Consider the following 144179-nt stretch of genomic DNA (forward strand, 5'->3'; position numbering starts at 1 on the left):
CTGAATGTGCTCTATGCCCTGAAGCTGGACATCTTTGCTCTCTGTTTGCTGGGGGCAAGTTAAAGAGCCAGGTTGTTTCTACTGCCTGAGCCAAGCTGAGGCAGCTCGTGCTGAGCCTGAGGCAAGCTGGGGCAGCAGAGGCTGGGGGTGGCCAAAAAGGCAGTGCCTGCTCAGGGCCTGAACATGCTTAAGGTCACATGAACTGCTGCAAAGAGGACTCCAGTTGTCCCATGTCTGGGGCCTGGTGAACACTTCTGTGTTTGCAGGAGCACGATGCTGAGGAGGTCAGCCCTCCTAAAATGGCCTGTGGGGACCTTGGAAGAGAAGTACCTGAGAGAGCCAAGAAAGGTGCTGACTGGAGGCCTCTAAGCTAGCACCACTGGCTTGCACACAGCTAGGGTATGGAGGCAGACACATTTGCACACAGGCAGCCAAGCAGCCTAGCGAGAAAGAAACAGCATTTCCTAGTGCAACAGGGTGCTTAGAGGGAACCATTTTCTCACTTTTGATTCAATGGGGCACACAAAGAAGCAGTTCCTCCTGTTGCCTGGAAGAAGCATATACACACATACACACATAACACTCATTGGAATGTGCATTTTCTGTTTCTCTTTCTTTTTCCCCTTCAGTTCCTCCCCTGTAGGCATCTTCTCTTCTCTTCTCTGCTTTGCTCTTCACATCTCCTCTGAACCACCTTCATCTTCCATCATTAATGTTTGGAAAAAGATGAGATGACTTATGGGCTTCCCATCTCTCTAATTCTTCAGCAGGTCCTCACCAGAGAGCACGCTGTTTCACAGTAGATGTTACTTCATGTCTGTCTTTGAACTCTATAACACACATAGACACAATATCCTTTAAAAAAGAAATAAAGAATGATTAATTGTAAGGAGATAACAGGAGTGAATGAACACTTCTCTGCTGTTGAAAAATGTATCGATTGAGTCTTCTGAATGGGATGGGTTAGCAATATAAGGACTTACCAAACCTGAAAGCCCAGCACGATGCACTTTTTGAAAAAAAAAAAAAAAAAAAAAGGAATTTGCCTTAAAAGTCAGGCCTTTTAAAATGCTTCACATTTTGACATGGAAAATTGAGTAATTCAGAAACCCTAGTTGCAACAGATTGTGTTGGTTAATGTGCCCCCACCCTGCAGTTCTGCAGCATTTCTGTTTTGGAAAATCATTTGATAGATATGTATTTATTGTTTCCTAATATTCAAGTAATTGTCACAGTTTTCTCCCCGCCAAGTTTATTGATACATTTTCTGGAGAGGAACTGACACTCTCTTATGTTGCTGGGTTAATTCCCAGTTCTATCTCCAGATCCCCTGTTAAGCCTTCATTGGTATAAATCAACAAAAGAACAAGATGGCAAAGGCAAGCGTCATGGATTTCCTCAAAGCTTCAGCGTAGTTATAGGTTTGACTCTTGCAGCCTCCTCTCTTAAATCGTTTCCTACATATTTATTTTTCCTTGTAGGACCAGCCAAAAAGCACCTGCAGAAATGAGTACATTGATACCATCACAGCAACCCGCTTTAAAAATTCTTCTTCATTATCCTTATTTCCAGCACATCTCATTCAACTCTCTCCTGCATGCTCTGAAAACGACACTGATCTCACTGGCCCTGCCTAGATGTTTATGTTATGCTACCATCTGTGCATCCCAACCCACTGGAGAGGCAGCAACAGTGGTCTCAGAGATGCACTGACACGTCTTCAATGAGGATTTCCCTGATCTAGCTTACCTACTGTGGAATATAAGCCTTCTCATTATCTCTTAACCGAATAGCCATTCTGCACTGACATCCTCTTGAATTCACTCCCTTCATGCTGAGAATCACATGATGCCTGAGATAAATGAACTCATTGTATCCTCTTTCTTTTCCTTGCTGTACGTTCTTTTTCTTTCTTTCTTTCTTTCTTTCTTTCTTTCTTTCTTTCTTTCTTTCTTTCTTTCTTTCTTTCTTTCTTTCTTTCTCTTTCTTTCTTTCTTTCTTTCTTTCTTTCTTTCTTTCTTTCTTTCTTTCTTTCTTTCTTTCTTTCTTTCTTTCTTTCTTTCTTCCTTTCTTCCTTTCTTCCTTTCTTCCTTTCTTCCTTTCTTCCTTTCTTCCTTTCTTCCTTTCTTCCTTTCTTCCTTTCTTCCTTTCTTCCTTTCTTCCTTCCTTCCTTCCTTCCTTCTTCCTTCCTTCCTTCCTTCCTTCCTTCCTTCCTTCCTTCCTTCCTTCCTTCCTTCCTTCCTTCCTTCCTTCCTTCCTTCCTTCCTTCCTTCCTTCCTTCCTTCCTTCCTTCCTTCCTTCCTTCCTTCCTTCCTTCCTTCCTTCCTTCCTTCCTTCCTTCCTTCCTTCCTTCCTTCCTTTCTTCCTTTCTTTCTCTCTCTCTCTCTCTCTTTCTCTCTCTCTCTTTCTCTCTCTCTTTCTCTCTCTCTTTCTTTCTGTGTGATTTGTCCAGCTTGTACCCAGTTGGTACCAACATTTGATGTCTTGTCAGTGGTGAATAAAGGCCCATGCCTGAATCAGCTGGAGCGCTCATTAGCAACCCTGAAAATGGCCATTAAGCCATTGTGAATGAATATTTGCGAAAACAGACTGATCTTCCATCTCCACAGACCAAAGGAGAATGGCAGACGCAGCAGTGCACCTAGTATCTTGCTTAATAAACAGGTGCACATCTAGTTTTTGGCTCTGCTTGTTCAGGTCATTTTTGTCCCAACTGAGAAGGCTAAAAAATGTACTGACTTACCATATTTGACCTGCAATATCTATACATTTGCAAAAGAGCTTATTTATATTTTTATTTATTTAACTTGAGAAATTCTAATTAATAAAGTTATTAATTAATTTTTTCAATCTCCTCTAAGAGCTCTTTTTTTTTTGGTTGGTTCATTAATTTGCTATACATTTGCTAAAAATTGTATGTCAACATTCTTCATGTACCTTAGTACTCTCCGCTATATATGAAGAACCCAGTTGCTTTGAAGTGGTTTGGTTTGAGAAGATTCTCTCTTTTATTGTGGTTTTCTTTAATGTAGTCCTATTGTGCATTACAATGATGTGGAACAATACGCACAACATTTCAAGCAGTCGCTACGGAATGGAAAGCGATGGAAAGATATTGTACCCAGAGGTCCACTCCGTAGAAAGCAATGAGTGGCTTGAATTTTGTAACCTAATGGACCTGTTGATTATATGGAAGCACAGAGTTAGAGAAACAAGAGATTAGATAAGAACCTTGTGTCTCTTTCTTTGAAGTAGTTTAATGTGTCCAGGAGCTGGGCTGGAAGCAGAGCTGAGTCAATTGGGTCGAGCCAGTGTGGGCAGGAGTGTCGACCCTGTGGGAGTGGAGGAGTTGCTATTTTTAGCATATGTGGAGGCCTGAGAGGTTTTTGTTGTTTTGACTCGTGGCCAGTGTTTTTGCATGTTCACCCCCCTCACCTCGGCAAGCATCGATGTCTCTGTCACAGTACAGCCTTAGTTCAGCGTCTTGCCCTTCTCTCCTCCTGTGCTTAGGTATTGTTGGAGTGAAAAAAGTTTTGGTGACAAACATGATCTAATGTGAGAGAAGATTTTTCTCCCAACACTTTAGTGTCACCAGGAGAAGAGCTCCTTGCTAATGAGCAACACAGGGCCTCCTGGGCCTCCTACTCTGAGTCTTGTGTGATGGTGCCTCGAAGTAAGCTATGATGGAAAATTGCTCCTTGAGGCTGGCATTGTTTTGTTTTGTTTTGTTTTGTTTTGTTTTTTCCTTATGGCTTGGTCAAATGTGGATCAAAACAGCCAGAACACAAGTCTTTGAACGGGAAAGGGGAAGGAAAGATGAGGACATGGATCCAACCCTCTCTGGAGACAAAAGTTTATGTGGCACATGGGGTCACCAGAAAATGAACTTGTCAAGCTTCTGAAACTTCTTACTGGATCTTTATTTATCAGAAAAAAAGCACCTAATAACTGTCAATAACTGTTGAGTAGAGGCCCAAGGGTGAAAAAACGAGGGTGTCACACATCAGGTTTGAGATGTGCTGGCAGAAGTGTAAAAGCTTGCAAAGTAATTACCTGTACTTGACTGTCTTTCTCCCATACTCGAAAGTCTCTAAGTTTCAGAAGTAGTAAAACTGATCAAATTTAAAAACAAAGCAAAAAAAAAAAAACATTAAAAGAGTTTTTAATGGAAAGACTGGCAAACCTAGGACTGAAATATTTTCACCAGGAGACTATTTGAGCTTTTCAATCTTCTCTGCCAAAGTTTGTTAAACCATTTTGCTTATTAACTCTTTTGTAATCTCTGTTTTAACTGTGCCTGAAATTTTAATGTTAAACCACTAAATCCATTTTACAACCAGAGATTATAATGTCAAAGAGGAAGGATTTGTGAGTTTAAGCACTGACCCTTGAAAGACCAGACATGAAACATATTTGCTTCCTTTGAGATTGTATCCTTGTCCTCTGAGAATCAAGGGGGGGCAGGACTGAACCTATATTTGAAAGTGCAAAGTCCATCAAAGCGTAAAGATACCATGAGTTATAGTGACTGTGTCTGATCTGAAAGTTTGAGCTCAGCTGGTTACTCTGTAGCCGTAAACATTACTCTATGATGTTCCTGAAATTCCTTTTTTAGTAGGGAGAAAGAGGCTCTTTAAAAGAGGTAACAGCAGGTAAAAAAATTAAGGCCCTAAATATGACTTCTGTGTATTTAAGGTGTTCTTGTAAGGATTTGCTTTAAGATTGAGACGACAATCCAAGAGAAAAACGTAACACCTTTGCAAACACAATTGAAAGCTGGAAGAGGAGATCCTATGTTGGATTGAGAATGGACAGTTTCTCAAGGAAAGTTATCAACATGGGGCTGGTGATGAAGAACAAACTAGTTAGAGCAAACATGGCTACACAGAAAATTAAAGGAATCGCCATTAGTCATTTAGGAGTACAAAAGAGAAGCAGAGGCATGTTGTGGGAAGCAACGCTAGAGCTGCTACATTGGCTAGGTGGTTTGATTCATTTATCATCTTTCGGTTTCTACTAAAAATGAGTAATTCCGGTAATTGACAAGCATTATGTCATATCATTAACATGACTTTTGAATAGCAATTGAGTTAATTTTAATCTTAACTGTTTGCTTTTACTTTGTGCTTTACTAAATGTAGAAGCTGCTGGCACTGCCTCTTCCTCGGTCCTTAGAACAGAGAAAGTGAGAAATGGAGGAAGATTTAAGTATTGCAAGCAGTGATTCATTCTCAAGCTGTGCAACCTGCCAAATGATCTCTAGAGTGGCACTGCTGTTTGCACTGGAAACAGCTTTTCTCCCTCCCTGCCCCCCAAGTTAGAAGGAGGGAAACTGATACTCATGGCAGGCAACCAGGATGGCTAGAACGAATATTAGAGAAGTTAAGGAAACTAAATATGGGACCCTGAGTCTGGAAAACACGCCAGGACAAAAAAGGATAAAAGTACAGTAATAACAAAGGGGAGGAAATAAAAAATAACCAAAAGAGATTCCATTACCAAAAATCAATCCCTGGGATGAAGAACTCGTTAAAGGCCTAATCTTACCCTCTCCATGCACAGACTGGTTTTACAGGGGATTGCTTGAGGCTGAATAGCCTTTCTTATGATAGAAATCAAAAGAAGAGTTTTGGATCTGAATAAAGATTTCCAACATTTGGCCTCAGATCTCAAGGAACTGTAGGAAAAGGATGAAGTCCCAGATTAGGTTGACCTGGCTGTGGAAGTTAATGGTTAAAACTCCCCCTTGTTTTCAGGAGGCAGGGAAGCGTGTCATCCTAACCCCACTTCAAACCCAGCAAAAATCCATTTCAAACTGTCCTCGGGATCATATTAGCAATTACACCCTGCTAATTTATGCGATACATTGAAGTCCTAGGGCCAAATTGTGCAGCTGATATTTCTCAGTGGGATGTCAAGTAGTTGCTGCTGCACTGAGGTGCTGAAGAGGAGCTACACCCCTTGGACGTTCTCCTAGAAGTGTGAGTAGATACCAGGGCTGTCATTTTGACAGCGTCTTCCTAAATACTAATGCCAGCTCTTACTTCAGCTCTAACACAGAAACTATGCCGGTTGCACTTGTGCTACAGTTTCCTTTTATTAATCATTTGACCCACTGGTAAAAAGTAAACATTGCATCTTCTTTCTTTTGTACTGTTTGCCCTGGTAGTGCTTCAGTGATGACAGGGCAATGCCACTTTGAGGAACACTGTCCACACAGACTTCTTATGGAGTTCCAGTCCTCACTGATGTGGGACTTTAAGAAGCTGCTCTTTGTGGGTGTCCAAAGTTGTGGCTTTCATATTTAATATTCTTCTCAAATCTGAGTTTTTATGTACGTCCTTCTGCTTCTAGTTACAGCAGAAAAGTTATGACATAGTTGCATGCCCAAGCAAATTAGACTTGCCCCAGCATTTAATCCACTGGTGGCTTTGTTGATTAAGATAAGGGTTTTGATTAGGCAAAGATACGAGAGCTGTGGAGGCACTGGAGCTTCAGTGCAAACCAAAGACTGAATCACTTGGGAACCTGACCACCTTTTTCCATGCTATTATGAACTATTGCAGCTGATAGACAACTGTTGCCATGCTGTTGATTAAATGTTGGTGCCTTATGAATAGTAGTCTCTCCTACACAAGAGCCTGGTACATGAATGCCCCTTCCCATAGCTAGCCAGTGATTTTCCCATGGCTGGGTAAATCAAGGGAAGAAAGGAGGCAAGGAAATAAAAGGACCTCAATTTCAATCTTTGGTAAGAGGATTTTCATTTTCACATAGCTGATATTTCGTACAAACACAAGGGTCACATAAGAGACTGGATTTCCTTACAGAACAGGGTTCAACTTCTACAGCTCACTGGAGAGACAGAAACACTCAGTCGATGGGCTCAAATACACAGAGTCCACAGTGTATTAGAAGCACATTAGAAGATCCTTACAGCTCTTGCAAAATCAGCTACTCCCATTAGGAAACGCTGGAGTTAAGGTCACTGCGTGTGCCGACCCTCCTCAGTTCAGATGAGGGGCTGTTCTGCTGCTGTCTTCCTTGAAGAACAGCAGCTATTGTGTCACTTGTTTCACCCACGCTGGCCAAGGTGTGACCCCGTGCCTTGGCTCTGTGCCAGACAGACTTCCTCCTGTGCTGTTCTGTGGGACCTGTGCCCCCTAAATATTAAAAAGTGCTAATTAATCTTCCCGAGGAGAAAAGTTGAAACCTTCCTGACATCTTCTATTTTACACACGGGGAACTGAAAAAGGAAAAAAATAAGATCAAGCCCTTCCACTAATTTATCATGTTGGTTTGAAACTCGTAGGGAAGGATTCAGCTTGCTTACCAGAAGTACATCTGCTGTGCCCCTGTCTCCACTAGAGCTACCAGTCCAGGACTTCTGGGGTGCTGTTCCTGCCTGCGACACTCTCATTTATGCCAAGGACTTTTGCCCTTAAATTCTCTTTCTTCCCTCACTTATAGTAAGTGAAACACAGACACAGGTCTTAGGTGAGGCAAATCTTTGCAGTGCTCAGCATTATGTCGTGCTTATATATTCAGGTGTGTTTCTACTGGTTTCGTTTGCACTTCATTTGCTTAACATTTCAGACCTCTGATTGTCGAGCTGAGCATTTAAAAAAAGCACAAGTGATCAGCAACCCCAAGTGACGAATTCGGCTTTGTTAATTTGACATCCCATGGAAACCTGGGGCAGCAGCAGAGGTGGATCCAGCTTGTTAGGGCAGTGTTCAACAACCTGAACTGTGAAACATTGCCTCTCTTCCTGCCACCAGAAGATGCACAAGGATTAACCTAAATTTAATGGAAAGATGGGGTCTAGTTCTTGAAGCTGTGCTCTAGCCTGTTTCTGATTTTGTTTCCCACATCATAAATGAAATATCTAAATAAATGGATGAATGCTAGGCTGCATCTTGAGGTGCGGAGGGGTGTCTCTATAGAGATGAGACATGCAGCTCTGTATGTGGGACATGCATGACTCACTGCATTAACTTTGACTTAGCGCAACCAGAATTTGCCTCTGCAAGAACTCAGTAAAGGCTAAGCCAAGACTTTGAAATCTGGCTAGCAAATCAGACAGCGTTTTGGAAAAAATTCAATGCCTTCAGCAGTCTGAGTATAAGAACGGCTTGTGTGATTCTTGTCTTGTCATTTGATCTTTGGAGGCATTCATATAGCCCAGAATGCAAAAGGATTGAGGGGACCTCCAGATGAACTACTCCCCATGCTGACCAGATTCACCCAGGCTAATTCCCCATCTTGAGAGGCCATTCTGGAGCTGATCAGTCAAGCTAAGCAAATTCCTTCTTACCATCAACACGATGAGTTCCCAACCAACAGTCCACTCACGTAATAATTATGAGGTTGAATATAGCAAACTGAATGCATATATATTCTCCACTACATATATATTTTATATATTATGAGAGATATATATTAAATACTCAGAAAACATAATGAAATCTTCATGTAATTTTTACCAATGGGAGACAAAATGTGTGTCAATGAACAGAGAGACAAAACAAGATAACTATGAGCAAAGACAGGATCCATTACAACATAAGTTCTCAGGGAATATATTTTATTGTACAAAGAGAAAGCAGAAATGAGAGGAACAGAGCCATTACCTATGTGATTTTAGGAGATAAATCATCAGTAAATATTATTTTAAGCAACACCACAGTTATTGCACAAAAAATTCACATTTGTAGATAATTTACAACTCAGCAACATTCTGTCAACATTTCCTCATATGCATGGTTTGATTCAGCTTAGTGAAAGGCACCTCCCATCAGAGCTGAAATGTCTCTGAAGTTTTAATGATTTTCCACATGGAAAGGGCACGCTTAGTAGCTAATGTGTTCTGTTTTTCCAGTATGCCCAAATTAAGTAACTCATGAATATGGTGTCAATGAATATAATTGCTTTAAGGCAAGAATACAGATCTGAAAGGAAAACAAAAATCCAGTGATGTCTCGCTTCTTCAACAGATGGATTTTTAGACACCCTTAGAGCAGACAGCATATACGAGAACAAAATGTTAGACTCTTGTTTTTCTTGGCTGTGAATAAATTCATCATGGGATACAGGGTTTAAATATGACCTGATGTAATTCCCATTCTCCTACTACTAGCTGCTATCTGCTGAGCCAATTTCAACTTCAGCTCAGTTTCTTCTGAACAAAGATTGCAGACAGACTCTTGTCTTCATTTGCTCTGCCCAATTCAGGATGCATAGCCCTCCTGGACACGAAATATAGGGTGTTTTTTGTTTTTGTAGTGTGTGACTCAGTTTCGATATATGAGACTATTCTCTGCTCATGTATTATATTAGGAATGACTCATCCATAACAGAGGTGCAAAGCCCTCGAGCACTTTATCAATTGCTTTAGACTAAAAAAAAATGCACATTATTCCCTATAGCCTTGCTTAAATTTGTAATAAAAAGGATGTTTTTTGCTCATTAATAAATCATACACATACAACTAGATATACATACATACAACTTGCAACTTAGACATAAATAAGCCATTGGAAAAAACTACAGCATCTTTCAAAGTTCAGCAGCAAATGAAACCCTTAGTCTTAGTGTCTGTGTTACCCACAATTTAAACCTGTTGGTAATTATAAAACATTCAACAATTACACAGCATTAAGGAATAGATTTTTCTAAAGGACTCAGAGCTCCCAATCATTTGCAGATTTTCCACAGTGCCCAGCTCCTGTTAAGGCCCCAGAATGAGTAGATGAATCTACATGGTGACTTCTGAGCTCCTCTTAATGCTTGGATGCCTCTTTTCTTTACCCCTACCTAGGCAGTGTGCCCTGAAAACTTGGACTGTGCTCTAGGGAGGAGAAGACAAAATTAAGACAGAATCTGGGATAAGCTTCATGTTCGTGACTTGTCTATGCATGGTCCTGAAAAGGAGGATTTATTTCCAAGTCTGAGAGATATCCAAGTGGAGATACAAATCCCTGGGATTTCCAATTGGTTTACTCCTTTTAACATGATAACCTGTTTGAAGTGATTCAAATAAAGCATATTTGTTTTGCCTCTGGGGGGATGTGAGGTGAAAGGCTGGTCACCTCACTAGCTATTTGGCATCCTTGAGACTATCCCACTCCCATTTTCCTTTCTGAAGGTCCCACGTCTTTCTAGGCAGCCCCTCCTTGCAAGACATCTGCTCCCAAACAGATTAAGCTTTAGGCTAAAACTGAGCAGAGCTCTCTTTCGGATTTATTGTGTATTTGTATCTCAGAAACAAGTTGATAGCCTTTGCACCGGACTGAAAGCCTGAACTTTTATTAGAGGATTGTTAAGATAAGGCAACTTTGAATACACACAGTGTTAGGAAAGAGATGCAAACAAAACTGCCTGTCTGCTTGGCTACCTGAATGTCAGTGGTGGCAAAGTGTAGGAAGTCTTGCATGGCCAGCTTGTTGCTTCCTGTGACTCCTGTTTTGAGGCTGTGGAAATGCACTCAGCTTTGCTGCAGCTTTATTATCTAAGGAATCTATACACTACTTAACCCTAATTAAAGAAAAACAGAAAAAAAGCAACTGTACTGTGTGAGCTCTGCAGGGAGCATCAGCATTCCAGGACTGGGGCCATCAGCCTTGTGAGGTACACAGAAAACTTTGTTTTTATAACAAGCTGTAGCATAAACAAAGGAAAAAGTTGTCTGAAACCATCCAAGCTTTTTCTTGGATGATTTGGAGTTGCTGGACTTAAGATATTAGGTGAGACACCCTTAACTGGTTTGATGACAACCTTGAAAGAAAAAATATTGGATGGGTCTTCTGCTTGTCTCATATGCCTAATAATTGCCCTTTTTTTTTGTCAATGTGAAGAAAGAGTAGCCTCTCAGGAAAAAAAAAACAAAAAACAAAACACTTCTTAAGGTAAAAGGCTGAACAGAAGGCAATGTATTTTGTGTGTAAGTCAGAAGTTGGATGCTGTAAACTCCCCCTGAAAAGGTTATAAAACACTCCCCTGAAATTGATATTCAAAAGCTTTTTTTTTTTTTTTTTTTCCTAAATAACTAGAACGGGAGAAAATAGGATAACAACACACACTGGAGTATTTATTGCAAAACACATCCCTGCTCTGGAAACCCTTGCCTGGTTCGGTATAGGTGCACATCCCCACGACTTACCCTGATGCCAGTGTGAGCCAGAGCAGGGTGAGGAATGTGTCTTGCCCTCTCACAGGTGAGCTCCGCTGAGGAAATGTGGAGTGCTCAGCTTGCTCAAACTCTTTTTTTTTTCCCCTCCTTAGACTTATTAATTATTTCAGGTTGATGCATGAGGTTAGGATTGGGCCAGATTCTTTCCTGCACATCTGTCTTAAATGAGTGCCATATATCTTGCAGTTCCCAACAGACCAGGTATCCCAGGATGTTCTTCCCATGTCCTTTAGACCTCAGATCATTTCTGATAACGGCTATTTCCATCCTATGGAAAACAGAGAAATTTGGAACTGCAGAGCTGAAAGCAAGACTAAAAAGGCAAAAGTTACAGTATATAAAGTGGGCTTTGCCATGCCTCTCTTACTTGGGTTTTAATCAGGCAAAACCCCTACTGAGTCAGCAAGATTTTCACTTCCAAAAAGACTGTAAAAACCGAGGGAGGACTTAGGGCAGATCCAGTACAATAGCTGAAAAACAACAAGACGAAGTAAAAAGAAGGAAGATAAGTAGAAAATACAGCTTAAGAAAAATGTTTTCCTTAGGCAGAGCGTCCAATATCAAGCTGCTCCTCTGAAGAGGGAGAGTAATGGGGAATACAGTTAGTGTGACGTGGCACAAGGCATCCAACAAAAATATCTGAGAGTTTTCTTTCTATTTTTTATGGAGCAGGGGGATAATTTGAATTATAGGTAAGGAACAGCAGGTGATGATGACAGCCTTCTATAGGCTTACTTCTGGATTTAAAGTCCAGGATGTTTTCTTCATCTGCCTGGGACAAAAATCACACCTTTCATGAAATACTTCTGTTAGTATCACAGGTTTTGTTTTTGCACAATACTGTCACTAATATCAAAATATGTCTAGATAAAAGCCCTATTAAACAGACTGGCTTGGGGGTTTTGGAAGTTTATCTCAGCAGATAATACTCCAATAGATTTTTTTTCTAGTGGCTCTCATTAGCTGGCTCTGCCTTATCTAATCAAAGTCAAAAGCCAATCAATACAGAAACTTGCCAATCAGTGCTGAAGTATTTCATGACATTATATTCCTGAAGCTCATAGGAAAAAAAAAAAAAACAGAAAACAAAAAAGAAAGGGAAAAGGAGAAAGGAACTAAAAAGTACTTTTTGTTTTGTTCTGATTAAATACCATTCTGAACAAATGGTTACTGGATCAGCTACCAGGAGCTGATCTCTGTTAGTTTTTCTGGCACCACTTGATGCATAAAACTGTAAGTGCCTTCATTTCTCCTAAAGTGGGACTCTTTTCTACATTTCAAATGTGCGCAGTACTTTGCAGCAATGTACTTAGCCTACCTGGCTGCACCCACAGTTCTTCTTGCTGAGAGTCCCTGAGTGGTGGTGAGTACCGGGAGAAAAATTACTTAACACCAAGTCCTGGCTTCAGCGCGTACTTTGCAAGCATTTGAAGGGAAATGGATATAAAACAGCAGGCTATGCACATATATCTGAGCAAAAGGACCTTCTCTCCTTGGTGCTGGGGAGGCAGGCACAACTCCTTAGGGTGCTCTTGTGGGTGCCCATCTCGGCCAGCTTTCCCTGCGCTCCCTCCCAGACCGGAGACTGCCTCTGGAGAAGCTTTCCCTTGGCTGCTTTCCATTTCTGGCCTCCAGCCCTGGTTTGCAGCGTTGGCTCTGGGAGCTGCCCAGAGATAAGATAAAGAGAGTTCAGAGTGAAGAATGTGACCGTTTTGCTTAACAAACCTAAAAAGAGTACTAGGAGATGGTGGTAGCTCGTCTTGGGCCATTCTTGCTTTTGCTCAAAGCCCCATCAAATGTCACAGAAGAGTTCGCACATCTCAGGCCATCATACAGCTATAAGATAGTACTAGAATGGCTGCATTTCTGTCACAGGTGCTTACTTGTCATTATTTTGTTTCCATAGGGATATTAGGCTTGGAGACTAACATTCGCCAAGAGTTGTGGCTTTAGGAGAGTTAGGCTGATACAGGCCCTGGCAGATCATCCCCGGGGTGTTTAATCATGGAAGAAGTTGTCCAGGATCTGATATTTTTGTTAAATTCTCTGAGTCTGTCATAAATGAGGTTGGCTCTTCCAAGGATGCTGACTCATGTCTGATCCTGCAAGGTGCTGAATGTCATCCAAGGAAACCACCCTTTACCCATACCATTCCTGGGACCCAGACTGTGAAGACGCTGGTGTAAAGCGTTGATAGGGGTCCTGGCACCCAGGCTTTTGATATAAAGCTAGCAAGGACCTGCTGTTTTCTCCTCTGCTTGTCTGGCATGCTTTTAGTTTTCAGAAATTCCAACATTGTGAAAAGAAAAAAAATACAATGAAATTCATCACTCTCACTTCCCAGAGCACACCTGTCTTTTCATAAATGCAGGGAAAGCCCATCTGCGTCTTCTGGAACCCCAGGTGCCCATAGGTGCCCACAGCAAAATTACAATTTTGATCTGATTTTCTTTCATTGTGTAAAACACTCCTGATTTAGTTTCTGTGATCAAACTCAGGTGTTATTTCAAGCATTTTCAAGCACAGTGAATAAGGAGAAAGCAGAACTCGTGGAGCGTGTGGGATTGTTCAACTCTTTCTGCCCCACTGTCAGCTGAGGTGGGACAGTGACAGCAGAGTCTGGAGCATTTTCAAGCACAGTGAATAAGGAGAAAGCAGAACTCGTGGAGCGTGTGGGATTGTTCAACTCTTTCTGCCCCACTGTCAGCTGAGGTGGGACAGTGACAGCAGAGTCTGGAGGAAGGTACAGATCAACACAGAAAAGTTATGGCTCTGCTGAGGGCCATGGCTGAGGTGTACAACAAAACCCACATTGCTCCAAGGGTCACACAAGTTGCTGTAGGCCTGACTCTGACTGTATCTGTTAACTGATTAATTTTTCTAAGGGGAAAGTGTAAAGAGAGAAGATTGCTCTAAGGTTAAGCTCGGGATACTGTTGGTAGGGGTGTCTGGATACACCCAGGAGTCCCTTTGGCGAGGGAACCATTTGATGCACAGCAGAGCACAGCCCAGACGTACATCAGCATTAGGTTGTGAGAACAACAGGGGGATTAGGGCACGAATCTGAGAGCTTGCCAAGATACAAATATTACCACTGAGCACTGCTTGGAAAAGAAGATCCTACAAGAGAGCACTTTGGTGGGAACAGTAACTGTAAAAAGCTCTACAAAAAGAAAATTCAGACACTAGTAGCAGCTAGAGGACTCTTAGATCTTTGAGGCTCACCCCAAAAGAGAGGAACAATAAACTGGAAAGCACAGAAGAGTCCTTGGCAAATACACAAGAGCAACAACACAGGTTTAAACATATTAGCTCTGGTTCTGTTTTTCCTTTCACTTACACAAATGACATATGAATGTCAGTGATCAATTCTGGAATAAAACTCATGCAGTTAAGAATCTGTCCTGTTTAATGGCTAAATGTTTGAGGCACAGACTTACTGGCTATGTGTAGGGACTGAAGTACTAAATAGAAATGGTTACTGTATTTGCTTTCCTGTTTTATTACAGCTGCAAGAGTGAGACACGCATGATTTTTATAGTACATGATAGTATTTGTCAGCTACAGGACAGAATGAACTCACACAATAAAAACTGGCTCAGTCTCAAAGTGATAAACATGTCAAGATAATGGCTATCATTTTTTTCCTCTCTAAATATGAGATGACAATACAATTTTAAACAGTATTTTTAATCTTCATTTTAATATTCCTATAATCAATCATTGACAATAATTGTTTTATTATGACAATAGACATAAAGGATCAATTTTTAAGGTCTGGTCTTAGTTTTTCCATTTGTAATTTATCAGTGCAAATAATTGCACAGTTTAGGTCATTTGAGTTCCTGATTACCCCCACAAATCGTGTAATTAGACATCTACAAGATCTACGCTGCATGCTGACATAAGTGAGAGGATAAACTAATTCGTACAACTTGGCACACTAGCGAATGAAAGCCATGTTTCAGTCTAGAGTGGAAATGTCACTTTGTTTGTTTATTGTTATGATATTCCCCAGGAACTACATGAAGAGAAAAAAAGTTGAAAACATTTGTTTTAAATGCACTGCATGTACCCACAGTTTCCTTCATGACTCTCTCTAGAGAGGCTAAGGCAAAAGTTAAGACTTGTCTACAAGTAGTGGATCAAGGTTATCTGGGTGATCCAGTGAACTGGATTTTCCAAAAACTTTCACTGTGGTTCCACCTCAAGTTTTTCAAAGAAAACTAGAAAACAGAACGGCAGATCCAATTTAAAGCCTGATTAAAAGATGTGAAAAAGACCAGGAACATGTTACTAATTTATACAAGGGGGAAAGGTTACCTGGATAGTTGTGCATATTCATATCAACCTAGTAAAGGGGATAGCAGTAAGGCGGCAACACTGATGGGTGACTAAAAATGATTTAGGATAGTAAAACTAAAGGGAGCTGACAGGAGTTACATGAAGACCTTATAATACAGTGTGCAGGGGCCATAAGAACAAAGCAGCTTTTCAGGAGAACAGACACAGAGTGACACCAGCACTCGCTGTCAGTATGTGCCAGGTGTGACACAAGACAAAAAAGCTACATCAAAATGAGCTCTAACCTCTCAGGTTGGCTGCTACCTCTCAGGAAAGAGTTAACATTTACTCACTGCTTATCAGCGGTCAAAAAGACAGACTGAGTGTTAGGTATGATTAAGAGAGGAGTGCAGAATGAAAAATGTCACTGTCTCGCTGTATAAATCCCAGATGCTCCCTTGTCTTGGATCATGAAAGTGGACCTGGTTGCTCCAACACAAAAGAGGGGGCACTAAGAAAGCTGGGGGCAGCCCGCGCCGGGGGCAGCCCCTGCACTTACCAGGGCAGAGCTCTAGGGTCCATGAGGGCAGGAGCGGGGTCCTGTGGTGAGGCGCAGTGCCGATCTCTTCCCTGTTTCCCATGCACCACCTTATTTTCTTATTTATTTTCTTATTTATTTTCTTATTTTCTGCTTCATACTTTATTTTAAAGGCTTTCTGCAAAACTATGAGGAAATCTGCTGGCCAGGGTACAGCACTAACTGCCTGTCCTTTCCTATGACAATGAAAACACTAATGATATTTTCAATTAAAAAAAAACAGTACCCTTGGGAGGTTAAGATTTTGCCAGGCTGTTTTAAAACTTTCCTTCATGCCCAGCAATATGTACGTGACTCAGCTACTAAAGAGGCATCTAAATAAAGAGGCTTCTCTTGTGCTTTATATTCACCAAACTCTCATTGCAGTGAGCAAAGAAACACTCCACAGCTTTTCTACATGTTCTTTCTTTGATCTGCAGAGTGCTAACAATAAAACATGTTTGTGTGAATCATAAATGGGCAATGATTTTAGAGTCTGATTTATTTCAGGAAACCTGGTCATACTTTAATATGACATGAGCCTATCATGGAATTATAATGGTATGTGTTTCACTACATTATTTTCTGTCATTTATTCCTTTAAAAATGCTTGGCAGAAATGCAACAGTCTTGAGGCGTTCTCATTTTAACAGAACTCAAAAGACCTAGTACTATTGTGTAATATGGGAAAGAGTTTTAAATTTGCTATGTCTAATACGAATGCATGCTGCCATGCAGAGTCTTCCCAAAGGTACTTCAGTACATTTTTTGAGCAGTAGATGCTTTGAAAAACTGCTTGCAAGTTATTCCTAAAGTACAGTGTATCCTGACACAGTGGGACTTGCAGATTATTTGGAACATTTTTATACATGCTCTCTTTTTGTATCCGCACAGTGCTGGCACCACAGAGTCCTCATACATTGCGGAGGCTCTTAAAAGTCACCAAAATACAAATAATTAATAGAGACAATGTGGAACAGAAATCATACTAAGAGATGTATGCATATTATATAAAAAATTTGCATCAGACAAGGCCAACTCTGAGTACTGTCAAAATTAATATGAAAGTTATTTTTTTCTTTTTCCAGAATTCATAAGATTATTGCAATATACACTACAATGACTTTTTTAGTAGAGAGTTGGCTGAATGGTTTGTAGTGAGTAAATTATGTTAACATAGGCCTTTTGTCTGTTTGGAAATATCTTGCAAGTTCCCTCTAATTTTCAGTGGAACAAATGTTTGCCCGATGTTTTGGATACAGTTTTTGGTGCCTGCAGTGTTCATTTTATTCTATGTGGCATTTTAATGATCTTTATTTATATGGTGCAGATGACCACTCAGTTTACATGACATTACTTCTGTCCTTTGATTTGGTAAATCAAGATTTTAAACAAACAAAAAAGCAGTCTGAAAACAGTGAGTTATGAATATTGAACACTACTGGCTCGGGTAGGTATGATCATGAGTATAAGTAACGCCACTTCTATTCATCCCAGGTATACGAAGACATCTGCATGAATTATGCTGAGGAGCAAATAGGTAAGGCAATGCATGCAATGAGAATGCTCTATTAGCAACGAATATATTTGGGAACCCTTCATGCCATGTCCCAGCAGCTCCAGGGCTCAGTTTAGGGAAGCATTTAAGCACATAATCAGCTTTGGAGCTTACATCTTCCAAAGGAATTCTTTCTTCAATCAGAGCCCCAGTGCCTTGGAAGAGCAGGCGTGCTGGAACAATATAGGGAATGATTTTCAAATGATATTAGATCTACAGATTTGAACTGAGGAAGTTGCCAGCTCCCAATGGTGTCACATCCTGTAAACTATCTTCCAATAAGTGTGGATTGGATTGCTTCTTCTATTTTCTTTGAATTTTTTCTTTTATAACAGAAATGGGATATGCCACACTGCATTTCAAAGAGATCAGTATTATTCTTGAGTAACTCCATTTATCCTTTGGCCTCATGCCTTTTGAAATATCCATACACCCAAATAGCCAGATCCTTTAACACTTGCAGTACTGTAAATCCGGAGTAACTATATTGTAGCAAGCCAACTTAGAATCAGCATAAAACCAATGGTAAGATATCCAGGTCCAACCCTGCACATCATAACACATCTGTTTTATCTGAAAGGTGAACCCTTCTTCAGGCAGTATTTCCGTAGAAGTTTTGGTCTTATAGAAAAGGAGAAAAGTAAGTCACAAATATCAGAAGAGAACATCCTAGAGTACCGCACCTGCTTATTGGTTTCTCCAAAGATTATGGCATGCTAATTTTTCCACCAGGTGTTAGGAGAGCAACATTTGTCTTTTTCTCTTCAGCATACAGAATTACCTGTTCCCTAATCACCATAACTTGAGAGATTCTTGGGAGAACTCTTGGGAGTGGTGAACATCTCTCTGAAGTTCTGCCCAGCCTTGATCTTGGGTTTAATGGGAAAATAACCTTCCTCAGGCTCCAGGAGATCAGTTTTGCAGTGCTCTCATGAAAGTGGTGTGGATCAAGGTCTGATTCTCATTCACTCCATGAAGTAGTTTTCAGTTAAATGTTTACCATGAGAACTATCTCAGCTGTGATCTGACCTGTTTTAATAGAATATTTCTGCTGGTAAAATACCAGATGTAAACGCAAGTTACATGAAAATTAAGTAACACTTCTGTAAATGTTAGTAATGCAGGGTAACTTTGTTCACCCAAAGATACGGTTTATACAGTAATCGCTGATCATCTTTTCCATTGCTTTAGTTATACATTTAAAGATTTTAGCCAGTTGACCCCAGCATTCATTGACTGTAAGGAAAGATTTAATCTCAGTTTACATAATTGGTGTCTTCACTAATTTTGGAAAATGTCAGCCAGATTAAATTGGTGCTTATGGAGCCATATACAGCTCCTTGGGCCACCTGCTAGTTCTTAATTTCCTCTTTGACTCATTTAACACTTACATAGATGATTCTCTTTAATGGTTCAGTGGTGATTTTTGGATTTCAAACCCATTCATTCTCAAACTCTGAAACAGCTGAAGCAGACAGAGTGCTTCTTTAATTTTGCTGGCCAGAATTGTCTGTGAAGTGAGACAGAGAACTGAAAATCCACAGAATTCCTCCAAATTATAAGAGAAAATGTAGGGATGGGAGAAAGAATAAGAAAGAACAGAAAACATGTGCTAGCTGTCACACTTCAGAAGACCACGGTTCCTTCCTTAGCTAAAATATTCTTCTTGGATAAGTAGTGATAATAATAGTTGTATGAAAAGAACAGTTGTATGAAAAGAATTTTACTATTACCAGGCCCTGTAGACTACGCAATGAGGACAGCATCCTGCATGGATAATGTAGCCATTGCCTACAACAGAAGCATCTAGAAGCTGGCAGATTTTCCTTCAAGGTGTCAGACTATATATTCTACCATAAAAAATTCTTTAGTTTATTCCTCTCAAGACATATACCGTTTCTTTATTCTTGTGGTCACTTAGGAAGAAGCAGATAGAGGCAGTCACATTGCCTGCAACTCTCCAACAAATACGGTAGCTCCAGAAAACGACATTTTGGTGCTAATGTTCATTTTGTCATCGTGATGAGCTCATTGAGAAAAAGTGAATATAAAAATCAGAAATGGGACAGATTCAAGCATGGCTATGGTCACTGCAGTTGGTAAATGCGATAGTTTGAAGAGTGGATCTGGATCTGGATCAGAGGAATAGGTGGTATAATAAAGACACAGCCAAATTGTCAAGCTACTGAGTTGAATCACAGAAAGAGCCTTGGTGCTAGGAAACCTAGCACTCCTTTGCTCTCACTTCTGGTTTCTGTCCTGCTATTTCTCCTGCTGCCAATCTGCCTCTTCTCATGTGCTTCATTACCCCAGCTGTTTAGCAGTAAACCTACCTCAGCTGCAAGTTGTTGGCTAGCAGCCACATGAGAGTTTATGATGGTCCTAGTGCCTCTGTGCCTCTGGAAGAAGTCCAGGTGGCATCATCTTCATGGCCATGGATTCATTTAATGCACCTCCAGGTTGAGGATTTTCTCAGGCCTTAAAAGCCCTTCCCTGAATGGCTGCTAGGGACACTGAAAACAGGCTTGAAAATGCAACTATTACACATTTTTTTTCCACTTTAAATTTAAAAGAAAATATTTTCAAGGATCCTTTTTGCAGTGAAGAGTCATAGAAATGCACTAAAAAAAAGGAATAGAATACACTAATGTTGATGTTAAAGCTTATTGCATCTACATGTAGACATCTAACCTAAGCTAATTTGTGGGGCCCTTCCAGAGTCTGTGGAGAAAGAGGCACATGAGGGTGGATACACTTCGACCTAAGCGAGGAGCCTAAGATGGGGTAGATGAGTCACTCTCTAGAGGTGGCCTACGGCTTTGGCACACAGAGAGGAATTTCTACCTCATGATGCGACTGTGTAATGAGCTTGGGCATCCACAAGCCATCTCTACGCAAGCCACATTGCCTGTATAATACTGGCTGGAAAGGGGGAGTTAGTTTTTATTCTTGCCTCCTCCTGAAGCGGAAGCAGTTTAAGGAATCGGATTTAGAGAGCAGGAACTCAGCTCTCAGTGTAATGGACTGTCTGAAAGAAAGCAGATGTCTTTCCATCCGTTCTCAGGTGGTAGGACGTCTGGCACAATTACTGGTGCAAAGTATGGGACTGACAGGAACATTTCAGTTCTGGTCTTGAGTGTTTGGACTACCTCTCATCTGGGAGATGCCTTTTGCAAAGTATCTTTTCTGACTTTCTTTAACAGAACCTGGAAAGTGAGCATTTCATTCCAATATAAATATATAAATCAGAGTCAAATTACTCCTCTGTATCTTTATAGAAGATGTAAAAGGTCTGTAACGTTAACTTCTGCTGGTGTGATTTCTGTAAAATAGCAAGGTGACACCCTCACTGAGCCTATTTAGAATCAACTCATTGCCATGGAGTACTCCATTTTTTTTTAGAGAGAAGCATGGCAGATTTTATTGTTTAAATAAATCTTCTTTCAAGGATGGTGGTGGTAGGAAACAACAAATTTCATTTTGCTCAACCACTAGTGTCAAAACATCTGCATCAAACATTCGGTGCATAGTGACATAGCAAAAACAAATGTACAGCAGACATTACAGATGGATGGCTTGTTGACAGATTAGCAGATGAGTTTCCCTTATGTTTTTGAAAAACATAGCTCCCTAGACATCATGTATAAAGGGGAAAGCTCGGATTAAAGATCAGATAACAGAAAGCAAGGTTCTCTTTTCTCACTTTACTATTCAAATTCCCTAGTATCACAAAAGATTTTAAAAGCAAATAAAGCAAAATACATTGCAACCAACATAAAGAAATGAAACACGGACATCTCTTAGGATTAAGGTTGCAACTAGAGCTGGGTGAAATGTTTTGGTCTTTCAATTTATGTGCAGAAAAAAATGCAGATTTGGGTTTACTGAAGCTGCTGGCAAAATTTGTGTTGAGCTCATCAAATTACTTTGGCTTAAAAAGAGCTGATTCCTTTAAAAAAATATTAAAGGTTGTTTTCTAAACAAAATGCATTTTTTATTTCCAAAATGAAATTTTGGTTTTAATTGTACGTAACTTTAAATACAGAAACCAAAGGCCACTCTAAAATTAATCATGTATGACCCACAATAAAACAATTCTGTTCTTTTGTTAAGGAACTGAAGAATCCTTATTTACACAGGTCTAGAACAGTATGAATTGTGCTTCATTTTTAGGTAGCTCTGCTAATCCTGGCATGTCTTAATAAAACAATTAGAATTTTTCATCCTGAGTCAGAGAGTAGATATGAAGCCTGGCTAAGTGTTCAATCCTTTGCAGTGCTCAAAATTCTTACCAGCAAACAAAGTAGCTCTGCTGAGATCTTTACTTAACTATTTCAGTGCCGCCTCCTCTAGCAGATGTGCCACCAAATTTACTTGTGTGAAAGGTGGATCCTGCATGATGCTGAGGCCTCAAGTGAGGCAATAGCAACAGCAAGTGCAGGATGTGCATCGCACTTCATGGTGTGTGCTACTGTTCATCCCTTCCCCTTTACTAGAGACCAACACCGATGAATGTGAGTTTAGGTCACACTGTGGGATTTTTGCTCGGGGAGGACTGTACAGTGTCACAGTATTTCATATAACTTGACATGGTCAATAACAAACTCTTAGAAGGACAATGGCAAGGAGTTTAGGGCATTTATGGCTCTGGCCTGCAATACACACTTTGCCGTAGTGTACAAAGAGGAGGAGGAAGGGGAAGACATCCCGGCAGTAATTTCCTGGCGTTTCTCTGGCTATCCTCATCATGACAACACGGGGAAAACCTTGTAATGAATGCCTTGGAAGAAGGACACCATAAAAGCTTCTCCTGCAAGTTATCCGAGCTCTGAATATACAGGATGGGCAAAGCCTTGGGCCAATCCCTTAGAGTGTCTGAGTGCAACTGGCATCAGGAAATCCCTGGTCCTCACCCGTAGCATATAAGTGAAATTCATGGCCAGCCCTTGTATAGCTCTGTGAGAGATGGAAGACCTCTTCTTTGCGTTCAGTTACCCATAAACGGGCAGTACTAATCTAGCTGATGGATTTTACAAAACCTAATATGAATGGAATTATTTTCATGTATTGCTTTGATTTTTTTAAAACTTGCCTTTTATTACATGCTGACAGAAAAATCCGATATATAATCCACTGAGAGCCTGGGAGTGCCAGAGCCCAAGAAGTCATTTTACAAAGAAGGATATGCAATTTTGTATTTCCATCAAGCATGCTAGAATAATAAGTCAACTGCCACAAGCCTTGGAGAACTGGTGAGGATTGGACTTCTAACAGCAAATTACAACTAAGATTGTAGAAACTTCCCTTTTCAGAACTGGATTTGTAGGGTGTAAGGTCTCAAAACATTTTACAAGTTTTAAGTTTCGGCCAATGTATAAGGCATGCCAGGATAACGAGAGGGGTAGAATTACCTCCTCTCCTACCTTCAACAGCAGGTAGATGGTCCTGCCAATCCTATATTCAAAGGAGAGGTTCAAAGTGTTTCCTCAGGAGCTGTGCACCACAGACTACGTCCAAGTCATCAAAGCATATGCCTTTTGGTGCAAGGTATGTCATATACCCTCCATCAAAGTGTAGATCCTCACCTGAGACCCCTCTCATGTGCCTGATCTCCTCAGGTTCCTTTACAATAGCCAGAGGGAGGTAGACACTTTCAGAGGCGCCTGTGTCCTGAATTGAGCTGTGGAGGAGCTCCCCTGACTTCATTAACTATAAAGGGAGTTTGGGTCACACCGCTGCTATTTGAGGCCTCCCGCATGGGCCTCTAAAGTCATAGGAATCTGAGCCTGGGCTCCAACTCAGGCATCACAGAAATCAGAGGCTCTTTTTTCATTTAACTTTATGGCATTTGGATGAGGCCCCTAAATAGAAACTTGTCGAAGAAACATCCAGCTTTGCCAGTTCAGTACGTCCTACAGAATCTCCTCTATGAAAATGGAGGTCAGGATGGATTTGGAGTAAAGGTATGGAAATTCCTGCTCCTTAGAAACTGCTCTTAGCTCTGCCACAGATCTGTTGTTTGGCTGTAATCAAGTTACATAGCTCAAAAGGTGCCTCTTGGCTAAGCATTTCAGAAGCTGAGCATTTTGTGTTCTCTTTAATGCTAGAAAAACAGAGATAGATTCTCTGCCCTAGGAAGAAGTTGGAACGTGACGTCAAAATAGGATGTACAGAAATTGAGTTATCCCCATATCTGTGGACTCTCAGTTTCTTCAAAACAGGTAGAAGTGCATGCATGGAAAACATCTTTTAGTTCTGTACAGGTTATTGTGTTCAATAGTGAGTAGTCAGTTCATGCCTGTCAATCCATACTCAACATGGATGGCTTGTTTTTAAGGTAAACTCTTTGGAAAGAAAATATAGAGGAAGAATGGCTCATATGTTTGCTTGAAGAGTGCTTCTCAGCCACTAGATATTTCTGTCTGGTACAGTGTACTCCTGTGAAACAAAAAGTGTAAATTGGGTCCTAAAATAATCAAGAATTCTTTCATCCACAGTTGTAGTTTCAACAAGTGCTTCTTGTTCAAGGATAATATGCTGTTAAACACATGGCAATTTGAAATTAAGACATAGATCTTTTGGGTGTGGGTGATTCCATTTTGATGGCCAGGACTATGTTGTGGCGGTGGGATCCCCTAGTGCTGTTGCAGGGATGTATCCCTGGGGGTAGCCCCACTGGCTCACCGGGAGCAAGCAGCAGCCCTGTGACCCTGGGGACACACCGGGTCTGAGCACTGGGCAGGCAAGGAGATGTTTGGCTGTGCTTGGTGTCCAAACAGCCATCCTTTCTTTCTGGTATGGAAAAGCTGAGAGACTAACCTACTTAGTAACATCTGGCCTATGGGCTACCAGCTGGGCCGTGTTGGAAAGGTCACAACTTCATCTCTTTTTGGATGGCTATGTCCTTGTTGGCTGGACTTGTGCATCTCACTACTTATAATCCAATCTGTGTGCTGGTAGAGGAAATTTAAACATTCAACCTTCAGGATTTCAGCCCATAGACTTGTTTTATGGGAGAATGCAGAAATAATTGGCCTAGTTTTTCTGTTTCAAGCTTTACCAAATCAATGAGTTGCAAGAGCGTGGAGGAGTGAAACAAGGTTAAATCAAATACTTGGCTTTAAAACATGAGAAACATGTAAGGAGGCCAAACTGTAATATTACATGCATCAGAGCAGAAATAAACTGACTTCTACAGATTTGGAGTCCACCTCGGTGCTGAGATAGCACCCAGGTGAAATTGCAGCACATTAACATGTAGCCAGGGGTTCTCTTAAATGCCCTAAGTGCCAGGCAAGCTATTCAGGGTGCCCTGTGAGCTGCATTCAGTGCAAACATCCACCTCAAGAGAGAGTGCAGGATACACTGCAGTTTTACTCTCAAGCTCGGCTGTGTACAAATCTCTCCTGTCTGGGGATGTAATCCTTGTGCAAGAAGCCAGTGAAGTCCGTAGTGCCTGGGACCAGGCCTACCTCTTTTACAGTTACTTTTAATTTTTTTTTTTTTTTTCGCTTTGCATAAGCTGTTTACCCATGCCAGGGAGTGGCATCACTAACACCATTCACAGAATAATCTGCGAAGCGGGTTTGTCACACCTCAGTGCTAACACACTGAAAATAGCACAAGCTCACACCACTCCCACACAAGCATGCATTACACAGTCAAACAAAAATATCTGTACTTTCCGGGATGACTCCAATGATTTTTAATGCCACTGACTCTAAATCATATGCTTTTCTGTTGCCTCGGGAAGACACACAACTTGTATTGAGCTGGCATCATTACCTGGTGCGACTTTGCGTCAGTCATACCACATGCAGTTTTGGGTGGCTTGGTTTGCTTATTATGTCTGAAAAAAAAAAAAAAAAAGGTTTGCTGTAGTCTCTGTGGGACAGATCTTTTTTTCTACTTCTTTGTCTCTAGCTCACGTAAAGCTGGGTCCAAGTCGCCTTGCAGAATCCCACTGTGTTCAGTGACCTAAGTAAGGACTACTCCCATGAGTTAGTATTGCAGCAACTTGACAATACATCATACATTTATCCCTGCAGCTTACTGCCAGTTTGCTCTGACTTGAAGTCCAACTTACATTCAGACATATGGCTTTAAACTCTTTGAACAGAGATCACAAGCAACAGCGTAGGAAGATTTTGTTCTCTGTCCCCCTTAGTCATCTGTGAGCTTTCCTGTGCTAAAACTTACTCAGGAAATGCTGCAAACAAAAGAATTAAATAGTTCTCAGCATTCCTCATTGCTTTGAAGGAGTTAAGTTCTGCACAACGGCCGATCCAGTTCTTCTGGCATTATCCCATTAGCTTAAGTCATTGCTGATGACTTCACCCTCGTGGTGACATCAGCCTCTAATCTCGTGAAGGTGAATTCATGTGAGATTGTTTCAAAACAATTACTCCTTGAATTGCAGGCCATTTCAATTGATATATGGATGCCTCATTCACTTCTGCAGACTGTAACCTCGCTGGTACAGAGTATATACACTTTCCGTATTGCATTTCAGCCTGTGTGCTGTATCACAAACTGGCACTGCCTGAGATCAGTGGCGGAGTGTGCTTGTTTTAAACAAAAAGCAAAAAAAAAAGCACCCCAATATTACTATTTCATCTGTATGGTTAAGACATCACTATGGTCTTACATGTGGTTTGTCTGATTTCCTCTGAATGCTTCCTCTTCTCTCTTTCTCTCCTGGAATATTCCTTCTGCTTTGGTCAGGCTGTGTCTTTGTTTAGGAGTGCTCTGCTCATTTCAGATTCTATTGCCTTTTCCCATACATGGGGAAAATGTTGACAGATAAACACTCAAAAACACTCAAGATGGCTATTTTATAAATCACATTTTTTAACAATAGATGATATCTAACTCCCCCCCACCCCAAAGCAGATTAAAGATAGGCAAAAGCGCATAAAGATGATGGATTGGGTCTTAAAATATCTCCTCTTTTTCTCTTTCCTCTGAGGGAGTGACTCAGAAGAACACGTAGACACAGTCGGCACTTGTAAGAAGTGGTTTTAATAAGATGAGGAGACAAGTCATCGTCCCAGCTGTGCAATCCTTGCTGAAGTCAAAGGGGCAGAAAAGAAAGGCACCATTTGTCCCGAAGTGCAGCACACACATGTACACCAAAGGAGGATAGCTATGTATTTAGACTAGAAGCTCCCCAGACCTAGACTAGACATTCCTCTGTTTGCTTAACTTCATTGTTCTTTCCTTCTCTCATCACTTGTCCTCAGCTGACTGCAGCTGTCCCCGTGGAGAGGAGCTGAGCACGGGACACAACCTTCACCTTAAAACTAGTGGATAGAAAATTTTCCCTGCTCCCAAACCCCTTGTCTTCCCACCTCCTGGTGGAAAACCTCTTTTAATTCCCCTGGTCTCGAGGGGGATAGGATGCAGAATGGCGCTAGAAACTGGACGATTCAAATGCTCCCTTCTCTATGTGCTGTATTGTGAATAGACTTCTTAATGTGACTAATAGCTCTTGGCATGGAACTGTAGCTCCTGAAGTGCAGAGCTGGCATGTCCATGCGCTAATGTTTAAAGTAATGTGTCAGAAAAGTTTTATAGTAGTAGCACAGTATTGTTGGGGGAGAAGAAGCCTGTTTAAATAAAGCCAATAAAATTCTACTATCATCACTTTTCTCTCTTTATTGTTGAGAGGGTGGAAATGACTAAAGTTTTTATTTGGTGTTAGCAGTGTAATGCTAGAAATTTTTCCACATTTGGAAGTGGCAAGGTAGTGATAAAAATCATTAAAAAGTGAACAAGTTGTCCTCAGCTCCTGGATGCTCCAGAGGGGATCAGCCAAAGAGACAGCAAACCTACTGTAGGCACTCAGAAAGGGATTTTTCTCCTCCTTACAAAATAAACCCTGTTGTGTTATTCCTTTAGGAAGGAAATTGAGTCTCTGGATGACTCGCAAATGTTTTGCTCATTGTAGTGGCCTGTACGTTTCCTGAATATCCAGATCTGATTTAGATTAGGGCTTTATTTTGAGGGAGGGAGGGAAGCATTGGCCAAATCAGAGGAAATTTGTATAGTTTTAGTCCAAGGTCCAAGCACTGTTACCAATTACATGGTGTAAGCTATAAGAGGGAGACTGCATCTGCCTTTCTATAGTTAGAAGTAGACTGTTTTGTCCTCTTCCTCTGCCCTTTCCTCCTCTTTTGCAGGGAAAGAAAGCAAGAAAAACAAAGAGAAGTGGTGCCCTAAAATGTTCTCTGTGAGTGATCAGGGTCACGTAAAATGCCTAGAGTTTAATTGAAGTAAAAGAAAAAGTAGAAAATCAGTAAACATTACTTAAAGTACAGTTATTGTGACTGACCTTCATATGGGTAAGCAGAGAAAAACATTTCCTGCACTAAACTCCACTAGAAATGTCAACCTCCCCAGTGGGTTAAATCCTAGGACCTTCTCCCAGAATGCCTGAAACTTCAGACTCTTTCCCCATAAACCCATCTACATGATCTGTCTCCCCGCATGCTCAGTGTCAGGCCAAAATACTGAAGTCTAGAGTAAGAGGCAAGTGGGTAAAGGACAAAGACCTTGTATAGCGGTGCCACCAATTATTAAGAGTATACTATGTGGTTTTCTTTTGTGTTGTTCATATGGCCACCAGTTACTGTTCCTATTCTCCTCTTATAGAGACAACTCCATTGTTTTTGCTTAAAAAAATAGGCATGCTAAAGCCCAGCTCTGTAAAGCAGGCTGCAGATTGTTCTTACTGTTTCTGTTAGCTGGGCAAAAATCAATTTCTTTCCAAGATCCACCTCTTTTCACCACTGGAAAGGTCCATGTAAACCATTTTCTATTGGGAATGCTTTCAAGATTCAAATATGTCTTCGGAGAAACAGCAACGTCCTCCAAACGTAAAGAGGTCAGCTGAGCCTCATATACTTCTGCTGTAGTGATAACTGTTCCACCACAGTGTCCTCACTAGTGGTAGGATCAGATCTGTCTTCAGGAATTAGACAGTGTTGCGTGTTGCTTCATATCTGGGTCAGGAGCCACTATAGAAAGACATAGCAAGGCTATAGGAGTATGCCATAGCAGGGTCTAGGCAGCTAAAGAACAGTTGTGTCAGCTGGGGAAGGTTTTCCAGTCCCTGTTCACTTTTTTTCCTTGTCTTTCCCCTCTTGGGTGCAATGTATATATTCCAAGTCTAAAACAGCTACACCGCTTGGTCCATCTTACATCGCTGCTGGATCTCATCCTGATTTGTCAAGGTACCAGTAGCAGGTATTCAAGAGTAAGTAGGAGTTTCTCTGGATGTTGTAGGGCTGCTGAAGCTCCTTGCAGAGAACTTCCCTCACCTGCTTTTCCTATCAGCTCTGAACAAGGCTTTGCTTGGGACATAAAAGCTTGGATGGGTAACGTGTTTGTATTTGGAGTGAGATGTTGGCAGTTGCTGTCTGTGGGGAGACACGTATTTGGAGAGCAAAACTGGCAAGCAGAGCACAAGGGGGTTTTCTGTTTCTAACTGTGCCTCCTGCTTTCAGTTAATAATGGAAATTCATGCAGCTGAGTATATGCTAGCTGAGATACCTTGCATATTGAGTCTAATCCAAAGGCAGTCAAAATCTGACTCTTGAAGGGTTTTAGAGCAGGCTGCTAAAGTGAAGAATAAATAAAATATAGATAAAAATATAGCATGCATACATGTTTTTAAAGAGGTGTGGTTTTGACACTGTGCATGAGATCACTATTGACTGAGGGTCTATATGGAAAAACAATTAATTTCCTTTGTTTCTCCAAGACAAAAATACTTTGCAAACAATGTCTTTTGCTTGTCTGCTACAATGTTCAATGGAGCTGGGGACTGTATTCATTGCTAGAGGAACACTGCCAAGAAAATGTATTATCTTATTTCTTAGAGCCCACTTTCTCCAGGAAGAAATAAATTGAGCAGGACAGCTGCATTGGTAGAAACAAGACATACCAGTTAGCATTTTTCATACAAGGATTTCGAAATGATTTCTAAAAGACAGTATCTCTTAACTCCATTTTTAAGTAGGGTATCTTAGATAGGGAGGATTTTAAGAATGTGCAAAACTCCATACACCAAATCCACTGCAGATGCAGGGGGGCTTTATTCATTTAGGTAGGCAACCCTATGGTTCAAAAGATAGCGATGATGAAGCGGTCCCAACAAGCTCAGCTGGTCTCCCTTTTGTCTCCCCTTCTCCCTCCTCCCCTTCCATGTAATGGATGGCTCTGGGGAGCTCATCCTCCCCCCAACCTGTATTCATTCCCCGGGCAAGATGAAGATGGAACAGGAGGAAAAGCAGCAGCAGAACAGAGGCAATAACAGAATGGTTGGGTGGTCTGACAAAGCACAGGACCCTTCTCTGCTCAAGCTGTTCCTGTTCCAGCATTACCATCATTTATGGTGCAATATGGAAAGCCACAGGTAAAACATTTCTGGCCAAGATGGCACTCAGGTGCCCATGCTCTGCAAGAGGAGGACTTGATATTCCTCCCTGCTGCCTGGGAGTCAGGGCTGGTTTTAGACCTTCCTGCAATAGGTTTTGCTTGGATGAGCTACTTTCCATTTTGTGCCCTCACAAGTCACTTTGCCTTACATGCCCTTTACATGGCAATAGCCTTGGAAATTCAAATCCGTCATGTCTCCACCTAGCACAGAGAACACACTGACCAGTTACAGCTTTCTTAATTTCTGCCTTAAGTCAGCTTGAGCTTTGTCAGTGGATAGGAGCTGAAGAAATATTACAGAGAGATCATCCTAGGAATTACAGGGATAATCGGGTCTGTCACTTACAAAAATAATAGTCCCAGCGATGGAGAGGATTTCCAACTTAGATTTCACTCTTCTGTTGGGGATGACAGTAGGAACTCCCAATCTCATTATCATAAAGACTGCAGATAAGATACTGAACAGCACTTTTCCATCCTTTATGAGTGACCTGGGTAGGAGGGAAGGGAAGGAATGCGATTAACAGAGACCCCAGTGGAAAAAGTGGAAGGCTGGCTGGGAGCCCCAGCTGTGTCCTACACCCGCTGCAACTCAGTGCAGGGGGAATCTGGAAAGGACTGTCAGGCTGTTAAGAAACAGCCTTCCCACAGAGCAGAAGAGACAGAGATGGAACAGGGTTTGAATATCTTACCAAATCTGTCCAAATATTTGAAACAAGCTCAGACTTTCAGTTGCACCTTTTACATTCAGCCCACAATGACTAATGTAAACCAAACTGTGATTTATATAGAAGAAGAAAATCAATTTGGAGAAACCAAGCTTGACATTATTTAGGGCTGATACATTTTCCTTATTTCTTTATAAGGTTTGATTCATTGTTTTTCATTATGGAATATCAACGAATGTTATACTTACACTCACTGCACCACCATATATGTCACTGAAATAATAAAGAACAGAATACATTTTTATATACTTCACACATATCAGATGGTTTCTCCAAAGTTTTACTGTACTCTGCAAGATCTTTTCCACACTTAGACCTTTTCTATTGTTTCTATGCAATAGCCGCAGAGAGAGAAGGAGCATCAAGATGCTTTTTAGTGACCTGGATTTTGTATCTCACTAAATAACTGCTTAAGGTATTCACACATAAAACTTTTGTTAAAATACTGAAACATGGCACCTCAAGTTAGGAACCCATCGCCTGTTCCAGGAGTGTGAAATACCTGCAGATCCCACTGACTTCACTGGAAGCTAGGAGTGCACGAAACTTGTAAAAAAATATGCCATTATCAATATCTGTATCTATCTCAGGAGGTATTGTGTTGGTTACATTTGATTATTGGAACCTGGAAGAATTGGTGGGTCATGTGTAAGCTGAAAATGCAACTTTTATTAACCTAAGGAAAGAAACAGAACTGTAACTAAATATGAGGATGAAATAGGGTACAACACCTACACACACACACACACACGCACACACATATATAAAAGAAGGAAAGGAAAGAGAAAGCTGACTTGGACCCATATTAAGGTTATAAAATTCCATGACTGACATGCTTCACTGTAGAGATATTGTTATGGCCGTGCCATTCTCTCTCTGGGGATGGCAGTAATTCACAATCACGTTGTCACCTACGCAGCAGATATGCCATGAAGCAGCATTTGTCCTTCACTTCTGCTCTGGAATGGATTCAAACTAACGAACCAGTAATATGAGACCAGAAAAACTATGAAGTGTGAATCAGGGGAAAAACAACGCAACTTTTATTTTAAACCAGTGAATAGACGCAGCAAACTTTAGCTTCCTTAGCCTAGAGTCTCATACCTTTTCAAGAGCAAACCCAAACTTCCCCATCCTGCTTTCCTGTTGCTAATATGTGTAAGTGATCCTTTGTAGCGGATGTCATGCAAGAAGGAGTGTGGTAGAAGTCGGTTGTCACATTCATTTACCCTGCTAATTTCATTAGTGATCGGTGACTGAAAAGGCAGTAACCAAACTCTCCACCGAACAAACAAATGTGTTTGGACTCTGAAGCCAAGTCATATCTCATAGATCTTGTAGAAATTGCACCTGATCTCCTGTTCATCATCATCAGCTTCTATGCAGTTCCCAGAGGGAAAAATATTCCGGCTATCAAAAAGCAAGTGATGTTGGTAGCGAGCAGGGAGCTGCAGTGATTTCATATATCGAGGTGATATCTGTGAGTGAATTGCCCTGCAAAAAGCATAGAAAGCAAATCTCTGCCAGGTTCGCTGGGGGAAAATTCACTTTCAGCCTCAAAACTGATGATCCCAAGCATGTGACCGTACCCGATATGTGCAGAAGCTTAAGAGTGTCCAATTTACTCCAAATATTTGGAGCAGCAGGTATCACGAAAAAGGTCAGGGCTCAGAAATGATGGGACTGAGAAAAAGGCTTAGATATGCAATAGACCACCACAGTCCTCAAAGTATTGGCACATACAGACTGAGAAGTTTTTCCATAAAACATAACTGCATGTCTTCTAAAAACAATGCCCAGTCTCACTTCAAAGATTCTAAATGACACTGAGTCCTTGGCCTTTCATAATTATGTTACAGTATCTGTTACATTAAAACTTTTGGCATTAAATTATTAAACTAGGACCATGCTTTTTTAGATATGTACTGAAATATTTCCTAATTTCTGTGACAAACATATGAGTATTTAGCATAGCAGAAGTTAATGTCCCATGGAGGCAAAGATGCCAAAGGAAATCTTGAAAAAGAGGACCACAGTTTCCTAGTAAAGGAATAATAGTGCATTAATTCTGTAGAATGCAGGTTTGATATTTTGAAATGTTGTAAGTGTCTAGTGCCTAGTCTCCTGGTTAGTCTTTCATTGATGAGATCTTTACAAAAGGAAGACTTGGCAGGGCTGCAGCTGAGATGACACCATGATATAGAAGTGATGCAGATGTAAAATCGCACACCAGAAACAGGGCTTTCAAGGCTATGTGACAAAGGATATGTAGGTTAGGTGATCTTAAACGCTAAAAAGGAAAGAAACAGTTAAAGCAGTGCTTTCTGCAAGGACTGAGTTTTTGATAGCTGTCATTTGATTCTTGCATAGTCACTGAGTTTATGAGTATGCTAACATGCTGGAATTTCAACGTTTTCCTGATTTTACTAATAAAGCATGATAAATGTATATCCTGTTGTTCCTGCCTATGTAAGAATACGCTGTTTCCTATGGTGACTTGGTTGACTTTCATGTAGCTGTTTTGAAGGCTTCATTGCATTAAATACCAAAATATTTAATGAGTTTATTGTTATCTAACACTCATCACCCTCTAACAAACCATGGTGATAGTCTGCCTCGATTTCCAGCAAGTTCTCAGAATTTTGGTATATATTTGGTAAATTTAAGACTGGAAAAATATCTCAAAATGAAGGCATGTTTTCACTTTGTTCAGACACCAGTATTTTCTGATAATTCCTTAACAGCTTACCGGAGTTGCTTTTTTGAGGAAAAAATAGATGTATCCCAGGTACTTCTGTCTGGTCTGTTTGAGGTGTGCCCAACATTTGTCCAAAGGGAAGCTCTTTATGCTGTGAATCATTTCTGAAAAGTATGTAATATATTAGTTTTCAGCACGGCTTGCGGGTACCGTGCTTCCACTCAAAGTAATATTGGGATGAGGTGAGAGAATGAACTAAAGGGGACTTTATGCCACCTATTGCTTTTCCTGGATCACAGATTTTTCCAAAGGCAGATTGGCTTGCTGGGAGTTGTGCTCAGCTGTTGTGAGATATCTGACCTGCCTCCAGGGAATATTCCTTAATCTAGGAATGTGGCACAAAGGTGCATGTCTTATGGATCCAAGAAGGTCTGTTGTGATGGATTTATAGACTTTTTTATGCCATCAATATGGCAGATGGGCCAGAGAATGGCTGAGAATATGCAAAACGGAAATGTTTCTTTTCACTATGATCAATGTGGGTGCTAAGCAACACTACTGCTATAATAATTATAAAAATTAATTAACATGAGTGAAAGAGAAATTAAAAGGAAATTAAATTGCACTCACTGCTCATATCATAATGACTAAATTGCCCATTACTACAGTAACTCATATAAACGTAGTTGCGGATAGCTCAAGTGGTTTGTTGGAACTTTGGACTGGATTTCTCTTGTATGTCCCCAGCTGGAACTGCTAAAAATACAAAAATCAAAATCAAAACCCTTACCAGGGAAGTCAGCATTTCACAATGGTGACCATTGCCAGAAGTTTGGAATTTAAACTAAATTATTCTTCTAAAACATTAATTTTTCTTTGTGCTCTTTCTAGCTGCTATTTTCTTTCTATTTGTTATAAGAGGGCACTTATATATCGGCCAGGACTGAAATTACTTCAGATAAAAAAATGTTGCTAACACAAATTAGCTTTATCCCAGCCTCTTCAGGCCATTTTTCTTTGTAGTCTGGCTTATTCTAGCAAGGATAAAAATAGTAGGCAGAACTATATTTTCCATGATACGCCATAGCTGGGGTATTCCTTTACCTATTTTCAAAGGCTATGGCTCATGGGAAAAGTGGCGTAACAAGAACATTTGGATTGCAGAAGAGAAAAGGATCGTCAGAAATTTGCACAATGACTCCCACAAAACACTGCAGCAACACTTCTAGACACATTTTTTGAGGTCTTTTTTAACTTTTTTTTTGGCATTTGCATTTTCACTGGGGAAAAAAGAATCAGACTTGTACTGCTACTGCTATTAATAGTAGTTTTTAAATTTGACCAGGAGGCTGGATCCCTCCTGATTTAAAAGCCAACAAATACATGAGTTGCATGAATTTTCCTCCTGAATATTTTACAGTTTGTCTGCGCTATTCTACCCACTAGGGCACAAGTGGGTAGAATGAAAGCACAGCTCCATCGTGGTCAAAAGAGTAACATCATAAGACAATTTTTGACCAAGATCTCCTCAGAAAGCTGAGGCAAAGACACTGAAGAGAGGTTTTGTAGTAACTTCTATCTCACTTACTCAAAGGTCCTCCTTCAAATATATTCCAGTTTTTCCACCTGAAGGGGAGACTAAGATTCAGGATACCCCTCTCCTTTTCTGCTTTTTATCCCTGAGTCTGTTCATATGCCACTTTAAGTATGATTACTTAATATGCCTATGGTTCTGACTGTTAAATCACATCACTTTTATCACAAGGATATGCTGGCTGATTTCTTGAAATATGGGATGTAAAGCTTTTCTCCCCCTACCCTCTGTAACTCTTGAGCTCTGCTGCTAGTGCCAGCCTTGCCAGTCTCTTCATTATCTGCTTTGTGTTCTTCTTTCCAGATTGTCCTTTAGGAATGAATTAATTTCCAAATCTCCTTTTTTTTTTTTTTTTGTCCCTCCCCCAAAAAAGACTGTGATCTTATTGAACTGCATGCTAAAAACCCACTAATTATGCCAGCCCCACAGAATACCAAAAGCACAAATGAATAGTGGCCCTTTTTTTGGTAAGTCTTTTAGGGGAAGAAGACGGAAAGGGAGATCGTTTCTTCAGGTAGGGCTTTGGCGCAGCCGTGGGCACGCTGTCAAAGCTGACAAACAGCAGACGAGGTTGGGTATTAAGATGGTATTCAGCAAACCTTGTTTCAATCGTTGGCCCAGTTTCCTGTACAACAGGTAAGAAATTTTCCTTCCTCACTAAGGTGTTGTGAGAGTAAAAGCACATTAAGAATTGTGAAATGCTGGCAACTGTTGCAGTGAGGGGCAGACAGATGGGGCTCAAGTGATTTTTCAGGTCTGGATTAAAAACAACGATGGAGCCATTTCTGAGTAGGAGATTGGGTTTTGGGCCTGTCCTGCAAGGAGGGGATGTGCAAAGCAGCTTGCAGCTGCAATGAGCCATTTGGTTTAGTGCTCGTGTGAACGTGTTCAGATGCCTCAGTGATGTAAGAACATGCAAAGAACAGAAATGTGGACAGCCAGTTCAGTTCTCCCACTGTCAGTCCACTTCTAAACTTGAGTTTCCGCAAGAATTTGCATCCACAAGCAAGATGGAAATCTGAAGAACATTTTGGTTTTCTGTGTTACAATATCCATATTCTTTTTGAAAGTTCAAAGAAAAGGCTAATTAATTTTTGTGAGGAGGAAAAAAAACCCTTATTAAATTCTAATTGCAATGTTTAAGATTTTTCTGCATTTTATAAACTGTGTTAGAAATAGAGAAAAAAAACACGATAAATAACAACAGATGTAGCTCTGTAGACTTCAGACCATTCCAAAGCCTTTGACAGGACAAACAACACTAACATACTTTCCAGTCTCAACCATCAAATGAAGTGTTTACAAATTAGAACATAATGCCTATATCTTTTCTTTTTATAATAAAGCAGAAAAAAAAGGCTTCAAATTATGGAATCTGTTATTGAACCTTAATTAGCCCTGGCTCTTAGACACTTTGAAATCTACATCGAGATAAATAATATTCATTTATTTTTATTTTTTGTATTCAACAAATTGTTTACAAAATGCAATGTAGTATAAAATCCTGTATTCTCTCAGCACCCGGACCACGTCGTGGCCTAGGTTTCAGTCTCAGTTGGCGATTCCAGTTGAATAACTGGAACAGAGCATGGGTAATCATCATGTAAGCACGACCAGCCCCAAATGGCAAACTGCTTAGCAATGTCTCAGATTTGCACTGTCTCCATGGTTCTTTTCAGGCCAGTGGCTCTTAATACCACTGCTGTGTGAGCTTTTGCATGGCAATACCGTTGTGCTAAGTACACAGAGTCACAAATTAAAAATGGGATAACTTTAGTTTTTTGGAAGAACTGGGGAACTTACAATGTTATATCAACATGGAAAAAAAAATCTTTTATTTTTTTTTCCAAAGTGAAATACTTTGTCGAATTAGGGGGGTATGAAAAGAATGCATGATCAGAATAAATGAACGCTGAAGCACTTTTAGTGTATCAAATTCTGCCACTGATTTTTATTAAATTGCATCTCAACCCAAAAGAAAAACGAATAGGCAGGTCTTCAGACTGTGTTTAGTACTTCTGACATTTCTAAAAGAGCGTCTGTGTACAGCCTGAATCAATACTGATCATGTCAGGATTTAGTTCGCAAATGAAATATCTCCCAAACATTTGACTCTACTATTTCAACGGATCTTAATTGAATCAGTTGACATTTAATCATTAGTGTCCATCCTTTCTTGACTGTCTGGATTTTCTTCTGTCAGTGTTTTCTTGACCAATACCACTCTATTTCCTCTTGTTTAAGCCTTACAGCGCTTGTCTCTTTTTCCCCAAGTAAGAAATTAAACAAAATTCCTTGCTACAGAAAGAGGGCTCTGTCTCCATCTTTCCCATTTGAGGTTGCCATATGCCCAATTAAACCCTTCTTTTCACCTTGATGATTATTTTTTTGTTAAAGATGCAGACGTCCAGAGTGTGCAGACTGAGCTAAAGAATTGAGATTGGACCTGGACCAGCAGAAGAGTCATTGTTCGAGTTGTGTTGGTACAGCTTGAGCAAACACTCAAAGCAGCTGCTCAGCTCCAGATGGATTTCATCTCCAGTCAACCGTTACATGCAACCTTGCTTCCAATGCCTTACCTCTTTCTGCCCAAGCCCTCTTTCAGTTGCGATTTTTTTTTCTCCTAGCAATTCTCTTTCTCACCTCCCATCTTTTTTTGAGTAGTTAGTTGGATTTTGTGGCTGTAGATTTAACCTTACCATCTTCAGAAAAGAATAAAAGCAAGTTATAAAAGAACTCAGAGAGTTGCCCTTCTCTTTGCTCTGATTCTCTGCTACTTTTTTTTTTTTTTTTTCCAGAAGAGAAATGCAAAGAAGGGAGAAAAAGGAGAAAGGAAAGCAAAATTGTACTTTAATCTGAAAGTGAAAGAAAAATGAAATCAAGCTTTAAAAAAAAGAAATCAAGCTTTAGAAATCAAGCTAAAAATAATTTTTCATTTTTCTGTGTAAAACTCATCCAGTAGCATTTCAATGAGGTGATACTTCTTTTCTCAGTGAAGCTCTTTTTTAGCTATGGAAAGTGTTTGGTTTAATCTTTTTATTTATTTATTTACTTATTTATATTCATCAAGTACTAACCAGGTCTGCTCTTTTTTATATATTCTGAGAGTTCTAAGCCATTTTTTTTTCTCTTCTGGGAGTTTAGGCCGTGTGTGCGTGTCTGTGTTAGTAGACTAAATGTACCCAAGCCTATTCTCAGAGATGGATGCCAGTCATCACTGAAGAGCTCGTGTCTAGGTGAGTAAAGGAACTCAGTGTACACAACCACATGTAAACAGACTCCTGGCCATGCTCCTGAAGTGGTCTGATTCCCAAACCATTTCTGGGAATTTCTGGGGACACCTAGCTGGCATGGCCTGAACTGGAATATCGGACCATTCTAAGAGACGATCTCTCCAGCATTCAAGATCATTTCTAGGCATCGTTTCATTGAGTAGTGTAGACCCAAACCAAGAGTATCGGTGCTTTTCTGTGGCTCCATTAACTGCTTGGCACATGGTAATGGACTTTAACTGCTAAAATTATAAGGAATTACTTTTTAGCTAGTTTCCAGAGGCAAAACAGCTTATTTTTTTCTTAGAACCTGTGCAAATATAAACTGAAGCTCAAAAGAATGAGGTAAGGGGGGTCACAGTCCCTGTGTGAGGACCATGCAGCAGAAGTCCATGCAGGAAACATCTCTGCGCAGTAGGCACTGTGCCTTGTAGGAAGAGTCATGTGGTGCATAAAGTTACAAACAAGCCAAAGCAATATGAGCTTGAGATGAGCATGTGAGAAACCACACAGATTCATTAGAAGCATCTGCATTAGAAGAGTCGCACATAGGATATGTAGTTTGTGTCCCAACTTCACTATCATGTCCTGCAGAACTTAGAAATGACTTGCTGAACTAATCCGGTATTCATGTAAGCGATGCTGACATATCAACCAAGAAATCAGTGTTCTCCTTGCTGATTATATATCACGTGTTTGCGTTGGCATCCGTGTGTGTTGGACCAGAGCACAGCAGGAAGCTAACATCCAGATACTCCAGCGCCAACCAGTCTCAACATCAAGTTACTGTTATCTCCAGAGGAGGGCAAACACAGGTGATATTCCCCACAATCACAAGCGAGGAACAAATAAAAGCCTGTTTTCACTAGCCAGAAGTCCTAAGCACTCATCTAAATACCTGCAGGAGTCACTAACCATTAAAGTTTCTAGTCTTCAGTGTGGGCCAGAGCCAGTTGTGAACAAATTCTTCTCAAGTTACAAGTTAGTTAAAGCCACAGGATTAACAGCATGGTTTCACTAGGCAATTGTGCTGGCTAGGTTAACTATTAATTAACCTCTCATCAGATGATGTCAAAGCTAGGTACACAAAAGACAATTGCCACAGTTGTCACTTTTTTTTCCTAGTTGATTTTATTGATTGTGTAGAAAAAAGATAAGCACGGCAGGATTAGATTGCATTTGATGCTCACTGAAGAAATAATTTATATTTCTTTTTTCTTCCCTCAAGTCCATCAGATCCTTCATCTCTGTGAAGATATTTTATTTGTATTTATAGTGGAAAATAATATCTTCCCCATACTATTCCTTGGGGTAATCTTTGTTCTTCTTTCTCACAGTCTTCACAGTCTGTTGATAACATTTTGTTAAACAAGTTTTGAAATAAGATTTTACCTCCTTCTGGCAAGGACAGCACCTTCTTATTTGTTCTGTAAAGTATCAGGCAGTTTTTCATAGCTGTAAATAGCTCATTCACAATATTCCTCTTTCTCATGCAAAGCATTGTATTCCCCAGCTAACTTAGAGTGGGAGAAGGGAATAAGTTATAAAGTTGGATACTTACAGTTGTTTCTGCCACCAAACTCTTCCATAAGATTAGATCTACCTCTATTTGTGGCTTCCTTCTGTCACTGTTTTTTTGCAATACAGGGTTGTAAAACAAGAACATGGTCAGTTCCTGTGTTTGCACCGATGACCTTTGAGGTGACCTTTTTAAAATTACAAGTCAGGGTGGTCTGAATGTCATCATTAATTCAAGTTAGCCAAGAACTGTCTCTCTGCACACCTGACATGGACACAGAATTCTCAGACTGCTGAAGTCCTGGAATCCCAGGGCCTGTGTGGACAAGTAGCAACCAATTTTAGCGGTGTCTCCACCACCAATGTTAGCAGGTTGTTTACCAAGTTATTTTGGGGAACTGAAGGGAAGTTAAGGCGCTGAGAGAGATCTTCAGAATAGTTTGTCACATAGCATCTGCAGAATTTATTCTTTGCCAGTTGCCAGGGCTAGGTCTGTGAGCGATGCTGGCAAAATCAGATGTATTGATGGAGAGATTAAACACTAGTTTTATAATTAGTGGGAGTATTTTCTTTGTTTTTTTTTTGCAGCAGTGCATAGAGTTTCCAGCAGAGATTGAGTGCCTCTCTGTGATAAGCATTAGATTTATGTATAATAATAATTAAAGTTCTTGCCTCATACTCATGTGAAGGTCATCTGAAGGATGCTGAGAGATTTCAAAACAAATAAAGTGATTATGAAATGGATCCACCTTGAGCTGTTCAGGTCCCAAAGTAGAAGATCAAGTCAGGACCACACACAGAGCACCCCCTCTCCATGTTGTTTATGAATGGTTTACAAGGGGCTGTTCCCAGGGGATCACTACCACAGGCACTCCAATATTATACCTACTTTTGAAACGGCCTCCACAGAATTATTATTATGAACATTTTTTGCAGAAGTTATAAAATAATGGCCTCACGGCAAGTTAACTACTCGCTAGTTTAATCGAATAGGGAACAATAAAATTTATGTACTATGAGCTTTCTTGTGGATTAAATTTATCATTTGGAAATGCCCTTGTTTGACAGATGTAGACCGTTACCAAACAATTTGGCCTTCAAAAAAGTGACTGCATTCTGAAAAGCAAACTTTTGGCATAGCCAACTTCAATTTCATCAATCCATAATATAACGTAATGCCTTGGGAGACCTTCCTTGCATTGACAAAGGCATCTTGGAGTAGACTACTCCTGAGAACATGTTAATAAATTGGATGATGAGGGCATTGTCAGTAGAAAAGAACTCTTCAAACTCTCTCCTTTCACTATGGTGAGAACTTCTGGTGACATCTCCCGATCCTTTACCTGCTCAAAACCTTACAAAAAAACAATCTTCAGCTTCATGTCATGATAGAGTAGAGGGTGAAGTGCAGTAGGATCGGTGCAAGAAGACTTCATCTAGGGTGAGGCAGTGCATTATTGTGCCCTTCTGGACACAGGTGATATGCGGGATCTGAAGCTGCATCACACAAACCATCTCTGAAGACTTGTTAGGAACATGGCAATTTGGTGTGGCAATACAGAGAGCATGACATATACACACATATTTGTATGTGAAATAAAGAAGAGTAAGAAGGGGTACACACGTTGTATAGATTCTTAGACAGTGAATCCTGATTCTATATGTAAAGTATCATGTAGGTGTCTGGTTGTTGAGCAGGGGGAGAAAATACACCCCTACAATATGCAGGAGTCTACAACCAGGGTAAGTGAATGGAAGAAAAACACAGGAGAGAGCAAATCTGACACTGGTTTATTTGTCCAAGTACCAAATGATGCCCTTTGGGGTTATAATAATCAGCGGGCACGGTGCACCTGCAGTTCTCAATAGCCTCTGCACTATTGGATGCGTCTTTCCCCCAGGAAGTGTTGATGTCATTTGAATGACAATTAACAAGGAATACACTGACTACTATACATCTTATCTCCAGGATATCAGATGATCATGATGGACTGCTGTGGATAGCTACAAGTACAAGTCTAGCAGAGCAGTTTGTGGAGTTTGAAATCCATTTACTTGTGCAGCAGTAATGCAGTTGGGTTGCATGGCTACTCTGTAGTCTAAGGCTACTAGTGACACCAGGCTGTGAAGCTGTCCCTTCCTCTCCTGAACGCAGTAGCTCATGGTTATCATCCCGTAGCTGGAGCATGGCCTGTTGTCATGAGCGAATGCTGAAAGTGCAAGGCCATAAATAATGTGAAATAACTTCTCCACCTCATTGCCCTTCCACAACCCTCATGAGCTGCAGCTATGACTTGGCAAAGTGGAGCCCAGCAGGGCATTATGCACTGGGGCTGCATGTGTGTGCGCAGTCAGGCTGGGGCAAAGCAACTTGGGCAATGTTTGAGGATACCACGGCCAGTGTGCAGTGTGATCATCAGGAAAGTTCACTGACAGGGACCAATGAACCTGGGGTGGTCCTTGAAAGGCTGGTGTGTACCTTACCTCTGTTGGAGGGCTCTTTAACAGCCAGATAGAAACATTCACTCTCCATCCTTCTCTCTCTCTAGGTCTCAGTGGCAAATAAGCAGCTTCTAATGCAAACTTTTGCCCATCAGCTTGAAGCTGAGGTCAGCAGACCAGCTCCAAATACTCCCAACATGGTGAGGTTCATGCACACATTCAGATGCTTCCATACTTCCCAGGCTGTCCTTCCTTTTTTTTTTTGCCTGCATAGCATGAGACCAAAGAATTTCTGGTGACCTTGATCAGAATAAAGGGCTAAACTTATTCTACACTGCAGTAATCTTCCTCTCCTGAGTGTTGGCTAACATGCAGTTGCTGCTGGGACAGAGCAGAGCAGCCATTTTGTACGCAGTAGATCTGACTGGCAATTTTTATGGATTTGGAGAAGTGGCAAGTAACTTCCTTAATTGAAAATTATGTGGGAATTTCACAGTGTGCAGAATATAATTAACCACACTGGAATCTGGCCAGGGAACCAAGGTTAGCACTGCTGTACTTGCAGAAGTGCCACTGGTAAAGCAACACCTCCTGAAAACTTTAGAACCTAATCCATTCCTATAAAGTAAATAAAAGGCACGTCTTTGAAAGGTGGTGTACAGCTTTTATTTATATTTGGCCATGCCTTCATCACTTACAAGTGAAACAATCAATCACTTCTATGCACTAAAATCAGGAGTATATACAGCTCTTAATGACATTTTTTTTCAGTGAATCAAAGTTGAGTTAGTATATTGCATTATGCCAAGTCTTTCTAAAATTGAGCCAAAGTCATCGTATGTATGCAACACATTTTATCAAATGTGTAAGAAATATCTGGAAGAGAAATGTTGTTTATATAGAGGGAAGGGGGGGAAAAAGTAAAGCTGGCAGCGTATCATGCAAAAATTAGTTCAGTAAAAGGGGGGGAAAAATCAAGCTATGTGCCAGAGTTTCAGTCACAGTCAGATGAGCTTTTCTGAATTTGCAAGTACTGTACAAATGTGAAAAACATGCACTTGGTGAAAGAGGAAGTGAAGAAGGAAATAGCTGATGGAGAAGTCAGGGCTGTTTGTGCCAATGGTGACGCTGCAAGTCCGCTAGGAGAAGAGAAGCAAGAAATGAACTCAGGCTTCAAATGAGGATTTATCTCCTGAGTTGCTGGACTGCTGCAGTTTTCCTAGGCCAAAACACGGGGCAGCTATCAGTCTTGCTGCCCCAAAATTGCTGTTACTTTTCCATAGGGAGCTCAATTTGCGTCAGTTTCAACCTAATGAACCAATAAAACACTGCTGAAACCAGGGGTTGCATTTCCTCAGTGCAAAACCCAGATGGTGCAAGTAGGATTGGACCCAGTGTGAATGTCCCTCTTCACCTGTGCTTCTGGGTGCAGTGACAGTTTGAACTTTCAACCCGTCTGCCTTGGGACTACTGGTGTTGCAAGGAGAGGAAAGCCTGTGACTTGCACTCTTGATTATGAGGGTCATGTTAGAAAATGAAATAAGGGGAAATGCCCCCTGGAAAATTAGGTCTGGGGCAGGTGCCTTTGCAGCTGAAGAGACACTTCGGTATTAATGCGTGCTCTGAAAAGCAGAAGCCTCTGAAGCACTGTGGATAATGTGCCTGAGAAGAGGCAAATAAACTATCTCCTGCTGCTCAGTTCATAGTTTGCTCTGTGAAATAAGACTCTGTTTATATTCTTTTAAATGAAGTTGTGTTGCATCAAAGAAATATCTGGAACTATCATTAATTTCTCAGCCCTTCAGAAAGAATAAGACCCTGAATACTGACCAAGTGCTTGGGTCAAAAGGTAAAAGTATACGGCTTTATGGTTTGCTGCGAGAGTGTTTGCTATTTTCTGTTTTGTGTTCAGTTTCTGAATGCTTTGAATTTATCTCATGGAATATTTATACTCTCTCTGCCTTTTTTTGGATAGGCATTATAATGCTTTCGCACTGCTCATGGAAACGTCTGCCCTTGTGAATGAATCCTCCTGCAAATGCAAATACTAGAGAGAACTCCGCTACATCATGTTAAGTCATAATAAAAATAGATAAATAAATAGATAAATAAACAGTCCCCAGGCAAAAAATGCAGCATTTCCCTGAAACTTTCCCTTTGGGGGACCACTGCCTTAGCAGGAGCTGCAGAAGAGTGGGGCACGAAGGAGGGGATTTCCATGCACACAAACCCGGAGCTGTTTCTCAGCCAAAGCCTATATTGACCGGCCCCTTAATGCAATTTTGCTGTGGCTTTGAACGCAATTTTTACACAGCATCCTTCTCCTTGACAAATCCAAACCCTTTCATCAGTGATGACTGGCACCAGCCCCCTGTGGCTCCTCTTGGACCAAATTCAAGATGAATAGTTGGTTTTTTTTTTTGCTATAAATCCTTCTACCCTACTCCTCTACCCCCTCTCCCGCCCCGACCTTTTAAATTTTTCATTGATTTAGTACCCTTCTCCCCCCACAGGCCATCAAACTGCTTTCCCTGGATGCTGGTTTCTCCAGAAAAAAAAAAAAAAAAGGCTCAGGAGAGAAATGGTTCCATGCTGCAAACTTGAAGTGGTTATACATGAGCGCTGTATATGGATTGAAAAACTCTGAGTTGTTATAGCAGCTGTCCCAGCTGAAAAAATGTCAGGGAGTGGGATCATTTTCTGTGTATTTTATGGACAAGGAATAGGCCAGGTTCCCTGTTATTTGAGTTACTCCGGAGCTGCTCAGCCAACCCCTACACTTCGCAGGATAGTAATCGGATCCCCAGTGCCCTTGAAGTATGCTTGCGCTCAGTGAAGAGAGCGATAGCTCTATGCCAAGCACTAAACGAACTTTTAAGTACGTAAGTTTTTTTTGTTCTTGGTTTGATTCCAAAAAAAAAAAACTTGGAGACTTTTTTTCCTGGGGAGTTTGGTGCAGTTTTTCTTGGGATTAAAGTGGAGTGAGCTATTGTTGATAGCTAAAAATCACTTTCCTTTTTCTTTTTCTGTTTGCGAATAAGAAAGGATTTGGTTATTATTAATGATTTTAAGGTGGTCAACTACATTTGGAGCAATATATTGCCGTCACTGGACTGTTTACACTTTCTTCACTGCAGCCAATGTCTTTGACAGACTATAAGGCCGGTGAGGATCATTAGAGCCACCAGCCTGACCCCGGCTCTATCACAAGCCATTAAATTAAGCTCATCTGGCCTCCACCTAAGCCCCAAATGTCTGAGTTTAGCTAAATCACAGAACCCAGAAACAGATCCAGCCTGGATTTGGAGACATCCAGAGATGCAAACTCTGACACTCCCTTGGTAGTTTGTTCCAGTGGTTAAAAATTGTGCCTTTGAATTTGACTGGAAGCTGAATCCAGATCTTGGTTCTCATTTTGCTTCTCTCTGCCAGGTGACAAAAGCCATTGAGTATATGATGTTTTCACCTTGAGAAGGTACTTATGCACTGGAACAAAATCACATCTCTTTCTAGCTTTTTTTTTTTTCTTTTTTCTCAAATACTTGATTGTCCTCTTAAACAGTCAGACTATAGAGCTGCTGGCATTCTAAATGCCAGAATATAGGTTAAAAAATCTAATTCTAAGTACATTTTTAAAGTCATTTTAAGCATTTGCTAAGGTTTTGTGGTTATTCCAATGAGGGCAGAAAAAAACCTGGAGAAAGACCAACCCACCTTTACCACCAGCCAGTTGGCCTGCTGGGAGATGGGGCGCATTTCAAGGAGAGCGAGGGAGTAAGTTCTCAGCTCCCATCCCTAGTCACAGATTTGAGATGGAAACCCGAACTGAGGCCTGTTATGAACATGGGACTCCTATATGGCAGCTAAAGCCCATAATGATCATGCTTTATCCTTTTGGGACTCTTCTGCTTGACCTAATTATCACATAATTTTGGGTGAAAGCCACTGGATGAGAAGAGCCTGTGGGACTCTCCTACTGTTGGGTTGCTCCATCTTCTTTGTGTAAGATGCATAGTGCAGCATCTGACTGCATGAAGGGTGCCACATTACTCCCAAATTCCAGATGGAGAGTGAAGTGAACTATATATAATTACGATATATAATAATATAACAATGATAATATAACAATATATAATAATAATATATAGCCTAGCCTTGATCAGTGGAGAATTCAGATGCACCCATAGGTATAGTTCTCCTACTGATAATTGCTTTCAGAGACATCATTTAGCCAGCACTGGGCCTTGTTCTGATGACCTTTAATGACTGTATAGGATGCCCATGTATATAACTCAGCTGAACACCAGTCCAGCTTTGTTCTTAGGATGACAAGACCTTTTCTCCATGAAACTGCACTGACTACCAATAATTGCACCCTCATCTTTTCAACTCTTCGTTGACAGAATCTCTCACTGCCGTCTTGTACAAATAGTCCAGGATTAGTATCCATGTACCAGACTCCTGTGCCACGCAGCCCGCCTGTTCTGTGTTTTGGCACTTTGCTATAGGCTTTGGGACTTTGGGAAGGCTTCAGCATTCAAAAAGGCATCAGATGTGACCATGAGCAGGCCAGTGATTGTCATAAGCAGATCTTTAAGGGCGCTTAGTACCTTCCAGTAAAAATGCTTCTTGCTAATAGATCTTGAACATTTTTCTTGCTTGTAATGGACTCAGTTATTTCTCATCATGTTCATGTGATATGACTGTAATTTGTATTTTACTGTGCTTTTCACAGATAGGGCAGAATTATGTGTCAAACCTTCTGCATCCTTGCATATTTTTCTGCAATTAGGCAATTAGAATGATTCTTTAAATATTGCAGTGATTTAATTTTTTTTCTAAATACCATTTTTGTATTATTATTAGCCCTGAAAGCTGGATAGCTTTTCTTGACATCTTTAGTCTACCATATCAATTTTCTGTATTTTAGCTCTTAATTTATATTAATTGCTCTTTTACTTTCTTACCCATCTGTCATATACTGCTCTTTTATTTCTAACTTCATCTTTCTGTTCATCAGGATGGGTTTTTAGTCAAAAGTTCTTATCTTTCTTGATTATGAAATTATGTTTCTTGGCTATCCAAGAATTTTCTGTGGGAAATACACTCACCATTTATATTTTTCTTTCTCTGTTTTTAATCTCTGGTCAGTTTTGTCTCTGGTTTTCTTTGTCTTTGGAAAAGTCTTCTGTGGTGTTGAACGTGCTTCATGCGCATAACCGTGTCTGTATAAAACTGTATTTAAATATGTCACTGGTCCAAACTGCCTCTTTTGGTCCATGCTGATTGTTCTTTTGATCAAGACAGCTGTTGTAGTCTGCTGCCTGTCATTTTTACTTATAATCATGTCTAAAACAGAGTATAATGCTGGATCGCATACCAAGCATTTTGTATTAGAAAATTGTCATTGCTATTTTAAAGAAATCCTGCTCATGTCTTACTGTGGGCTGTGTGGCATCTGCTGTGTCCATCTACCAAACTGGCAGTTTCATATTCTCCATCCTGATTCATTGCTCTATCAGAAACCTTCACCTCTTTTTGACACCTTCCTTCTGGCTGCTTGATTTTGGGGATTTGTCACCCAAGTTTGTCTTTATTTGTTTATTTATTTTAAATGGGAACAAAGTGTGTAAGATATTCCTATGGGAAGAGGGCCGATCCACCGGGAGAAGCTGTGTGAAAATGGCTTTGCTTCTCCTTCCCTTTCCTCCTCCAGGCCCCTGCAAGATTGTTTCAGTGGAGCAGCTGAACACTTTCTGCTATTTCATTTAGCCCATCCTTCATATTTACTGGGCCACCTGTAAGCTCTTCTGTAAGAATAAAGAGAAGAAATGCCCCATGCAGAGTCCTGCATATAAATTTCTATACTGACTTGTATCTTTGCTTATCATTCTTTTTTGTTATAAGCTGTAAAAGTGCTTGGGTCTGACTGCAGGCAGTTGCCCTCTCGCTACTTCAAAAGAGCATATTACTCATGTAATGAGCAGGCTTAGTGCTGGACTTGACAAAACCCTGGGAAATACATGGTTGGGCACAGTTCTGTGCTGTCAGGGAACTGGCCCGGGTGACCTAATGCAGTTCTTTCATCTCCAGTTACTTATGATTTTCAATGCTAATTAAAACCTCACTAGCTGGTGGGGAAGAACATCACAGCCAATTCCTTCTGTTAAAAACTTTCCTAGTGTTTGTTTTTTCCACTTGCCCACTTTAATTTTTATATGTGTATCGGTCAAAAACACCTTTAATTACAAAAGTATCCAGCTAATAAAACTACAGGACAAACAAACAAAGCTGTTTACACATAGCAGCTTGCAATAAAAATGCAAAGGCCAGGAAATAAATTATTTGGCTTTATTAAGGGAAAAGAAAGGCTTTTTTCTGGTATTACAGCTATGAACCATTACCAGGGTCCCTGCGTGCGCTTTGGCTTGATGGCTTGCTGGGGAAGCTGCCCGGCTGTAGTGTCTTGCTCCAGTGTGCTGGTTGCTGTGACATTGGCAGAGGAGACCGTGACATCCACCATGGGTACGAGGAGCTTGATTTTCCCTGAGCACAGAGAGGATGGTAAGAGGAACCAGTGTATCCAGCACAGCCTTGTCTGCCACAGCTGCAAGCAGGATGGGAGTCCTTGGACTTGTGTTGACTCTGAAGCCTAGTGATGGACATGTTGCAGTGGTCAGCACTGCAGTACAGGCACCCTGCCTGATGGTCTCACAAATACAAATGATTTCTTTTATTTCCTGAAGGCATCAAAATCCCTAATTGGCCTAACAGGGTCCTCATTAAAAAAATGCAAACTGCAGAGGTGGGGACTGTAACCATTAAGAGACATTAACACAGAAGAGAGCAGGATCACACATGAGTTTTGGCTGGGGTCCAGTCTCTGGCCAGAGTAGGACTGCCTTTGAAGTCAGATCAAACTTTGATGTTAGAGCAGGTTGCTCAGGGTCTTGTCCAGTCAAATTCCAAATATCTCCAAGGATGAAGACTCCAAAGTCTCTCTGGGCAACCTGTATTTATCTAAAAATAGTGAATATTTTTCCCCTAAAAGCCAATACCAGTTTGTAAAGTGTTGCAAATAGTGTCCGTTGCCTCTCATCATTTCACTTGCACCTCCGAGAAGAGTCAAAATGCCTGAATAAATAATAATTAAAAAAATCAAAGCAATAATAGTGGAAAAAAAACTAATAATTCAGACAAGCTGTTCACTGCATGGAAGATTTCTATTTAAGGACAAATATCCCTAAATGGCCTTTACCAATACAATCATGCACTATTTAGGAGCCATGCAGCAGTATTGGCATTCACCTTGCTGAAGAGGTTGTAGAATCTGTGAAGTGTGAGATCAATTAGAAATAATATAGGAGATTACAGTTGGTCACAGCAGATGATTAGCTGTTATTTCCAAGAGTAACAGTTGCCTTCAATCCAGGGGTATGTTCAGGACAAAAAAATGTCCTTTTGGCATTAATGCTGAAATATGGATATATTTATTTTAAAAAAGCAACGTCCAACTGCTATTTTTTGAGTGTCTTATTATAATACATTTAGATTTACAATTCACTCTCAGCTCCTTCTGTAGAAAATACAATGCAGAATGCAATATTTTTCCTAAAAAGAAAAGAAAAGAAAATGAAAAAAAAAAGTAATTTCATTTTAGCGACCTCTTGGATTTTAAAAAAATTGCTATTGTACCTGATCACATTTAAGGGCCTTTGCTATAGCAGCTACTGATGAAGAACTGTTTTATTTTATAGTTTCTAGCACTCACCCATGGGGATCCCAGGTTCACCAAGTGGGCAAAGGCATTATAGGGCACTGGAACATGAATCCTCTTTGCTGAGTGTGTTTCTTAATTCAGCACCCGTTTTTAACACAGTGAGAGGAACTGTTGCAATGCTCTGCAACCAAACCAGTAGGTCATGACTTCTGGGCATTAGCTTGGGCTGTGCTTGGTCCTGACCGTGCGTGGGCATCTCTTCCTGGTCTCTCTAAGGATGCGGGGCTGTTGAACAGCTGCCACAAACTGCCCACAAAAATGACTGTTTCTGCAAGGGACCTAAAGATGACAAGTGCTGGTTCAGCCTTCTGAAGTTATCTGGGTGCATCAAGGTGCTGTTTTAACTGAATTAGGTGCTGTTAGAAGGTGCAACTGGGGGAAAGGAAAATTGTAGCAGAGCCCTGCTTGCTATTGCATGGTCCCCAAGGATGGATAGGTTATGGTCTTTGTGAAGTGTCGGAAACAAAACAGCAGTAAAAAGTCTTGTCCACATAAGTCTTGTTCCTCATAAAGAAATACCAAAAATGATGTAACATGTGGAATAGATATCCTGTAAAAGCATCTTCAAACAGATATTTTCTCAGATGGGTGAAGGGGCATGGTGAATGTGCGTGGGTGATTCCATGTGTGGGGGGAGCTACAGTTCCTGTGCCGTGGAATGGATTGTGGATGGAGAAAGTGTGAGGGAAAATGGAAGAAGCAAAGCTGGTAGCTATTATCAAGAAGATAGATATTGTCAATAGTAGCTTGGTATTGGGGAGTCCTTTATATCTTGGGGGAGAAAATAGGGATGTTTTGGTTTGGGGGTGTCTTTCAGACCATAGGAGCATTTTGTACAGGGGACAATCAGAGTCCTTCAGACAATCAGAGTGGGATGGTGGGGTGGGTTGTTCAGCATGATCATCAGGGGCTTGATCAGTGTCTAAACACATCTGTGGATCCTGAAGTTGATTTCTCTGGGACTCAATTTTCCATCCTGACATGGAGATGAGAGACTTCTCTATTGTGGGGATTGCTTTGGAGGTGAATTCAGTAAAGTTCTCATGTTCATGGGGCTGGAGTCATACAGGCTGCTAGGACAGTGGAAAGGTACTATGTCAAAGTTGCAGCACTTTGGTGTAGATTTGAGAAATAGAACTCCCGTACTTTAGAAACAAGCTAGATTCGAAAAGAGATGATAAAAGGCTACTTTCTGCAGATAAATGTACATGTAAAAAAAGATATGGAAAATGAAGATGCCCTGAAGGTTTATTGAGTACACAGAAACCCCCAGACAATAGTAGTCTGCTGTAATGACAAGTAGATCTTTCAGCATGTGATTAATTTATATTTTGGGTTTCTCTTGTTCTTGTCTACATATTTAACATTGCCTGTAGCTATTTACATGGTAGTTTAGAAAGGGACATATTGGAGCAGTCTGAATTGTTTGCAATTTATACATTTATATGATTGTTGGTCAAGAAGCATCTGGTTATTCATAGTTTTTTTAGCCTATTTTGCATTCGAAGTGTTGGCTATGTGCATATTCTGAAGAGGAGTAGGGTGAATAAGATGGCAATTACCTACAAATAATAGTGTGCTTGAACAAACTGGAAAGGGGATTGTATTAAAGTATCATCAAGAAAGTGTTTACTCGTTTTTCACTTTATTCTCTTTGTAGATACTTTTGGATGGATTGTAGCTGTCATTCTCAACAAATGATCACTGTTTCTGGTGGATTTTAGGTGAATATGTTAATATCAGCTGAGGGTGATGGCCAACTTCCGTAGAAATATCAAAATGGGAAATTCAATGGAAAGAAAACATTCTGTTGCAGGATGTGGGTGAATGTGGGTAAAATAAAGCTGAAGGGCAAGAAATATATTTTGACCTGTCCCTCCAGTATTTTAACTGATTTATGTCAGGAAGGCAGCAGGATACGTTCGCATGACTTTACAAGCTCACATGGGAGAAGGAGCACAATTTTGTTTAAATTCAAAGGACAGAAGTAAACCTGTTATGAGATGGTTTGATGCTATTGAAACCACTGAAGTGTAAGAAGGAGTGAGAATCACACAGATTTCTCCACTTGATTGTTTTGTTTGTTTGTTTGTGTGGAACCTGGATTGCTATATGTTTTAACTATAGCTATATGTTTTAACATTGGTAGCACCCGCCTCTGAACCAAGACTTGTCCAAGCCTGCTTATCTCTCAGAGAGATTAGGATGTGCAACATTACCATGACAGATGTAAGAAGAAATGTATCTTGGAGTGATTTTTAATGGTTCCATGAAGAAACTGAAAAGCGAAGTGGCCTAAATCCAGAGTCTTTTAGAGGGAGAAAAGGCCAGGCAATAACTCGCTGACAGGATGTGTACCTGTAGCAGGTGACTTGACATGAAAAGGGGAAAGACCTACCTTCTCCTGGTACTTCCATGCTGTACGTCTCTGACTTCACTGCTTCACAGTGGCCACTTGAGTTGATTTTGGACTGGGAGGCAGTCTATATTATGTCTGGGACAACTGGGCATACCCCAACAAAAATAGCTCTTACACATTTTTAAAGTGTTTTACTAGAGGGCAGGGGATTTAAAAGAGGGAGAAGGGCTGATTTTGTCCAGAGAAATACTCTTTTACAGCCACAGCCGGCTGGATGCTTGATGGACTGCTTTGAATTGGAAAGGAGGGAGTAAAATAATTATCATTTCCTAAAATTTAAGGGTCCTAAATTGATTTTACTTAACTTCCAGTCTAAATGGGGTGACTTATGATTTACAGCAAGGTGAGATCAGAATCAGGCCTGAAATCTTGTGGTTTTTTTTTTTTTTTTTGAAAAGCTATTTTAATCTCTAGATGCCATAGACTTTTCTGGGTCCCATCTGTTCAGGGGTGTTTGCAGCATTTCTCCATAGACAGGGTATTTTTCTGGGCAGACATTTCATTCCACTGATCGTTCACCAGCCTTAGTGATATTGAACTTACACAGTCTATTTGACTTCACATTTTTGGGGTAACTTGGCTAGTGTGTGCTTTTCTATGGCCTTCAAAAGAGATTTTTGATGGTAGGTCTTGGTGAGAGAGCCAGGTTTCCAGCCCTGGAAAGCAACTTGCTCTGTTATAACATACAGTTACAGATCTGGAAATTTTCTTTATACTGCTGCTGTTTCTCAGGGTGATGAGGAAAGGACAGTTGTGGAAGGAAAAAAAAAAAAAAGGTATACTGATTACCAATTTTCTGTTTCTTGACCAAGACTATTTACTTGTGTTTTGATTCCAGGAGGTCTCGACTCCTAGCTGTTGTCCCCCTCGATGAAATTGTCCTTTGGGCTATATGATTTAGACAAAGCAAAATCAGCTTAAGCAGTCATTCCATATGCAACTTTTAAGAGATGCTTCGCAGGTCAGATTTATGTGTCTGCTACTTCTTTTTCCTTCATACTGCATGAAGGAAAGGCAATGCTGTATTTGGGAATAAAAAGGATGAGAATACATTGGAAAAGTCTGGCAAAAATGCAAGGGTAGAGGAACTCGTATGACTGCTAACAGATGTGCTCCAGATAACTGTTCTTTCCCTTTGTATTACACAGTTTTTACAGAGATTGATCAGCCCTGACCCCTTCATCACAAGGGCTGCAAGTCCCTGTATCACAGTCATGGGTGTAGTCGCCTCTCATCAAAGTATCTGCACAGCTTGAAGTGATGAAAGTGCATTTCCAGTCTGCATTAGTTGATGCACTGATTAATGTACAGTACCAGTCTGAGGCAAAAGCATGGTTGGTTAGACTGCTTCAACACAGCCTGAGAGTCTGCATATCTTTTCTCCTCCCTCCAAGAACAACTGACAGGCCAGTGGTCAGCAAAGATGTTTCAGAGAAGGAGAGAGTTCAAAGTTCAGATGGATAAAGGCAACACTGTAGATCTCAAGTCTTCCACACCATACGTGGTTGCTTTCATCACCAAGATAGGGACTGCAAGCCCTTTGGGTGCTCAGGAAAAAAAATCCTTCAGCTGAAAGTATTGTAGCTCATTGGTGTCAGTCCAAAGATCTGATAGTGTCAATGGATCATAAGGCCTCTTTTTTTTTTTTTTTTCTTTCTGGAATCTTTCTCTTCCTAAAATTTTTTTTTTTAGTTTCTATGAAGAATGAAAAAAAAATCCAACGTTTGAATTTCTAGATTTATGTGGAGTAAGAAAACCATATCCTACTCACTCTAGGACTGTTGTTGACCTAGAGATGCAAAGGACAGGAGATGCAAAGAAGCAGCTGAGGGCTTAGTTCTCTAATGAGGAATTAAGGCTGAATATGGGTATCCAAGTCCCAGCATATGATCCTTAAAGCCTGTACATAATTCTTTGCTATTAGTAGCATTTCACCGGTAAATCCTAGAGCACTGCTACTCTGTGTGCCCAGAACTGCCCTTCTCTTGTCAAGGTTGGGTAGCTTGTTCATCAAGTGTCCCTCTAAATATGAAGAGGAACATGATCTGGCAGGTGTGCTTGGAGGACTGATGCTGAAGGATTTGCATACACATCTTCCATCTCCCAGGACAGCTCCCAGATCCCTGTGGGTGTGGGAGGGTGTTTGGAGAATGTCCTCTGTTGTTATGAAGCTGCAGTGAGAAATGGAAGAGTTGCTGTGTCACAGAAAGAGGGTACTTGTCTCTAACCCAGGGATTAGATCTTTCAGGTGGAGGTTCGGGGCTCTGGGATGACTTATTCTTTTGGCATCACATGATGATGGCTAAAATATATGAAATATTTGGCAATGGGGAGTGCACTAAGAAGGCCTCTGTGTTTGTTTCCAGCATTAGCCGTTGGACGTTTCTATGGGTGGGATTCAAGTCTTCTAACTGTAAATGTGCAGAGCAGAGGTAGATATAGATATTGCCTGACACTGGGCTGAGATTTATCAGGTGCGTTGGGTGATATGCACCATTTTGCCAATGCACAGATCAGGGTAAATGAGGAGAAACAGGCCTTCTCTGTCTTTTTGTTCTCCTCGGCTTGTTACTGGACAATTGCCAGGTATATTCACACAATTAATTCCAAGTTAATGTAGTGGAGCAACCTCATTCAGTCTAGTAACCACCACACCCTTCTCTAAAAAAAGGAAAACCAAAAAAACTACTGCCATCTTGTGTCCCATTGGTGTTTACCAGTTGAAAGGTGAAGAGTGAGAGAGAAATAGATCTGTTAATATTTAGATACACAATATTCTGTTGTTTTACAAAACCCTATAATTTTACTCTAACAATGTTGGTTCATCAGAAGCACTGGGAACCCTATGGGTCACCCTCCTGGGAACTGGCTGCCACAGAGAGACAGCTCTGACCTTTGCTGCTGGCAAACGCTTGTGCACCCACTGGCTGCGTGGAAAACTGTGGCTATTTTGCTTTTCAAACACACTGTTTTGCAATGGTTTTGCAGACTACTTCCAACTGTGATGTTGATCCCAGTCATCTGTGGGCTGCAGATCGAGTGACAGCACAGTAAAGGACTTTGTCTTTGAAAGCAACAGTTCAAGAGTTGATCTGGCTGAAATGGTGTGTGTGTGTTTTTCTGCTGAAAATACATTTTTAGGTCAATACAGTTTTCTGAGAAGGAAAGTAGAAAAAAAGCAAAACATTTTGACTCAATATTTTTTAAAAAATCTTGGGATTGTTTCGAGATGTCTATTTTTAGAGGCCGACCTAGTCTTAATTAAAAAAAAATAATAAAGTACTTCCCCTTCCTCTCTCCGCTCCCCAGGAAGACAAAAGGCTTTGTATTTACTTTTGTTTGAAAGAAACCTTTTTGTGAGATGGCAGTTTTGAAGTGCTTTGTTTTGGGTGGAGGCACTGAAAATTATTTGGTTTTGGTCAACCCCAAACAATTTTTGCCCAGTGAGATGAAAAAAAGCAATTATTTTCTTAGCTCTTGTCATGAGTTTCAATCCTGGTGCTACAACTATCTAAAAAAAAACCAAAAACCAAAAAACCCCACCAACTCTGTGCTGTGTTTCAGCTGAACATGAATATCTTCAGTGGTGATTTAGCCAAACATCTCTTATGAAGGAAGAACATTTGTTGAACAGTTGTGGAAAATCAGTTGCAACTGTAAAACAAAGTCCATTTTTCCCTCAGAGCATTTTAAGGCCTACATGATGCAGCCCCGAGGGACCTTCTGTTGGTGTCAGCCACAGACAACAATCCCTGGGACCGAGGCCAGCCTGAGTCCTGTGGAAGCAAACCCCAGACAGCAGCAGAGGAAGCTGATGGAGCTGCTCAAGGTTGATGAACGAATTATTAGAATTGGCCTTTCAGTTAGAAGTTGCCCTGGAAGTAATTTTAGGGTGTTTTCTAGCAGTGACTATATCATGCATTTTTTGCTCATCATTTTCATTCCTTGTTCTACTAGTGACAAGTGATACCGCATTTTGAGCATGGATACACAGATGCCATATTCTTCTTCTGAAGGTGTCAGGCTTTAACTTGTAAACACGAATTGTTGCAGACAAATTGGGCACACACATGCACTTCCTATGACTTCAAGATGTTTTATGGTGATGGGAAACAAGCATAACTCATGTGAATGGAGATTTGAAGAAAAGCTGAAGAAATACAGGGGCCCCAGTTTGTTAACACTAAACAACAACTAGTCCAGCACGGTACTGGAGACAGCTGAGTCTCCACAAATTGCCTGTGGATTGTCACATTAAACATATGTTCAGCGTCAATATTTAAAGCCCAGACAGCAGAAAGAAACATTTTTTCACAACTGAACAGTTGGAAAGAGAGAAAATTGATCATTGCCTTTCCATTCAAAATACTCATAACCCGAAAACATTACTACACAACCCATAATCTGATATGCCCTGGCCTAGAGCACATGCTTTATGACAAAGGCTCAAACTCGTGTTCTAAATGACAACCAATCACCAAAAATGTTCCCCAGCTGTAAACCAAGATCTGATGCTTTGTCAGTCCATCATGTGCCCTTGGGACACTCCGGGGATGCCCATGGGTGCCGTGCTCATCCCATCTACTACTTTCTGCCAACCCACCTGCAGCCCCCACCACCATCTCCCTTTGAGGTATGACCCTGTCTGCTTGTGACCCCTTTACAGCCCACTGGTAAAATTTAAGACAGGTGAGGACCTTGTCTTAGCTATTTATGGCTTAAGTGGGAGAAAGATGTGAGAATTTTCTTTCTGAATGTCAGTTGTCCCAAACGGCTGCAGATGTGTAAATAGATGTAAGTGTTCCCATTTCCTTAAGAGTCTGTTTTCTTCCACAGATTTGGCTTTCTCGTTTGGAGCAGTCATGGACTTTTCTGTTCCTTTAGAGAAAGTTGGATTTCCAGCTTGTAGGGAAGTTATAAATCTTGGCAACACATATCACAGTGTTTTGAGAAAGATAAAAATCTGCTCTTTCCACAGGTGATTTTCTGTAACCCGTCAGTTCTACGCTTTATTGAATAACTTAGTACTAGAAGCCAACATGCAGTTATTTTAAAACATTGTAATTAAATGGGGATCTTGGAGTCTTTCAAAGCCACAGGTGAAGTAGAGTTCCCCCCTCTTCAGGCTAAAATAATTAGAAATATGTACTGGAAAAGCTCAGTTCTAAGCTAATGTCACATATCACCTAATTTCTCCCATGAAGAAATTCCTTCTCTTTCTTGTTAATTCAGGGCATGCTTCAGTGTGAGGTATACCTCTTTAACCCCTTTGCTGTCTTGGCCCATTGTGGGTTTTATGGGTTCTCTTGAAGAACCATTTTCATTGAGATACCAGCACTTTGATTTTGAAATATGGGGAAAATGGGTTTACTCACCACCATACACTTAACTATGTTGTTTAGCAGTCAAATGGTTAAAAGTATTCGAAGGAGCTGGCAAACTTCATGTGATGAATTCACTGGAAATATATTTATTTTTTACTGTGGAACCAAGCCCACATAAAATGTCTTGAGAGAATCTGCTTGCGAAGACCTGGATTATTACTAGAGAAAAATAAAATGTGAGTGATAGTATGAATCAGGTGCCCAAGTATTGCTAGGATGCAGGATCTTTAAAGCAGTTAAATATCTTGGTTTCGTGAGAGCAAACTTTCAAACCATCACAGTCTTATCCAGAATGTTATTAGAAGACTTAGTGCAACTTAAAACGTGACAGAAATTGGACTAGCATGTTTTTTCCCGAGCTCCACTTTTTGACTCAATGCTTCCTGGCCATTCTGTGGGAAAATCACAGAGGTGATCCTTTATCACCTTGGTTTTGGCTGCGCTTCCCATGCCTGGTGTTGCTGCTGCCCTCTGGTCAGCGGGAGCATTAGCCCCACTCACGGACCTCTCCCTCCTCTTTCTCATCTGGGGCTACCTGTGGGTTTTCTCCTCATCACTTTGCTCCATTTTAGAGCCAAGCAGATTTCAAAAGGCTGATCCTTTCTGCTGGGCAGGGATCACATAGCTTTAGCTGCTCCTGGATAGCAGAGTTCAGTCCTCCCTCTTGGCCTAAGCAGCCAAGTGTCATCCTTAACCGTGGGGATATTAATTTAGTAAGAACAGATGTTTAATCATCTCAGGGTCTTCCTGCTGTGGTGGGGATCTGTTTCCCTGCTTTTGAGCACACTTGTAGCAATAGCCCAGGATCGCTTGTGGGTTATCCCCACCATATCCCAACAAACTTTATCTTCTCTCAGTTTCAGTAAGATAAAGAGGAGAGAATAAAAGAAGCAAACCATCCCCAGGACATGACGCTCCTCCCGGACGCTGACTGCCTTTTATTTGTCTCGTCAGAGGAGCGATGGCCGTGCATGATCTTATACGAGTGCAGGGGGAAGGGTGAGGAGTGCAGGGTTTTGTGTGCTGATGCAGAGTTCTTACAGGAACCCCAGGGTTTTCAAATGAGAAAGTGCTTAGAGGCAGTTTATGCAGCCAAAAATGAGGTGGTAAATGGTTGTACTGGGGCCAATATGGGGGCAAGTTGGCGTGCCTATTTATAGGGTTGCAGTGCTGTCAGGCTATTTGATACATCTGTGGTTCTGTGTGGGAAAGCCCAGGAGAGGTTTGGGTGAAAATGTGAAGCTCTTAAGGATTTTAATATGATTTGTATTGCAATTTAATTTTTAATAAAACTTTGAATAAAGTTTTGATTAAATGGCCATCATGACTGGAAGATTGCGCTTTAACATAAAATGCAAGAGTTCCCAGAATGGGCCAGGATAGGTTTTATAATAGTGAGGTATGCACCTTTCTCAAATACCTTTAATAATGAATTCTATCAAAATGGGAAAAAAAGGAAGGTATAGATTAAAAAAAAAAATCTGCTGTGTAGTCAGTAGTTCCACATTTTGGAAGAAATTGCTGAGCTTCTGGCATCCTTAAATAATACCCTTTTCACATGATAGTTACACTGCTCCAAAGACAGTATAATAAACCATGCCAGAAATTCTTCTGTTTCGTTTGCATGAAATTGAACTGACAGATATACCTGTCTATGTTACGTCCAAGAAAACGTCTTGTTAGAAACGTGTGAAAATATATTATATGACAGATGCTGAAAATGTTTCAGATACAGCAATAAATTGATTGTGGTTTCTGGACCAGATGTGAACTCTGTTTAAAATTCATCATGCTGGTCTCCATTCTAGCTCTGCACTTAAATAAATGCAGAGAAGTGGCTTTGCTTTTCAATGAAACCCATTATAAGAATAGAAGAGCTTCTTTCCATCCAATAAAGAATAGCACTGACAGTAAGGCTTGCATCCACAGAGCAAGTATTAAAAGCACAAACTGAACTCGGAGAGAGCTGTTCCAGTTCTCAGTTTTTTGCTTTATTAATGTGCATGAAAATGCTTGGCATATCTGAAGCCACTGAAACCAAGAGGACTGCAATGTGCATTATTTTCAGTTTAGAGGGAGATTCACAGCCATAAAGTAACTGAGGAGGGGAAAGAACACGCATTTTTAAAAAACGATGTTGTTTAAAGGAGAAATAGCAAGTTACAAAGTGCTGACTGTATCTACAACCCCTGTGTGCTTCCTGAATCTTTTGTTTTGTGGCTGTGTGTTCCCTTTCCCTGCAAGGGAGCAGGGTGAGAGCCAGACTGGCTTGCTGGCATGCAGCTCAGAAGCCGCGCTAGCCCAGCTGGCCGGCCCCGGCTGTTCGAGTCAGGTGCCGAGGCTGCCCCGTGGATCTGCGGCACCTCCGAGCAGCCCGAGAAGGGCTGGAGACAGTGAGCAGGATGCAGTGGGCACCGGACATGAGGGAACTCTTCCCATCGCCATCGAGTGGCATCTAGCTCCCAGTGACCCATTCAGCACCTTGATCCGGACGTCGGAATCTTCCCCTGTTCTCAGCAGGTCAAGGGAGGTGATCCTTCCCCTCTGTCAGCCCTGGTGCACCTGGAGCACTGTGTCCAGTGCTGGCTCCCCAGGACAAGAGGGACACGGAGCACAGAGCTGCTAGTTCTAGTATAGTGAGGGGCTACTGAGGTGATAGGAGCATCTCTCCTATGAGGAGAGGCTGAGAGAGCTAGGACTCTTCAGCTTAAAGAAGAAAAGCTGAAGGCAGGATCTTATTGATGTGTATAGGTGTCTGAAGGGGTGTATGTGAAGAGGAAAAGGCCATACTCTTCAGTGGTGCCTAGTAATAGGGCAGGAAGCAAGAGGCGCAAACTGAAGGACAAGAAGCTCCATATGAACAAGAGGAAAAATCTTTTCTGAGGGTGACTGAGCACTGGACCAGGCTGCCCAAGGAGGTTGTGGAGTCTCCATTGGAGATGTTGAAAACTCACCTGGACATGATCCTGTGCCATGTGCTCTAGGTGTCCCTGCTTGAGCAAAATGATTGGACTGGATGATCTCCAGAGGTCTCTTCCAACCTCAACCTTTCTGTGGTTCTGTGATTTTGCGTGCCAGCCCTATGGGATTTAAAGGAGAGTCATGTTTCTTTACAGCCACAAGTGTTATTAATGGTCTTATGACCATTTTTCTAGATCTTACAGTCATGTTTTCTTTGCCATTCTCCCCCAAATTTGAAAATATCTCTCTTTCTAAAGGGGAAGCTGTTCACTTGTGTTCGCCAGAGGAATACCCACAAGACACCTATGAGAAATGACAGCTATGGGTATCTCCCAATATAATGCAGTACATCCTCTATTTTAAAAGATATTTGGTGCCGTTATCTGATATGCTATTAAAGATGCATGAATTCCCCTCCGATGTCAGATAAAGGCTTTCTCTGAATAAAGCAGCTCATCATACATGCTACATCTAGCACTCACTAGGCACATTGCTGTGCATTAGTGAGAAGTATTTAGGTGCATCAGACATGATAGTGATTATGTGTGAACTATACTGCTGTCCATATGCTTTTTGCCTTTAGAGCTTTATATTTTAAAATATTTCTCAAGTTAAGCAAAACCACATATATCAAAAGCTGTCTAGCTGTGATAGGCTGAGATAGACCTGTTTCATTTTTAGAGTGTGTGGAATTTTCTGATATGTATTTACAACTTCTTTATAAAATCACAACACCCTCTTATCCTCCCGTTGTCTGAGCTTGCTGTCCCTAAACATACCTAGCACTGGGTTGTTTTCATTAAATGTATGCATAGCAGTCAGACCAAGAGAAGACCCTGGACCACCACGAATATAGCTTCCATTTTTCTGTAACTTGTCATCATACTGCAACCCAGAATCCCTCATTAAATTACAGTTGTTTTTTGGGTTGGATTGGAGATTTTCCTGAGTTGCGTCAGTTAAGTGCATTGTTAACAATGTCAGTTTACTTTGTTGAATGGGATAAATCTCATCACTGACTTTCAAGATTATAGGTAAAAATATTAGGTGCAAAAATATTTTGGAAGCTTCTACATTTGATGTGAGGTGTGAGAATTTTTAGGGTTCCTGAATCTCTCAGAAATGTGTTTTATTTAACACAGTAACAATCAAGTAAGGAAAAGTTAAATATGAGTTTCTCAGAAGTTTACAAAAGCCAGGAGCCTTTAGGAATAGCAATTCATCCTGCAAAACTCATTCTAAAATCATGTCCTTTGGCAAGACATCATTTTTCCTATTTGTGAAAAGATAGATACAATCTTGTCCACAAAACCTTCTCTGCCTAGAGTAAGTGTCACGATTGGTCAGATGTGAGGCTGGGAAGCCTGGCCATCTTCTGATTTAACAAAAATGACTGCTTTCAAAATTCAAAGTCAAACTCAGCCCCTGTACAGACCTTTGCAGCTCTTGCTTCCTCCAAACAGTCTTGAGGAGGGATGGCTGTAATGGAAATGCTGACACAAGCTTAGCTGTAGTGATGCTGTAAGATACTGTTATGCTAATATAAGCATTACACCCTAAGAAAACATATTGAGTTAGTGGTACATGTTTTTGTCTCAGATGAAATTGCCACAGGAACGAAGGCCATTATGCCACACCGATGCCAATGTTTTTAAGAAAGTGCAGTCTGTCCTGTAAGTGGCATATGTGTATGGGGTTTCACACACATATCTTTTGCCACCTTTTAGTAAAAACAAGCTCCTATTGAGAATGAGTTCAGCTTCTTAATGGGCCTTTCTTTAGCTAGCCTAAGCCTTATGTTGTTCTCCTTTTTGTTTTCAAATGCTGCTCATTTTTTCTTTCTGCTGTGTGATAGGGAACTACTAACAGCATCTATACAATCACCATCAGTGACTATACAGATGGACCAAAGCTGCTGGGAGAGTGCAGGGCGCAGTGATGCCCAGCGCTGAGCCTGGCTCCATCGTATCCTCACCAAAGGGAGGTGAGGAGGTTGGGATGTATCTGCTCTCTCTTGGTGCTGAACAGTTCTCCTCACTGCACATGCCAAAGCCTCTCTTTGAATCCGTCTTCTTTTGGGTGAAAGAAAAATATGTTTCTACCTTTTCCGATACTGTTACCTTCAGCAGGATGGTTTATTGTCCTCTTTCCCCTTGTTTTTATAAAAGATTGTTTTTAGAAAGATTGCTTGTTAAAAACTTTTCAAGTGCTTTTATCTCTGTCCTTTGGAGAATAATGCAATCAGTTTACTCAGCCCTTCTATTGCATATAGTGACTCCAAATCACTATTCCTGACTATGTGATGCTCCAGTACCCTGGCTACTCAATAGCTTGTGCAGCCGGACTGACCTATAGTGAAGCTTAACTTCTCACAGTCTTCTTGCGCTTCAACCACTATTGTGCCAAGCACAGGCATGGGGTCTCAGGCGTGTGGAGGAGCAGACTAGAGCCTCAGGGTTTGGAATGGACTGTCTCTCCAATTGTCAATAAAATTGAAAACACCCAAGATCACTACAGGCCCCTAAGGGGAGGAAGTGGGAGGCAAGACCATGACACCCAACTATGCTTCCTCTGTTGCTTGAGAGAATGAACCATCCAGGCTTTGTTAGCTCTTCTTGCTGTCAACTGCATGGTAAAGTGTGAGGCACACAGATATGTTTTGCTGTTCTGAGTGGCTCTGAACCCACATCTCCAGTTCCAGAAAGCCTATTCATTACTGCGTGCACTGGTGAAAGACTGTCTGGGTCCCTCCTGGGGACCAGTGGGCATTGACTAATCATGAAAACACAGAAGTTCATGAGAGGATTTTAGGTTAGAGGCTAGACCATTCTCCTGACAGATAGCATTTTTGCTCTTTGTCCAATTAATATTAATTATATACGCAAAGTTATACAGTCCCAAAAGAGACTATCCCCATGCCTGGAATGCCCTGAGAAAGGTGTCTGAAGCATTCTTGGGAAAGGACAAAAACGAGGATTCAAATCTCTTCAGAAAAAATGGGAAAAAGAAGTGAATTGGATAACTGTCATCCTGAGTAGACTCACTGACCAGGGGGATATGGGATGCGAGAGAGAGATGACCTGCCTGGCCCTTTGTTCCCTCCACTTTTCATTCAGTGACTGAAAATGAAAATGTGGGGTGTGAAATAAAATTGAAGGACACTTTTCTATTTCCCTCATCCCACAAGAAAATAATTTAGGATGATCTGAGCTGAAGTTTTAAAACCTTTTCTGATTCAGCAGCCAAGCCTGAATGTTGGCCACTTGCACAGCTATTGCTCCGCGAGCGTGAGTGCTTCCTGGGGACTGGCTGACTTCAGTGTCGAGCAAGCACTGCCAAGAGCACCAGCAGTAGGCCTCTCTAGAACAGATTGAATTCTTGACCTCAAAATATGCTATTTCTAGCCCCATTGGTGTCCTTTCTTCAGCAACTTAATTAAAACAAAAGCAAATGTGGGTTTTGGTGGGAAGGGCAGACTGACGAAGTTTACTTATGTGGAGGTAACAGGACGCAGAGTCCTGGTTTGCGGCTGCGTTGTGGCCAGGACATGTTTTGGGGGTCTGCCTAAGGTGCTGTGGGAGAACCTTCTTCTGGCTCAGCCCATGTCCTGGGATGTGCCAGTAAGCAATGCTGTAAAACCAACTGAGGGCACAGCCTGCTCTCGTCAAGGCATCCTGGCACCATCCAGCTGGTGGTAGACGTGGTGACTTACCTTTGTCACATGCCGCTTCCTTCTCCTCTCCTCAGGGAGGGTGAGGGCAACACGTGGAGTGGGAGCATCTCAGATGGGATTGCAGGTTTTGCCAGCTTCTTTTCTCTTTCATTAACATTGCTTCATGTTTTTATTAGCAAAAAGGAGCCAAAAAGTGTGCACTCACACATGGAGCTGTTGATGATGAGATTTATCATGCCCCTTAGTTTCTTGGGAATCGTGTTGCATACTTTGAGATCCAGGGAAGAGATAGGAAAACTCAGAGCCCAGATGGGTTTTGCCCTGTGATGAGGAGTTTAACTGTGTCAGTATGTCAAACACTCTTCTTCCTACAGTTTTAGGTGGACTTTTATGTGACACAGGATGTGACCATTGAGTACCTTGGAGATAAAACTTGATGTTCTGAACTTCATCATTTGGGAATGTAGGGAAAAGCATGAAGAAAGGGTTTAATATAGTTTGTGCTATAATATAGTGCTACTGAGAAACTCTTTATTCAGTGTTTTGTGTTGGAGTTTCCTAAGGGCTGACAGCTTCGTGTCTGTGTGGATTGCTTTGCTGAGGTCTTGCTACAAAATGATGAAGGAAAGAGTAACCTGTGCCAAAACACTGTTAGCCAGGATGTCCTGGGTAAACAGAGATTTTTAGAAAGTGTTATTTATAAATGTTAGCAAGTGAAACCATTGCATCAGCGAGGAATTCAACAACGCTGTTAAATTACCAGAGTGAATTGACTAGTTGTGCATGTGGGCATATCTTCAACTAAATGATACTAGGCGGGGCTGCAAACTCTCCAAAGTACTGTTATTTTCAAGCTAAACCTCAGATAACCTCCAGTCCTTTAAAAATATCTGTTGTTGAAAATAAGTCCTCAGATAACCTTCATCCTTGGATAACCCACGTAAAATCAGAGGCGAGGGACTAATAATGGGAGAAACGGGACTTGGAAATAAACTTGTCCTCATATTGCCCACACGTGTGAGCAACACATGCTACTGCTGACTAGGGGCTATTTTTGCATGTAGCCCATGTGTTGTAAGTATGGGAAAAGGACACTTTCCTTTGCTTACCAGCATGGTTTCTTTCTTGCTAACCAGAGATTTACAGATTTGGCCAATTCCTTGCGGAACTTGTTTTCTGACAGATTAATTTCCCTAGATGCGCACATATTAATCCAAGCAGGACCAAAACCGTGCTTGGGCAAACCTAGGGAAGATGAGAATACAGCTGGTTGTAACTCAGAAAAGGGCCCCAAACTGTCTGAGTTCTTCTGAGATTTCTGTCACTACTACAGGGACAAATATTCTTTTCCCTATCTGACAGCAAAGTTTTACAATTTAGGTTTGGAGTGAACATGGTTAGCTGAAGAGGTGTGTAAAACACATTCCTTTTAAAATAAAAAGAGACCAATTTCTATGCCTCCTCAACACCCTCATCTGCCGTATTCAGCATTGCATCTCCAGCTGTGGCTAGACTCCAGAGAAAGGCAAGAAAGCAGCAAACTGATGAGAAAACTTTCAGCTAAATGCATACTGGAGGGAAGGACCTGATACTTCCAGGTTCCCGTAGGTGACTAGCTGGAGCCCTAGCTACAGGATCTGATTTCAGTCACCAGACTGTCTGATAGTCCTTGCTGAGTGGTTATGGTGTCCTGAGGGCAGGAGGCTGCCTGACACTTGGTGAACAGGGGCAGACAGGACCTGTGCTGTTTGTGAAGTTCCCTGAGTGTACATGGTCTTTTCTGCAGTGCAGGAAAATCATCCATAGCACTTGGTAAATAGTTCACTTAAGAACTAGGGCACAGAGGTTTGATAAAGCAGTTTGCTGCCCAGATCGTTCCTCTGGGTGGGATTTGGCAGCTCTCATGGAGGCTGAGAGTAAGGTTTGAATTCATTCATCTGACAATAGCAACTGGAGCCAAAGCTAACACAGAGTTTTATGCTCATTTACAGACCTCTACAGACTAAAGAGTTCATAAAGGAGTTCACTGATACCTTGTTGACAATGGTGATGAAATACCCTGACTTGTCATCCTGGGAGATTTCAATATACACATTGACAAGCCTGCAGACACAAAGTCCCCTAAACTCACCTCCTGGCTTTCCTCCCAAGCACTCTCCGAGTATGTCTACACCTGACATTTACAGTCAGCCTCCAAGGGACCCCTTTCCCCATCCCAAATGGCACGTGTCACCCTAACAGCGCACTTTCCTCTTCATGTCACTTTGTGTTACATATAGATTAAGCTGGTCTGGTGTCATCTCCACTTGCAGGAAGGGCAGGGAGAAGCAGGGTACAGGTGGTTGGGTGTCCAGGAGATGAGGCATGGTCGTGCTGGATGAATTCCCCTGCTTGATGCTTGCAAGCACGCTGTGGACGGGTAGGTATCCAGGAGCAGCCGTGGAGCTAAGATCCTGCAGATCCCTCGATGTACGTTGAGCATGGGTGTCACAGTGTGAATATTGAGTTGACCTAAGCTTAACAACAAGATCAGGCTTCACTATCACTATTGATGATCATCTTTGATTTGATGCATATGGTCCTTAACCTACTCCAGGCTGAGCATCAGTTATATGGACCAGGATCCCTAAGGGCTCTCCTGAGCTTAGGGTGAGCCAAATAAGCCTATAAGCACCTATAAGCCCTTTGGACCTCGCTGGCCTTCTGTTGGCAACCTCTTCTCCTTGCTGTTCTCTCTGCTCCTTAACATATCCATGTGGAAAAGCCGATGAGCAGTGGCAACAGCTGGGAAGGATCAGAGAGGGCCAAATTAGGAGGGATTAGTGGAGGAAGTACCAAACTGATGTGAAGTAGAAGCGTGATGGGATATTCAGGCCTCTCACACCTCTCAGCATTTGCCAGGCTCTGAGGAGCTGTGCTGGCTGCTTGCCTTTTCCAGGGTGCAGCCATTTCAGCTCAGCCACTGTCTTGGATAAAGCATTGCAAAGTCCCTGGCTGGGGCTTGCTTGGCTAGCAAGGACATCTAACTCTGATATTGCTTTTCTCAAACTGATTCCAGCCAGCCTCCTGGAAGAGGGCAGTGTTCCACCTCTGTGTTCAGGACCTGAGGACCCAGGAAGCTGCTGCTGCTGCCATGCACCAACTTTGGCCATGGTCACCCTGGCTCTCAAAGACCTTTTTCTCCTTCCACTTCACAGAGCACCTCAGGGTAGAAAAAAGATGAGGAAGAGCGAAGCAGGTGGAGGAAACTGGAGTGGCAGTACTGGAAAAAAACACTTGTCATGAATCAGGCTTCACCTTTACTGACATGGCAGGAGATGCCACAGTAGAACAGTGAAAAGTTCATTATTTTCTGGCAGGGAGTTCACCAGCTAAAGGCCATGGGGAATGTCATGCAGCACATGGTTTTGCATCGTGTCATGAGTCTCAGAAATGATTCAGCTTCCCTTTTGTTAATGCACTGACTGGGTTTCAAATCAAGAGTGGATGAAAGTGGAAAAGGTTCATCACCTTTTAAAATGCATCTTCCTCATTTCCAAGCCACTTGTACCCTGCGGGAGATATTTCCTGGCAAATAACAACAACAACAACAACAAAAGATTGCAAGCCATAAAAAATCTTGCAAATAATTTTGAGAATCAAAGAATCATTAAGGTTGAGAATAACACAAAACTTTCAACCATAGATGTCTTACCTTATTCATTTTGTTTTCTGTCTTAAATCTGGACAACCAAATTTGACTGTGATGTAGTAGGCTTGATTTCCTTTTTTTGTCTTTGGGAACAATTCATTTTTTTCTGACTGTTTTATTTTTCTAATGAGCAGATGTGGATTCTTCATGCTGTCTTGCTACTGTAGCAGTAACTGCACATGACCAAACTTAGTTGCTTAGGCAGTGATGAGGAAATGTCCCTTTGCTCACTGTTGACAGAGATAGCTTGTTAATAGTCAATTAGTCCTTTGATATGATCATCGGAACAAAGCTGTTAACTTACATGGAGTTGCATATATTTTTTTTAATTACTTGTTAGCAAACATTTGGACATTCATCATTCCCCAGATCAGTGAATCTTGTCTCACAGGTGCAGTTACCAAGAGCTTTTTTAGTATTTTTATTTTCATCCAAGCATAACAGAACTTGACTTGAGATCACATACCTTCTGTTACTGAAATCTGAGTAATGCATTAAGTAATGGACGAATCCGTTTGGTTACAGAAGTTTATCCTGATTTGAGATGCATGAATCTGAAATGAGTAGAGCCAGTTTTAATAAAGTGCAGATACCTCCTGTGGACCCCAAGGGAAAGTGGATGTTTAGGTACCCACACTCCCATCTGCAAGTGCCACCCAGCCATGGAGTATTCTTTCTTTCTTTTTTTTTTTTTGTTATTATTTTTTGTCATTTTTCCTGGAGTGTTGCCTAAAGGAATGAAATAAGCCTGTTAGGGCCTGAGCTGATGTGATGTTTATGACCCCAATACCGTGATGATTGTTTTATGATGTTTGTGTTTTGGCATCAGTGATGCTGTGATGTTTGCACTGTGATGTTGTCATACAGAGAAGACAGGGCCACGGCCGCATTACATACACGTATCCCGTATACATGATATAAAACATGCATATAAATCATGTGAATGCTGTGCGCCTGGGGCGGGCAGTCAGGGGCCCTCATCCCGCACAGAAGTGCTTGTGAGGAATGAGTGAGCTGTCACATGGACCGACATGAAGCTGCTATGACAGAGTGGCTTGTAGGCTGAACAGCCTGGTCATCACGCCTGGCACAGTGATGCCAGAGTGGTGAATGGCTTGTGAGATTGATCATGGAGTGAAATGGCCTGCATTCACCCAAAAGCCTGGGAAAATGCCCCTTGATAATGTGGAAGGAGGAGGAAATGGAGGGCTCCTCCAAGCACAGGAGTCGCAATCTCGCCCTGCAGATGGGCTGCGTAACCAACATTTCCATGGGAAGTGAAGGTAGTCCCCGAGTGATGCAGTACCCACCCTGCAGCCCTAAATCCAGACAACCAGCTCGTGGTGGACAGGATATCTGATGAAGTCTTCCTTCTGTAACCTGAAGGACTGCATTTCCTGTGAGGAATAAAATTTCTCAAGAAATACGCTGAGTCTTTGGTGGTCACTGATATGCAAGTGGCAGTTTTTTAATTTGAGTTGTTTTCTACTAAGCACTAAATGAGCTGGCTACCCTGAGGGCTGCTTATACCTGCCGGATTTTCCTTCACCTGCAGATGTCATGGAGGAAATGTGAATTCTCACAGTACTAAATCCTCCCTTTTCCCCACTTAGCCATCAGATGAGACACTGCTTCCTGCTTATCTGCTGGGCACTTATGTCAAGCATGAACCGTACTTCTGCCTGAGTTACCCAAGTAAGAACTGTGCACTTCATGTTTTAATTTTTTTCTTTTTCTTTTTCTCTTTTTTTGGTATTGTAATCAAACTTTTGTGACTGATTTCTATTTCAGTAACCAATGTGTAATCTGTAAATGCCAGACCCCTGGTCCCATCCACAGGGCAGATCTAAATGTCCTTTAGCTGGGCTGTGTTTTTTTTTGCTTGATCTGTCGGCACTCTTACCACATATGCTGCAACAAACCAAGTGTCTTTGTTCTCCTAAAGCAATACTGCCTGAGGCCATCCTTCCAGTAGACATTAGTTCTTTTGTTTGGATAAAAGAGTGTCATCACTCATTCACTTTAAGAATATGATTCAACCCCATCTCTTCATATCCATGGCACATTCTTCATAAATGGTTTTATAGCATATTGTACATGTATTCAAATGGCTGACATCAGTGGGCCAAATTCTGTCCTGACGTGAATCTGTTTCAGCCTTGTTCATGTCAGAGAAGTTGTGGAATCAGAGGAAAATATGATCTGTAACCAGTCCTACTTTAATGCATGTTTTCTCTGAAGATAATGAGATGTAAGAGTGCCAGCCACTGTATGGAATTACTCTCGAATCAAGAACAAACAATAAAAATAGTTAAGTAAACTCATTTTCCATTAAGCGTTTCTGTAATCACAGGGTTACATATGCCTTTATAAATTTAACACGGTGCAATGAACTTTACAAGCCAGAAATGACTTGTTTTTGTCCCTCTCTGATGACCATGAAGACTGAATTTGAGACCTCTGCATTTTAAACTATAGGTCTCTGAGAGAAAAATCCCCTGTTATCTCCAAGCCATTAGTTGACACAAGGGCTACATCAAAACAGAAGGTTCTGGGGACTCCTCATGTCTGGAATGATGGCCTAAACACGGGGGAACATAGGAGTTCATGCTGGTGCCTTTTCCTTCCCTCTCTGGTGTCCACCTGGGAGAATCCTGGCAGTACTTGGTGGGAATGGTTCTGTGTCCCAGCCAAGAGCTGCTCAGGAGCCAGGCTGTTGAAATACATGAATCATACACTGGTTGCTCAGGCCATTTCATACACCAGCAGGCAAAGATGAAGGGATAATTATATGATGCATGAGTTTTGTTTATATTAGTGGATTGAAGAGTCTTGGTAAGGCTTTGTGGGGACAGGGGAGAGCCAGCTAGCAAAGACCCTGATTTGCCTGTTGTACTCCTCAAGGGTGGTTCCTTTGAGAAAGCCGCTCTGAGAATTGGATGGAGGTTTCAAGGAAAATCAATTGAAATTTAAAACAAAGTTGTCCCTCAAAGTATCTTATCCCACTTTCTGGGATGGCAAGAGTCTCAGCTGGAGCCTGTTGGAGTGAATGGGATTTTTTTCCCATTACGTTTATTGGTTCATTCCTACCAAGGAAGCTCCTTAGTGTTGCTTGTGTCATGTTGACTTCAGGAAGGTAATCAAATTTTGGGTGCTCATCTGAATTTGCTGGAAGTGCGTTTTTGAAATTTGCCCATCAGTTGTTCATAATTTTCTTTATTTCTTTTCTTCCAGGAAGGCTGTAACTGGGCAGCAACACTGAAAAGTAGTGAATAGGAATAATTAATCAGCATCAGCTAGGGCCTCTTGCTTTGCTCCTGAAAATTCAGATTTGTTATGGGTGTTATGTCTGCAAGGCACAGACGGGTGAATGCAATGGCCTCTCTCTGCCCTTAGGTTTTACCACTATTTGATTTTTTCAGAGTGACTTTAGTGTACAGCTGTGTCCCAAACTGGATCCCTTCCAGCTCAAGGGAGAAGTGAGGATGCAGGAAGACTTCTAAAATGTATAAAAGTACTTTGACTGCAATGATTTAACCTGATGCTAAGTTTATTTAATGGCAGCAAGGGTGTGGTGTAAATCTCTATGCTCTTTTTCTGGAAAAAAAAATCCCAGAATATTCTGTAATAGAGCTAAAAGATATGGAGAGATACAGGATACGACTGACTTTAAAATAATTCCTCACAACATCTGTTAACACTGAGACAAGCTAATGTTACTTTATTTCATGAACTAAGGAAGTGGAAAAGAGCCTTAAGGAAAACACATTAGGATAAGCTTAAGGAAGAACGCAGAGCATATGGTGGCACATGGGTAAGGAGGCCTGGATTAGCTCGTTTAATAACTCACCCAACACATTTCTGCTCTAATCTATTAATTTCCATATTTATCTTAAGTTGCTTTACATAAGAATTTCCTAGACCTAACTGTGGCTTTCCAGTGTATTAGGAGGTTTCTGTTTGGTGTGGAAGGATTTGTGATCAGCCAAACATTTCATAGTCCTGTTGGTAATGTGTTAGTGAGCCTTCTTGACATCAAAATTTATTTTAAGGAAAGATTGTCCTAACATTCAGAAAAGCCTCTAGAAGCTCATCTACTGTGCCTTAAAAGCTAATCCAATGTCCATTGAAGCCAAGGGAAAGACTGTGATTTAAGGATATATTTGATGGGGAGCCTTAAGCCAGGTGTTGGCTAAAGTGAGCATCTGCTTTGAAGATGTTAGCATTCAAGGAGTTGTACAACGCCTGTAAATGATGTGTTTTAGTACCTACTCAGTTTATTTTATTAAAAAAGAGCATTTTTCATAAATCTGCTGTCAACATTACCATGCCAAACTGAGTTGTCAGTTCTGAGCTGGGCTTGGGAGGAAATCAGTTTGTTATTAATTAAACTGATTAAAAAATTAATGAGGCACATAACTTGATGAATGGTGTTGAAAGGCTTTATGGTTCTGGCTGCTGGTTGCTGAATGATGCAAATGAATTGGATACCTTCTGCACAGAACCATGGCAAAAGTTGTGATGTTATTCAGATTTTTTTATTTTTTATTTTTTTAAGCGTGAGACTTTCTGGGACTGGCCTTATTGCATCTGCTACATGAATCCTAAACCTTTCTCTCCAGGAAGGCTGATGGGCCTTCATGGGATCCTTCCTTGCAAGTGTCACCATTAAAGCAGGACCTGCAAAGCTTTCTCTATGACTTACCACAACAAAAAACCTTTTGTTTCAAAAGCCAGACAAGACTAGTAATGGACTGCATGCTTGACTAACACGTCATGTACAAACCCAACCACTTAAAATCATGGAAAATTCAGGACATCATAAATCTTGCACCAACTGCATCATTTTATTTATTCTTTTTTTTTAGTTATTTAAAATAAATCAAATGTGTTCCTACATAGGCTCTAAGGAGTCTGCCAACTTAACACTGCAAAACCAAAATGCAGTGTAATTGACTCACTGCTTCTACCAAACTGAAGTAAATAAATAGTGGTTCGCCATTCATCAACCAGTGCTCCTAGGGTTTCTCAGAGAGCAGCCCCAACACTTGGTTCCTGTAGCATGTCCAAAAGTCAATAAATACAGATGTTTTCAAACTGCAGGAAGGGATTTATGAAGCCTACAAGCTTTAAGGGAGTATCTTGCTGACTATATGTTCTCTGTTATATTGAAGGGGACACAATCCAGTCATCAGCACTTCTGATGCCTGCATCTCTGAAAGGTGAATGCATCACGGAGTATTTCTCTCAGGAAGCATCTTCCCTGGAGGCTCTGGGCTTCCTAGGCCAAAGCCATCAGCTTAAAAGCAATTAGTCTCCTCAAAAGTAGCTGAAACAAGTCCCAGTGCACAGAGGTCCTATGTTTTCTATAGGAGATGTGCATACCAGGTGTGTGATTGCCTTCTGCATCACAGCCTGCTTCCAATTAAATTGCAATGCAGCCCCATGTGAAGGATGTACTGCAGGTCCAAGCCAGAAATGACAAAAGCACAGATGATGAGAGCAAGTTACCCACCTGAAAGTAAAAACTGTGGCAATTTAGACAAGCACGTGTAATAAAATATCTGGAAACCGCTGCCAAGAGTGAATGTAGCCCTGTCTAATAAAGAGCTTCGTGCAGCCTCTGGACAAATGATGTGCTGGGGCCTCAACAGAGGGACACATCACGAAAGGACAGGGATAAGTACAGACCTTCAGAAAAATTGATGTGTGGGACTGTCACCCATGTTGAACTTTCATACTTCGGCTTAAAAGGAAAAGGAGCTATGATGATAGACCTGAATTGATTAGGTCACCTCCTAGAAGATTATTTTTGATCTATAAGAAGAGGAGGAAGAGTGAGCAAAGCTGAAGAACTTGGCCAGGAAGTGACACATTGGTAAGTGGAGTAAATTGACTGTCTTTGACGGTAAAATATTGAGTTTTGAGCATGTCCATCCTTCTTTCTGAAGAAACACATATAATGTTTGGAGAGTTTTTACCTCCATGAAAGGTGAAACAATTTCCTAATGGTTGGCTTGGCTTGAATACACAGGAAGATATTAAAATAATAATAAAGAAGAAGTTTAAAAAAGGAAAAAGTATGCTTTCACTCAGTAGAAAATCAGACTCCTGAGCAAGTACAGAGCAAATCTGTACAAGGACACGAGGCCAAGACATTCTATCATTTCTGACCCGTCTGTAGTGTGCAATTTTGCATATGTTTCTTCCAATGATAGCGAAACTGAGTGAGAACATTTGCTCAAGCAGAATGTTAAATGATTGTTAATTATTAGAGACGTGTGATCAGAGGATTTTTTTTTTATTTTGTGGTTTAACTAATTATTTTGAGGTGGTCTGGGATATTTCTCTCACTGTAGGAATTAATAATAAGAAAATTAGGATGTAATTTTTACAGAAAAAATACACTACAATCTGGCAGCATTTAAAACTCTATTTCTTTAAAGAGGAATAAAATTGGAAAAAATGGTTAGATTTATGAGAAGGATGACATTCAAAGTGTCATCATACAGTGGCTAGGACACTTACCCAGGGCAGCAGGGATTCAAATTCCTTCTCTGACAATTGTGGAGCAATGAACTGAGTCTGTGTCTTCTCCAGTCTCCCCAAGACACCGAGCAGAGCTTTTATTTCCTCTGCTAACATTTCAAATGCATTGAAGTTCAGCAGAAACCTGATCTAATTATGACAGATAGAGAGAAATTGAGTACAGAACTGAAGTGAATGGCTGCATATGTGCAAAAGATCATGTCTTGATTATATTTGTGTGCAAAAAGAGTAGAACACAAATCAGTAAAATACATTCTTGGTTCTTCAAAAAGGCCAGTTTTGCAAAGCTGAAAACAATTATAAGATGAATCTACTGGGAGAATTTAAACAGAAAAATGTGAATGATAATTGCAAACTGTTTAAAAGCATTTTACTAAAAAGCCATACTTGTTAAAAAACAAAACAACATGGCTTAAGTGAAAGCTGTTCTACTACACAAAAACCCATATGTAACAACTGGACGAAACAGTGAGGCAATAGAAATTAATCTAAATCAGAAGATAGGAATGGTGATAAATTCAAAGAGAAGGCAAGAATATGTACAAAGAAATATCTGGCCAACAAAGTTAAAGATCATACAAGTTAAAGACAAGAAGTTTTTGATTTATTTTTGGGAAGAAAACCTATCAATGAGGTTTCTTTCAATAGATAGGAATGGAGGAGTTATCAATACTAACACAGAAAAGAAAGGAATAGGTTTCTGTGTTGGCTGGAAAAATGATGAAAATATATAATCCTGCAGCAGTGATAATTTATTTTCTGTTACAAAAACAATTCAGGAAAACGTTTAAACAACAGCTACTAAAGCAGATAAATGAAAAGGCTTGAACAGTTTATGTCCACGAGTCCTAAAAGAGCAGATCAAAAAGCCTTTGACTATAAATAATGCTTTTGCAGAGACAGTGAGCACCAGAAAACTTTGAGAGAATTGAAAGGGTACTCTGTTGCTTTATTGTTTAAAAGCTGCAATCATATGTTTTTCCATTCGATCCTCCCTGGTTTTGGAGAAATAAAAGCTGATGTAGGACTCTGCTAACATTTGGTAAAAGAGATTATAATTGTAAAAACTTTTTAATAAGTGTTTATGCAACTAACTCAGTGTCTTTTTAAACACAGCTAATAATATTTGATGTAAAATACCTTGATTTCTGTATGGTATTTATCTTGACAGGTTATGTAAATTCGATTAAGAAAACAAATATTTTTTAAAATATAGATCTTAATTATAGAAATATGAAGTCAACATGTCTCTGAAAGTGTGGCATATTGACTAGTCACAAAATGCAATTGTCAGTTCAGAGCTGTCATTAAGTGGATGTTTTGAATGGGATCCTTAAACCAGTGATAGTTGAGCTTCTGCTATTCAAGGGTTTTGTGTTGAAGGGCACATACAGTTATTCCTAAAAAGATATGAGATAAATAAAAAAATTGGTAGAGTGATAAATAGTGTGGACAGCAGAAGGAAAATCTCCTGGATTACTTGAAAAGATGGATGTGAGCAAAAGGGTTTTTTTCCTATGCTGCATGCCAGGAATGGAGCTTGCTTTGCTTCCAGAGGGATTTAGCTCATGTGTGCCAAAACTACTCCCAGACCTGCTACTCTACAGGACAAGCAGGGATGGGAGAAAGTAGCTAGAAGTCACTTCTGAACCTTGCCACTGTGCTGGACCAAAACATTACAGTGGTTGAAGTCACTGCTTCTAAAAAGAAGCTGTGAATCAGGGTTGCCTGCGAGCTGGGAAGGAGCTGCCAGAGGGATGCTGCGCTCCAAGGGGCCAATTCTGAAAATATGAAATAGGAAGAGGGACATCACATCTGCCTTTGGCAGGACTGCAACTGATCTGGGGCTATTCATCCTGGTTTCCACATTTGAAGAAGGACGCTGGTTAAACTGGAGAGAGTTCAGAGAGAAAAGCCACAGGAACGATGAAAGCTCTGGAAAGCACGCCTTATTGTCATAGACTAGAGGAGTTCCCTCTGTTTATCTAACAGAGAGACAGTTAAGGGGTGGCTTGATCACAATCTATAAATACCTACACAGGGAACAGAAATTTGAACACAGCTAGCTCTTTGCTCTGGCAGACGAAGGATATGATAAGATCCAATAGCTGGAAATTGAAGCTGGGCAACCTCAGATGACAAGAGAGCAACAGACTTTTAAACAAGAAGACAATTAATCACTGGAATAGCTCACTAAAGCTTGTGCTAGATTTCCCATCCTCAACCATTTTGGAACACAGACTGGTGTTTGCTCTTAAATTACTAAATTACTGTTAAAATCTTTAAATCACTTCCCCTGCCAAGGATCACCAAGCCTCTTCAGAAAAAAAGAAACGCACAGATGGTCTGGCACCGAGCTTCCACAGTGGCTTTCATTTACATTAAGCTCAAAATTAAGATAAACTCTGAATGTTTGTTTATTCTCTTTATTTCCCCCAATTTTATTCACTTGCTTCTTTACATGTGGGGAAATGCACATATTTACAATGGGAACGTGTGTTTCCCATTGCAGAGCCACAGATACAATGAATGTAACAGAATTTAGAATACATTTATTTGCTAAATTTCAAAGATATTTTGTTCCCAACCAAAAATGCTCAGATTCCACTAATAAGAACATAATAAAATTTTCACATCATTTCCTCAAAATTCTGGCTTACATTGAAGTCACCCAAAATGAAAATTTTCTCATATGGTCAAATTTTTCTCATATATTTTTTCTCTGAAGCAAAATCAAAGTCTTCTCATGGAAAATTTCAGTTTTGTAGGAGGTGCATTCCTGTTAGAAAAAAAACTACGCCGTGAAACTGCCAGGCAACTCTCATAATCATCACTGTCACACAGAGGGGTGGATTTCTTTGCACTCTTTCAGTTGACAAAGGGCTTCTCCCTTCCCTTTGTTTTAGCAGTTAAGTTTCCTGCTGCTTGTGAAGCACGGAAAACATATGCGTATGCATTTATTGCTAGGGTATCAAACTGATAATATATTAAAAGAATTATGATTTATGCTGTAATTATTGGCCTCCCGTCTTTCACCCACAATTATTGTGTGCATATGTCTTCTGGCTTGCAAAATCCCCATTTGCCCATATAAATGATGTGACTACATTACTCCACACTTTCTTTGCTGCCCTAGCTGCTCATTAGAGCAAACACCTCAAAGTGTGCATGTAAATATGTCGGGACTGCCTGGACTATCTGGCTCACTCTCTCTTTCTCTCCCTTTGTGTCTTTTCCCTCTTTCCCTTGCCATCACCCCACTTTTTTTTCCCTGCTATTGTATATCACACTGTATTTTTCCTCCTATTTTTTTTTTCAAGTGTCCAAATGTTCCTGTCCGATTTATTTATGTCTGACACTTATTTTAGAATGCCCAGTTCATTTCCTCTGGGACTACGCTGCTTTTATCTCTCTTCATTTGGATGCTTGCTTCCTCGCCCTTCGGCTCTCTTGCTCAGCTTCTCCAGTGCAGCACTTTTCTCTCTGTGCTCTGAATTTCTCTGTCCTGGAGTTATTTTTCTCCTCTGTTAGTCAGGTCCCTTCTTCTCCTCTTCCTCTCCCTGTCTCCTGTTATCACTGCTGCACGTTCCCATGTTATCCAAGGGACCGTGTTGCTCACCTCACCTGGCCTCCTGCACAGCAGAGGCAAAGGAGCTTCCCCCTTCCAGCTCAGTATTTTTCCTGTGATACTTTTCCTACTCTTCCTCCTTTTCTTACTTTTTCTTTTCTTTTTTTTTTTCTTTCTAAGTTCAACTTTTGCCTGTTTACAGTCCAAAGCTTTTTCCTTGATGTGCCTGCTCCTCAACCCCACTCCTTTGGGAGGCGTGAGAGCTGAGCATAGAGCCCCAAGTCTTCTCCAGCTTGATCCCATCTCTCCCTGGAGCATGATACAAGGGTTAAGGAGCTCCAGATGGGATGGAGATTGAGAAGACTGAGAGGGCATCTTATCAATATGTTTAAATACCTGAGGGGAGAATGTAAAGAAGATGGGGCCAAGCTTGGTGGTGGCCAGTGACAGGACAAGGTGTAATGGTATAAGTTAAAGCACATGAAGTTCCATCTCCATGTGAGGAAGAACTGCTTTCCTGTGAGGATGGCAGAGCCCTGGAACAGGCTGCCCAGAGAGGTTGTGGAGTCTCCCTCTCTGGAGATCTTCAAAACCTGCCTGGATGCCACCCTGTGCCACGTGCTCTAGGTGTCCCTGCTGGAGCAGGGGGTTGGACTAGATGATCTCTAGAGGTCCCTTCCAACCCCAACCATTCTGTAATTCTGTGGTTCTATGAGATCGGAGGATATTATTGTCTGACCTGGTGCAAAAGTCCTCATGCGTCCCGTCCCCGTGTGGCACAGGGTGTGTGTGCATGGCCGTGCCTGCGTGTCCTTGGGTGAAGCTGTCATGCGGTTCATTGCCAGCTGCAGCATGGGGTCCGGGTGCGCGCGCTGCACAGGCCGAGCTAATAGACAAGCCAAAGACCCCTGAGGGCCACTCACCTCCCTCCCAGTAAATCCACACATGGTTTGAAGGGATACTTTATTAGGTGCCTCTGCGTACTTGATGCCTTGTATTTTTTACGTGCTGTGAAGCCTGAGGCCCTCCTTCACATTTCCTACAGTAAACCAGGACATTTGGACACCGCGGGCAGAAAGTTTGGCTTTCATAAAAGTCCCAGGTGCTTTCATGCGGGAGTCCCAGGTCAGCAGGCGTTTGTGCTCCCTGGAGCACTGCCAAGCTCTGCCAGCTGCGATGAGGACGCTATGGAGGTTGGGCTTTCAGCGTTGTGTCTTTTCACCCTTCCAGGCACTTCAGGCACTATGGTTCTTGGTCGGTTTCTGACCTCTGCCCAGCTCAGGGGAATGATTGTCCTGGGCCCTTTTCTCCTTACTGGCCTTCAGCTGAGCTACCTCAGGTGGTGCCACCACCAGGGCTTGCACGAAAAGCAAGAAAGGCGGTTGGAGAGCAACCATGCCTTCATGCAGAGGGACATCAAAGAAGTGGCAGAAAGGGAAGACCAGCTTCTGGGCCCAGTCCACATACCCTTTACTCGCATGACTTGGTGCTCGTGGAAGGTCACCTCTGCCAAGTGGGAGAGGATGTCCCAACCACTGACCTCACCTTTTTTTCAGGGAGAAATGGTAGGGCACCTTCTGGGGTCTCCGCTTGGAGTCCTGGAAAGATGCGCAACGACTTGGGGAAAAACAGAGCCTCTTTAAGGCCCATAAAGGCCATGAAAATGAACACACCAAATTACACACACACAAAAAGTGTTTAGATCTTTAAATGAGTTTATGGACTGATTTTGAATAAGGAAAAGAGAACCCGAAAAACTCTGGAATCTCTGCTTCAAAAAAACTTGAACATGCAGGACATAGGTCATAGCATTTCTGGAAAGAAAAAAGCAAAACAGCCAGAAGACAGCCTTCTCCCCCGAGTCCAGTGATGTTTGGAAAAGAGAACAAACTTGCTACAGACAGAGTTTTTGGAGTCACTGTCCTATCAACCAGTGATTATCAGATTGTCTGCCTGTAATGGCATATCCAGTCATATGTTTTCCCCATCAAACCCAAAATAAATGAAAGGAGGAAACGAAGGAGTGCAAGAGTCCAGCACTTCATTCTTCCTACTTCAAGAGCTGCAGCAACAAATGCTAAGGGAGAATTCCCAAGTGAGAAATGATACCAGTTCAAGGTCACATAAGTTGATGCATGGAAGTACATTATAAGAAAACTAGAAAGCTATTTTAAGGACTGTCATTGTTTATTGAATGCTTGGAGGGATTGTTTTGATGTTCTGTGCGTAGGCTCTGGGTTAGCAGTTAAACCAGCTCTTTTAAAGCAAAAGGCTGGGAAATTGGTAATTCTATATTTTGTTGCTGAAATCGCAGACTAAACTGGCTCCTCTTTTCTGAGCCTCAGAAAAATTCCCATTTTCACACTCAGGATCATCAGGGCTATGTCTTCTTAACAGTGCTGCGGAAAAAAGAATTTCTTAATTTTTTAGCATGACAGTAGTGTCTGCTTTTCACAGGAAGAACTTTACATTTTTGCTGTGGTGGTCCCTCATTTAAAGCACTGTGGAGCCCCGTTATCCAAGGAGAAAGTCCAAGGAGGTGCTGTACACTGGAGCAAGGTGTTCCTTTACAGAGCTCCCACATTTGCACTGCTTCTGTAGGGTCATCTGCATTATGGTACCACTGCTTTCCTCAATGATATATGTTGCTTCAGGGGTGTCTTTTGGGTTGTTAGGGTTGTAAGTGTACGACAATCACCTGCGCTAAGGTGCAAAGGTGCTCTGGGCCAGGTTGTGCAGGAAACGGCCCCATCTTTGCTCTCCCATGGGATCCAGGAGAGCTCATGGATTCCCCAGGAAGAGCTTTTATCCCACAAAACTCCACCCTGGTCCTGCAGAAATTTTCTCAACCAGACCATCACAGACAGACAGCGCTGTTTCTGCTCGTTGTTTCAGTTTTAGCAAACAAACAAGCAACTTGGATGAAAAATCCCCAGTGAGGGCTAATAATAACATTTGTGTTACTCCACCCTCCCTCTGTTTAGGCGATGCAGATGGTGAGCACATCCATGGGAGGACTGAGCTGCCGAAACTGTGGAAGTGCCTTTCTGCTCGATATTATTATCATTATTATCATCATTATTAATAATCTTGCGAGAATGGCATGTGCTGCCTGTCTTCCTGACACAGCTGAAACAAACTCTGTGAAGCAGGTCTAATTTTAGAGCAGCACAGACTGAGCATTGGATAAGACAAGAGCCGGGAAATTTTGAGCTTTCCTTGTTTCCTCAGCTGTGTGTGAAGTGCTCCCCGGGACGTTTGGGAGCGTTTTTCCCAGATACGCGAGCCCTTGGTTGCACACTCATCTCACATAAGCTCTGTCTCCCAAAGCTGGGTGACATCAGCCTTTTTTTTTTTCGCTTTGTTTCTATGTCTTTAAAGTGGGAGATGGTTATTTTCTGGCAGCACTTCAAAAAAAAAAAGTTCATAAAGAGTATTTGAGCTAAATTATTTGAATATCAAAAAGCTACATGTTTTGTTTTGCAAGATAGGGCTTCACGTTTAATATGATTTGTTTGGCCTTCCTGGGAAATTATGTGATGCATTTGGATGGGTGTGTGTGTGTGTGTGTGTAAGGGGCAGGGAAATTTGAGACCTGTTTTTATATGTGCAGGGAAAGATTTACAGAACTGTGTTTTCTGACGTCTTCTTGCCATCAGTCAGTTTAATGGTGCTGCGGGCTGTGGAGCTTTAATGTTTTGTTGTTTGGCAATGGAGGCGGGGAAGCCAACAGCAAGGCTGGCCCCTGCGCGAGCCCTGTATATCCTGAAACCTTAACTACTGCCTGATGTATCACCGAACATGTATCTATCATCTTGAACACTTTGTCACGCGGAGGGATCTCCGGTAGCCCTGTGCGCGCAGAGGCATTTCAGCTGGCGTATCAGAATATGTCGCTCAAGGAAACATGTTCTTTGCAGAAGAGGATTTTTTTTTTTCTGGTAAACAAGCCGACTAGCAGACCAAAACAAAACTGTTTAACCATAGCAAAGAAAAAGGGAAAATCACACTCCTTTTGTAGTTCAGAAGGTTGCTGCTGATTGACGAAGTCAATACAAAGGTATTATTGACCTTAAGAAGGTCCGTTTTTTACTGAAAGAGGTTTTCCTGTTCAGCGGATGGATTAACTTGAGCTTGGAGTATTCAGCCCTTTTATTGCTTGCTTTCATCTCCAATGGTTGTGTCAACATTACTGAGCCTACCAGAGTTAACTCTTCCAATGACATTGCTTGCAGTGAGGGATGGTGCCAGCATTGCTTCAGCCCTCTACTAAATGGTTGTACAGCATACTTACTTATTTAATACTTCTTATTAAAACTATTCTTCAAAAATATTTGCATCAAGCTTTTTATCATCCTCTTTCAGATCTGGGAGCCAGAACTGGCCATTTGCTATTTTTGTTTGTTTATTTGGGAGCTAAATAGTAGAAAAGTAAGAAAACAAACAAACAAAAAGGCTAGTAGGATGAGTGTGGTCATGACACTGGGACAAAGATGCAAGGTGACTAGACTGGAGGTAGCCCTGCCCAATAGGTCAGGCTTCAAACCACAGAGGACTTGCAGGTTATATCTGTGTATTTTTTCATTATACTAAAACTGTATTATGGATGGACAAGGAAAGGTATCCAGTGGCATGACATAACAACATCATCATTTTTTCCCTTGAAGATAATGAGTTTCTAGCAGCTTCTGTCTCTACAATGCTGCTTCTTAAGTTCTTAGATGTTGTGGCTGGAGAAATTTTTGATATTATCTACTACAACACAGTTTGTAGGATTGAATCGCTAGCTAGAATATGATGATAGCCCATCTCTAAACAGTGCAAGTGAGAGAGACTCTATCCCATTCCTAGATAGATGACTGCAAGGTTTAACTTCTTCCTTTGTTAAAACTTTGGCATTTGTCTAATTTGGATTAATCTAGTGTCAGATTCCACCTACTGGATGTCTCTGCTAATTCAGAGATCCCTCTGGTATTGGAAATATAATATAGCTACTTGTAAGCTAATACTGAACAAAATTTGGAATTTTCATGCAGTAGATAGATACAAATTGTCAACATTTCTTTACACTGCAAATGATGCTGAAAAGCTGCCTTTTTTTTCTTTTTCTTTCTTTTTTTTTTTTTTTAGGCAGAATGTAAATTAAAAAAAAGTCTAAGCAAAATTAACATTTTCTTCAATTCAGAACCTGTGGTGTTTGAATTTACTGAGTTGTTTGACTAGGGCTTTCATTTTCTTTCATTTCAATATTAAAAAATATATATATTTCCCCAGAATGTTGCATTGTTCCTGGGAATTACAACTTGAGTGCATACAGTCCGTCAACTTAGGGAGAAGCTTCTTGGCTGCCATACAGCTCATACGACGTTACATACAACCCAGAATTAAGCTATCCTGTGTCTGGTCTACAGGAAGAAACAGGTACTCAGGCCAGAGGTCAATGTGTTCACATGATGATGAAGTTTAAAGCTTCCTTGAGCAGGACTTGAGGTGGTGTGACTTATGGTGAAACACTGCAGTTTGTCCTGAAGGCAAATTAGCTTATTTTTTTTCTGTAACAAAATTTGTGTGGAAATTGCATTTTTTATTATTGAGACAGAATTCCCAGCCAACTCCCTTGTAAACCACAGGCATAAAATATTCCATTGCATAAAATAAATGAAACAAGATTTTTAAAGAATATCTCACTAAAAGCTTTTTCAAACTGCAAATATATTTGTAATTCTTTATTCAACTCTTCCCAGTGTGTCAATAGTAATTCTTAAATATGGGCGTCATAGCTGGACCTGTTCTACTGCTCCTATTAATAGTCTCAGGAACCGCGAGCATCTGTCCTTCCATCCTTGTGTTTTATAGTCCCCTGCTTGCATACACTGGAATCACATTTTCTCTTCATCAGTGCATTGCACAGGGAACTCTTGTGCAGCTCAGCTGGTTATCAGCCATGACCTCTGAATCCTTTTCTGACTCTCTATTTCTGAAATATAGCCCACATCCTCAGTGTACAAACTATCTGGGCTCCTCAAAATTATGCTTAACGGTACAGTAAAATATGCGTGTGTGTTTTCTTTTTTTTAATGATCTCAGGTTACCATACAAACCAGATTGCTTGTAGAACTGATCTGCTTTTCTCATTATTTACCACTCCATGATTTTTGTGTCATCGGCAGATTTCGCAAGGAATGGTTTTAGATTTTTGTACTGGATCATAGATAAACATATTGAATAACAAAAACAAATCCAAATAGGCCTCCTGTAAAATATCCCCACTGAACAGGGTCCCTACACTGAGTTGCTCTGGAGACTCTTCAATTTTTAATCTACTTAGTATGCACTAGACTGTCTTTTGAGAAAATCCATTTACTGGAATGTTATGCAGTGCTAAACTCAGATGTTTACAGGGGTATACTACATCAGAACAGTTGTATGAAATTGTTAACCCTTGTAGCTGCTGTATAAAAACACCCAGATGACTTCTGGTATATGAAGTATTAAATTAGAATTGTAATGTGTTTCCTAAAGTACATCATAGATCAATACACCCCCCTCCCGCCCCGGCTCCCAGTCATGAAACAACACTGTTCTGCATCGTTACCAAAGATTTTATCTTTTTTTTTTTTTTTGCCTAGTCTGGTTATTGTCTTTCTTATGCTTATGGGACTTTTTGGGATGTATTTATAACTTTAGTGCTATAAGATGGGAATACATATTTGGTATTCCGATACTTGGCTACTGAAGGCGTTGCATTATTCTTTGCCCCTATCAAATCATTTTTCATTGCATTTGAATTACACCCTGAAGGGCTGATTACTTTTCTTAAGTATGTAGAAGAATAAGATATAGAAAGAGTTTCCAGAATTTAAGTGTAGAAATAGCTGGAACTGGGTGAATAACTAGCGTGCTGCATCTCCTGCAAAGTAACACACTACTGCAAATCACCGTGATGTGGAGGATGCTAAATTCTGTCTGCAGGCCAATTTCCTGTAACAACCTCTTCTTGAAAGGAAATTTGACACCATTTTCCTATATTCCAACATGGAATATCAGAATTTCCCATTACAAGTTCAGGTTGCTGATGATTTTAGTTTTAATAAGCAAGGTTTGTGTCAATGATTCACAGTCAAATGACATGAGGCTGAGGTTTTGCTTTCTCCTTTCCAGCAAATGAGTTGGGTCGGTTAGGAAGCATCTACCAAACAAGCAGCCGCTGGTTTTATTGCCTGTCTTGGGGTGCTGCAGGTACTGCTTCCCTCATGTTTTGGGGCAAGTAGCTGTGCTTGGTTTCACCACAGTACCAGTGACACAGATGTAGGTAGGCATTGGGCTGAAGACAGGAAGAGAAGGACCCCCTGTGCCCACCTTTGCAAGACCAGTTTGCAGCACCTGAGGCTGAGCAGTACAACTGAAAACCACATGGTGATTTCAGGTCAAAGCCTGCTTTGAGGCTGCAAGGCGAGGGGCTCTGTGGTGGTATTTGGGCGAGGGCTATGCTTGGTGGCCCCAACAGTGGGATGTCTGCTGGGAACTTGTTTTGGAGTCATTGGATATTGTACTCTGGAGCCCAGAGGTGCTAAGCATCCCCAACTCATGCCAATTTCTCTGGGATGTGCATTCAGCTCCTTTTGAGAAGAATGGGCTGAATTTTGCTTTTATATTGCTGTGTAAAGTTCCTTACAGTGGGACTCCCTCTTGGTCTTGTATGTGCACAGGAAAAAAAAAAAAGCCTGAGAGGGAAAAGATTCAAAGTGGAAGTATATGAGATTGGTTTGATGGTCTTGCCTCTTTTCATACCAGTCTTGGGGGTTGCTCCCAAGGATTACTGCCAACCTTGGACCATTACCCTGGCTAGGTCCAAGGACTCAATGGGAAATGCAAGGGTGAATGCAGGAGGTGACTAAGAAGAACAAGCTGATCTATGATGTGCAGTAGACGGTATATGCAGTATTTCCAGAGGGGAACCATTCTTCCACAGGAAAGTTTAGAGGGTCCATAAGCTGCAAGAAACCAAGGAATCCTGCTCTCTTCTCAGTGAAGAGAGAGATTCTGATTCAGAAAAGAGAGGTAGCTTCAAGCACTGTGCTAGGCAGGAGTCTCTTCTCTCTGGAGTGGCCTTAGGTTGATGTCAACTCTGGTGGATTACCCATGGAGACTGAACCAAAGCCATGTGGCTTACCTGAACAAATATATACACCTAAAATAGTCAGGAGTTGTGAACCACAGGCAAAAGTGTTTGTTACCTGCATAAAGACTTTGCTGACTACTTCGAATATGGTTGTGTGTGAATATGGGGAAAGCAGTAAAAGGGACAATATTTGTTCAGGAGAATAACTTATTAGGATTAGTTTCCCTATTTTTATTCCTTCATCCCAAGTCTTTGGAGCAGATGTTTGTATGCAATATTTTAGAAACTGGTTAAAAAATATAAGTTAAGCTCACTCTTGAGCAGAGGCCCAGTTTAAGGTTTATATTACACTGCTGTACCATTTAAATCCTGTTTTGAAGATTTCCCTGATGCATGGGCCTGGTGATACTCATCCTTGGTGATTTGGGGATGCATCAGGCATCTGCCTAGAGGCCCATGGTTTTCTTACCATGTCCCTATTTGCATAAGAAAAGACTTCCTATTTTAAAACCTTCCCTAACCTACAAATTAGTGTAGACGAATGGCCTCATGTTGGAACTAGAATGGTTATCCTGGTTCCAACAATAGCATAGTCAATGCCAGATTTTAAACCCTCATAATGCATATAATTGTGCGATATTATACCAGAGGGGAAATTTGTTCTTTAGTCCAGCTGGTGATTAGCTTTACATTGAGGCATGGGGATTGGATACCCCTTGAAATTTTATCCTGGTTAACGTAACTACAGCTGGTATTTTGTGGTATAACAATTCAACCCTTACTCCTGAGAGCAATCCCACTGGGACAGACCTGGAAGTCCTTGCTCAAATTTTACTCAGGCAGAGCTCTTGCTACCTTCAGTTCAAACTGTGACCCAATAAAGTCAAGTGTGGACTCCAGAAGATGATCCAACAGCATTTCTTGGTTGGACAGTATTTATGAACATGAATAACAATGACAAGATCAGACCCAAAATGAAGCATGAATACCTGCAAGAAATGTAGGAGCTGCTAAATTATATTTTATTAATAGCTCATCTGCATTTATATCCCAGCATCTCCAGAAGCAGGTAGAACCACTTTTTTGGAGGTTGTCCATAGCTCATGTTTTGCGCTTACCTGCTTGCAGTCTAGGATTACATTAACCCAGTAATTTGTGGATGGCTTATGTACAGAACTGTACCTGTTTATATCTATTCCCTTCTGTGTACTCCACTGCAGTGTGCATGGTCTTATAGTTCTGTCCTCTCTAGTTTATTTTTGAAATGTATGAACGAAGTGGGATCCAAAGCATTTCCCTCGATAAGAATTTCTGGAAGAGGAATTACCTGTTATGAAGAATCTCCCCCACTTCTATATATCTTTCTCTCTCTCATTCTCAGTGATTTCAGGAGGGTAAATTGCAACAGGTCTTGGAGTTTTTGTAACTAACTACCACAGTAAAAACAAACAAACAAACAAACAAACAAACAAACAAACAGAAAAACTTCTGTTGATTTAGAAAAAAGTGAAAAAATCTAATTCTGAACAAAAAGGCATATTAAAACCAAAGTCAGTGGAAAGGAAATTATGTTCTTCCTCTCACATCAACTATGCTAAAAAAATCTGGCTTCAATAGCAGATTTCAATATTTAGTTTGAAAAATAAAAAATGTCACCACGGCTGTTTTTTTTTCAAGTGAAAATAGGGCTTGTGTCTTAAAAGTGAATTTTAAGACAAAACAGAACAGAAAAAAGCTCTTTTTTAGAAAGCAATTGAGTCTGTTTACTAATAATATATCTATTTATTTCAAAGATACATGTTAGCCGTATGCTTCAAAAAGTGTGAACTGCAAGCAAATGTATCTGCTTTCACTTATTGCTTTTCAATTTGAGTGTATTTTTTATTCTAGAAGGGTATGGATAAGAACATACATTTGGGCTTTCACGCACTCTTTATTTTGTAGATTTCTAACATATGTTTTCCTTTGTCCATTGTAAAATAAATGGTCCTGTTTATCCTTTTTTTCCTGAAATCTCCAGTAGCAATTCCCTTTCATGCTATTAATTCTTTGAATCGTTTTCATTGTACCATTTGGAATCCTTCAAATGACTTCAATGTCTTGTTAAATAAGACCAAAAATGACTTCAGAACCATAGATGAGGGGACATCTTCACTCTTTCCAGAATGCAGTAGCTTGTATATATTATGTTTTGTCCTTCCTTTTGTTAGCATTTTATTCATATATTTGCTTTCTTTTGGGTTATAAACTTCCCCAAATAGCTGAAAATATGCTGAAAATAAAGGAGAATTCAGACTGCCAGGTTAGGTTGGACCAACTGTAACCACATTTTTTTTTTGACCAGGCATCAACAGCGGCTGATTGTGGGCAGCAGAGAGCAGGGCGGGCTAGGGGGATGCTTCCTCTGTTCTCCCTTCCAGCAGTTGGTCTCAGGTTGCAGCTAAGCCATCATTTTTATAGCCACTAATGGCATATCCTCTACTAATCTGGATAATCCCTTTTTGACCACTTTTATACCTTTGCCTTCTACAAAACTCTGTGGTAATCTGTTACGCAACTTGGCCTGTTCCGCATGAAAAACTGTATCGTTGTTTGCCTTGAACTTGTTTCCTGAAAGTTTCATGACGAGTGCCTCAATTCTGGTTATTATGAGAAACTGTGATATCATTCCCTATTTACTGTTGTTGCACCATTTGGGATTTTTCATTCGTTGTCCTTTTCCCACTACCATTTCCCTGAGTAGCTAGAAGGCCCGTATAGTTCCAGGAGTTGAAAGTTTGAGGTAAATCTGTGGTGAGGTAGGAAAAAAAGTCAAAATATACATTCTGGTAGATGTGCTTAAATTTTTGAGAGTAAAAGCTAATTGGACTTAATTGTGAGGCCCGTTGTTCTAGTAGAAACATATGTAGAGTTTATATATTTGGCTGACATATTCTGTGGAGGCTATGCTGGCCAATGGAAAGATATAAAGGAACTTGGCAGTGTAGATAACATGATTCATTGAACATTTTTTTTTGAATAAATCAATAGGCATTGAGATTCATTCTAAGCATAGGGTTTTAGGTTAATCTTTTGGGGAAACCTCTGTTTTTGAAGATCCTGCTAGAAGGTGGAAAAGAAAGAGAGCCTAAAAAGCTCTTCAAAAATATTTTTCAACTTACTTACAACAGGTTTTGTACTTCATTGTGCCTTTTATAAAAGTGCCAGTTGCTTTGTAAATGAATGGTGGCTCTCCCAAAAGTCAGGAGATAATTTTGAATCACAGGATGTCCCATTTTCTTGGCAATTGAGTATTGTCTGCTTTGGTACAGTCTTGCTCTTGCCTGTGACAACAGAGCAGCACCCCACAACATGATATTTCTGTGGTCTCTTTTGAATTGGTATTGGTGCTGTTTGATTTGTTAAGTATGCTGAGATGTATTCAGCAGATACACTTGAATGCAATCTTATTGAGAAATCTTACATTGAGGGAGATACATTTATTCATACAAAATGTCTAACTGGCATCCTATGGGCTCTCGTCTGTCTCTCCACTATTTGTCCTGTGGTGCATTGTAATGTAGAACTAAATGCTAAGTTCTCTACTCAGCCCAATTTTTTCAGCATTTTCTAAACAGTAATTGCCAACTCTCTGAGTAGAAACTTTCTGCTAAATATATGGTTTTACATATTAAAAATGGTCTAAAATGGGCTTATCATTGGATTTAACATGAATTTGTCTGAAATGTCTTATGATTTCTTTTCAGTCTTAAAAAATACTGTCTGGGACGAAAGGAAGTTAAAAATCCTAAAGTGAAAAAAATGGAAGATATTGTCTGTCTACATTACAATGAGCTCTGTGGACTCCCTATGGAAAAATGGAAAGCTAATGTAACTCATGCTGGGTTGATTGCCCTTCTGGAGCCTGTCCCTCAAAGTGAAGGAGAAATGTGCATGTGCACTGTCATTATTGGCAGGAATAAAATCAAGGAATGGTATAATTTGTTGTTGGACTAGGTAAGAGCATTGTGTCAGCAGCACCAGCTCCAAAGTGGGGAAGAAAGGGGCAGGCAAGATGGCTTGTCTGTGGAAAAGCAGGTGAACTTGCCTGTCTGCTGCTCCAGAACGGGCACGAGGAAGCTGTTAAAGTCCACACTGCCTCATTGAGATGTGGTCAAACTCTCCTCAGCATTTCCTCTTGAACTACATGACCAGATCAAAGATTGTATGAGATGCAGTCAAGAGCAGACATTGGGGAGCAAGGGGCTGTGCAACAAAATAGCCTGAAGAAATGTACCTCTCATGCCAATGTAGAGTGGGCAGCCTGCTTCCTGCTCCATACAAGATCTCTGATGGATGAACACAGCTAATTTTACTGTATTGAAACCAGGAAGAGGTTAGAGGCCCAGAACAGGATGGGATTGGTGGAAATTGACGGGGATCTGCCTCTGCTACTGCTGGGTGGTTGAGGGAGGGTGTATGGGCTGCACATGAGGCTGGGGCTGATCCTGGAATCTAGCAGGGATCACAGATGCTTCTTGGCAGTGCCTTGGTTGACCTCCCCATCCCAGGTGAGGAGGTTGCCCTCCTCAACTCCTGGCTTGCTCATAGCTCCTGGGGAGCCTGCCACCAGGAATTTATAACTCCAGCAAGGACAGGGATGAGGGAGGAAGGCACAGGTGAACGGCGTATCTCAGGGGTAGGCTTAGGGCACTTACAGAGTAGATACACACTTCCTCACATTTGAGTAACAGATCATCAAACTCTGTGATCATTCTGGTAGTGTTCAGGTGATTTATCAGCAAGGCACTGGTCTTAGTGCAGCTTTTCCTCTCCAGCAGGAAAATGATTACCTATCTAGCTATTGGAAACATTAAAAACCCTCATGCTAATGAATCTTTCTGTCTGTTGCCTTCATTATTGTGTGAATCACAACAATTTTGAAGATACAAGTATTTTCCATCAAGACTATGAATAACACCACTTGGCAAACAATCTCTACAACAAAGAATAAGTCTCCAACTTTTTTTAGTGACTTTACATACAATGTGCCTTAATTACTGGCAAGCATGTCAAGAGCCTATTCCCATATGTGTCAACACTTCCTTAATACACTATAATTCATCATGTTAGCATGGCAGAAACAAGGTACTCTACATCTTTACACACATCCTTCTCCAAATTCTGGTCCTGAACTGAGTATTAAATGAACAGAAAGTCTTCATCTAGTGAACAAAGAACAGACCACAGCATTGAAACAGTAAGGTCCCTCGAGTCAATCAAAGTCATACATCACAGAGCACTTTATCATATTCTTCACAACACTGTCTAAATCCAAGAAGCACTGCTTTATTGTCAAAAGGACATTCACTTAATAACAGCAGTAAATCCAGAAAGGCAGGCTAATTTTAGACAGAAAACTTGGCTAAGAGAGAACCCTATCGTTTCCCACTCCTGACATTTTTATTCATTGAGTTCATTTTCATGCTAGTTGTGTGATTAAATGCAGATAGGGATTTATTTCCCTTTAATAAAAAAATACATGATTCTGAAAAAAGCCAAAATTGCAAATAAGGGACCTGATCCTTTTCCCACAGAAATAAACAATAGTTTTGTTGTTGGCTTCAGTGATGACAGGAATCAAATCCATGAATCTCTGTTGGAAGAAAAGGTTAAAATTCCATTTGAAAACTCTTTTTAGACCATACATAAACTCTCTGGCAGTTCTGGAGGTAACCAAGAACCAGCATGATTTCTTTTCTAATCTGCTTGCATGTGTGTTTAAATGTATGTGGTGGTATAGGGAGCCATTTCATAAAGAAGCAACTGAAAATAAATCTGTCCTCAGTGTGTTGCAGTGAAATGTTTTATTTGTACTCGTAAACCAAACTGCTTGCTGTATTTTCGCATTGCAGTTTTATTGTCAACAATGATACAATCTTCCTTCCTTATACACAGATCCTTATACAAAGCCAAGGATCCTAGATGAAGAAAAAAGGTACCATATATTAAAAGTAAATGTGAGAAATGCCATTTGCCAAGCATTTTGAAGAGCTGATTGTGAGCAATACATACCCTAGAGAGTGTGTATATCTTCTCTATTAGTCACTCAATCAAAAATAACTGGGTTTCAGCTGTATTCAAAGCAAGAGCCAATTCTTTTCTTGTGTAGCAATTACTTAAAAACCACTAAGGACCAAATTTTGATCTTTCTTATGCCACTGTAAACCTGATGGAGCTCTACTGAGTCAGCTGAGCTATTCTGGACTAACAAGCTTAAAAGAGAGGAAGAAAAACTGTGGTGCTCAGAGAACTGGTTATTTAAAAAATGGATTATATCCTTCCACAGGTGAAATTAAGAAAAAATGGATTTTATCTTAAGAACGCAGTGTTTTCTTCAATGGGGAGCATGACTCCCTTACCCTGTTCCAGTGGTACAAAAAATCCTGTACTTCTATATCATAGCTGTCCCAGCTGGATGGGCTCTGTGGCACGGGACTGGAACAAGGACTCCCCAGCCGACGTTTTCATCTGCTCCACAGATGCTTCCTGCAGTTTTTCCTTTGCTGTATGGTAGCAGGCAGAATCGGACAAATAGTTCCTAACAAGCAATTCAATAAACTTCACCTCCCCTTTTCTGTTCACAAAGTTTCCATGACCTGACCACAATTTTCTTTCATTTGATCATTACTGAAAATTATTCAGAGTGATTCATCAAATAATTTCTATGAATAATTCTTGGTCTGTAGCTTGTTTGCAATCAGTTGGTCGTGCGTATATTGATACTTGAAATTTAATCTATTTTGGCTGGATGCAAAGAATGTTCCCTAAATGAGTATGCTTAACATTCAGAATCTTTTTTCCAGTGCAGCTTCTCTCCATTACAAATTTCAACTTGACTTTGCACAAATATTCTTCAATATTAAGTGATTTTTGGTGAACATTCCTTCCTGCAAAAGTAACCGTTAAAATACTCGCAAAAAGCGAGCGCAAGAGGATCTGCAAACACAGGTTGGACCAAATTTCTGTCCACACCTGAATGCACATTTTCAGGACTTTGTGCAGAAGTGACAGGTTATGTTGCAGGTTTGGTGTCGTTTGGCTCCTAATTAATTTTACTGTAGTTTCACAACCAATGTAACTAGGAGAAGTATAAACTGATTCTGAGAGCAAGCATGTAGAAGTAAAGTTGGTTTCTGTACATTCCTCTCCGGCCTCATTACAGTATGTGTAAAAATGATGTGTTATCTTTGCTTCATGTGTAAAACACATTATGAAAGCACTAATGGATTTGATTCACAGTAAGGCACACACATAATATAATGCGGTTTGGATCCAAATGTGTTTATTTTATCTGCCAGAAATTAAAATGACAGTAGAGCTTATTTTTTAAAGCAATAGTTTGATTAAACAAGAACATCCAAAGCCTGTTTGATAGTGTCCAAACCAGTCTATATGAGGTTTTCCTTTTTGCAGTCATGTGTCACTTCTCTGTGAACAGAGCAATGTGGAAGAATCCTTTGGGGTAAAGATGGGCTTGGAAATGCTTTGTTTATCCCTCCCCTAAAATACCTTTCTGGAAAAAGTTTTCTCAGCTAGGATGGTGAGGTGTTTCTTGCAATGTTGAATAGGATTGCCAGAAGGAATCTATTCCTCAAGGCACTGACTGCAGCCAAGTTCAGGTCTGTTCTGGACATAGTAAAGCTTTATTGCTTAGCTTTCAAACATAAAATAACCTACTTATCTGAAATCTCAAAAAATATATATTTAATACTGCTGTTGTCTTTACTAGTCACTAGATAACTGTTGAGACAAAATGTCCCTGCGTCAGGTCAGTCTATTCTTCCATGTGTTTCCCCCTTACTCTCCTCATCAGAACTAATGGAAAAACATGGGCCAAAAATATTTTTCTCAGTGGAATTCTTCTTTTTACATTGTGTGTGCTGATAAATGTTATCTGGCAACCTTGCATGGGTTTTCACCAGCAATTGGAAATTGCACAGATTAGAAATCTCTACTAGAGACTAGTTGGTTACAGTCCTTGCCCCCTGACGAGGATTGTCTGGTCTGATGAGTAGAAGCTATTTCATTTCTGCTAGCAGAGAATTATTGCTTCTGATTTCTTGGCTAATAGTAGCTCTTTCAAATCAAGTGTGGGGTGTTTTCTTACACAAACCCTAATGAACTACAGAGCCTACCAGACTCATTCCCATTTACACCATGGCCAGCGTAAGTAAACACCTTTGGCTAGATTATGGATTACGTTTGGAGCCCGTTTATGTTGCCAGCATTTACAAGGTAGCTTTAATGTTAAGTAAGGGATGAACCTTATTGAATTCAGTTGCATGAATAAATTCAGTCCTCTCATAGCAGCCAGTGAATAGCCAGAATGGGAATCCATCACCCTGCTCTGCCTCACCTTGGGAAGGGGCATGGGTCCCCTGCCTCTCTGCCTTGGGACAAAGTGGAGATTTTCCCATACTTGGAGGGGGTGGAGGGAAAGGAGAGACTCCTGATAGCTGTCTCAGGGATGTGAGAAGCCCTGGCTCAAACTCCTGCTTTGCTGGGGCAGGTGTGAACCTCTCTCCTCTTATGGTGCAGGTGGCCATGCTGAGAGCATAGGTTTTTTTTTTTCTCCTGCCAAGCTGGTCCTCAGGGCTGGAAAATGAGTCCTTCTGCAATCTCTGGGTTACGAAGACAGACTGCTGGCTCTCTTCTAATGATGTAAGAGACTGAAACTTGGGTTCTTGGCTTGGGTTCTTAACACTTAGATTCTTTCTTCCAGAAATCTTTTGAAAATTAGAGTGCTACACCCTCAACACTTATCCAGAAGAACATGTGCAAGATGTCAAAAAAATGATGTGTTTCCTTCCTTCTTGTGTCCAAGATGTCTCACTGCCTCCTGGTTAGGGCACAGACGAAGTGTCTGAATTCTGTCCATGCAGTCTTGAACTCCCTCAGAAAAGAGTATTGAAATCCATTTCTTACATCCTTGATAAATACTTTTGTCAATAAGTTATCACACAAGAGTCATTGGTATGGCTATCACTGCTGCTCCTTACAGTCACATTTGGTGGTGAGATGGGTCTGTCACAGGCTTGGAGAAGTGGAAGCTTCTGAAGAAGCCAGCTTTAAACTGCCTCTAGAGCTATCCAAAAGCTGAATGGGATTTGTTCGGTCTGAATTTTGGAGTGAGGTTCCTGAAGCAGCTGCTAAGCATCCCATTAAGTATTTCCCCATCCCTTCCTCTCCCCAGTGCTTTCATGGCTCTAGTCCCATAACCAGCATGATCACAAGATCAAGGCTTCTTTTGCTACCTTGAGTCTTCTTTCAGGTGGAGACTTGGGTGTTTTTTGCCCTGGGCTTGGCTTCTCTAGCCCTCATGCTGTAGGGTAACCCATACTCCAGGAGAAAGGACTGGTGTATGCCTGGCATAAGGCAAGCAGGAAAAAAACCCGATAGTTCTGCTCTGTGTGTTACCAAATATTTAGTAGCAGACAAACTGCTGCAATTTTCACTTGCATTATGGAGGCTTGCTTTTTCTATAAATTATACAATGGCATATTAAATAATTAAAGTGCAATAATAATTGTCAAATGAAGTGCAAATTGCCATCCATTTTCCCTGCTTTTTATTCTTGTCCTTCATTTGCTTTAATATGGTAAATTTGGTAATTTTAAATGAGTCTCCAGTTGTTAATGGGAGTTTTGGGAGGACTTATTGTTCAGCTTGTTGGGCCTTAGTCATAAATAGTGAGAAACTCCCCACCTGCCAAATGTTAATGTAGGTGTTTGAGAAATAACGATCCAGCCTCACCACAGCAGAAGAAAGTAACTTGTGCTGAAAGGAAAATAAATACACATTTACCATGTGTGCAAAGTATATAACCACTTACAATGAAGAGCTGAGCACAGCTTCTCAAGGCCTACACAAAAGACAATAAGACTCATGTGACATTTCCTCTTCTGTTTTGCCTCCTATTCTGGAAACACTTCCCTCTTTCACTTCAGCTTCTCCCTCCAAGCCTCAGAGCCTTTGCTTTTGCTTGAGTCCAGAGCACTCACTCACTCACTTCTGCTTTTGATTCAGCTTTTGCAAAATGCTGAGTTTTGAGCTGACCATTTTATCATTTGTTGTCATGCACTTGTTTGATTTTTGGGCTTTCAGGTGATGTGGTAGGACTAACAGATTAGTTTTCCTCAAGACAAAGATGGAGATAGGGTGGATCTTACAGGTCTGGAACGTGATGCGGTCTCTTTGGCATATCCTCTTGGTCATTCAAAAGAGCAATGAGATGATTAAGGTGCTCAAAATTAAGTACAGGAGAACCCAGAGAGGTACAAAGGTGCTTTCCAGAGGTGATTCATGACAGACCTAGTGTTCCCAGATGTCCAAATGACCATCTTTACATGCCACCTTCTTCCCCATCCCATTGTGATACACCATCCAAAGGGTCAGTGGTTCTGCCTACAACTTTAGAAGATGGAACAGTAGGGATGACCGCCATTTCTTCTAAGTGGAGTCCTTTCCCGTATCCAAATCATGCTTATGAGGTCATTTTGCTGTGTTGGTAGCAATAGCTGTCTATTCAGCCTCTGCATAGGTGAAGCTGGACTGTTGCCTTCTGTGTCCTGGGAGGACAAGAGTAGTGGAGGCTAGAGGCACCAGGTGAACATTTGGGTTCTGGATGCCTCCACATCTGCTAGGGCAGTACTCATCAAAGGCAGCGTGGGCCTGGAAATGGAACTGTCTTGTGAGCAGGATCAACTGCGTTGACCATGCTGGCAAAGCAAGACATAACGTGGTGACTGACTGCGACAGCCCTGGTTACTACAAAGGCAGGTCATTGTGCAGCGATGATTAAAAAACAAAGAGAATGTTGGTATATATAAAAGCTCCTATGTAAAATGTAATGAATCCAACATGTCCACTAGACCCGTATTGGATCCAGCATGTGACTAAATCAAAGTTACTCTAGTCCACTTTCAGTTTTTAGCTAGTCTGGGGGTTCTGAAAACTCTTCCTTGCCATAGGAGACTTCCACAGTCATTTTCTTTTCAAAGTCACCATAAACCTTTGCCGCATGACAAACATCTGGAGACTACCCCTTCTGCTCTCCTCCAGCCTCCCCTTTTCCATGAATCTGAGATTTGTTCATCAGTCAGAACAGCAGGCGTTTCTTTTTCCTACCACTATTTTGTTGCGTGGCAATGGACAGCTAATGATGCCGAGAGCAGTATCTCCCGTTAAGCAAAATCTCTTTCCTCCTGCCATGTGCTGAGGCTGGGAAGCTGCAGATCCACCACGCATGCCAGCACCTTCTGTTTAAAATCTATTTTTCCTTGGGTTCTGGCCAACAGTTCAAAGCCAACTGCTGTTGCTGGGTCCAGACTGCTATGAAATGGCTTTCTGGGGCAGTGTCTGATACCTTTCCTTGACAGCAGGCTGTACTGGAGTGCAGTCCCACATCTTGGCTTCAAATTAGACACATTCAGTGCATCGTACAAAATGGAGGTTAAAATACAAAATGGAATTCACGGTTTGATACAGTTGTATCCCACTGTGTCATGGCAAAAATGGTATTCCTCCAGCTGCCTGGAATGCTGCATTCGCTTCTGGTCTGCCTGCTCCTGGAAAAGATATAGTAAAACTAGATAGAGAGATGGACAATAAAAAAAAGATTGGAGACATGGAATGACTTCCATATGAAGAGCAACTGAAAAGGTTGGGATCATTTAGAGAGGAAATGAAAAAGAGAAGGATATGGCTGAGCTATCCAAGCTAGTTAATAGTACTGGGAAGATAAATTAGATACTCTTCCTTACCCTTTCTCCTTATTAAAAAAACAAAAACCAAAAAACAGAGGAACATTCAGTGAAGTTGAGAGCAAATTAAAATTGATAAAATCAATTGCACAACATGTAATTAACTTATGAAAGTCATCATCCCTGAATATCACTGAGGTCAGGAAGATAAAAGGCATGAAGGAGGAACAGAAATTTTTGTGGATGGAAATAGCTTTGGGGATTTTAACTATGAATAAATAAATAAATAAATTCATAAGCTATTTTTTACCCAGTGGGGGTACACGTAGAAACACTGAACCTGGTTTTGATGTGTCTGGACAATTTGGTGTCTCTGATTCTGTGAACCAGCTGATGTGATAGGAAAATGTCTGAGGAGGATGGAAGAGCCGAATATTTGCTGGTGCCTTCCTCATCATGGTGGGACTTTGAGGAAGGCTGACAGTTTTTAAGATCTTTCAGAACTACTGGCATTGGACTGACTTCAGTGGGTTGTTGAGCTTGGCCAGGTGGAAGGAGTGAGTAATGAAGCATAGGCAGGAGACCCTGTGTGACAGGGTGTCATTGGTGGGATTTTGTCTGCCGTCTTGATCCCAAGGTCTGTTGGACTGTAGATGCCCTTCACACAGACGCATACATATAGGGTCCTTAGGGCAAAATCCAAAGAAGGATGTAGATGCCTAATGTATGATTTAGACTGACACCAGGTGCCAAAAAAGCTCTTAGGTTTCTCTGCAGCTGTGTACACTGAGAAGTACTGCTGGCTTGGCTGAGCTGAACCTAAATCTTTTGAGAACAAGAGTCCAACAGTCCCCACCACTGGTGGGGGTGTCCGGAGGCAAAGGCTGTAGAGTCAGGACCATCCTTTCTCTGGCCTCATGAGTCTTCTCCTTGTGGCACAGCAGGAACGGTGGGAGCTGCTTCACCTGTTTCTCAGGGAAACAAATGGCTGATGCCATCCACACTTGCGTGCTTGGGACACCGTCATGGGAAGTGGGTGATATGGAATCTGAGAGCTCTTCTGGTAAATTATGGGCTAACTAACTGCTGAGTTATTGTGCACTAGACTTTCAAGGTCACCACAGTTAATGAAAGCACCTCTTGCTTCTGTGACTGTTAAGGAACTTAGGTGTGCTCTGAATATGCTTGTTGGATCTAGCCTTAGGGAACTGAGACACAATCTATGAATCCCACAGCCTTTGGCAGAGATGGAGAAAAAGTATTTGGCTCAGCCAGTATCATGGTTCCACTGGGCATGCTTTGTAGCAGAAATGTTGACGCCAAACTGAGCTTTCCTGTCCAAACTCAAACACTTACAGACTCTCAGACATCTGAAGGATTAAGCAAATCCTTTGTGGATCACATATTTGGACATGGGTGACTAAATTCTGCCTAAGCTGCTTGAGAAGTTGGTTTGAGCACATTGTAATTTTCCATTCCCTTCAACTAAGCCTTTGGTGTTATCCAGGTGATAATGACCTCTTTCTCTTGCTTTGTCTGTCTCAAAGGGACCACTCTTCTTGCTAGCATGATTCTTTGCTCCAGTGATAGAAATCATCTTCTCTCTCAGTCACCTCACTGATTAACATAATCGAATTCAGAGCAATTGCTGTCAGTCTGTATTTAGCTTTGACACTTGCTGTCTCTCTTTCAGAACTAAAGAAGTTTTTTCCACTAGCCTTAACTTGTTTACCTTCTTGGAACATTATGGCTGCAAGAGCATTACATCCATGAGAAAGGCACATCCAATGTCACCTGAGTGCTCTCAACAGCTCAAAGAAAACCAAGCACCTTGCCTAACTGTGTCCTTGTTACAGCCAGAAGACAAATGCTTTGACCCTGAGAGAAATGAAGAAATGAAGAATGAGTTTTCTATCATCAGTTAAAACTGAAGATCTGTATAGGTAGAAACAGTTATTACAGTCCTGCTGCTTAGCCACCATGCTCCCCACAGAGAATCTGTGCAGCTGTTCTGTTATTTTTCACAGGAGACTAACTCCATTTCTAGCCTGTTATATGGTAGAGGAGCTCCTCCAGGAGTTTTGCCAGCTAGACAAGATTTGAGAGGGCCAAGGGCAGTACTTCATCAGAAGCACGAGAAAAGCAAAGATTACCTGTTGCAAAGAAATATGAAGAGTAGCAAAATATCCAGGGTGTGATTCATCCTGGTTAGTTGTTGATGTCAGGAGTACAGACGTCTACACCTGTGTTAGCCATCTAGCTCCCCCCAAGAATCCATGGAGATCTATTTAAGACATTTGTGTTACAGTGAGATAAAGCATGTCCAAATGCAACTGTTTTTCCCTCCTGATGCCAAATGGGCCCTGTGGCCACAAGCCTGGACATAGACCTCTATATCCAGTCAGTCCCATCCTCAGCATGTGCTTGCTAAACCTTAGTGAGTGGATGTTTGCCTCTTTGCTGAACCCCTAGCTCTTGCTCTGACTCACACAGCTCCTCAGCCTTGTAATATGCCATTGCTCTGGAAAGAGACAGCGGACACCCCCATATCGTCTGCTCTTTCTCATTGCTATTTGTGCCATGAAGGTGCTGGCACTTCTGCATCTCTCTGGTCACATCTGTCTGAGGGCAGATAGATGCAGCAAGAGACATCTGTATGAGGCATCTCAGAGGGCCTGCTATGAGTAGAAGACTGTCACAGTGTTTGAAGTAAGGGTAGCTAGCCCTTGGTGTATCTGTCTTTCTCTCTTTTCACCCACATGGCATATAGCTGTTTATAGAACAAGATCTGGCCTCTAGGATATACATATGCTTGCATGTGTTGGATGCACACATATAGATGTGTGTCTGTATGTGGTTTATTAAGAATTAAAAAAGCTCTTTTTTTCCCTCAGACAGTGCTTCCAGTGCTTGCCTTTTCAGTTGGGGGGACTGTGTTTTTAATCTCACTAATACAAAGAAAACAATGGACCTCTTTCTCTGCTAGCTATAAAGGGTCATAAGTAAAATGAGTTTTGGCAGACTCATTCCAACTAGACATGCAACCACATGCAAAAATGACTCTAAATTTAGCATGTCATTTGTCAGGGTTAACCCTTCCCTTCCTCAAAGAAAAAAAGAGCTTATTTGCTATCTTCATGTAGTCTGTATTTGTAAACAGGCCTCACTTATCTAAAACTCTAAACTGCAGATATTTAGAACAGACTTGTCTTGTGTAAGCCTTTATTTCTCTTCAGGTTTGCAATAAATGCAACGTTATCCCTGCTTCTAGGGACAGAACACAGTGCTTTTTATGTAAAACTAGCTACACTTAAAACCAAAGAAAGCATTTTCGTTTCACATTTTGGATGAATGTGGGATGGTCCTGATTTTGCTTTTGTGTGGACCTTAAAAACAGTTGGCATCAACTCAGTGTAATTCTGTAAGTCCTGGTCACCGGCATGAAAGTAATTTAATGGAATAAGGGTACTGCTGTGAGAAATCAACTGAACTAAAGTCAGTCTAGAAGTCTTTGAGGAATATTGCACCTGAGACTTTATGCATACAGTCACTGGTGTAATACCTGCTATAGCAAGAGAAAAAGGAACTGACCTTCAGCTCTAGCTATTTCCAGCAGGAAAAAAACACCAAAAATGTCCTCATCCATTTTCCAGCGTGTGAAGTTTCTGACCTTAGAAGGCATTTTTTTATATGGTTATCAAAGATAAGCCAGAAAGGCCTGGAGAATGAGGGTCATGTAAATCCTTGGTTTAAGCTAAGAAATGAGTGTCTATAGAGCAGTGCCAGTAACTACTCTAGTCACAGCAAATGAGTGACATGTATGAATGAAAGTGGAAGTTTATTCACTTTGGAATGCATTTCTTGGAAAAGTTGATCTGATCTGGTCTCATCCTGTCTGTGTTTCTCCCTCTTGTTCTCTTTCCCCTCCTCAAACCAGGAGAATACCATTCCCAGAAATCCCAGAGGAGTTTCTTAATTGAAAGCAATGATCATGAGTCATTCCTGTAGATTAAGTGAAATACTCTTGCATGCCTCCCAAAGGATAATGTGATTAAACCACTAGAGAAGGGCCCAGGAACTCCTGCTGTTCCTCCAAACCTTGAAATTAAAAATCAAGAAGATAGGGCAATGCTGCACTATGTTGTTTCGAAATGCATCTCGCTGTGAACATCTAGTGCCTGAATAGAGAAACAGAAAACAGATTACATTTCTTACAGTTTAAGATTTAGATTTCGTCAAATGAGATTGTTTGCTCTTCTGCTCAAACTGTATCCTGCGCTGTCCTGTTATCTGGGATATAATGGAATATAATGTTAGCCTCGGACAGTGGTTGTTGAGCCAGTGCCAGCCTCACTAATGAGCATGTGGTTTCAATAATAATATGGCTACTTGTAAGATGGCTGGCAACAGGCCAAGTACTTAATGTGGAGGGGGCAACAGATGTAAAAAAGTACCATCTCCTGCCATGATTGCATTTCCAAAAATTCTCTGGCAAAAAAGTTAAGACTCAGCAAATCAGGATAATGAAGAATCTCTCATATCAGGAAAGGATGAAGTTCTGACAAATGAATAGGAGCTCTATGGACTTTGTGCACATGTGGTGAAAAATAAAAAATATAAGAATAAGGGTGATAAAGTGATTGATAATTCTTCCTTGTGGAAAATATCAGGCTGGCAATCAAAGGTGATGGAAGGATTAGTGTTCTTTCTCCTTTATTCTTTTTCTCTCTCTTCTTTCTTTTCTCTTCCCTTGCTTTCTTTTTCTTTTTCTTTTTCTTTTTCTTTTTCTTTTTCTTTTTCTTTTTCTTTTTCTTTTTCTTTTTCTTTTTCTTTTTCTTTTTCTTTTTCTTTTTCTTTTTCTTTTTCTTTTTCTTTTTCTTTTTCTTTCCTCTTTCTCTTCTTTCTTCATTTTTTCTTTATTTTCTTTCTTCTTTCTCTTTCTTCTTTCTTTCCTTAAAGCTTTTGACACTGCAAACTTGGATCTGAAAGTCCAAGTGCATCAAGACAGTGAAATGAATTACAGTTTAATAATATTCCCACCACACAGACAAAATGGATTCAATTACATAATGGTAGCATTAAATGTTATTAAGAAGGAGATCCAGAGTCTTGAGGCCAGACTTTCAGAAAATCATGATAAGCTGCTTAAAACAGCTGAAATAGCACATTTATAGGTTTTCCAGCCATAGATTTGCTGAGGGGAGGAAGCAAGGCAAAGGAGTCTTTATATTTGCTCAGAGACTCTTGTGTGCTAATCTGTTATCAGGGATTTAGTGTATGGAAAAGAAGTGCCAGAAAGTTTCGGATTTGATTCTTATGTCTTAACCTGTTTGGTGTGGGGATGCTTTCTGGAGCAGCTGCCCTGATGGAAATGTGCACATGGGAGGATGCAGGTGGATGGGATGAGCACCTTGTAGAGCTGTTCTGGGTGATGCCAAAGTCAATGAAAAAACGGAGGTGTCTATAGGGCTGGCTCCATGTGTGGTGTGGCCAACTAGCCAGTCCTGTCCAGGGAAAAACAGAGGAGCTCAGTCCTCTGCATGGGTGGAAGCTGTCCAAACGCTCCCAGGGTGATGCAATGGTGCTAAACACTACCATGCCCATCTACTTGGGCTGGTTCACGAGGTCTTTGGGTGGATGGGGCTTGACTGCTGTGTGTTGCAGCTCTCTCAGAACGGATAGTTATAGGCAGAGTGTATTTTTTTTCCTAAAAAAAAAAAGCTTACTTTTCTACTGTTAATATTTAGAATTATACTTTCAGACAACATTTCCTGGACCTTGAACTATGCTTCTTTTCCTTTTTCTACCTTTTTCTTTCCTTTCTTCCTCTTGTGCTTCTACTTCTTCTTCAAGAAAAGAAATATATGATCAAAAAGGTAGGAAGAAACAAGAAAGTTCTCCAACTTCTTTTTTTTAATTACTTTTCCATACGTTTAGTCAAAAAAAAAAGTGAAGAATTGAAAAAGAATAGAAAAGCAGAAGAAACAATTGTAAGGACAGAAAAGAGTTCAAAATTAAACACAGAAATATGAACATTTCTTCTTTACAGGACACAAATACATTGTTATTTTTGGGTAAATTAAATTCATTTTACAGAGACAAGATATGAATGCTCTTCCTGAGATTTCTGGCTGGTGATATCAACATAATCAGTTTCTGTAACATTTTTTTTTTTTTACCTTTAATCATTTCAATCAATTCTGGATATAAAGTTTTCCAAATGATCCAAACTCCTTGATCTCTTGATTATATTTCCCTGAATATTTCTCCAAATTTGGATATTCTAACCAGAATTGGCTTTTTTTGTATGCTGCTTACTAGCAAATATTTCTCTTTAAAAGTTGGTTAGTCTGGATAATATGTGCCAGGATTGAGGGAAAACTCAAGCTGTATTTGCCTTTTTCAGAGTACTTGCTACAGGGGTTCACGGTCTTATGATAAATGCTTTGTGACCAGGTAATTGCAAATATCAGCTTGCTATAGGCAAGACAACATTTTATTTCTATGCTTCTCCTAATAAAACATCCACAGGCACCTCAAGTCATCGTTTATCACTCCTCTAAGAGCTGGGGAGGTATTCATACCCTCCAAGAGTGGTTTGGTGTCTTATCTGAAAAGAGCTCTGAGGTTTTGGAGTCCTGAACATTCCCATCTGGGACTGGATTTGTGGTCCCTGGAGCTGGTCTTTGAAAAGGTAGTTGTGAGAGGCTCCCTCGATATTTGATGGGAAAGGACAGAGACAGTGAGCCCTTGAGAATGTGCTTATCTCAACCTAAAGTTAGTGCCTAACGGAGAGGTGAAAAATTGCCTTGTGGAGGTGCTGCTTGTTGTCATCCCTGGGACCCAAGACTGCTGACTGAGGTAGGCTGCCAAGCTGGTAGGAGGCTAAAGTTAAAGAAGATGTACCCCAGCATATATATATATATATGTCGCTGGCAGTGTTGCATCCTGTAGATGCTGCCAATCCGCAACTGCCCTGTAACTGTGATAGCTCTTTACTTGCAATGAATTGATATTGCAGATTTTCATTTTGGCTGCAGTGCATTAACTGTATAAACAGTCAAGTAAAATGGGCACCACAAAAGCTTGCTGGCTGGTTGCTGCATGCCCCCCAGGCAATAAAAACATGTGCAAAGAACAAAGGCCTGCACAAATCGACTGCAGATATGACCACACACGTTAAGATGTGACACGTCACTGCCACAGGAGAAAAAGTCTTTGTAGCAACTAGCACTGGGTGGAAGTGGTTAATCCCATTAAAGAGCACCAAAACCCATTGATAAAAGGCCAGTTTTTGTGCTCTCACTTACTCTGGGGCAAAGCTACTGACCTCAGGGAAAAGGAATGGAGAGCAGAACCTGGCGCTGAGTGTGCACCCCAGGCTTGCCTGCTGAGGTGGCAGCGTATATGGAGAGCTGACATAAAAGTGTGTGTAGCACCAGTTTCTCCAAGCACCCTGCAGTCACAAGGCTGCAAGAAACTTATAAATCTACTGATGCCAGGACATTATGACATGTGAATGTGAATGGGGGGAGTTTGAGGGGGAAGACAGTGAGAACTACATAGATACTGCTGCTCTTGGGAAATAACTGCTCTGAGCTTTGATCCTCCCGAGCCTGCAAGTTGTCCTCTGCATCTTCATATTTCAACATGCTCCAAAGTTTGAGTTATTCTTTACTTGTGCTCCCAGACAAGAAATCAGGGAGCACCAGTGGCAGGGTCCTCACTTGTATAATCTGTGCACTGACAGTGTCCTCAGCCAAGACAGCCACCTAAGCTTCCCCAGGAGATACCGTGCTTGTACTGAGCTTTGCCAACTCAAGAGCACTGGCCAGCTCTTCACGTGCTTTTAAGTGGTCACTCCATAAAATAAAAATAAAAAGGAGATTACTATCTTCAACAGTTCCTTTGTATTCTCTGGGATTTTACATATAGGTGTGTTCCATTTTCCATACTGCATATTTATACAAAACAAATTATACCCAGCTCTCAGTTCTCTCCTTTCTTCCCACCAATATGAAGCAGTGTGAAAAAAAAAAGTAAATCAAACAAAAACATGTTGTTTTGTGAGTCACAGGACCAGTGATAGCTTGTTTCATACAGATGTGCATCTTCTGACTCCCAGGGCCCTGATCCCAGCTTCTTCCCGTCACCTCCAGCCAAGCGGCACCGTATAACTGAACAGACATTTGTAGCCCATGTGCGTGCTCACCTGCCAGCCAGTAAGTTTGGGCTGGTTGGCCAGACAGGCTCTGCCAAATAAAACATCTGATTTTGGCATGTCCTTCCCTCACCGGGATCACAATTTTGGGTCTATCTTCTTTTCTCTCATTTAATATTAGTTGAAATTGGATTCAAAATGTCTTAGCGTGTGTGCACTGAGAGGAAGGGGAGGCTGAAGGGCATGCAGGCAGAGAGGCAGTGCAATTCACAGAATCACAGAATACTTAAGGTTGGAAGAGACCTCTAGAGATCATCTAGTCCAACCTCCCTGCTCCAGCAGGGGCATGGTTCACATTTCATAAGCTAAAATTAACCAAATCTTGAACACGGCTTGGTCTGGTTCAGGGAGCTAACCCCAACCGAGGCTGCTGGATGAGTGTAGACAGCTCTCATCTGATGGGTGGTCACAGCTTTTGCTCATGGATGTGCAGGTAGGAAAAAAATTCTGTCCTGTGGCACTTGGGGATCCTTCTTAGCTCCTAAATTCTTGTTGGGGTGAAACTCCAGGTAAAGAGACCTAGGATGAGTCAGGGGGAACCTTCCAAGCCCCATCTGGGCTGGGTGTGCAGGAGCCAGTATGCCCCAGCCTTGCCAAAAGGCCTTTGAAGCGCTGGTGCCAAACTTTCACATTTTGCCTTTGCGAGATCATTTGCTTCGGGTGAAAGTTGTAATAAGTTTGTGGCTGTCTGGATAAAAAAAAAACAAACAAAAAACAAACAACCATCACCACCACCACCACCAAAAAACCCTAATAAGATAATTTTGCTATCTGTTCACGTTAGCCTGTTGCTGTATATGAAATGAGTATAAGACATAGGTGAGAAATGAATGTGTCTTTGCTTCTTTGTTGCTACAGTTCTATTTGGGGTCCTGTGCCACATATAATTGCATATATTCAATTTTGTTTGAGCTCTTTGCTCTTCACATTTAAGCAGATGTTCTTCTCCAGCTTAAAATGTATGAGGGGCTCAGGGTCGGCAAGGCGAAGGGAGGAGAGAGAAATCAACCCACAAGTGGATTTTCACAGGTATTATATATTTTTAGACTGAGAATTTTAAAACTGGTGTATGCCTATGAATCTGGTTGTGCATGTGGCTTTCTTTTTGTCTCTCTCCCTGCCTGGCTCCCTCCTTTCCTCCTCCTGCCTGTTTCCTACATTTCCCCCTCCTCATCCTGCCTCAGAAAATTAGCTTCCATTGAGCTTTTATAGCTGCACTTTTAAGTCAGTCAAGATTATTTTCTGGTGCTTAAATTCCTAGTTAACATGTCACGGTGCCATTCAGTGCTGGAAATGATGTAATTTATTGGGTAGCTGGTCAATTGCACAAATAGCTGGAAAAACAAGTTTAGCTTGATATAAATAACAAGACACAACAGTATATACAGTACAACACCTTGACTCCTGCTGTGAATCTCCTGATTTCTGTTATTCTGGTTTCAGCAAGTCTAGCTGCCTCCTTGCATTTGCTACTATGAAATAAGATAATTATAGTGCAAGTAAATATTACCCAATCAATCTACCATAACAACTGTTAAAACAAGCCATCTTATAAATTTTGCTAACAAAATATGCCTCAACCCAATATACACAGAAGGTAAGTTTCTCTGACCTTGAAATACATTTCAAGAGCAGAGTGCACCGCATGCAGAATGAACCTTCAGCCCTGCTGCCGCTGATCCCCTGAAATCTCCCCCAGCTCCACGGCAGGAGGATGGTGTATTTGGGGGCATCTTCTCTTCTCACGTGTAGCATAAATAGGTATAGTCCTCTGAAGTCTGTGGCATGTGAAATTGCAGTTACTCCTCTTGGCTGGACGAAGGAAAGTTAACCCTGCTCTTCCCAAGAGAAAGCCAGAGGCCGATTCTCACATGTGTGACCAACTCACACAACATCACCGATTCAGTGCAACAAAATAGTGATTCTCTGAAAAACAGAGCATCCTTTCTCTCTTGCTCTCTCCCCTCTAAATCCTTTTGAAAAGAAAAATACCAGTGGAGACCAGAATAAGTGGGTAGGGTGCTCGCATCTCTGTGCAGAAAGTACTACGTGGGTTCATAATACTGCAAGAGATCACTGAGATCAAACATAGTAGAAATCCAATTTGGAAATGCTCCTGGATTTAATGTTTCTCTCAAGCAGCACTCTGTAGGCCTTCCTAACTGACTTACAGCAAGAAAAGAGTTTCACTTAGGGTGAGGATAGAGGAAAAGAGGAAAAAATGTGTGATCACAAAGATTAATGCATTTTAGAAGAAAATAAAGATGTTCTGAACCTGGATGTGGCAGAGAGTCTCAGGGGATAAGCTAATTGTGATATACTGCTAGAATGCCATTATGCACTAATTAACAAGAAAGATGATGGATTTGAAAGCCCTCGTGTTGCTAAATGCAAGAGGAATCAGGCTGGCATTGGCAGCTTTCAAAGACCTCACCGTGCAGCAGTTGGCAGCCAGATTATGCGCTGCCTGGACATCTCACAGCAAACGTGTGCCAAATTTCCCATGCAAAAGGCAAAGTGTGACCACCTACTGCCACACAGAAGTAGCAGGTTGGGAGGGGAGAGGCATGGTATGGGTGCTCATTCCCAATCCTTATCTATGTCACTCTCTAAAAAGGGCAGTCCAAACAGCTCATCTCAGCAGTCCCTTGCCTGGGTTAACACATCATGCCTGGAAACTATGGGATGATGCTACCTGGCAGAACAGAAAAGCTATGCCCCAGTCTTTTTTTTCATGTCTAGGATCCCTGGAAACCTCCTCAAGGTCCTTAAAATAGGTTTGGCTCATCGGAAAAATATCTCACTTGTCAGAGGCTCTTTCTAGCACTTGAGTGATGTAGAGAACTGATTTCCAGACAAGTCCCATTTTCTTTGACATGGAGTGACCAGAGAATGAGCCTTCTTGACTATGGGAAGCAAAAACTGTGGAAAACAAGTTGAAATACTTCAATGCATTTGCCTGCTGTGGAGTGACTTCCCATGGGAACTGATAGAAGGACTCTTCTGGCAAATGTTAAAAGCTAAGCTAGCTGAATGCTAAGGAACATACAGAAGATGTTTGGAAATGGAGTCCATGACCTGGTGATCTCTTCTGATAGGAAAGCAAACCCACATTTTTGTTAACACTGAAATCTCTAGGCTAAAAGGGGATGTCATAATTTCTGTCCCTCCAAGGTGATGTTTCTGACTTGTGCATGCCAGCCATGTTCATCCACCCTATGGAACTGAATGGAATTCATTGTTCAACATGTGCCTTTTGTTGTTGCTTTTGCTGAAAATCTGGTTTTCTCATCAAGCCAGAATTTTTCACAGGAAAATTCTCAAGTCCTACTCCATATTTTTTTCTAAAAAAGTATGAATTTTTGAAAGAAAAAAATGAAAAAGAACAAAATAATGTTTTTTTTTTTTTTGAGAGAGGGGGAACAAACATTGCTCATCCCTTTATTGGTCATCTTTTCTTGAGGCAGATATCCACAGAGTGGTTGGGGGTTCCCCCTCGAGGATTCAGAGCAGCGTCCTTCACTGAGTGCAAGGGAAAGGTAGAGACTACCTCTTTCTAAGAATTCACTTGTGATGTTGTTGACTCAAATGAGTTTGGATCTGAGCTTTTCTGAGCAGTGATGATGCACAAAGCAGAAATGAGCAGAGGTGCTAGAGCTACCTGTGTTGGAGGTGGTTTCCAGACCATCTGTCATGACAAGACTGTTGCCTATTGTTCAGCATTTGCCTCTCTCTACTGTACTGATCACAGTCTACACTGGGCTCCCTGTTGTACCATTGTGGCCTTAAAATATAGCTTCATTTTTGCATATTTTTCATTTTGAAGAACCTGATCTGATGAGAGGGGGCATCTATATGTGATGATGCCAAAGGGCATGGTGACAAGCAGTGTGAAGGTGTTGGTGGTTGCCAAGTATACTGGAAGATGATGGAGTAGTACTGTAGGGAGCTAATGTGAGAGTAATCTTGTCCATACTTCCCACAGGGAGCAGTCTGTGAAGTCAGCTATTCCCAGAATCACACATGGCTTTCATTTTTTGAGTTGATTTGCTCCAAAAGAAAGAAAAATAAGAAGATATACAGAGGAGACAATCAAAGGATGGGGACCTGGGAGTGCAGATGGGAACAAGGTCATCTCCCTGAGATGAGTCTGGGGAACTGGTTCCCAGGACAAGTCTGGTTGCATGGGTACAGACAGAGCGTGCCAGAAAGCCTGGTCAGACCAGTGCACAACGGCAGCTGGAAGTGCCAGCTTGTTCAAAGCAAGCTGCCTTGTTCCCCACCACATAAATGGCTTTCTTCAAATGTGTTTCATGCCTGACATTCAAAGCCAAATGTTGGAAATGACCTCAACACAACTTTTCAATTGAAATGCCCTCAGTGAACGTGCAGACCGAACTGCATCCAACCAGAAATGAAACCGGCTCTGCTGGTTTTAGAGCATGAACATTCACTGTCTCAACAGAAATACCTAGATTTGTTACTGCAAAGCTAGGGGCAATCTCACAAAGCCAAGTATAGACCAACTAGGCAGCAGAGAAAAGACAGCAACACACTGTGCAAGGGTGGAGAATAGGAGCATGGGATTTGGGGTATGTGGTTTTGGGTGTGCATGTAAATTGTTTGTGTGGGCAATTTGCTGTTTTTACAGGGAAAAATCCTGATCTTCCAAAACTGCTTATGTGGGGGGAAAAAAATAAGAGTGCAATTTTCACTACTCAGATTCATAATCTCCTTTCGAAAGTATGCCCACAGGAAGCAAAATTAGAATTTTCTTCTCAGGACAGTGCTAGCTCAGGAGTTTAAAATACATCCTGAGCTAACATTTTGTGAGTCATGCTGCTTCACTCAGTAAAGATACACATGATGTGAACACTATGGATTTAGGAATGAGCTGGGTTGTTTTGTGCCTTATTCCACAACTAGGAATTTTCTTGTTCTACAACCAGAGGTTTATTAAGATAAGTATGTTCTAGGTACAGTTCTAATGGAGGTAACTGAGAGATGACTGTTATCTTATAAATATGCTACTAAGATCATAGCAGCAAAATGCGTGACTGTGTTCTGGATTTTTGTGGTGCTTTCTCAGGTATTGAGCAATTAGTTCACAGTCTTGCATTCTCAAAAGGAAAAATTAACTCTAATTCACAAATGTAATTTTTTCTCTTTAACGGGAGATATTTTAATGAACTACAGGAAGATGTAAAATCAATTATTTGAGTTGCAGTTACACCAGCAGTGTAAGGAGAATAAAGCAGGGGTTAAATAAGGCCACGTGTTTAGTCAGAGACTTATAGGGATATGAATACAAGGAAAGTTGTCCTTTTTTTAATGATATCAAGACAATGCACTCATCCTGTGTGGGTTTTGCATACCATCCTGTCCACAGCCAGAAAGCAACTTCTATTTCAGTACAAGCTGAAGCAAAACCAAAGGAAGAACAGAGGGGTGAGGGGCATGGTGTGGAGAAGATGATGACAAATCCCAGTGCATCTTGTAAAACCCTCCTGCTCTTTCCTCCACAGCGGCATTATTTTCCCATCATAACCACTTCCTTAATAAACAATTAGGCTTTGTGTTTGGAATCTAAACATGTTTTTGAGGGGCGAGGGAGAGAGTGAGTGGATGGCTCAGGGCTTGGCAGTCACCCAGTAAGGAGCCTACAGTAGTTTGATTTCAATCCTGGTTGTGTTGCCACTGTTTATCAGCCACTCTGAAGCACTGGGCATTGCTATCTCCCCTCATTCTTTTTTGGCAGCTCTAGAGACATCAAACAAGACAAGGAGCACACTGAAAGTCTTAGAGACATGTGGTTGTTTTATTTTGGAAAGTGAATTCATGCCGATTGCATTTGCACACCTTGGTAACAGCAGCTCAGGTAGACAGCCTACTGAATGCTGAATAAATGAGCAGAGGTCATCAGCCCTGACATTTGATTAAAAAACAATAGGGACAGCAAAGTAATAAGGCAATTTGTTACATCTGTTCAGCAGGTGTTAGCTGTAGATGTGCAGAAGGCTCAGTCTGGCATCACTGGAAGGAGGACTGGGCTGATGTTTACAAGAGCAAAGAAAGCATAAGCTCAGCTTAAACTGCAAAGCAGGTAGGCTCTGCCACGTCTCACCTTCCCACTCGTGAAGCATGCCTTGGCTCCTAAGTCTCGAGGTGATGGCACTGCAATGCGACCTCCTGTTCTCCATCCACATGCACCTTTCTCTTGCTTGTGGCAGCCTCCAGCCCTGCCCAGCACCTAGCACTAAACTCCCCAACGCTGCTCAGCTTGTGCAGTCTCAAAATGAACAGCTTGCAAATGGGCCGCAGGCCAAGAATTATTCAACAATTCTGAGAAATAAATCTGTGAAATCATAAGCGGTCTGTGGAAATTCACTCCTCAAATCACTAGAAAAAAAAAAAAAAAGAAAAAAGACAATCTGGCAAATGGTTTTCTCTGAATAATTCACTTGTCTCCAAGATAAAGCCTGGGCTGCCCTCCTCTGCTCCCTGGCCAAGGACTGTGGGGACACTTAGGCTGCTACTGTCCACACTGGTAATTGTCTGCGGCCTGAAATACTCCTTTGCTTTTCAGTGCCATCAATCTGGCAGCTTCCTATTGCATGTAACTATTTATTAATATTGTTTTTTTTTTCCAATGCTTGGAAAATGATGAGATATTTTGCTAACAGTTTTCATGAAAGAAACAGCTGGGTTATTCTACATGTAGCTCTTTACAAAGGCTTTCTGCATTCTGTTGAGCCTGGGTGTAGCGTGATGAGCTGTTTCTGTTGAGAAACCAGAGTTTACAGAATAAACAGAGTTGAGGTAAACCCTGATTATGGGGAAAGTCTGCGCACTAGGCTCCCTAGCAGCCTTAACTCACACAACTTGCCTGTATTTTTGGAAACACTTCCAAGGTTTTTCCTTTGTGAATTGGTGCAAATGGCTTGTCGGAGCCAGGCGTGCCTAAATTCTCACTGACTTTTCCTTAATCTCTTTGACTTGTGTAGGGCCTCAGACAGACATAAGTAGATCAAGGAATTCCTTTGGGAGTGCTCAGCCAGTAGGGTACCGTCCAGGAGCACAGGCACTTTGCTTCCAAGTTTCCTCCATGAACAGAATTGTATTCTTTCTTAAATGGGAGTAAAAACAAAGCAATTTGTGTCAATAAGCTAAAGGGAATAATCTCATGTGAAAGACTCAACAAGCCCTGTGTTTTCATTCATTTGCTCTTGGATTTTCATTCTTTACACTAAACTGGACACACAAGAAATTAAGTGCAACCCTCTGAGGGCCACGTTCAGATGCGTGCTATCCTTGGGGTGAGAGCAATGCTTTGAGGGTGGTTTGATGAAAAATCATTTGTAAAGGGAGCTGATGGATCTAAAGTAGCTCTTTTTCTTGGACCTTATGCTACTGTATAACCCAAGCACAGCCAGACTGCCCTTGGTGCTGTCAGCTCTTCTCGCTAGGGCATTGTGATATAGAATATAACCAATGTCCAGCTCCTTTCTCTCCTCTGCAGGCCTGACCTGAGCCCATGCGTGACCAAAGCTAAGCCTATGTATAGGCATGATAAGGCCTATACAAAGCCTATATGAAAAGTATATACATACCTTCCCATCATTGGACTGTTGGTTTCATAGTGTTACCTGTAACAGCGCATGTTGTATGAGGCACGTGCTGATGTGTTTCACCAGCCTAGAAAAAGATTTTGCAGTTCAGTTGATGACTTAAGAGCCTCATTGCCCTTTCTGTCTTGCAGTCTAAGTTATACAGCTGTTCTTGGTGGGTGAAAAATGATAGTTCTTTATTTAGACAAAACACCCCAGAACCGAAGACTTGAGATTTGGTATCAACTTTACTTTAGCCTTTCTATTGACCAAATCTCTTCACCCTTCTTTGTGGGCTTGTCTGCAACAGGGATGGGGCCAGATCTCCAGGTTATGTGGTATTACTGACTCCTTTTTCCAGCATACTGAGATTTTGCAGTTTTGAAGGCAGGAGGTGAGTGGCTGTCTAGCTGAATACTCCAAGATTTCTGTTTGTTTTATTGTGTTCAGAGGGAGGTTCAAAGATAGAAGGATGATTAAGAATGATGATGTGCTCCCACTCCATTTTTAACTCTCCTTTAACAAGACCTTCAAAGTGATTTGCTTTTTGAACAGAATTTCTTGAGCTCTGTGCCTGCAAGAGGCTGTGGTATTACCTGGGAATTATTAATTGAGAGATGCATACTACCTTCTGCTGCTCAAAAGCAACTCGAACATGTTGTTTGTGAAATGTGAAAGAAAAATGAAAACAATTTCCTATTTGCTCTCTTTGAAGTTAAGGGGAAAAAATCCTCGGAGTATAGCTGAATTACCACATAAAGCAACTTTTTATTATTATTATTAAGTAAAGATCAAAGTAGAGGGAGGAAAATATTCTGAGGAGTTTACTTTGATGAGTTTGGTTAAAAATCAAAACTCGGTTTGATGGGGGAGATACAGACACAAAGCACTATGTGCCACGGATTTGCTGAATATGTTAAAAAATTGCTGAGCAGTATTAAATTAATGCAAAACTGAAGATTACACAAGGGTAAACACTGCAGCTAATGTTTGACTAGAACTGAACTAGGGACTGAGTGTCTCTGCTTAATTTGTAGACCATGCCCCATGGCAACCCCCAGGAGGCTGGGAGCGGAGGAGACAGATATTTCATAGTGAAGAGCCACATTATTATTTTTTAAATTTAGGAAAAAAAAAAAAAAAGAGGATTCCTGGTTAAAGTTACCATTTCTAAACTTTGAGGAGAGAATTGAGAGAGCAACAAAGAAAGGAATGTGAGTGGCTGAAGGCAAAGCTGAAAAGAGAGATCTGCTAAGCTAATATTCAGTAGGTGTGAACGTCTCTAGTAAACGCTTAGAGCATAAAATAGAACTGAGAAATCAGCATCATTTAAAAGTCATGCTGCAGACAGCAACTCAACTGGAAATGAACTTTCAGATGCTACTCAAGCATGTGTATGAAAAACAGGCTTTCCATGAGCATTCATTTATATAACATCCAGCAATCAAATGGTTGTGGTGAGCAAACAGGGATGGCGTAGGGAGCACAGTGAAATAAAAAGTGGCTTTTAAGTCCAAACGAATATTTGAAAATTACTTCTTCCACTCCACCCAGCTTAGATCATGACACGTTTGGCTTCCCTTGCAAGGTGGGCCATCCCCATCACACTTCCTGGTGGCCTGGTCCTGCCTTCTGGAACGACGAGCACAAGTGACTGTTCCTGCTTTGCAATGAAGAGTTTCGTACAAGAGCTTCCATTTACGAAATGCAACTTTGGTCCCTGACAGTCTGCTGAAATTCCTGCTTGCGTTAGTGGTTTTAGAAGTGAGCACTGTAGAAGGAAAGAGAGGAGGACAGGACTGTCCGGACTGTTACTCATTTAAACCTTACTCCTCAGATAACCTTTACTTTTTGGTCATTGAAGCCCTAAGTGCCTTTTAAGCATGATATACTATGTCTTTCAGTAGCACAGCAGTGGATATCTTTAGATTGGGTTTTCATCATATACTTTAATTTTCTAGGCCGGGGGTATGACCATAATTGCTGAACAATTCAATGTAATGGAATGGGCTAATTCAGCGCTTTTTACTGCATTTTTCCACATAATATCTAAAATCTCTTTTTTTTTTCCACCATAACCCATGTTTATGAAAGCAAGTACTTAACCCGCACATTTCCTGGGCTTGAATCATTTCCTTAATAAGGCATAAAATTTTGCAAATCACTCCCTTTACATTAACACATCATTACAAGGAGATATCAGTGTTTAGCACGTCAGAGGCATACATGAGTCTGTGCAATGTACAGCTACACCACTCAGTTTCAGAGTCCTTATCAGGCTTTTGAACAATAATTGTATGAATGCAAGAGGTCTTTCTTTCTTTCTTTCTTTCTTTCTTTCTTTCTTTCTTTCTTTCTTTCTTTCTTTCTTTCTTTCTTTCTTTCTTTCTTTCTTTCTTTCTTTCTCTTTTCTTTCTCTTTCTTTCTTTCTTTCTTTCTTTCTTTCTTTCTTTCTTTCTTTCTTTCTTTCTTTCTTTTTCTTTCTTTCTTTCTTTCTCTTTCTTTCTTTCTTTCTTTCTTTCTTTCTTTCTTTCTTTCTTTCTCTTTCTTTCTTTCTTTCTTTCTTTCTTTCTTTCTTTTCTTTCTTTCTTTCTTTCTTTCTTTCTTTCTTTCTTTCTTTCTTTCTCTTTCTCTCTCTCTCTCTCTCTTTCTCTCTTTTCTCTCTTTTCTCTTTCTCTCTTTCTTTCTCTCTTTCCTTCCTTCCTTCCTTCCTTCCTTCCTTCCTTCCTTCCTTCCTTCCTTCCTTCCTTCCTTCCTTCCTTCCTTCCTTCCTTCCTTCTTCCTTCCTTCCTTCCTTCCTTCCTTCCTTCCTTCTTCCTTCCTTCCTTCCTCCTTCCTTCTTTCTTTCCTTCTTCTTATGTTTTTAATTCAGTGTTTTCTTCTGAGGTAGCACAAGATGAAGTATGTCAAACATGCTAGCTTTACTTTTAGCTTTGGCTTGGAGTCTGATAAGTAGAAACAAAGCAGCAAGCAATGGTACAATTTGGAACTGCTATAACCACAGTTCATAAAATAATATTAAAAGATGACAAAAGCCATAAAAATCTCTTTGTTCCCTTTCATTTCTGTGTTCTGTCAGACAGGAATCTCCCTTTCTAGGGAGACACTGGAAAGATTGACATATTACCTCAAAAAAAAAAAAAAGTAAAAAAAGTATATAAACCAGAATTTCCCATGTCAAGGGGCTGGAAACCTATTGTACTCCTGCCGATTGCCTGAATTTTCAGCGCCCAGTGAGCTGCGTTGCCCTTTTGCATGCAGATAGAGCAGCTCTGGGGAACAATTCCTCTGACACTGAAACAAAATGCTTTCGTGAAGTTAAACATGTGCTTAGGACCTGGCATTCACAGGGATTTTTGTTGCTATATGAACTTTGGTTTGGACTTTTTACCAGAGGGGTAAGACTGCAACAGCCTTTTGAGTAGAATGGGGTCACCAAGCCAAAAATTGAGCTCGATGCTGTCTTACAAGTTGATCACCTCTTTGAGTCCACTAGAAGGGGATAGAGATTGACTGCAGAAACCAGTATACCTGGTATAAGTGCCTTCCTAAATTGGTGTTGTACTTGGTGTTTAAATTGGTGTTTAAATACAGGCAAATAACCAAGAAGGCAAAGTTGATGCACTGACACAAGGCCTTAGTCTTTGCAAGCTCAAACATGTAGTATTTTTATGTGTCAAATAAGGGACAAACCTCCTACTTTTGTTAAAAGTACCTCAGATTGTTCACTTGGTCTTTCCCTTTTGAGACACTTCCCCAGCAGCTCCAAAACCAATTTATGAGGAAAAAAAAAAAAAGAAAAAGCAGCTAAAGCAGCTCTGTTGACTAATATCACTAACTAACATGAGAAAACACAGGCTGTTTCCTAGGAGAAGGTCTCATAGCTCTTGTCTAGCTTGTCAAATCTTGCTTCATATTTGATTTGTGATAGAGGTCAGATCACTTCAGACAGTCAGGTCTTCCATCGGAGTAGACAATTCTTTCTCGCATGAAGATGCGCACACCAAGAGTTAAAAATATAACAGATTTAATGAAGAATATGATGCTTCTCACCCTGAATGGTAGAGGGTTAACAAAAAGTAAACACATGAGTGCTAGCCACAACCAGAATTAGCACTGGTAGCCTGCTGGTTCAGGGCTCCATAGCGTGTTCAGGATTAGTATGAGTGGCTAGCAGCATATTACTACGGTGAGGCTATTTGTATGGGACTAGGCTTATTTCTTTTGGAAATGTGAAATCATAATTATTGGGTTTCTTTCAGTTTGAAGCAATCCAGAAATGATACATCTTCTAAGTGTGTGGGAGGAGAATTTCCTTTCTTCCTTTTTTTTCTTTCTCTCTCCTTTTATACTTTTTGATCCTAATATGTGACAGGAAATAGTACTGAGAGAATTATTCATACTGAATGATTTGGTTGATATATTTCACCCTGGAAGCTCTGCAAGCACGTCGTGATTTCTCTCCAATGCATTTGAAAAATTCCACTAAATTTAAGCCACGTGGTACTGTTTCCCTTCTTCAGTTGGATCCGGCTGAATGATAGTCTCTATGATGAGGACTCTGTTATGAATGCTCAGATAGGTCAGGAATACAGGAATTAGGAGTACATCCAAGTCCATGAATTTTTCATGGGTTGCAGGATTTCCAACAGGTCAGAGTCCATCTCATTGATTAAACAAATGAATAAACAAACAAACAAAAGCCCATTCTAACAGAGTTGGCTTATTTCATCCAAATTTGACAATAACTGCATCAAGGGCACTTAGCTCCTACCCCATAAACAAGCAGCCAGGTAAAGGAGAGAGAAGCCCTATGAAAGGGTCTGGGGAGAGACCCAACTCCCTTTTAGACACCAGAGAAGCTGCAGGGAGAGGATGTATCATAAATGCTCCAACCAGGTGAAAATCTCCAAAGCTCAAGCTTTATTCACAGCCAAAGAATTCACTTGGGACAGGCACTGGAAAACGAGGAAATGCACATGTTACAGAAGAACAATAGTTTAAATTGTGATCACCACCAGCAGCAAATAATTAAGTGTATGTGAGTGTGTGGAGGTGAACGTCCAAAAATGAACTTACGAACTTTCAAGCAGAAGCCTGTTACTTGCTAACTGCAACTGCTACAGGCTGGTTATACATTTTGGAAACACCAGGACTAAACAAGAGTAGCAAGCCCTGAATCCCTCCATTGATAGAGAGACATGTTTCAGAGCCACCAATTAGGAGGCTGACCTTGTGCTGTGCTTCCTCACAGATACTATTTAGATTGGGGAAACTGAGGTCTTGCAGTCCTAGAAAGAAGAGGAGACCAAAGAAAGGGGTTACCATAAAGAAGAAGTGGTTTTGGGAAGAAGGAGGGGACTCAAAATGAGGTGAAGTTCCTGGCTGGAACACTGGAAGTGTGAGGACAGTGGAAGTGTGAGGATAACCTGGAGATCAGGGAGATGTGGTATCATTGCCACCAGTCCAGCTCAGTCCCAGGACCATAGCTAGCTCAAGCACGAGTGGCATGAGGACTGTGGTCCGATGATGTAAGTTATTTCCACAGGCTTTCCTTTGCCAACCAGCGTTTTGCAGAGCTTGGGAGATGTGTGCCATGTGGATGTGTGGTGGGAAGAAGGAGCAGGGCAATGGGTGCGCAATGGGTTGAAGAATCATTTAGTGATTTGAATGCAGGGAGAAACGATTATGTCTGGGAGAGCATTGACCCAGGAGGGGACATCTAGGCTTGTGGCTCATGAGAGCAGTGTCACCTCTTGTCCCCTCTCTTGGCCAGCCATAAGAGCTGAAGGGAAGTCATTAATCACACAAGGGGGAATGCTGCTTGGCCCCAACCAGGGGCAGGGGACTTGGTCCTGTGGCTATACCTGCAGCATGAGTGCGTGTCTCTATTTCCACCAGGGAGCCATCATGTGACACAGGATGATGGGGTCGTGCATGCTAGATGTGTCAGACATACTAGGCCTGCAGGAAACAAACACATGGCATGTCTGATGAATCTGGGGCATGAAGCTTACTGTGAGACTCAGTTACTTCCCTGTGGCTGCCCAGACAACCTGCAAAGGGTGCTGTAGAATAACCTATGCTCCCTTGAGCTTTCCGGCTTTGTCCCATCCACCTCCTGCTAGCTCCACGATCACTCTAGCAAGAAGAATTTGTGTTTGCAGATTATTACTGGTAGTGCAGCAATGCCAGTTCTTAATCTAGACTGGCATCTTCTCAGCAACAGATAAACATGTAGCGTGCACATCTCTGCTTTGCAGACTCTGGTTAAGCAAATCAGACAAATGATGGGAAGCCACACAAGGGAGAAGTGACTGTCTCCAGGTTCATCAAAGGTCAACAGCACAACCAGGAGGAAGACTTAATTCCTCCTGACACTGACCTCTCAGCTCCCCCAATTTTTGGCCCAGTCAGCAACTATCCATCCTCAAAATACCTGGTAGCCCTCACATACCTTTGGCATCTGCCATGTAACTGAAAGCGCTACTGGTTTAATACAGACCTTACCCCTGCCTCTGCATGGTTATGTTTGGGTGAAAGAACACTCCAAAAAGGCTTGGGAAATTTGGGAAGTCACCTTAGGGATTAGGGGATAATGAGGGCACACAGACTTAGGAAAGGAAAGGAAAGGAAAGGAAAGGAAAGGAAAGGAAAGGAAAGGAAAGGAAAGGAAAGGAAAGGAAAGGAAAGGAAAGGAAAGGAAAGGAAAGGAAAGGAAAGGAAAGGAAAGGAAAGGAAAGGAAAGGAAAGGAAAGGAAAGGAAAGGAAAGGAAAGGAAAGGAAAGGAAAGGAAAGGAAAGATCACATCAAAAGAAAGAGAGGTTGGAGAGAGTGCAAGCATTGTATTAACATACAGTAGAAAGAGGAAATAAAAGATGGAAGTAGCAGGAAGACGAAAATCAGGATGGATGGATAGACAGAGAGAAACATTTTTTGGAGGGAAACATTTTCAATGAAGAGACTGATGCAGGTGACCTGGAGAATGATAAAAAAAAAATCCAGTCAAGGTCTGGAAAAAGTGGGAAAAATGCTGGTCATCATGGTGAAATTGTCCCCCTGTAAAGGGACAAAAAATGACAGTGTGTAAGGTAATGATGACAGATTCTTTCTTTCTCTCATTTTCTCTTTCTTTTTCTTTCTCTCTTTCTGTCTTTCCTTCCTTCTCTCCTTTTTTTTTATCTCCTTCTCTTCCTCTTTTTCTCTTTCTTTCTCTTTTTTCTCCTAGCAGAAAACAAGGAAAGTGATAGAAAGGTTGGTTATAACTCTGATGGCGGGAGGTAAGGAGTGTCCTGAAGCCACGTTTGATCCCAGCTGACATCCAGGTTGGCACTAACTGCCTTCAATTTTTCAGCCAGAAAACCAGGCCCTGCTGGTTGCTCATGCTGGGAATGGCAGGTCGAGGTGGTTTGACTAGTTATTAATTCTCCTCCCAGCCCACAGGGACCTAGCTAAACCACATCTGGGTGCTGTAGCCCTAATTCACAGTTTAGGACGAAGCTGCTGTCTAGGCCATTTCCATGGATGGGTTGCTGGGGCTCTGGTGCTCTCAGCAAACCGCAGAAGGCTCCTGACAGGGAGGCGTTCACAGGCAGCGTGACCTTATCCTACTCCCAGTGTGAGTGCCCTCTCTGACAGAGACACGAACGCTAAGGGAGAGAGAGAAAGAGAGAGGGTATGGGAGAGGGCAGGAGAGATAGAGGGAATTAGAAAAAAAAAGTGAAAAAAAAAGTTTTAAATGAAGACTTACAGAGAGTCTTTTACTGAGGATCCTTGAGCTTGGCGTAACACTGAGGGTTACCAGTAAGGCACCAGCAGAAGTATACAGGCAGGTTAATGTCCCTAAAATAAAATGAGAGCCAGTAATAACAGGGTCCTACAAATAGTAAGCTACAGCTGGTCAGAAAGTCTGCACAGTAACACACCATTAGATTTAGCAATCATTGTATATACAGCAACATGTCCCTACTTCCCCACAGGCACTAGGAATGCGTAGAGAAGACTTTCCCTCAAACGATAACCCCGTTTATGTCCCTCGGGAGCTAGGAAAACCTAAATATTTAAAGTCATTCTTTGTGTCCTTAACTGCTGGGATCAGACTGAATGAAAGTCAATGAGGGCCTGGCCCAGAGGCAGGGCTTCAAGCCTGGGAAGTGGAGGGTGGTTTTCTCTATGAGTATGGCCTCCACATGGTAGCACTCTGGAGGCTTCCATGAGGAAGGGAGAGAAAAACATAATCTTGACCATTAAGGTAATGTAATCAAATTCTGTGAACGTGGAAACACAAAGATAATGTGGTTGGGACAAAGACTGCCCTTTCTTGCCATTTGTGCTTTGTAGGCAGAAATGAATTTTTCCTTTAACATGCAAAAGAAGCTAGAACTTACTTGTAAAGGCAGTTAACACTGTCTTTTTTTTTTCACAAAGTCTTTCTTCTGTGGATTTTGAGTACCATCCTGTTTTTCTCCCTGTTATTTTCATTTGCCTCCTAATACAATGTGCATATGCACAAATATTTCTTTAAGAATCATAATCTGACATTTACCTACATTTTTTTAGGGGAAATGGCAGCTATTTCACTCCTCCTTTCTGGCATTTTGTTATGGTGAATGGACAAGAAATAGTCACCTGGACATGAAATAGAGTGTTTGAAAAATTTCATGAAAAATTTTAGGGAAGACAGGGCTGAAACAGTAATCTCTACACATGCACACAGGCATCCATCCTGCAGGGACTACGGAGTCCCTGAGAACTTGAGACCTGACCTCAGGGCTCCACATTTTCCACCAAATCGCAGAAAGGCACTGAATGTATCAGAGGGAGCAAAGAGATGGTGCAGGAATTAATAGTAACTCAAGTAATTCTACCGAGAACTCGGTCAAAAGCAAAGGAAAATGGGAATGCTGGACTGATCAGATGGTGGCAAGCAACACTTGGGTAGGAGCAAATCCTTATGTGGTCTGCCCATTGGTAATTTCTTGCAGAATAACGGACCTATTTTTTTTTTTTATGAGAGGTCTAACTACTCAGCAAAATAAAATTAGTCTCTTTTTCTTGGCATGGACACTCTTTGCAGGACCTTCTTGGACCCAAGACTGAAGTGCCTTGAAAGGTCATAAACAAACAAACCATCTATCAGGCTGCGAGAATGGAGAAGACATCTGTCCATGTAGAACCATCTCACTGACACCCTGGGGAATAAAAGAAGTTTCAGCAGTAGAATGAATTTATAGTTTATGCAGTCAAAATGAAAAAGACAAACCACCCCCCCACAAAAACAAGGAAAGCGTTTATGTTCTGTAATACAATACCTTTTTTTAAAAAAAGGATGGGGAAAATCTGTACCAGTAGGAAGTGAGAGGGTTAATGTTGGGGTTAGAGATATGCGTTTGCTGTGGATTACGTGTATTTGTTTAAAAAAAAAAGAAAAAAAAAAAAAAAGAAGGAACAGCTACAATCTCATCTTGGAAGGATCTGCATCCCAAGACGGTATAATGTGTGCTTGCTTTATGTACAGCTCTGGACAAAAGGCACCCATGGAGCAGAGATAGTGCTGCCTGAAAAGAGGACATTTGGTTTAATTTGCCCCTAGAAAGGACCTTCTTTCCTCTTGGTACTTTCTGGCTGTTCCTCTGTTTGTTTGAGTGCAGAAAGCACCGAGACGAGGAGCTGGAACTAGGATGTGATGCTGCATCTATTTTTAAAGCTTGATGACTATAGACCAAGCGATCACTGCTCCAAGCCCTGAATTGCCTACTAATCCACTGCCTCTCTTGGGTCGGTTCCCATCGCTGCTGGTTTTAAACCCTTGTAATGCCACTGATTTCAGTGGAGCTAATCTGAAAGGTACACATGTGGGAGATAAGAATCACTTCACTCCCATGCTGAATGACATGGCCTGCACTTTAGAGTTGGCAAATATGTATGTTTAGTGGCACCACCACACACTTGGGATAGTAGATGTTGAAATTACATTAATCTGAATCGAATATTCCAAGCAAAACTGCTGCCAAAACACACACCCGTTTTGGTAGCAGGGATGGACGGAAGCCAGCGCTCCTCCTTCAGCCCCCTACAAAGAGTTCATGCAGACTCTTTAAAAAGTTACTGAATGCATAAAGCAGGGGAATGTTATCGTCACCTGACAGTAATGATCACATTTCATGGTAAATAATTACCAGCTCCCAATTACAAATGTGAACTTCTTAAACTGCCATAATTCATGGCAACATGCACGCTGCCTCCAGCCATAAATCACAATTTTTGCTAGGGTGTGGGTGAAAGAACCATCTGTGCTGATTTGCAGCAAAGCCTCCAAAACAGCCAGTTTTATCAATATTGCATTCGTCTTTCTGCCCATTCCTGCTGACCTGAGATCTTCTGAATGATCCTCCTCATTCTCCTTCCCAGCAAAAGCCACCAGGGCAGGTCTCCCAAATTGCATGTCTGCCCCTAAAGGAGCCATTGCACAGACCCAGAGACCCGCCTAGCAGTTCCCTTTGCCTGCCTACAGCACTGGAAGGACTTCTTAACCCATGTGCACAGGAAAAGACCCATTTTAAGAAGGCGCTGATATGTCTTGCTCAGTTTTCTGCAGCACGGCGTCTCTTGCAAGCCTTAGGAGACATTATTCATTTTTTGCCAGGAGGCCCATCTAGCAGCAAAGTGCCTCCTCGGCAAGCAGGCAGAGCAGCAAAACTCCTACCTTAGTGCTCACATCTCCGTCATGGTCCAAATGACTCACATCCAGCTGTTTCAGCATTCTCTCTCGTTTTTAAAAGCCAACTCTATTGGTGACTAAAGCTTATGTAAGTAATCTAAAACCTCAGCATTTACAGTATGAAAGCACCGCAAGGGACCCCTCTGAGACTTTAAGCTTCTGTAGAATTTATCTGGGGGCATTTTATTTAAAAATGCAAAATCCTTTTCCTTTTTTAACTTTTTTTTTTCTTTTCTTTGAGGAATTAAAATAGTAGAACTTGGATAGCAGTATACTATTTATAAAAATGAACTTACCTCATTTGCGTAAAAAAGTCTATCAACCTTGATTAGAAAGCAGTAATTCTTAAAAGCAGTCACATAAGGTATTATGTTATTATATTCTCCAGTCGTGAAGTGATTGAAGTTTTCAGGACTTTTAAATAAAAAGTGAAAAAAATAAAAAAAAAAAAAGAATTTGCAGCTCAGGGAATTGGAGCATCTGGGAATGACTTGCAGGGTTGGTTTAAAAAAAATGTCCAAAATAGTTCATCCTGTTTAGAGCTGGAAATTTTACAAAATGCTTTGAAGGAGTGCTATTGAACTATGCTCCTTTCTATGTTTTACTACAACGGGTGCAATTCCAGCCCAACAATAGAGTCACATTGAAGCGCTGTGGTGCTGAACCAGTTCCTAAATATTATTCTTTTTCTCTGGCTGTTTCATTTCTCTCTTTAATTCCTGTTCCTTGGCATCATGGTGGGATACAGTACACATAAAACTGCTTTAAAAATGACTCAGTTACACTGGTGTGAGACATAGTCATTCAGACAGAGGTAAATCTGTTCTGTATCAACTTAGCTTTAAATCATTTCCTGATCAGATTAAGCTAAATCAATATAAACCAACCTTAAATAGATTCCTGTGTTTCCACTGTCTTAATGAACTAATTTGATTTTCAAACACACCTTTAATTAAACCAGTGCAGTTCTGAGCATGGAAAAGGCTTTGCAAGGAAGATTGTTTGGCTGTGATAATCGGCTAAAATTTTACTACATTGTTGTGTTAATGGTGGCCTGTAAAGCACAGTGAAAGAAATGCTGTGTCTAAGGAGCATGACAGTCGGTGAGACTTTAGAAAAAGCCTATGCTTCCCTCATGGCCTGGAGCAGTCCAGATGTGGGAAGATAGCGGTGGCCTGCTGAAAGACATTTAAGGTATTTACAAGGACGATGTGTTTAATTTCTGAAGCAAGTTGCTCTTCAAAGAATAGATAGCGGTGGGAGAAAGTGTTTGTATCTGCTGCTTGGATAGCGTAGGGGGTGCTTAGGTGCTGTTTTTATTCCATTTCAGGCTTTTTGACTTGGTCGTTCTGAATATCTTTCACTGTGTTATTAGAAGTGCAAAGGGGAAACCTTTAGTGACAATACTTGCCAGGTTTTTGCATCATGGAAGAGTATCTCTTAATAAAAATGCTGCAGTTTTACATAAAGAGAACACCTGATACTTGTAGCTTATCCCAGGGCTAGAATTACGACTTTTTTTTTTTTTCCCCAATCTCCACAAGCCCATTTGTGCACACCCTGCTAGCCACGCAAATTATGAGTGTGACTCAGATTCAGAAATCACACAGTATTTTTGGTTAGCAGCACCATAATACTAGAAACATATATATTTTCCTGCAAAGAGTTGATGCTCAAGAAAATAAACTGGCTGAGAAGCCTGTGTTTCAGTATTGTCAGTTAGTGCTAACAACATCCTGAAACTCAGGGAAGCTCTGAGCTGAACCTGCCTTTCCTAGGTGTCTTGTGCATCACCAAAAGTGGGACCACGACACCAAAAAGCCGTGGGGAGAGGCAGATGGGAACAAAGAGCAGTAAGCTCTTTGGAATCACTGTGATTCCTCCCTCGCTCTGCCAATATTGTGGGAAACTGAAGTCCTCCAGAGCTGAGCATATCTGCTTGAGTAAGGTATCTACTTCTTCCTTAAGGAGCCAGAGAGTCAACAGGAAGCATTTTTTTTTGTCTCCAGATAGTCTTATGAGGGCAAGGAAATAGTATGTATTAAGAATTAACAGTAAATTTTAAGTGCCTTGTACCTGGTTCTGTTGTCTTTTATGTCACGTTTGATGTGTTTGATATAAGGAACATTATGAAACTAACCAGGAGGTAGAAAATAATCCATTTTCTCCATAGCATGACATTTTGATAAGGTTTTGTCACAAAGTCTTAGATGCCTGTAAAAAAAACCAGAGTCCAGACAGGCAGGCAGGCATCAGTGTGCAGATTTAGCAATTTTGCAGAGTGTCAGTCAAGAGAAAGGGGGAGGAAATGACTTGTTCCTGTGTTACCTTGTCAGATCCTGGCCCTGTATGACTTGTAGAGGACAAGATTGCTCTGTTTTGGGAAGGGAGAGGAGGATGGTTGAAGCTGTTGTCCTGTGCTCTCCCTGTTCTCTCTGGAAAGTTGTAGCAGAAAAGATAAATGTGTTCAGTAGGTCCTGAGGAGTAAAGTGGAAAAGCTAAGCAGAAGCCTTGCAAATGAGGTGAGAGGTATGGGTGGAAGAACATCACTGGCACGGGTAACATAAAATGATACACATGTATCTTGTGTGGTCTTCTATGCTCATCTAACGCTGAAGAACCAGGACAGGAATGGCAGATGCAACCTTCCATCTCAGAAGAGCAGGCAATGAATCAGTAGCTGAGGGTAGTGCCAGGCATCCAGCCATGACTGAACTTGGTTGCAACTAGTCCCAACTAAGCTTGGTTCTGCTTGGGCTAGTTTGCTGGTAGCTAAGCCGGGTATTGCTGCCCGTGGCAGATAGAGACACCTCATTCTCTGCCTGAGGAAAGTGAAGAGGGCTGTCGCGTCCCACGTGCACCTTGGCTTTGCAGTGGAAGATGCCCCCAGATGAGTCTCAGTTTACACACCGTGGACGCGAGGGGAACTTTCTCTCAGCTTTGGTGCAATGCTTTGCTGTCTCCAGGCCAGTGTCACTCAGGAAGTGCTCCAAGGCAGCCTGCAGGTGTTCTCCTTTTTTAATTACAGAGATGAGTTCATGGAGTCCCAAACCCCATCATGCAAAGCCCTATCGTGACTAAGGAGTGTTTTCTCTCATCAAGATGAAACAGACATATTGGAACATGCAGCCTGGAGGCCTCCCAGATGGATATTGTAGCTACTCTATTTAATTAATTCAAATTGGTTGGGACCCTGACAAGCTGCCAGTGTGCCTAACAGGCAACCGTTGAACATGTCCTTGCTTAGAATACTTTTGTAGAGTATAAAAGAAGCTAAGAATGTGCAACCTGACACATTTTAATGACTTGCATCCCACCTTGTAAATTCTGTTTTTAAAACCTGGATGAGTCAGAAGAAGCATACAGAGAATTCAGCCGCCAGCACAAAGGAAGCACACCACCCAGGACCCCTTATTTTATTGCAGTCCTAAAAGTTGCTATTAAAACCCAAAAGCCCACTCTTCCCCATATTGGGTTGTTACTGCTATTCACTGTGCCAAGAGCCTCAGTGGATAATTTGGGCTGATTACTGTAGGACCTTAGGAAAGCTACAAGATCCAACCCCTGCCTTTTTCTGCAAAAGAGCTGAACTAGGAAGGTGAACAGAGGATGGGGTAAGAAACTTAGGCAAGGAGAGATGGGCTGACTTCTGCAAGATCATGCAGTAAGACAGAAGCACAGACAAAATTAGACATCAGATCTGAAGGTCAGATCTGGTGTAAGAGATTATCCATTCACCATTTGAGAAACAAATGTGAAACTCCCTTTGATGGGGATCGGACCTGCTCATGTACATATTTAAGGAAGGGCAGAGTAAAATTTTATCTTTCACCTGAAAACTCCTCCATAAACCGCCCACCCTGGCACTCCTGCTCTTCCTATCACAGGGATTAACTTATTGCTGATATTCAAAACTGCACAGATGACTGAAAGTTAGACCAAATTTTGTCTTTGTTAGTGGCCCACAGAAAGTCTGGGCAGAGGGGATGTGAAAGAAGAACTGAGAAGCAATTTGAAACAGGGTTAATATTGTTGAATGTGGAGGCAAGTGCACACAGTCTTACTTTGCTAATTGCAGGTGACCTCCTAGGGAAGAATCCTTGTTCCTCAAAGGGTTGATCCATGAGTGGAGTCAGAGCAGTGGAGTTGTTTGTGTTTGTAGATGATTTATGACTGGGAGAGCAATGCACTACTTGAGCAGGAGGTGGCTATGTGAGAGCCAAAAAAAGGGTGAAGACCTAAAGCTTCCCTGTGAACAGTGGAAAGAGAACAGTAGGATCTGCAGATATTGCTGAAGACTTAGGAAGATCATCCACAGGGGATGTGAAGGACGGAAAAAAAAAAACAAGAGTTTTGGAAAAAACAAGAGTCATAGTCACGTCTAGAATGGGATAACAAACAGGACATTCTTCCTCTGTTAGGTGATATTTTGATGGATAAAACATCTGTGCCCAGTGCACACAGGTTGCAAAGATAATACTGCAGCACTCTACAGAGCAGTGAGTTCACATGCACAGAGACACAGCTCCTTACCAACAACACACCCACATAATTCTTACAGACTTCTAAATGGAAACGTTCCAAAAACAATACCACAAAATACATCTCTGCCCTTCTTTTTGTGATAGGCAGTGGTGTAGTTAAGGGTAGACTTGGTTAGACAAAGTATAATCACTTTTTATTTTTGGAGGCAAAAGTTTGTCCACTTTTTGGCAGGTATAAGTGTGGGCACACCAGGGAAAAAAAAAAAAAGAAAACTCAACACAACAGCCTTGTTTACCTTACATAGCTTCCAACCCTTTCACTTAGTGAAACTGCTCCCAAGATGATATCCTTTATGTACACCATGGTATGTGCAATGGTGTTGTGATAGAATCCTTGATAATATTTCAGCCGCTCAATGAATCAGACATTGTCTTCTGCATAATTGTCTGGGACACTAATTAAATGAAACAAAAGAAAGCTAGAACTTCAGCTATGGGCTTTTTTTTTTTCTTTCCCTTGCAAGACCTATTCTTGTCTGTATTGAGGGCTGTGGGCTCTCTGAGACGGCTCCTGTCTGACTTGTCCCCCACTGAAAAGCATGAAACATCATCACTCTTCACATAAGTCCTTCTTCATGGCTCAAGTTTCAGAAATCTTCAGCCACATTGACGTAGATGTATAAGTGACAAAAGCACTGCGGTAAGTCTTATCTGGCAGCTAGCTGTCTGAAAGGGACCAAAATGGAACAGGCAATTTGCTGTATCTACACTGGATCGCTGCCTGATTCTCAGCTTTTCAAATATAGCTGCCCAGTAAGAAATTTTCAGGTACCAAAAAACGCTCTGATTTTCACTGTGGTAAGCATCCTCTACTGTTTGTTCTGTTCTATCTATGCAAGAAAAAGTAGAGATAGGAGAGTAGCGAACAATAGTGATTCATAGATCAATGCCCTAAAATTTGTAAATGTTAATAACAATAACAGACAATTTATAGAGCTGGTCAAGAAATAAATAAAATATTTTATTTATATTTCATGGGGAAGAGAGTGCACTAAAATTGTCTACTATTTGGGCAACTTTATTCAAAAGCCAGAAAATAGCAGTCTATATGACTTTTTTTTGCCTGTCTTTTGTTTTGCATAGCTAGCATGGTGCAAATGCATGGTTAGAAAATATTTTTTCCAATAAATAGCTCTTTTTAGAGGTATTTTTAAAAAAGTATTTCTCTAGAATCACTTCCTTTTACTATAATTGGAATCGTCTTTCCAAGACCACTTGCCACTAGCGAGAAGCACCTCATTTTTACATTCCCTGACTCCACATGTTTTAGTTACATTTAATGTTTCAGGAACATGGATTCTTTTCCCTCAAAACTATTTTTTTTTTTATGAAGCAAAAGAAGGGCATGGGAAATAGCTAGATCTATTGTTTGGAAGTTTAGTTTTGCAAAGTTGGACAGTTTTTGCAATGTTTGGCAGAAAGGTTTCAAAGTTTGTTAAGGCATCTTCTGCAATCCTATCAAAAATGTGAGGACCCAATACCTTGGGATCCATCCCTCTGGGTGAAGAAAACTGGAAGAGACATAGGTCCAATGCCCTATTTGGATCATGTCCATAGTTTCTCAAAGTTCAGGAATGTTCTGATCCAAGGCTGAGTTTATTTCATAATAGATAAAGGAGGTCAGATTCAAAACTTACTTGTGGACCCAAGTCCAAACTTCTCCATAGTTTATTTTGGGGCTGAATAGTTCTGCTCCTAAATATCCAGGAAGAGGCTCAGTGGAGAATTCAAACTACAGGAGTCATATGATGGCGTAATGTGTTTATCTTTTGCTATTGCTCCATGTTTATTTAAAAAGCACCCATCAGAATGACTCCACGCACTTGGGTAATTATTTAAAATATACACATCTATGGATAAAATTCCAAGATATCTTAATTTGCTGCACTGCAACAGTTCCTGTGCCAAAGCAATAGTCTCCCTCAACTTGCCATTTTGATTTGCTCAACTTGTCATCTGCAATAAAAACTAGGAAAATAGATGTATCTTGCCAGGATGCCCCCAAGTCAGTAAATCTGTGCTTTTTCATATAAAGAAGGTGGAACTTATTCCAGAATGGAGGATTCTGCAGGGGGAAATTACTGATATGAGTGCCTCCTTCCTGAACAAAGGATCTTTTTGCCCAGGATTACTCCTATGGCAATATCATGTTTGGGAGGAAGATCTCTTGAAGAGCCACAAACCAAGAGTAGGGGCTAAGACCATGTATTCCACTTTGACACTTCATATTCTGACTTATGTTCCAGTGGCTGTAAAACACTAGTCTTTTGGAGGTTTTCCACACTGGAAAATTGCATCATGATAAAACACAACCCCAAGGAACCTTGGTAACTAAGACAATGCTAAACATGCTGCTAAACACTGAACATAGACAGGGACTGTTGTGTTTAACATCACATCAGCTGGTTGCGGTTAAGCCCAAGGGCTGACCAGCTGCCACAATGTTAAACATGATGGTGTCTTCCTGCGCTGAATATTTAACAGTGTGTTAGTGGCCATAACTCTCGAGGGTCTTTTTCTAGCATGATCTAGTTTTCTAGCACAGGCAAACATTATGCTGATATATGTGACTGTTCCAAAGTACCAGAATAACCAGATTAGGACAATTTAAATGTTACTTTGATTTATGCCAAGGACTTAACTCTCCCAGCTGAGCATCTAATGAGAGCAATTGCAAACACCATGTTAGTTCATGACTTTGCTTTATTCCTGCTTATCTGACCCAAAATAGCTGAGACTTACTGCAATAGACCAATGGTGAAACCTGCAGTAAAATGGCACCCTGACAAGCCTTGTTTTTTTGCAGAGGTCTTATCCTAGCACAGGAGAAAGAGGAGGTGGATGTTTGAATAGTGTTTATGTACCAACAAGATGGTGAGGAAAGAAATGACAAGCATCTGCTTTCCTTCATGTGATTAGCATGATATTTTGGAAGTACTCTCAGCTCTGCAATGTAAAAGGATAACACAAAGTTAACTCTACCAATGGATCAGTTCCAGAACTATTTCAGTCCCAAGAAATATATGACATTTAGATGTCTCTTTTTATTTATTACCAGATATCAGACTCCTGTAGAAACAATAGATCAGTATGTGAATGGTCTAAAAGTTAAGTCCAAGTTTGTGAGTTTGTGCAGCTTGATGCATGACAAACTCCCCACAAGACTATTGGGTTGACCAGATATTTGGCTTTTGAAAGGAAAAACAAAAGACTCTAACAAGTGAAATCAGTGCTTTCCCTGAAAATGAGAAAAAAAAATATCTGGCTAACAGGCTAACAGTAGGAAATGGAAACCTAAGTAGGTATTATTGAATGTGCAATCTGAGATCCTAGATAATCAAGTGTGGAAAAAATAATTAGGCACATTTTTTTTTTTTTTGGGTAATAAGAAGCAGAATTTAGCTCTTGATTCAGACAACTAGATGTGGATTACTCCATGTGAGTAAGGTGTCCAAACTCTCATTGCACACACTGAAACCTAGTCAATACGCTGGTCATCAGTATCAGCATCAGTGGAGAGAATAATTTAACAGTGGAGAGATGGCAGCATGTAGGTGTCTATGTTAGAATGAGCACAAATTTCAGGCTATGAAGACCAAACTTTTAGTACTGACTGGATCAATACTTACTGCATGGGAGTTTATACCCAAGTGTGCATATAGGCAGATACTTGTTTTTCTATATGAGAAGGCATTCTGCTTTCAGGAAGACTACTGGTCAGGTGGAGGACTGTCATCTAAGCTGCTCTACACCCTGCTTTTGACCTTGCAACGTGCAGACAGTTGCAAGAGGCAAACTGGCTGCTTTGGACCTGACAGCTCGCCAAGGCACAAGTGCTGCTTGGAAGGCAGTGGGCTAAGCTGAAAAAAAGCCACTGGTCAGCTCTCACTGAAACTTTTCCTTGGGTAGAACACTGTTCTGGGTCTTTCTCCTCACCATGTCGCACTGATTTCCAGACACTGAAATCACGACTTCAACTGCACTACTTAAAAATTTGAAGCTGTTCAGGCTGAATATCTTTCAGACCTTCTGCTATGAGGGAAGAATAAACTGGTGAGCATTGAGAGTGTGTCCTGAAGAAATTACATTAAAATGCATGTGCAATGTATTAATTAATGATATTTTTTTCTTTTATTTATATTTTTGATAATCTTTTATATTTCTTTCTATCACTTTCTATAAAGTTTGGATTAGTAAAAGAAAAGTAGGCAGTACAAGCAGGCAGTAAAAGTGTTAATAGTGAAGCACCAGACTACAAGAGAAAGACTTATAAGATGCGAAGGGTGAGCCTGGTTGCAGAAACACAGAAATATATAAGGAGAGCAAAGTTGGAGGACAAGATGGTCTCAGAAGTGGGGCATAAGTAAAGAAAAGGCTAAGAAGAGAGTACTCAAAAGAGAGGACAGGGACATTGAGTTTTTCATGTGAGCGTGGGGGCTCATCAAAGAGGGGTCACATGGGAATGGCTATGTTAAAGACAATGGAAAAGAAGGGTGACTAAATGAATAGAAGAGGGGAGAGATGGGAGGACAGAGGAGCATAGCAAAGCTGAACTCTATCTGACACCCATCTCCACTTGCACTTTTTATGAAGGCCTAAAGCTGGGCCCAGATCCTTCTAGGTAAGATAGCATCCATTCTGGTGATCTGATTTTGTATATGATCATCAAAGTCTCCCCAGCATCTTATACCAAGTGAGCTTTCCTCCAACATTATGGTATTCCTAACATGCAGTTGGCTTCAAAAGCTTTTGCTCTTCCTCTAGGTGCTGCTACTTGACCATTCCCCAAACCTTTTGCCATCACTGCAGACCCTACGTGCAGATAGGCACCTTCCCCACTGGGCTGGCAGCTGACCTTTTATCCAGTCTTTCACTGCACAAACAGCTCCTCAAAAAAGAAGCTTGGAAGATGAATGATATATAGATGGAGATGGAATCCAAACCTCTTAGAAGTGTGAAAAATATGTAAAAACCTAGTTGTAGTTTTAGGCAAAATAGGGATGTAACTGTGGATAGGGTTATTGATGGTGGAGAGAATAAAGAAGGCCCCGACCATAGAAATTTTGCACAAAGTGAGAGGATTGGATGAGAAGAGAGGAAAGCAGAAAGCACGGTACCAAGACAGCCCAGGATGATGAGTGTATGTTTCATAAATGGGAGTTTAGAAAGCATGGGAAAATGAAGAGGACACGTAGAGGAAAACAGTTGGTTTTGCCAGCTAGCGTGAGGGAGCTGCAAGATATTAATGAGGTGTTATCAAAGAGATGTGAACCTTAGCCAAGGAGGATTGACTTGGGGTGGAGAAGATTTAGGAGTCATCAGCATAAAGATGATAAAAGAGGTGATGGGAACTGTTGTGGTCTCCCACAAGGAAAGAGCATTAGAGAGGGAGGAAAGGGAAAAAGGAGGATCACAGAAAAGCTACTGGACATAGCAGCTGCAGAAGAAGGAGCTTGATAGAGACCTCTGAGAAGCTGAAAAAGATAGAGGAAGAAGGAAGAAAAGAAAGAAGATAAGAAGGAAAGAAAGAAAGAAGAGAAGAAAGGAATGCCGTATTCATAAAAAGAATAATCGAAGTATACAGATCCATGGATGGTCTTCAATAAAATTTGACACTCATCTGAGAATTTCCGATACTTAGGGGTGAGTCAGAGAAGTAACAGGCATAAAGCTTCGGTCAGGCTGCATGCTACAGAAAAAGAACTGAATATTATGACTTTGGTATGATTCAGAAATTAATGAACATGCAGAGTACTGGTAAACTCTGAGTACAAGGGAGATGCAGTACATATCAACAGCTTTCACTGTGTCAAAAAAGTTCTGGTGGCATTAGCAAAACTACTGGAGCCCTCTCCTCAGCAGACTGAGCAATAACTTCCCTGTTCCAAAGGTGCTCCTGCTCCAAGGATGCTCCTCACCAAATGGGTAGCAAGACTGATGGTGGATTATGTGTTGTCCCTGCCAGTTGACTTCAGTATGGTGAGAGTTTCACTTCTAGACTTCCTGGCTTAAATGGTTAATTCCTACTTTGACCTAAATTCCATTGCAGCCCTTAAGTTGAGGCTTTCCTGCCCTGCCTAGCCTTTAAATTGCTCTTGTCAAAAGGTGTATGGGGACTAAGGCAGAATTCAGGTGAAAGGGTCAAAGGAACCACTGTGTCATGCAGTCTGAGTCAGATTTCCCCCTTAACACAGTCCATGGACAGATCTGGTTCTGCATCCACGGCCTCTCAGTGCTTTGAAGGGGGCAGGGATTCCCCAACAAGAAGTGGCGACAGCAACATCTCTGCTACCTGCATGCTTGGGGTCCCGGTTTCCTGTCCCCATGATAGGAGAGAGAGTAAAATGTTTTTTTATTATTACTATTGCCACAGCACTTAGAATTCTTCACCCTCACCTTGCAGTCTGAGCTTGTAAGAGATAATTATTCTGCAGCGTGTGAGGAGGCTGTGTCACAGGGTCACTGTGCTCTGGAAGAAGCGCACCCCAGCAACAGGGGGTTTTGTGTTTGCAAAGGCATAGGGTTGTTAAAACCCTTCTTGTCTAGTCCCCAAATTATCCTGTCTAATGGGATAGCAGAGTAAGCAAGCAAAACTGTTGAAGGATTTACTTGCTGAGCCAAAAAAGCCTGTAAGTAATTAACCAGTGTTTTGCCTTGCTGAACTTTCATAGCACTGCCAGTGATAACCAAATGGGACCTGCGCTGCACAGGCTCATGGAAAAAGCGATCTGGAATCGTCCTTTCTTAATTATAATAAGTCTCTTAAGCACCGGGTGATTAAAGATGTCAAAGTGAAGGTGCTAGTAAAAAGAGACAGCCGAAGGCAAAGTCATTGCCCATTCTCTTTGACATTATAATAATCAAACTATAGAGTAGTCTGACAGTATGTGCAGTAGGAACTATATTGTGTTCCACTGAGATGTCAAGCTGTGGGACAAAACTGCAGGAGATACAGGAAAGGCCACTGCCGTAGGCGATGACTTGATGCTCAGATGTTTGTGTGAGGGTGTAGAGCATATTGTGAGTAAGAGGGCACAAACTGGTTAAGCTCTGCTGTAAAACTAAAGCAAGACATCACTCAAAATCATGCTAAAGTTTTATAAGACCTTTTCCCACATGCCATGGATTGAGTTAAATACAGGACTAATTAGCCGACTAATATTCAAACATATAGGCAGTCATCTTCCAAGTTTAAGAAGCCAAATAAAAGATTCTAATTTTTAAAATATTTTGTGGCCATTCCAAATTGATGACTAGTGGGAACCTAATTCAATTATTCCCTCTCTTCAGCAGTCTCTGAACATCCCCAGACACCAGGATGTGTATGGTCTGACTCACCAGTGCAAGATGGCCAAATTTCTGAGCTGTATACCAAAATATGCAAATAGCCAAAAGCAAACTGATTCGTCAGAGGGCTGAGGGAAAGGAAGATCCAGGAATAATTCCTAGGCATGAGCTTTGCAAAGGTCCTGCCACAGGCTGCCACAAGTTGTCCATGGCCTTGGATTCATGAGCTGGGGCCCAGGGCAGCCAGGAATGCTGGCCTGAGCTGCCCTCCCTGTCTCACTTATCTCCCAGCTGGCCAAGCAAATTCCCAATGATCCTAGTGCTGACCAGCCCTATCTCCTGATCGCTTGACATAACCTCAGGGAAGAGAAGCACATGAACTCTTTATAGAACTGTATAATTTAAAACTAAAGGATATCCCTGCAACTCCTAGTGTAAATTATCATTAATGGCTTGGAGTATATTATAAAGCAGAGTATGACACATGAAAACTCTATTCAGCCCATCTACACTGGATTAGCTAGTCTGAGAAGAAAGGCAAAAATGCAGAACATATGTAAATATGGTTCTAAGAACATAAAGTGAGAGTTTAACAGCAGAGGAAAAGCAGCTTAGTGTCAGTGCTGACTGCAGAGTAGCAATCCTGGAGCCAGCAAGGCTTTAATCTGATAGAGGCAGATGCTTTGATACGGTGCTGACCTGGCAGGACCCAGCATGGCTGCTGTGGGCACCTCTGCACCTGGTGTGCTCCTTGCACAGTTTGCAAAACCACCTCGTTGCAACCAAAGGACAAACTGCTCGGGATGCATTGTCATTGTCATCAGAGTCGTCATTTGCAATGAAAAAGGCCAGTTTTCTGCTTTGTATGTATCTGTACTATGCAGCCAGGCAGTCTGAAGGGTTGTCCCCATTCCACATAGCCCTCCCTTGACAACGTGTGGTCTGTAGTGCTGGTGGTGAAGGCTGCAAGCAGCATAAATCTGCAGTCCCACAGATGCTTCGCTTTCAGATATGCATGCAAAGCAAGATCCAACTGTTTGTCATGTTGGGTGGTTTCGGCCTGAAACGCTACCTTTGCGCACAGTTCTCTAATGGTGCATGTTTGCTGAGGCCTTTCTAAGAGCTGCCAGAGCTGCTCAAGAACAGCGAAAAGATCATTTTTTTCCTCTCAATTCAGTAGAGGTCTCTGAACAGTATTTGTGTAAGTGTAAGGAGAATTAAGCCTGGGAAGCCTGTAATTATCAGCTAAATAAATAATTTAATTAATACAAACTCTGGGCTAGATCCCAGGCTGAGTTGGCAGTTTTATTTTGTTTCGCAGAGATATAAAATAATGCCAAAGGCCCCAGATCTAGCCTTTAGGGATTCTTCTTCTGTAAGAAAGTTGAGGTGTCATGCAGAGGGGAGGACCTAGCCCTGTAGGTTAGCAAAATACGTCAGAAATAAATAAAAACTGACCCAACTGAATATTTTTTATTATTATTTCTATCTTCTCAAGAGCTCAACTCAGTTCCTCACCCCAATCTCCCTTCATTTTTTTTTCATCTTTGCATACCTCTAAATTTCCTGCCTTTTGGCTGGGACCAGACATATGAGAGCCAAATGCTCTTATAACAGTTTTTGTGTTGGTTCCAGCCCAATTGGAAGCAGGAAATGCTAAAAATCTCATGAGTAAGCCTGTTCTCAGGAGACTTCCACTCCAATTTTGCAGATTCATGACTGTTTCATGCTTTGAGTAAAGCTCAGAGATGCAAAGCCAAATGCTACAGATATATAGGCATGAAACATGCAAGGAAGCCAGCTGAGTTTTCTATGTCTGCATCATCCCCTGATAGCTAGATGCTTGCTTGAACCAGACTACTGCAGAATCTGTTTTAAGCTGAATCTAAAACCATATTGTTTCTGCACATCTCCAGAAATTGCTCTGCACTGATTTTTCTGGGGGTTGAGGTTGACAATCAAGCTATTTCTGTACCTGAGAGCAGGAACAAGAAAAGAAGTAAGCAGACTGCATCGTGCTCCATTCTCTCCCCTTTGGGTTTTTTCTGTTTTATGACACTGATGATTTCAGGCTGCAGTATACCTTCCTTTCAGTAACACTGTTTTCACTCTGGATGTGACAGACTTGTCCGGGATAGCGTAAGTAGCTGGAGACAGCACAATGTGCACAGTGGCACTGGCAAGAATTCAGGATTGGGTATTTGTACTAGGAGTCAGCTGGGCTTCACTGTGCCACACACCCCTTAGGTTCCCTTTGCCAGAAAAATAGCAATCCAGGCTTCTTTGCTTCTCCAAGACTTTGGTCCTACAGCTTCAGTTGTCCCATCAAAGCTGTGTCTGTATTTTCTGTCTTATTTGCACTTACTTGCAGCTTTGCTATATCGTTGCATCATGCCACTGCTGACCCTTCTGTCTTTGCCTCTGTCTTCCGTATGCCCAAGGAGAGATCCCACTTGCCTGAACTGGAAATTAAGTTTCAGGCAGACCACGTCTCTATGTAGGGAGCAGGAGAGACTTCAGCATTTGGGTAAACTCGCTCTTTATATTGATGTTATTTTCAATACATATCTTTAAACATTGCAGCTTGCTTAAAAGCCTACCAGCCTCATAGAGCCCACAGAGAGAGAGATTCTTCCCGAGAATGGCTCATAAGAGAGGTCTCACTCTGTTGCTGTCCTGGCTATGTCGATGCTGTGGAGATTTTCATGCCGCAGCCACAGGGCACTTAGGACACTGTCCATTGTAAGACCTCCTAGAATGAACCCATCCATAACCCTTAGCACTTGGACACATGACAATAACTTTTGGTTTGAGTTTCCTCTGTGCTACAAGTGATACCCTGAGACCCTAACACTTGCGCATTATTATCTTGTTTTCCCCCCCCTTTTTTTTTGGTTCCATTACGGCCTTGTAATAATGTGAAGGCTGTCCCATAATCCAGTATGAATAATGTTTTAATGCTGCACTGGAGAGTGTGTGCTTCCTGCCCTTAGGAATGGCAGGAGGCGTGTGGAGGAGTGCCTAGGAGGTGGTAGACACCTTCAGCTGCCCAGATGCTCAGTGGCACTTGCACTAGCTGGGCAGAGATGGGACAACCAAGCATCGCCTGAGCCCCTTGGGAGCTCTTTTGCCAGGTGCTCCCTCCTAAGGGCCTGACAGCAGTTTTAAACTGATTTCTTCCGAGAAGAGACAGCTCTGCAAATACGGGTTCCTCTGCACAGTGATCTGGAGAGCAGACTTGCCGATGGCAAGCATGTGTAGGGCAGTTCTTTTTGACACTACCATACAAGTGGAAATTTCTGCTAGTAAGTAAAAAAACCAAAATCTTTTGGAGAAAGGAGGGGGAAAAAGAAAGTCTGAGAGTAACTTGGGAAGCCCATGGAGGAATGGAAAGGGGGAGAGTGCTGAGTTCTCTTCATATCTATGTGATTTTTATCACCAATGCACAAATAATCCCACATAATACTGCTGTCCTCACTGTGTGCTCAGCAAACAGCATGGGCACACAAAGATTTATGGACCTCAGCCACTGTCAGCGAACCAGGGAGATTTGCTTCATGAGGCCTGTTTCTGGGGGAGGAAAAAAAGCTGAGAATGTGTTTCTTTGCCTGCTCTGGAGCTGATCAGAAGAAACTTGTTTAATAAGACCATTATTTTGTATTGTTTGTGCAACATTAGCACAACATTAGAGTTTATTGAAAGTGGAGACCCATTTTAAGTGGCACTGTACCCAAACACAGCAAGAGACAGTAGTCTCTATGCTTATCAGCTGAACAGACAAGATGCTTTCCAAATGGGGAATTGATACACATGAACGATGAAGTAATCTGCCCCACAGATATTCAATATGCAAACCCAAGCATGACAGCCAGCTGCAATACTGAAGCAGGGTAAGAGATTTAACAACGGGAAAACAATAGGCATTGTATACTGCAGGCTTATAAAATAGGACTGGATGGAAAAAAAAAAGGTTCTTTCCTTCTTTTCTCCCCTGAGAAATGATAGGTTTTTGTCAGATACAATTTGGCTGAAAACTGGAATATGTGCTGATTGGAATATCTTTTGTTTGGTGGCTTTCAATTATTTTAAGGACAAATACATTTTTTTTTTCTGGAAGAAGACACCTCTCATGGAGATTTTTATTTTTGACCAAAAGAGAGAGGCAATTTTTGCTTTGCAAAGGAAATTCCCCTTTGATGGGAAATGCACAGCACACAAAGTACCTTGCCATACGTGCCTTCCTTCAGTTTTCTCTTTCATCCAGCTCTGTCCTGAGGTTTTGGGAATCCTGCACCGTACCTTGGCCTTCGTTTGAAGACCACCTTGTGCTCCTAACATGCTGTGACCAGCTCCAGCAGCTCTAGCAGAAATCTTCCTGATTTGAGAGTTGGGGTGGCGCTGGGAGGAGGTAGAGTAGAAAAGGGGAAGGAAGCAGGAAGTGAAGGATGATTCCACTCCCAACTTTTAAAGATTTGTCTAGCTTTAGGTTTTTTTTTTTTTAAAAAAAAAGGAAAGTAAGTTTTAGCTGCTCTAGTCGGGGAGAAAAGCTAGAAAACGTGAAACCCGCAGTCTCAAAACCCACCCATCTGCAGATGAGGATTCCTGGTTTTCTGCTTTGTTTGTAACGCTTGAGGTTGAGGACTCTGCCCATTCCAGGTGTTCCATGAATCTCCATGGGCATTCCTGGCATTTCCCCCCAGGTCCTGGGAGCCGCCGTCTGCCTGCCACCTGCCTCCAGGGCTGGCCCTGGGCTTATTCTCTTCTGCCTTCCAGTGGCAGAGAAGGAAAGTCCATAAGAAGCAGCAAAGAGGACCTTGCTGCACAGAAGCATGAGGACAGGGGCGAGTTATGAAGTTAAATGGAACTGAACAAGCAGAGATTATTTACTGCAGAAAAACATGAGCATATCCAAGGACCATCACTGCACATCAGGAAGGCTGTGTGGACTTCTCTGAGTGCACTGAAATATGCCTGCCCCTAAAGGGTATTGCAGAAGTAGCAGCATGCAGTAGCCAGACATATTTTTTAGCCTAGTATTGAGTATTCTGTAAACAGACCCACATGCCAATGTGTTTAAAATAGTAAAAGATCTTCATGTTTTAAGCTCATTTGTATCAGCAGTTCTACTGTTACTTCTAGGTATGTGCCACTGGACCTCTACCTACAGTGCTATTGAAATAATGAACAGAATATATTTATAGATTTACAAAAGTGAGTATTTCTACTCTGCTGAAAAATGGTATTATTTGATTTTTAGAAACTCTGAGCACTTTATTGTCAAGATATCTAGGCCAAATGTTTCTATCAAAATAATTTAACAAATTCTAGTACATTAGAAGAATATTTGGATCAAAGCTAAGTCCAGATGTTGTGTGACATCAGCTTCATAAAGAAATGCACTCAGACTTTTTTCTTTGTTGCCTGTCACTTTGTGAGATGTATGCCATACCACACAGTAATGAAAAGGTTATGCCAAATGTTAAAAAGAAATCTCTCAGCTTCAAATACTATATAAAAATGAAAACATAAATACAGTTTTTAGAAGGATGTGTCTCCAGGGGGCAGACTGGGTGGTCCTATTGGTAAGAAAAGCCTCATTTCACGGGACATCTTTTGCATACAGTTACTTGGAGGGCAACACACATTGTTTGTAAATTAATTCCGTAGCAGAAAATGAGTTGAAAGGGTGAACACCACAAAAATGTTTTGCAAAGCTGCCCTTATCTTTTGAAGTGAAATCGGTTGAATAGTTATGATAGCATGAAGACTTGCTTGGTTGGAAAAGACCAGTTCAGTGTATACTAGTGGAAATTCATAGCATCTCTGTTTTAGCCTGGCCTAGGGTTTTTATTTTCTTTTTTTCAGTTTGAAGCACTGAAATCCTTGCACAAAGGCCCCTTTACTGAAATGCTGGGTGAACGAAGGGTATGCCATCGGCGCAGGATGCTTTTTAACGTGTGAGCTTAGCATGTAGGCAGCACACAGTGAGCACTGTAGTTACTCCCTGCGTGACTATTTCTTACAGGCCATTGAAAATTAACTCTCAGAAAGGAGGAAAATTATTTGTGTTAAGTTTGATGTCAGACCCACTGGTCAGTTTTTAGGGAATTTGCTTCAGAACAGGCATCTTAGGTCGTAAACTCCTCTCAGTGTGAATTAATATACAAAGGTTGTGAGCGATCTCTTTGACTGACTGACTGACAAAACTTTCTACACTGAGGGCTGCCATTTAAGTTACCGGGTACTCAATGCAAGCAGGGACTATATATGGAATTGGAACGCATGCGAGCAGCCAATACAGATATACTTAACACCGGATCCCTGTCTGAAAGGGCCGCTAAGCCAAGACCATCTGCGTATCTCTTCTTGGGCTGTGGGAGAGCTTGGAACATTTTTATTAAGTGTTTATCAAAGCATGATATAGACCATCTGCCTCATGTTATCACCTATCCTCCATTTGTGACCAAAAAGGTACACCTAATACCAAATGGCTCTTTTTTTCTTGTAATAGGTTTAAGAGGGCTAAAATTTATATTACCTTGGATGGCAGGGAGCTGCTTTTTTTTTTTTTTGTATACTTTTTTCCAACAGCCTGTATCTTTTTAAAGATCATATTCATCAGCAGATGATAAAAACAGCCTGTACTTTCTTAGCTCATTTTGCTCTCAAAGTTACTTCTAAGCTCCCTCATGGAAGCTTTACTTTTTTTTCTACAAAAGTTACCATACAAGTACTGCCTTAGATTCAGGAAAGTGTACATATACATATATACGCAAACATATATATATATACATGCACACTCTGCATATGCACACACACATGTATATAAATAAACTGTGTAGAAACTGTGCTGATTACAGCTGAACTGCAAGTAGCTCTTCTGATAGGGAATCCCCCAGTCCTACCACATTACTGTGTACTACTAAAGTAGCAGATGAGTCAGGTTTCCCAGTAAACAGCACCAGAAAGCAACGGCAGTGAGGAAAAGCAAGTCCCACTGCAAGATGACTTCCATGCCTGCCTTTTTCTGTATGCGTGTTAAGTATGTATTAATAAAGGGAACATCAGTTACCAAGTCATTACTTAAGGGACCGGAGGTAAATCGGGTAGATTACAATTGCCTTCCACACAAACAGGGGACCCAGAGCATTTTCTGAGCCATTAATTCACTAAAATTCTCCAGCAGGGAGTTAAAAGTTTCACATATTTCATCATCAGAAAAAAGCTGCCATTAACTCCCCAGGGATCCGCTGAAGGAACAGCAGCTCCTGGGAGATCACTAACCCTTTCGAGCCTGTTAAACCCATCACATGCTGGGGCGAATAACAGACGGGCAGGTAGCATCTGGAGCTGCTTCTTCTATATAGATAAAACAAAACCGATTTGGACTGTGTGAGGAACTGTTTATTGGTTTGGCAACTGAGACGTACTTTTCTCCTGAGGAAAAAAAAAAAAAAGGAGAGAAAGAGAGGCAGCAAAATTGTTTCAGCTTCACCTGGCATTTTCTTCCGTTTTTTCTGAGTCTGAGTAAAAACTTACAACTGCTTTGGACTAAGTAGCATATTTCACATGAGGTGAAAGGATGTGGACCCCTTTTAGATTGCAA

General features: G+C 41.3%; 1 protein-coding gene across 1 annotated transcript; it reads left to right on the forward strand.

Annotated features, from left to right (window-relative positions):
• Nucleotides 1-1861: 1861 nt before the first annotated feature.
• On the forward strand, nucleotides 1862-117242 carry LOC148595128 (uncharacterized). Its single transcript, XM_088522372.1, has 2 exons — nucleotides 1862-2437; nucleotides 116333-117242. Exons 1-2 carry the CDS (start codon nucleotides 1862-1864, stop codon nucleotides 116939-116941), a joined length of 1185 nt encoding a protein of 394 aa, XP_088378498.1. The 3' UTR covers nucleotides 116942-117242.
• The last annotated feature ends 26937 nt before the right edge of the window (nucleotides 117243-144179 follow it).

This window comes from Tinamus guttatus, unplaced genomic scaffold (assembly GCF_059628265.1).
Source record: "Tinamus guttatus ecotype Peru unplaced genomic scaffold, ASM5962826v1 Tinamus_guttatus_pri_ptg000150l, whole genome shotgun sequence".
NCBI lineage: Eukaryota > Metazoa > Chordata > Aves > Tinamiformes > Tinamidae > Tinamus > Tinamus guttatus.

What these genes read in the sequence shown, in the direction of transcription:
- LOC148595128 (XM_088522372.1), top strand. Translation starts at nt 1,862, where the DNA reads ATGAACTCATTGTATCCTCTTTCTTTTCCTTGCTGTACGTTCTTTTTC. An exon ending in TTCTCTCTCTCTTTCTTTCT is followed by an intron (nt 2,438 to 116,332) that starts GTGTGATTTGTC and finishes TGAATGCAAGAG; the next exon opens with GTCTTTCTTTCTTTCTTTCT.